Here is a 144,179-nt window from a genome sequence, read left to right as displayed (position 1 = left end):
CTTCCCCATGTAGGAAATGCCAAGAATTTGAAGCTATTGGGATAAAAGGCCCTTGGACCTGTTCGTGTACATTGACCGCCCATGTTCTTTATTCATATATATGAGATAGTGCAATAAGGATGCCATATATCATTCTTGACAGCACCTACATTGTGTGTGCTCTTCTCTGCCGCATCTTCCTCTTCTCCTTCTCCACTACCATTGCATCCCCTTCAACTGATATCAGAGCTTTGGATCAGAGCTTGATTGTGGAGCTTCCAGATTGAAGACCTAGAGCTTGGAGCTTCAATACTAGCCATGGCTTCTTTCCCCTGAGGTAAAATTTCATCTCCCGCCTCTCCTCGGCCCTCATATGCTCTTTGCAGGTGTTCCTTGGCTTCATTGGGCACCTTTTATGCCCCCATTTGTCCCCTTATCCTCAAGATAACCAACAGGCCCCACAGTAGCAGCTCGCATTTTTTTGCGCCTGTTTCAAAATCTAGCTCAAAAATTCCAATTTTTTCTCATATCTCGGGCATCTAGAATCCGATTTAGGCAAGGTAAGAGTCTAACTTGAGGTTTTGGCATGCTCTGAACGTAATGGTGATGTCAGATTTGCCAAATTCTAATCATAGAATTTTTTGCAATAGATTTTAATTGATTTACAACAAGAAAATGTCATGCTCCTAGCTTCTGTGATGCTCCCGAGGCTTGGTATTTGATGCCCAGATGCTTTGGGGATGTTTGCCAATGTTTTGAGATGCTTTGGGACTTGGTTTCAGCTTCCATAGCTTGATTTATGCAGGGATTTACTGTTGTACATTGTTTGGGCAATAAGGTTTTATCAAGGATGACTTATACATAATGCTCTTTGTTGACATTTAGGTGTCCTCTTGGATGTATTGATGCTTGGTCATCATGGTTTATGCCCGGATATGCTATTTGAGAGCTATTGAGCCTTGATTTGGATGCAAACACTTCGTTCTTGATTGGGATTTATGCTACCTTGGTTGACATGTTATTTTACCTCTAGTTTTGTTATGCCTATGGTCTATGGGTGCTCCCGACTACTCGGGATTATATGCTGATGTATTTGGATGATGCCATTTTGATGTTTATGCTCCCAGATGCTTCTTGAGCAAAGATTAGAGCTCGATTCTTGGTTCACTGTCATTTTATTTGTAGCTGGCATTTCACTTAACAAGGTTTATGCCTCGTGCTATCCATTATGGAACTGTTATCTAATGTGGATGCTTTTGGGTTCGACTGTAATATGATAGATGTTTAGGCTTGAATCAACTTGCATTTGAGAATTTTGTGGAGCAATTTGCATTTGGTCGACTTATCACTTATGTAGCTTGGATGCTATTTGGCCCTTAATGCCCTGATTCTGGATCTTGGATTTACTTGGATGCAGATACATGTTTGAGCAGTGCTTGCTCCATTGTCTTGGTAGTTGGTTATTGATCTTTCATTGCTCATTGATGCTTGGTTCTTTGCATGTTACTCCTTGATCAATGGACTTCTTGACAATGCTTGGTTTTAGCAGTTATGGCTTTGTTGCCTATGTGTTGCCTAGCTTCTATGCTAGTTGGGTTACTTTTGCCCATACAAATCAGAGAGCAATTGCTCTTGATTCTTACCCAACTATGCACTTTATCTATTGTCATGTGAATTATAGAGCCACTTATTTGGATGTTGTTGTACAAATATGTTAACACCAACATGAAGAAAGCAAAAGGAAATAAAAAAGACGCAGGGCAAAGGCGGAAAAAAGGTAGCCCGACTGAAGAAAGAATAGGAGAAAAGGCCAAAAGCGCAAGGGCAACCTTAAAAGTCCAAGGCAAATACAAAAGGGGAAAGGCACATTTTAAAATAAAAAGGTGCACCCTGAAATCTTGTAAAAGAGCGCCGGGCTCTCACCCGTGCAATTTTTAAATGTAGATGGGCGGTGGAAAGGAAGTTATGAAGATAGAAGGACAATGGGAAAAAGGGCCTAGGCTATGGCCGGCCATGTAAAAAGGGGAAAAGGGAATGACAGCCCAAAATGGATTTAGGATTTTGTATATAAAGTTGAAAAGTGAATGAGAAGCCCATTCTTGTGTGTGGCCAAAAGTAGCTCTCCTCTTCTTCTTCTTCTTCTTCTTCTTGTTGCTTGCTTGAGCTTGTGCTTGAGAGAGGGAGTGTGAGAGCGTGAGGGAGTGAGTGTGTGAGGGTGAGGGATCGAGGAGGAGAAGCTCTCCATCTTCTCCTCTCTTCTTCTCTTCCCTTCTCTTCTCTTGTCTTGCTCGCGGCAATGGAGCTTGGAGGGTGGAGCTTAAAGATGGAGCTTGCTTGAAGCTTGCACTTGGATCGTGGAGCTATCGGGGTGCACGGGAGAGAAGGTAACTCGAACGGCATGGAGATAAGCTCACTACACCCGTAGACATGGATGGCGCGTCGACTATGTGAGAGGTAGCCATTAGTGCTTGGCTTGGAACGCTTGAATCAATAAGCGGTCCGTGGGTCTTGGCGGTTGAGTGAGAGCTCCCACATTTTGGTTCCATTGCTGGGACCAACGGATTCAAGCCTTGAGTGCTTGCGCACTTCGAATCGAGCATTGGAGTAGGGTTTCCCCCGAACCGGTGCTTGAGATAGGTAGGAAGCGAGGGGGTTGAAGATGGTATTCTATCTCCTTGGCAAGTAGGTTTGTTGTTTTTCTTGAGATTTATGTTGTGAGATGGAGTAGTGTAGGTATTTACTTTGTGATTTGGATGCATTAGAGTAGGAGAAAACAAAGAAAAACAAAGAAAATAAGCATTAGGGTTACTGTTGCAAAACATGGCAGAAACAGGGCAAGAATCACGCAAAAGTGGTAAAAAACTTACTTTGATGTCTAAGGTCGGTAAGTGAGTTATTGGGGGTGCCAATACCATACCGGAAGAGGGTATAAGGGCCAGAAGTGGCAAGAAAGGCCACAGTGTGCATTGCAGGGTTTCAGGAGAGTAGGAGAGAAGAGGAAAGCTTGGCGAGGAAATCCGCTTCAATCCTGGCATCAGGGAGATCTTTGGCTAGCCCAGGTAATTCTACACCTCCCGCTAAAGTAGTAGGACCAATCTGGAGTTGCTCGACAAGGGGGAATACCCCCAGCGCCTTGCACGACGACTTTTGCAAGCTTTGACAAAAAAACATGTGCGGCGTTCGGCGGTCTAGCCTGGTCCGAGGCCCAGACTCAGCCCTCGGACCACCCGGTCCACTCGGCCAAACCCTAGTCGGCCTCGGACCGTCCGAGACTCAAACTCGGCCCTCAGCCACATCCCACATTCAGCCCTCGGCCAAGTGCCTCGGCCCGCCCAAGTGACCTCATCCGAATCCGTCCGAATTGTCCGAACTTAGCCCTCGGCCCATGCGCCTCGGCCCGTCCGAGTGACCCACTCGGACCCTGAAATTCGGACCTATTAGGCCGAGTTTAGATTTTCTCAAATTTTAACCTGAAGATAGTGAAATTAATCGAGAAACCATATAGAGCCGAAACCATATCATGGATCCATTACCAGGCTAAAACTTAGAGTAAGTGGTTCAAATTTGGCTATAAACGGTCCTCCAAATTGTGCATGGCTTTTACCGTAACGGCCCTCCGCACCTCCCCCGAGTAGGTTGGAGAGAAAAGGCGCACTGCGACAGGTCCTTCAAATTGGACCCTAGTGTAGCAATGGCTCTACACAAGCATGGAGTCTCACTTGCAATAGAGCAACCAAAAGCCCATACTCGAACAGAGAGAAACAGAGACCCTAGAACATCAATGGGCCAATCTAGCCATCAAGGGCAAAAAGGCCACACCACGAGAACACAAAGACATTGTGTTCAAACCGTGTCTAGTTAGAGCAAAATGCAACTTCAGCAAGCTACAAATGCGAGGATGACTAGACACGACACTCTTGACGAGAGATGTACCTTGAATAGCACTGCACTGACGATCCAAGATAGCAGTGGAGAATCCACATCTGGTCGTGCAGTCGAGAACTCAAGGGCATCTGTCACAGAAGGCTTAAATTTACAAGCCAAGACTCGGAAGATGAAGACATAGTACCACCTGCTTATCTTAGGGTCAAACTCACCGTGAAAAGAGAGCATACAATTGATGCTCTAATTGATGAAGGAGCAGATTTTAATATCTTGACCTATGAATCATGGACCCTACTAGGCCAACCACAGCTCACACTGACAGATGCAACTCTTAATCCTTACGGGGAACACCCACAAGCGCTTCTAGGGAAGTGCAGAATCCTTGTAACAATTGAAACAAAAAGCTTGCCACTCCTGTTCTATGTTTCTCCCAATAGCGAGAATGGTGGAAAGGAAATCCTCCTAGGAAGGCCCTTAAAAAATGCTACCAAGTGTTAGGCGGACTACGTAGCTCAGAGGATACACTTGACACTATCGGGTGTGAGGATAGTCACGACCTTTAGCAAGGGTGACCTCAGCAAACCTCGAGGGAAAGGCAAGGAAGGTGCTGACATAACAGTCAAGCCCATTAACGAGAGCAAGGACTTGTTGGAAGAGTTAATACAAGCACAGGTCGAACAATGAGAGCTAGTGAGTGAGGCCATGGCTGAACCAAGAGGGTCAAGAGACAATGCCAAGGACAAGCTTTGGACTTACAAATATCGTAGAAGACCCCAAAAGAAGCCCAAGCCTTATAGACGCAAGCGTCGATGGAGAGCTAGCACAATGCCACGATGGATATCCAAGGCGTGGCTTCGGGCTCAAGGGTATTACGCAGGCAACCGATGGATTTGGGTGCCAAAACCCCTTGCTAAACCTCTATGGTCGACTGAAGGCCAGATCATATCAAGAGCAAAGAATCATAGGAGGAGATCTAAGCGAAAAACCAAGTCTCAAGTCAACAACAGTGGAGTGACCGAGCCCCTCATGGTCGAAATCAAGAAACCAAACGGGACCAATCGGAGGGTAGATCCTCGGCCTAGCGTGCTTGACAAGCAAATGCCAGATGTAATCGTCGAGGATACGCAGAAGCCGCTAGTGCCCAAGGAGCTTTTGATTACCCAAGAGGATAGCAAGCATCATAGGCACAACATTGCTCAGGGCAAGGTGAAATTCTCAACAAAGCAAATAGCACAATCATCTAATAGCCACGAGCAAATCTCCAAGCCAGTGTCAAAGCCACTTAGGAGTCCTAAGTCTCCTACGCCCTCTTCCCCTACACAGACACAGGAAGCACAACACTTGTCAGGTGCGGCTACTCAATCCCAATCTCGACCTACATCAAAGCCTCCAAATGTCCAAGAGGCAGGACACGACACCACCCTGAGCTCTCAACCTAGGGATGTGCCTGTGCCATCCACCGTGGCTAGATCAACGGATACTCGATCTACGCAAGTGAATGCTCTAAGGGCATCAAAAGGCATGACCACTTCTAATCTGCCTCAGGACTTGACACCGCAGTCTACCAATGGTAGCCAGTCCACTAAACTAGCCACCACTACTTCCAATCAGGGACCACAGCAGTCACAATCTTTGGCCGTGACAACACCCCTTGCGAAATGTGTCCTTAGTGGGTTAGGTGTCACAACCAACTGCCTCGACAACTCCAGCACTTCCAAAGTGCCTAAAGCCTAGGCTAGAGGAGTTACACACAATGGAGTTGGTTGAAGAGCTAGGCTCTCCAAAAAGGAAGGCAGTTGTGCTCTCACAACCTAGCGAGGCTACTCAGCAGGCCATGGTCATGTCCCATAAGGACACACTAGAGAAGGGAAATGCTGAGGCCCAACCAAGCACATCAGCGGTCGACCTGGCCCAAGGTCCTGAGCCGTTAGATGCACCTGCACTGACCAAGAAAAAGAGGAGGAAACAACGAAAACAACAACAGTTGCAGGTGGTTGTGGACCCCAAGAGCATTGAGACCAAGAGCGATGAAGAGCTGGGGAATAAAGCATCAAGTCCATCCACCAATGAACCCATTGATGTCTCTCCTAATGGCGGTGAAACTTCAGTCACACCCGTGTGCTCTGACAAATCAAAGTAGTCGTTACCCTCAATGGCTGCTTGCAATGCTCTATCCACTGACAATAGAACTCACATTGACAAAGCAAGAATGGATATAACACGGTCACGACGGGGAGACGAAGTTGCACCAGTCACACCCAAGGAGAACCATGACGTAGTAACGAAGCCTCAAGAGAAACATGGAAACCCCAAGAGCATGAGCAATCCTAGCATTGACCAATCCTGCTCATCTAAGCCTGAGCCCCTAGCTATACTAAAGCCTAAGGAAACTCTTAGAACTTTGCACAAGATAGCAACCGAGCAAGCCTTCGTTGAACGTAGAAGTGCCATAGAATGCTTAACTGAGTTGGATGCTAAGCTCAAGGTGTTCGCACGAGTCTACGTCCTTGCGGACGTGGGCACGATCCCAAAGGAGCAGCTTGGAGATTATTTGCCATTTCCTCTATCCTGGGAAGAGCAAGAACATCTTGACGAACACTATAACAAGCTCTTACATGAACGCATATGACTCATCTCTGACGAGGAGGCTGACGAACTGCGCTTAACCATCACGTTCAATGATGTGCTCTGCCGACCGAATCTTGTGGACATAGAGCAACTAAAACGACTAACAAACGGCTAAAGTCAATTTGAACAACGTTGGTGTGAGAACCGCGTTGCAATGGCCAAACTAGGGGCTCAGATCATGACAGTCTCAGAGGAGCGATTGGCCAAATGGCGGTCTCAAAAGGATCCAACCTATCTAGCACCAACTTCCCTTCGAGTGCTAACTGACATTCGGGGTACGAACTTAGCTGGAACTAGACTAGAGAGCCCTTTGATTGATAAGGTTCTCACTGAGGAGGAGTTACATATTGCCAGTAGACTCGGTCAAGGTTCCATGCTACTCGACGTGGCAAAATATCTATCGGTATTAAGTAAGCTACCGCGAATACTAGATGCGTGTGCCACACTCCAGTACAACCCCGAATTCTACAATTGGTTCTTATCCTCGTGAAGTGACATTATGTATATAAATAAACATTGATTCTTGTGTCACCTTGTATAAACAATATCAACACACACAAGTAATGATAGTCAAGCGCAGGGAGAAGAGTTGGGTCTGACAGGCTAAGCTCCTCGAGTCCTCCTCTCATCACACATTTAAAAGCCGTGTGACCATCCCCACCTCCAAGTGAAGGGCATGCAACCCACATTGCTGCTATAGGAAGCCATGACCAACAACACTGATGGTGTAGACAGGGTGCAGCTCCTTTCTATATACCTTCTTCCCTTTTTGGTCTATCCTTCCGAGGATGTGCCCTGTCCCACTCCATGACAACCAGTCCACGCAATTTAGCATAAGCCAATATCCGCTAATGACTGGAGGCAAAGCGAACATCAACATGGGGGCCATCCCTCTACAACAAACATTGCATGCCTCACCCCTCCCCTCCTTGTCATATGCACTTGATAACCCACACTAAAATCCCTTCCTACGAACAGTTGTATCATGTATCAAGGTCTAACCCTTGGGTTGCATCTTGCAGGATTCCAGACGAAACACATGGAGAACCATGGACACCTGGCATGCAAGGACGCTCTTCATAGATGACAGGAGCATGTGGCATGCGCCCCTCCACCGAAGCACTATGTGCCCACCCTCAAGAGGTATGCCAAGAAGCGAGGCCCTAAGCGACACCGCCCCGGAGGAAGGCTGAAGAACCTGCGGGCGAGGAAAGCAGACGGTCAAAAAGGCACACAAAATGTGGCAACGCCAGTTGCACAGACCCCCAACGCACGCTCGGGCACCAGATGCTCAAGGGCAAAAAGGGCAGCCCGGGAAAGGGAAGAATTTAATGAACTGTTCAAGGACATTTTGGAAACGGTCGCGGCCCGGGACTACACCATTCATGTCCTTGCCCAGCCTCATGGGAGCCCTGCACCGGCACCGCCCCGGTAGCCTGGCCAACCGGACTCACCCTGCCTCATACCTATTGACTAAATCCCTATGATGTGCAAGTAGCTCAACAAGTTAGCATGCCAGAACATTTTGTTTTTTTATGAGTAAATGGGCAAGATCCCCACTTGTACACATTCCCATTACTTATCGTTAATGTATGCGACCTTAACAAGCAATGAAATAGGCATCCCAATAGACATCATAGAATTCTGAAAAAATTATGTCTTATCATGATTGCATTTGTTCGATGCACTTAACACAAGCGAGCATATACTCTCACGAAGTGACAAGTGGATGCAGGATAATGCAGGTCCTTGTGCGAAAGTGTTCAATGCCCGATCACCGCAAGACCATTGACCCCACAAAGAGCCACGGCAAAGCCACACTGCCGAAAGCAAAAATCACCCTTGCTGACCACCCACATTGCATGGACCAATGCACATTCATGGGCCATGCTCTCTTTCCGGGTCAAGCTCTATAGTTGGCTCACGGCAGTCGTTCCCTCAATTGTATCAATATCGTGTGTGTCGCAAGGAGGTTTGCAATATCTCAAGTGTATCTCCCCATCTCAACAACTGCTTCTCTAACAACGAGGCTACGGCACAATCATCACTGTAATATCAATTTCCTGAGCCTTCGAAGCTTGACATTTTTCCAACCCATTGAAAGGCTGATAGCCTCAACATATTGTAATGGGTGTACTCAGGCAAGTCCCAAAAAAAAAAAAAAAAAAAAAGGATAAGATAAGAAGCACCCACGATCACAGCACAGCACCTATGGGTCCTCAAATCAGGTATGACATGTGACCTTGATCGACTCGCTCCGTCCCTAGTCCCCTAGCCCTTTAGCATCACCCACAATTGTTCAGGGCACATCAAGGGCAGGACATACCTAGGGAGCTTGTCTCGCCTATGGTTAGACCTGTCACCCTGACCCACTTGCACAATTCCCTCTTGCACTCTGCCTTAATACCATTGCAATCCATTGTGGTAAGCACCGCACGATTGGCCATGAAATGTACACCGTCCTCATCACACAAGTCCAATAGCTTCCTGCTATACTGAAAGTGCGGTGTCCATGTATTCAATTATGCTCCGTCGTGCAGTCACAATGCAAAGGATATCTCATATACCTTCACGTGTACTTCTTCTCAACATAGACAACTTTGCTTCATCCACACATTGTTATGAGAAACTAGCCCATGGTCTTCTAACTACGTAATATCTAAGTATGCACGAGCACTTACATAATATTTGCATCGAAGTATATACACAGTTTAAGTCTTCAAGTGCAGGAAAATACTCTCAGCTTACTTAGAGTTCTCAATCTGTCTCCCAAACTAATCAAATATGTCTTGTGCACGATAAGAAGACTAGCACTACCCTTAGGGAGAGACCATACAAGAGGTTTTCAAATTGCAGGTACTGAAGCCTCCAACGAAATTTCAATCGCTCTTCAGCGACATCCAACTCTGAATGCTTATCCCTTACCATCCGACAAGCCCGTAAAGAATCGACATGTGCAGAATCCCCAACAAACCAACACTTGTGCTAGCCATCAATGCAATCCCCAACACAGAATAGCCATACCACCAACTCCAACAAACCTTCCACCAGCCACCTTGGCCACCAACAGGCCCCAAGGACTTGCTTTCACACCACCACCAACACTCCTCCATGGAAACCACAGGCGTCCTTGTCACCCACGTCTTCGGTGCATGCTACAGCTTGCTACCTACGACAGTGAGTGCCATGGGACTAGCACTCGTCTAGGAGGGGGGTAATGTTAACCCCAACACGAAGAAAGCAAAAGGAAATAAAAAAGACGCAGGGCAAAGGCGGAAAAAAGGTAGCCCAACTGAAGAAAGAATAGGAGAAAATGCCAAAAGCGCAAGGGCAACCTTAAAAGTCCAAGGCAAATACAAAAGGGAAAGGGCGCATTTTAAAATAAAAAGGCGTACCCTGAAAGCTTGTAAAAGAGCGCCGGGCTCTCACCCGTGCAATTTGTAAATGTAGATGGGTGGTGGAAAGGAAGCTAGGAAGATAGAAGGACAATGGGAAAAAGGGCCTAGGCTATGGCCGGCCATGTAAAAAGGGGAAAAGGGGATGACCGTCCAAAAGGGATTTAGGGTTTTGTATATAAAGTTGAAAAGTGAATGAGAAGCCCATTCTTCTGTGTGGCCAAAAGTAGCTCTCCTCTTCTTCTTCTTGCTTGCTTGAGCTTGTGCTTGAGAGAGGGAGTGTGAGAGTATGAGGGAGTGAGTGTGTGAGGGTGAGGGACCGAGGAGGAGAAGCTCTCCATCTTCTCCTCTCTTCTTCTCTTCTCTTCTCTTCTCTTCTCTTGCTCGCGGCAATGGAGCTTGGAGGGTGGAGCTTGAAGATGGAGCTTGCTTGAAGCTTGCACTTGGATCGTGGAGCTACCGGGGTGCGCAAGAGAGGAGGTAACTCGAACGGCATGGAGGTAAGCTCACTACACCCGTAGACATGGATGGCACGTCAGCTATGTGAGAGGTAGCCATTAGTGCTCAGCTTGGAACGCTTGAATCAATAAGCGGTCCGTGGGTCTTGGAGGTTGAGCGAGAGCTCCCACAAAATACTTGGGCTTTTCTTGGAGCTTGACTCTTGCAAGATTTTTTGCCTCTTGTCGGTCTTGGCATGACTTGACTTTTCCCAAATGGCATTATGTATTCTCCAAAGCTATGCCTATGCGTATGGTTATAGGCTAATTTCATGGCTGAATACCGTATGCTCTTATGATAGATATCTTATGATTTACCATACTATGGTTGGTTATGTCATGCAATTGGCTACGACTCTTCTTCATGTGGGAGCTTTTGCATCCTTGGTTAATGCCTTTATGTCCTCCCGTCTATTGAGGTTTCATGAGCCTTTGCAGTATGCTTCTACCACTGATGTACTTGCAGATGATTGTCTTTATGAGCACTATTGGGATAGCCCTTGATTCCTTGAGCTCCGTGGATGCTATAGATAGCCCTATTCATGATGACTTGGATTCCTTGTCAACTTCTACAGGTTCTTCAATTACAAATGTTGTATGCTTCCATTGTAGAAAGCTTGGGCATGTTAAAAGAAAATGTTTTAGATGGATTAGAGAGTAGTAGAGATAGAGACGGACTCAACATGAGCAGAGAGTCAATGATGCAGCAGGTGTTGCCACTCTTTCTAGTGGTGAGGTACATGTGGTTACCCATGATGATGCAATAGAGCATGTACTCTTGTCATATTATTTCCCTACAACTTACTTGCTCAGTGATCAGGCCTATGCCTGTCATGTTACCCCTCATAGAGCATGGTTCTCTTCTTATAGGGAGGTTGACAGATGTATTGATTTGGGCCTTGAGCAAACTTATGCTATTGTTGGTACATGGAACATGCACCTAGCTTTGCCTAATGGGACTTCTCTTATGCTTAGGGATGTTCTACATGTTCCCATGCTCAGGAAGAGCTTGATTTCTATTAGTCAATTGCATGATGCATGTTACTATGTTTCTCTTCAAGATAGGTCATGGAAGATCTGTCATGGTTGCTTGGTTTTACCTAGAGGTTCTAGAGTTGGTTCTCATTACCCAGTGCATATCTCTCATGTGGAAGATTCTATGGTTGCAGTTATCCTGATACCACATGCATTGTTATGGCATTATCGCCTAGGCCATATGCACCACAGAGCGATGGAGATCTTGTCTCGTTCAGACTCCATGATGCCTCCTATGTCACATGCAGATCTTGATGCTTGCCTTGATTGTTCTTATGGTCCTTGCATAGCCCCTTTGGCTCTTGGTGATCATGAGAAGCATGATCCTCTAGATCTTGTCCATTGTGCAGTTTATGGACCTATACCTACCCAGTCACTTGGTGGAGCTTCACATTTTGTGGCCTTCATGGATCATGCTACCCACCGTGTTTGTGCTTTTCCCTTGGTACGAATTGAGGATGCCACAGTTATGCTTGACAAGTTTATTGATGCTGTTGGTTGCAGGCCTAGTGCTTGTAAATGGATTATGAGAGTCATGCTATCTCTCCCAGATTTTAGCCCTATTGTCAGCAGTCTGGCATTGATTTCCTATACCCACGGTATTACGGGATTGCTCATGGCATGTGCCTGACTCTACAGGCAAAGGTTGCTTCTATGCTCACCATAGCTAGGTTATCTTATGGCATTTGGGCTGAGGCCCTTATGATGGCAGTCTACTTGCTTAATAGGACGACGTGTCTGACTTTGGATGGTATTACACCACATGAGGCATGAGACCCTCCTATGATTACTTAAGGATGTTTGGTTGCCATGCATTTGTATGTATGCCAGATATGCCTATGTCACGCAGATGTATCCTCCTTGGTTATGGAGATGGTGACTTTCAAGCTTCTAGGTTATGGGATTTGGATGCCCAACAAGTTATATGTAGTCGTAATGTTATCTTTTATGAGATGCAGACATCTCTCAAGCCTCTTGATGCACATTCAGTGGGCTTTATGGTTGATGCTACAGCCATATGTCAGTCTTATGCTTCACTGAGGCCGCATACTCTCTTGAGACCACGTTTGACATGTGTCCGGGATGCTTGCTCTTCTTCTATGATTGACTTTGGAGAGTCTATGTGCTCTCAACTATCTCCTATGCACCATGTTGATGCTATGTGCTACTCTGATGCTTATGCATTACAGCCTTGCACTCATGAGTTGTGCTTGCTTCGTGAGAAGCAATCTTGGATTGCTCCGTTGTATGGAGCTATGAGATTGCTTGTCTCTTGGATGTCATGGAACGGGGGGATGCTTGACTCTTCTTTCACAGAGGTTCTCACTTATTGCACAACTCACTTTTCGATTTGGCATTGGGTGAGATATCATGATTCCTCACCTTGTCTCTTTTTCTTTTTCTTTATTTTTTCACTCCCTGGCCCATTGGCCTTTTAATGGGAGGTTTTTGGGGTAAGGCCCTTGGGCCTGCCCGTGTACACTGACCACCCATATTCTTTATTCATATATATGAGATAGTGCAATAAGACTATCATATATCATTCTTGATAACACCTACATTGTGTGTGCTCTTCTCTCCCACATCTTCCTCTTCTCCTCTTTAGAGGACATGGTGAATTCCTTGAAACTAAAGACTCTTCTGCAACAGAGTCTGACTAAAAGATGTTAAGGGTTTCTTGAAACCCATCTTTTTCCATCTCTTTGTCTAGTTTGTAACCATTCTGAATATCTTTGATTTGCACAAGAGTTTAAATATTCCTCTTTTCTTCTTTGGGTAACAGTGGATATAGTCATTGCTAAAGATGATATATTATATGATGTGATTGTGTCTTTGAGCTTGAATTTGTGCCAAATTTGTCTATAGAACCATTGAAAGACCTCTAATAAACTGTTTGCTTTGTATCTTCCACCTCCATGTCTTGTGTGTCTAAAGTGTTTGGTTCTTGCTTGATAATGTGATTTTTCCATACCTTGGGTTGATCAAATTGATAGAGATCCATATTTCTTGATAAAATATGGAGCATGGTTGTATAGAATATGATGCATAGTTCACAAATAAAGAAATTCGATTAGAAAACCCTATATGAGTTAGACAATAAAGAGACATACATATGCAAACTTCTTACCATATAGTGAGTGAAGTGTTGATTATCCTAAGCTTCTGCCATTATCTTTTTAAAAAGGTTCAATTGGTTTTTGAAGTCTTTGAGATCATCCGATTCATCATTCCACTCTGTTTTATCACAATAAAAGAATACTTTGTGTAGTGTTTCCCAAACATTGGCTTTTCTATTCCGAGCTTGTCCATTATCAGCATGATCCTTAGTTACTGCATTATGTAGGCACTTCCATTGATTGTATAGTTGAGCCACCATTCCTAGAGTTTATCTTACCAAGTCTCCCATGAAAGTTTAGGAACCTTCTAGCCTTCACTCCACCAATAGATGGTTTTTTGGGGACACAATTGCCATCCTTAGACTTTTGAAGATCTGGTTCAATAACAACATTACTACCGTGCAAACCAATTGCAAATAAGACTTTTTCAATCTTTGTTATAGCATCTGTTCTAGCTGATAATAGCTTAACTTCCATGTAAATCCTATATAAAGATGAACAAGCTTTTCAATTATTCTACAAAGCATATGAAGTGTACAGATATGGACATTCACTAAAAGAATATCTAGGACTAGCTTAAACTGTGGATCCTTGTTGTGCCTAGAGGGAGCTCTATTCCAATTGCTTGAGTTCAACTCTATGGCTAGGGACATGCAATTTAGGCAAGGAGATTTAGAGTTGGCTCGCTTTGATACATTGTACATACATTTAAGTGTCTTTACATCACCATCTATGTGCCACTCAATCTTATAGTTCCCAAATCCTTCAACAAATAGTTCTTCTCCTGCGTGTTGTCTCTTAATAACATTAGGTATTGGTGTTCGATGAAAAACCCAATACAATATATCAAAATCCTCAAAAGCATTCCGGAACCAAAAAGAAGCATTTGACAATCTTCAAATACATCAGTATGATCATTCAAACCTCCAGTAAGCACCCCGTATCCAAGAACCAATGCATGCAACAAGTAAATGAGCTTCAGCCCACTATATTACAGCAACATATTTACTATTAATAAATGAAGCTCAAACGGTGTCCAAATCTGCTTCAAATCAGTCCCAAAGCATAGACATAGAATCCCATAAAATTCGAGCATCACCGGGCATCAATAGGCATCAAATGAGCAATGCCAAGAAGCATCGAACAGTAAATGTCAAGTGTTGTCCTATTTTGACAGTCCTAGGACTATGTACACAGCAATGGATGAAGGGGAAAGCACTCGAAACAATCACCGGGAGCCAAGAACTAATGTTGGGGAGTCTAACAATGATCAGGAAGGTTGCCTGAAGTACCGAGAAGCCGAGGAAGAAGCAGAAAATGTCAGAAACAGATCAGCCCGGCCCTCTAAAAATGCACTGCATTTTGCACTGGCTATTCTTGGGGGTTGGGGGGTCCTCAACAGTGCTTTGGAGCACTTGGCAATGTCGAGGGGGCTTCAATGCAGCCCCCTTAGAAGGTGCCAATGGAAGTCCAGAAGCTCAAGGAGGAGGTGAGAGATCAAAACATACATGCAAATGAAGGTGCCATGGCTACCATTGAAGCTTGGGTTGAAGCTCTTCAAATCCAGGCTGAAGAGAATGCTGGGCAAGCTCCAATGCCTTTTCTCTAATACTAGTTGAAAGGGAAGTGGAACCCAGGAGGAAGAAGCTTGGCGGTGAGAGCTATGGCAGATGGAGAGCAAGAGCAAGAGAGAGAGTCAAACTCAAAGTGGGAACTCCAACAACCACAATGTGTGGCCAGGCCTTCCATTATTCAAATTTTCACTAAAAGAATAAAGAATAAGTGACAGTGACAGGTGCTCACCACCTGCTGTGTGCAGTGGCGAGTATTGAGAGTGTAGTAATACACGGGCGGCTAGGCAGAGGCACCTTTACCCCTAACAACTTCTATCCTTTTGCATGTGTCTTCTTGCTTGGCAGTTACCGTGCCACTATTCTTTCTTGCATCAAACGTTTTAAGCAACTCTCTGCAGTTGTCGTGGTCGAGATCTTTTGGTCAACCTTATCTACGTTTCTATGGAGATTGCATTGACTATTTGTCTCACGGCATCTTCCTTGTTCACCAGCTTCCCTAAATTGTTGATGTTGTGGTACTTTAGCTAGTTGTAGACTTGTGTTTCAATGGCCAATCAGTACCTATTGTGCTCTTTCTCTGGGAGCAAAAGTTGTCCTGCCATCTCGAGTTCCTGTTATGGCACAACAACTTACAATTAGCTCATTTTAGAGTACCTTTTGCAAAAAAGGAAAAAGTCTAAGAACAAACACTATGGAATGGTGTGATGCTCCATTATGGAATGGAAAATTTTTATGCTTCAAGCAATCCACACATTCCAAGCACGAACTCCATAAAAAAGTTTTCTTCAAGTACAAGTTCCCTTTATTCATCCTTTTTTACTTTTGAAGTTTGGTTTAAGGTTTTGAAGTTCAAGTTCTTTTCCACCTCACCCCCCTCCCCTCTAAGAATGATGAAAATCCTTCTTAGGATTGGAGGATGAAGGGATGGGCCATAACATGCTCTTTTAAAGGTCGATTGCAAGTGATGGCCAATACTACAAATGAGGTAGGAGCCACATAGGTTGGATCGTACTCAGAGGTTTTGATTGCGTGTCTCTGCTCGGTATTGGTCATAATTTGGCAGCCCTCTTGTTCCCATTGGAGGCAAAGGGTATACCATTTTTGCAAAAAGGATAAGTCATACTTGGCTAACCATTTCAGCAGAGACTTTGCTCTTGATATAGGAGGTGAATAACCACTGTTTGAGAGCTTGCTCTCAAGAAATCTCATTGGAAATCAAGTCCTCGATCACCTCCGAAATTTTGATGAATATGAATTCATATTCCTCCCAAGTACAAGGTAGGGAATGTACTTTCGATGCTATGGCTCCGTCTCGAGGAGGCCTAAATCCAACTGTTCGTAGCTTTTAGTGAATGTGGTAAAGGTAACATCCAATATTCTAATGCAAGTGACCAGGTCATCCCCTATGTGTTTATGTCTAGGTCTGAGGCTAATGTAAGGATGGATCTCCCGTAATAGGAGGGTCTAAGGCCTGTGTGGGAAGTTGGGGGTTTGGTTGGGCTAGATAACTTAACTACTGATGCCTACCTCATGGACTATTCAATGGGGTGTCTGTCGACCACTTGTGCGATGGGTTGGCCTTCCAGCTCAAATCATGTGTTTTTTTTTGCTTGTGGAGCAGTTATAATAGTAGAAGTGTCAAGTGGAGTTGGTTCAGATATGGCGGACTACAGTTTTTATTGATAGACCTATTGAGGCTCAATGGGTTTGGGTCCTTTTGGATTAGTTGATTCTCATACCTAACTGGCTTACAATCTCATGGAGATGGGTTGGAAGGTAGTGGTGGCAGAGGGACATACGTGCCACTCATGGTCTTGGGAAATCAAATCCAAGTGCTACCTTCGTAGTAGCCTTAAGCACACAATAGGGATTTGGGCACCCATTGTGGCTTGACCATTCATCAACTCCACTCCTGAAGCACCAGTTGTGTCTCCTAGGCCTAGGGCGTGAGGATCTAGGCTTATAAGCTCGTACAAATTGGCTTCTAAGAGAATGCGATTCTGGTTTGGGTACCCATTTGAGTTGCTACTTAGTCACTTTGGGTGTGTTTGCTGGGGTTTGTAATCAATGTGTTGCAGTGGGATCAGATAAGTCATGACCCCCTTCCTTAGGCTTGGCACTAAGTTGCTCTATCGATGGCACTACGGTTGTAATCAATGTGTTGCAGTGGGATCGGATAAGTCACGACCCCCTTCCTTAGGCTTGGCACTAAGTTGCTCTATCGATGGCACTACGGTTCTAGATGGAGCTACACTGCCCTTGTTGAAAGCCATCACTATTCGAACATTTCCAATGGTAAGGTGAATATGCTGTGAGTCGTAGTTGACATTGCAATGTGCTTGTTTCGTAAATGTGCATCCCAACAATGATTCCTTACTAGCAGCCTTGGTGTTAGGCATCATGTAGAAGATCACTGGTAGGCTTTCAATCTCAATAGAGACCACTACCTTGCACTTTTCCAATAGTGAATAAGACTACCCCCCAAACAGGCTGAGTTTTGTGTTAGTAGGTTGCAACTGGGGTAGACCAATGAGGGTCCAATGATTGTGTGTAAGGATATTATAGCCAGCTCCTGCATCAATGAGTGCATCAAAGGCACATGTCTTGTGGTAAGTGACTAATATGTGCAAGTATGTGGGTGTCACTACTTCCTCGTCCCTCGTCCTCTATCTCAATTATGGTGGCTACTCTTACGTTTACAAGCAGGTCCAGCATTAGAGCCTCATGTAGTGGGTGCATTGGGAGGTAGTACTTCTTGAGGTGCTTGCCATTAAAGAAGACTATGCTCTCCCCCTCTAAAGTCTTGATCTCTACATTGCCGATTTGACTAATGTTGCAAACCTTGAAAGGTTCCAATCCTCTGAACATCTTTTGCTTATGACCCTTCACCAAGTACAAGAGCACTAGGTCACCCTGCTCAAAGTCACGTTGTTTGATATACTTTTCAAACCATATCTTGCACCGCACCTTTTCGCAGATTATTGCATGAGTTGCCAGGAGTCGAATTTCAAAGAGGCATTCTAACTCCACCAGGCATTCCATCCATGCTTCCTTTCCATCTCATCTCTCTTGTACTACCACTCGCAAGCTTGGAATGAAGAACTCTACTGGTAGGAGTGCATTGAACCCATAGGTTAGCTTGAATGGTGTCTAGCCGTCTTATAGGCCCATAGTGCTGCCATGAGTTTATTGTCCCAGCCAATGCACGAGGTGGAGACTACCTGAGTTAGGACATTCACTAGGATCTTATTCGTAGATTTTGTTAATCGTTAGCTTGAGGATTATATGGTGAGGATTTCCAATGGATGATCAAGAAGGTGGATAGCAAATGGGCAATCACTTCATTAATGGAGTGTGGGCCTTGGTCACTAACTAGTTCGATGGGGTAGCTGAATTGCAAGATCACCTGCTCCCAAAGGAACTTAGTCTTGGTTCTAGCATCATTCTTTCTAGTGGCCCGAGCTTCAATCCTTTTCATAAGATAATCTATTGCCACAATTATGTACTTTGCATGTGAGTATTGAGTTGCAGGACTAATTGGCCCAACAAAGTCAATTTTTCACTTTTCAAACGATTATCGTGCTATTACCGGGGTCAACTCCATATTGTCCTTCCGAATGGGGACTCTAGTTCTCTAACACTCGTCGCAATGTTTCACAAACTTAGCTACATCATGGAATAGGGTGGGCCACCACAATCGAAATTGTAGCACCTTGCATGATGTAGTGTCTCCACTAAAGTGTCCTCTAGCAATTCCACCATGCATCTCAGCAAGTACATCATGCATCGTGCTCACACACACATCTTCATAATAACCCATCCTATCCTAGTCTATAGAGCTGCCCATCTATTAATTGATAGGGAGTTGGACCTTGAGGATAAGGCACTTTAGGCTAGCCTTCTTTATGGATATCTCAGGCAATCCATGCTCTAGGATTTGACTATGCAATCTACCCAATATGGTGTAAAATCAGCCTTGAACATGTCTCTCACTGGTCATGCTAAAAAGGTGTGCATTTGGTAGGTCATCTACGATGCCCTGGTTAGTAGCTTCTCCTATGGATATGTGGACATATGGTCTGCCGTGTAGTGTTGTTTACCTTTGCATACAACCACGGACAAGTCAAGATCTAGAAGCAAAAGTAACGATCTAGCTATGCTTCCTGTAGCACAAGGTTTGTTTACTAAATAAAGCAAAGCCTGATGGTCAACAAAGAAGGTGAAGGGCAAAGCTAGAAGATAATGACAAAATTTCTTCACAATGAACGAACACCATGGCTAGGCTTTCCCTCTCCATTGTGGAGTAATTCATCTCCATATCTAAGAGTTTTTTGCTAGCAAAGCTCACAGGATAATCAAGTTTATGCTCACTAGGTTGGCATAAAATAGCTCCTACAGTAAACTTTGATGCATCAATGTGCACATGGAATGTTATGCTCCAATCTAGGGCTCATAGGATTTGTGTGGTCATAAGAGCCTTCTTTAGTTCCTCATAAGTGCACTAGCATTCCTCAATCCACGCAAATACAATCATCATTTTGTAAAGGGGTCTCGCAATCAATGCATAGTTTAGAACAAATCATCAATAGTACCTTGTGTGTCCCAGGAAGCACTGAAATCCCTTATAGCTTATGGGTGGTGGAAAATCAACAATCATCCTGACTTTGGAGAAGTCGATGGCAATGCCATTCCTAGACACCATGTGCCCTAGGATACATCCATGTTTTACCCAGAACTTCCTCCCAATCATGTACACATAATTACATTCTGATAAATGAAATCTTTTTTCCTGGATGTCAACTACATTGTGATTAGGTCACATCTGTCTTAACATGTCTCCTTTATTACTTTGATTTTTGAAGAAATCTACTTTGATCACTTTACTTATGGATCATATTAGTTTTCCAATACAATTTGTTGAATGTATAGGTGAATCTTGGTCCCCTTAAAGCAAATCAACCTCTCTAAATGCAATGGTCTTCATATATTTGCACTAATAAATTAATCTCTTTGAATGCAGAATTCGGATTCTTAAAGAAGTGAAGTCATTATCTTTCAATAACACTATCAAGTACCACTATTGCCATCCATGCCCATTACCTTTTCAATTGGACTTTCTTGAAGATGTTGAATACCAATTCTATCATGTATAAGAACCAGCTTCTAACCATTACAATATTCTAATCATTGCGTAATTGCCCTAGACAGGATGGCACTTGCGACCTTTAGGAGTTTTCAGTCCAAAAAAACCCTCAAATGGCAATCGTGGCCATCTGCACCATGCTAGACAAAACCAGTTATGCATAGTAGGATTTTTTTATGCAATGCATGGGATAGCATAAGCAAGTTGGAGTCATTTTGTTTAGACTATGATTGAAAGTGAATTTGTGTTTTCATATGGCTCAACTAGATATGTTTGGAGATAACCATGCCCATAGCACTTGGGTATATGCATACCCTCAACATGATAACCACATATGATGAGGACATGGTTAAAGAGGTGATGGAGTCAATGATAACCTATCGATGTACGTATAGGACTCAAGTGGTACTAGCCATCCAAGGTACTACTAAGATTGAGAAGATAAAGTGTAGAATGACCACCTCCTCTATGGGTGGTTTATTATTATGATAATTTCTATTCACAACACTCTAATGATATAAAAGTATAATGATAATAGGAACCCTAACTTTCAACTACTGTACACGCTTCACATTCCTCAACTCACCAACCCATCTTAACCTCTACCCCCTAGGTTCCTATTGAGTATATGATTTTGCCAATGTAGTGCCAAAAGGTGTGTGCACCAAACAAGGTGCTAGTCTCATGCACATGCATCTAAGTATGTTGAGTATATCCTTAGTGGGCCTTGTGCCATGCAATGCCTCTCTCTCTCTCTCTCTCTCTCTCTCTCTCTCTCTCTCTCTCTCTCTCTCTCTCTCTCTCTCTCTCTCTCTCTCTCTCTCTCTCTCTCTCTCTCTCTCTCTCTCACATTCATTATTTATAGTACACCTATTTTTCTTCAATCAACTACATGTGATCACCCCTATTTTCACCTCCTTGACTACTTGTTAACGAGTTTTCACATTTATATATCCTTGTAGAAGCTCAAATTAATCTATTTTCTATTTAATTTCCTTAAGATATTTTATTATAATTTAATTATGCTTTTTAAATAAAATTAATTTATTTATAAATTTATTTTGAATTATTTATTAATTAGAAATATTTATTATTAACTCTTTTGATTTATCATACTTATTTATATATTTTTAATTGTTATTAATTTTTAAAATTATTTTATATTACTAATTATTTTTAATTTGTACTTTTTTAAAACCATAATTACTCATGAAACACCTTGAATTTTATTTTTAAATATTGATTAATTTTTTGAAATGAAATTTTTAATTCAATTTTCAATCCAATTTAGAAAGAGATAATATAATAATAATACTTATAATAACTATTACTATTATACATAGAAAAAGAAAAAAAACATTAATGTAAGGCTTAATAGGGGCTTCTGGGGTAAGGAGGCTATGTGACTGTGGGGACCCTACCCCCACAAAAGTCAAGGGTACAATCCCTCCAACCTCCCCACCCCTTTAGGGGCCTTCACAAGACTTTGAGTCCTAAATTGTCATGAGGCATAGAAATGGCACAATGAAAAGGCACATAAGATAGATCAATAAGGAATCATTTGTATTCATGACATAGAAAGATGCAACATTGAGGCACATCTTAGGACTGCACCCTCGTGACATTGCACATGTGAGGGTTCACTAACTGAGCCTAGGAAATCACATGCAGAAGCACAACCCAAGCAGAGCTTGAGTGACTAGTACTCCCTAATATAGGTGCATATGTAGGCAACATTATGGTATACCTACAAAGCCCTTACACTCACCCCTACTTAATGAATTCTTGTCCTCAATAATCTAAGGTTAGTTTTTTTGACTCATTCCAATGTTTTAATAGAGTTCTTTCTATCAAATTGGTTAGTATCTGTTGGCCTAGGAGACTCATTAGTGGGGTCTTAATGCACCCTTTTCTATCAAGTTGGTCAATGTGTATCGCAGTATGAATTGGGGGTCTTAACATAGCTTTTCCTATCAAGATTGCCCATCTAGACTCCATTCCTTTATTCTTTTTCATTCCAATCCACCCTTGACTCAATTATATTTGAGGAGTGGAGGTTTCATAATCCAAACTTTATGTGGCTTGGTGCTTATGGCTTTGCATATTGCCAAGCTTTGTAGGCATGATCCCAAGTTGTCACATTGTTGGGGTCAAGGCGTGGTGGCTCTATTGGTACCATGTTGTGCTATGCCTTAAGGGAGGCAGTCCATTGGGTTGCTCCTTATGCAATTCCTCCCTTTCTTCTTGCATTTGCCTTGGGCCTTGGAGACTTCAATCTCTTGGTTTGTTTTCCAAGATGCTTTGCCCTCATCTCCAAGTTAAGAGCTTGGGCTATTTTCCTTGGCCTCTTTGTTGGATCTTGCTTGCTTGCCTTGAACTTAGAAAAATTGGTTGTTCAGTTTGCCTTTTCACATGGAAGGTGTGATCTCGGTGTATGGCACCTCTTTGGCTCTTCTTAATTTCATTTGGAGTTCAAGGGCTTTAGGGGGTTATGGACTTAGTCATCACACTTAGGCTGGATTTGGGGTTGTGGAAGTAGAGGTACCATTAAAGTACTTAGGGTAACACCCATATTTGGACTGCTTGGTGTATCACAAATCCATAGGATGGTGATGATAACTAACCATTAGACTTTGCATTATCTTGCGCTTTCCCCTTGCCTTTCTCATTGCCCCTATCATTGAGTATTTTATGGCACTATGGCCATAGTAATGGCATGTCAAAGAGGACTTACATCCAAGGGACTTACTTCAAGATTGTCCACGAGACTATGACTTGCCCCTTATGGGCCATGAGTCTCTACCACAATCATTGTTACCATTACCACTACTTTTGCCTCTAATAGTCAATGCATGAAAAGTGGAGGCTATATTAATGTTCTTCTTATCTACCTCTTTCATCAATAGAGCACTCTCTACATCATTGTATTTAAAACCACCCTCACAGGGATGAGGACTCATAGCAATACAAAAAGGTGTCCCATGACTTAGGCAATGTAACAAGTAAGAATAAAGACTTGATATTCTCTTCAAACTGAATGCGCTCTATGATACAAGCTAGCTCAAAATAGAATGAAACTCATTCAAATAAGTAGACATAGTCGTATCCTCCTTCATGCGAAGGTCCAAAAGCTTCTTCAACTAGTACAACTAAGATACAAGACTTTCCTTATCATAAAGATCACAAATCTTTTTTCATCATGCATAAGCATTACCCTCAGTGTCAATGACATTAAAATATACCTGATTTGATAGAGTGCCAAAACAAATTTCTTGCTCTCCAAAAGAATATTGAGAAATGTAATTATAGTAATGTTGAAATAAAGACGGCAATATATATCAATCCAAATATGGGCAAATAGCCAAGAAAGTAAGCTCCTACTACCACGGATATCCAAGTAGCAATCTAAGATACAAAAAATGCAACTAACAAAGTCTAAGTAGAGACCACTGATACCAATGATTGTCACGAACTCAAAGTGTTGGCGAACCATACATCCCATAAGCATGTACATCATGCATATAGAAGATCTCAAGAGCAATTACGGAAATCATGCACAACTGACCGAGCAAACATAAATGGCCTCTAGTACATAATCAATATGCATGTATATATCATTGACCAATTGTTGATAGAGGTAAGTGCTGGTGTCCAAAGTATATGAAATCAAATCAGCCCACAAGAGGAGGTAACTACGTCTAATAGCATACAAGAGAGCATGTATATGAATGAAGAGTCTCATTGTCTCAAAGAACTAAGCTTTGGCAAGAAAGTAGTATAATTATCTTCCATTAGAAGCAAATTTGGAATGCAAAGTGAGCAAGCATATCTCAAGACATATACGTCAAAGCATTTGGGAAGCCCAAGCGCATCATAAATACATCTAGGAGCATTAAATGTCCATTGAAGCTTCAATACTCATGAGTGAGTAAGCACAAAAGCTCAAACAACTTATCAAAGCCCATGTACATCAAATATAGCTCAAATCTAAGTGTGAAAGCATATCATAACCATATCTGGGCTCATACATCAATGCTAGACATCACCATAGACATGTAGCATGCCTGAAATACCATGTAGGTACAATAGGCATTCAAAGCATTAAGCTCATTGTTGTATTTTCACTACCCAAAACAATAATAAAGACTTCAATGACTAAGCCAATCAACTCTAATCAACCCAAAAGCCTTCCCAGAGCACTAATGCAACATCTTGGCATTGCAAACATTCCCCATAAGCATCGATAGAGCATAAACCAATCAAATGCTTACTATCTAAACCAGAACTATTCTATTTTGTGTAAAACAAAGAACCAAAAACTACATAGAATCAACTCTATGAGTGCTCAAATCTATAGCTCTCTCATGCTCTTTGTTTCTAGCTATAGAACACCTGAATCTAATATTGTATCCAAAAGATATCACCAAAATACAAAAGTGTTATCAAGCTACCATAGTTTTCCATGACTTTTGCAGCATGCTTTGTATCCACTCAAAATGGATAGAGTGGTTGCTTCTCATGTCAATAAGAATAAAGTGATAGTGCTTCTCATCCAAAAGATATCACCAAAATACAAAAGTGTTATCAAGCTACCATAGTTTTCCATGACTTTTGCAGCATGCTTTGTATCCACTCAAAATGGATAGAGTGGTTGCTTCTCATGTCAATAAGAATAAAGTGATAGTGATGATCATCCACCACCTATAATGTATGTGCGAGTACAATGTACAATGTAAATGTGGGTGGCTAGGCACATGCGCCCCAACAAAATCTAACTCCCCTTTGAACCAATAAGATTTGTTCATAGAGACAGTAATAGACCCTTCAAATTGGGCACATAAGATTATTCTTTTACAAATTCGTTGTTGTTTATACACAACTAACTCAATATACTAAACCCACTTATTATATCACAATGTCACTATTGCTAAGCTAAAAATATTGCCAAATGACTATTGAAGTGCATGGAGGAGAATGAGTAGATGTATTTTCATTGGCTTGATATATCAAGAAAGATGTTGAAACATGTCTTCACCATTAATAATGTTCCTTTTGCCTCAAAAAATCACTTGCGAATGGCATCTTTTGAAATATTTTCACCTTCTCCAAATACTAGAAATGTGGAGTATTCCTCCCTCATCCCCCCATCTCATTTTGATGAGCAAGTCAACATTTTAGCTATCACTTGGCACACCCCATCATGGGTAAATAATAAGGAGGAAGCCCTTTACGTAGATGTCTTCATTTCACCTTAACATTTGGAACTTCTTCTTCAAGAAAAAAATAATAAGACTTGGGGTTTTGGGGCTTATACTCCTGATTGCCCCAATTCCAATAAAAGTGTGGCTTATTTTACTTGGAGAAAGCTATATCTTTTTTATCAAGCACCACATGACTAATGGGATAATTTTCAATGCAAACCTTTGAAGCAAATAGATGCTCCTCCCCCTATGGTCTTTGTGGCCATTAAATTGCACAAGGAGCCAGATGGTAGTAGAAGGGATGCGAAATTGCTCTACTACTAATGTGTCTTTGTGTGTCCATTAAATTGCACAAGGAGCCAGATGGTAAAAGGGATGAAAAATTCCTCTACTACTAATTTATGAATTAATTCTAGACTTTCCTTAAATGTGCATGTGATGCTGCTGGTCACAAATCAAAGTGTAAGAATAGTTCTATTTTGTGGTTTGAACACACGTTGTGGTTCATTATAAACCACATTGACAAAATCTTCATTCAAATATCCCTAAGGGAATCTATGTTTCTCTTTTTTAAGTGGATTGGTGAATCCCATGCCTTTATAAGGCCACAACTACTTTTTGCCTACTCCAAAAAATGGTTCTCTTAGCCATGAAAAAAACACTTACTCATAAAGGCAATAGTTTACTCACAAATCTTAGAGGAGATGACATCAAACTAATCAACAAACTTCTACTTCCCTCTAGATCCAACAACCATGAATCTAGCCCACACAAAGCAACAAAAGAAGCAACTACTCCCAACCTATAGTATCATCTCATGGCATCAGAAGAGGACATCCTTCCTCCAAACCAAGAAACTTTGGAAATAGGAATCCCAATCTCCATGAACCATTTGCAAGGAGCTCTTCATCTACAATTTTAAAATGCAAAGGCATATCTTTGGAAGACTTCAACAGTACCATTAAGAAGCTCTTGTATGATTGATATAGGTTTATTTGTTTAAGCAACCTCATGGATGAAGTTGCCTTCTTTTTGAAAAAAGTAGAGTCTACCCCACAAAGTAACAAAAGAAGGAACTACTCCTCCCAACATGTAGCATCATCTCATGGTAGGCAAAAGAGGACATCCTTTCTCCAAACAAAGAAACTTTAGAAATAGAAATGAACCATCTACAAGGAGCTCCTCATCTACTAATTTGAAATGCAAATGCATATCGTTGGAAGATTGCAGTAGTACCATTAAGAAGCTCTTGTAGGATTTATGTAGGTTTCTTTGTTTAAGCAACCTCATAGAGAGATTTCCCTTCTTTCTAAAAAAACTCAAAATTTCCCCACAAAGCAACAAAGGAAGCAACTGCTTCTAGCATTTAGTATCATCTCATGGTAGCAGAAGAGGGCATCCTTCCTCTAGACCAAGAAACTTTAGAAATAGGAATCTCATCCTCTATGAACCATCTACAATGAGCTCTTCATCTGTTAACTTAAAATGCAAAGATGTATCATTGGAAGACTGTAGTAGTACCATTAAGAAGCTATTGCATGGTTGATATAGGTTTCTTTGTTTAAGTAACCTCATGGAAGGAGTTCCCTTCTTTCAGAAAAAAGTCAAAAGATTGTATCCATGTTCTTTTTGCCAATGTACTCTTGGAAAGAATGCATTTTAGAAGTCTTCTAAGAGAATTCTTTTTTGCACAAGAGGAACTATCCCCAATTCAATATGGTCATCTATCACCTTTGAATGGATTTTTCCTTCCATCGCTCGAACAAGAATTGTACCACCCAAAAGAGTGCTTCTTAAGCAAAATGATCACATATGATTTTGCCACTTATATGACTCTAAATTTTTATAGAATATCAACATGTAGTGGCCATTAATGTGGATATTATTGATGATTATTCTCTTAAGAAGCTAGTTAAATTAGGTTTGAATCATATCCCATCATGATCACCCAATGTTCAAAATGTGAAACTTACCCTACTTTATGCTTTTTTAGCATTTACTGAAATCTAAAACTTGCAAATACCTAACCTAATTGAATCATTTGGTGAATTCATCCAAAAACAAACTTGAATCTTTGATTAACACTCAATACATACTAATGGATGAGGTAAACCCATCTTTTGATACACTCAAGACATTCTTTTGTTTCAAGATTGAATAAAGCAACAAATATAGTCTTGTATTAATATCTAAAATATTCTTACTACAGCTTGCCAAGCAAAGGTTTAATGGTTCAAAATTTGTAGCCTATGACCATTCTATAATCGAACATCCTATGTTCGCTACAATAACTTAACGCTCTCTTAGACCTTGAATTAACTCTCTCTTCAATATCACTCCCATTTCTCATGGCCAACTTTAAATTGCACAATTTGGATCCTAGATGGCTTACTAATGCTTCGTCTTGCCTATATTCTGAAAACACCATTCTATGTGCATCTTTACTAAACACATGTAAAACTATGCTTGAAACTTTGTGTGGAACCTTCAATTGACAAATTTTCTTAGCGCCAGGTCTTCAAATCCAATCTTATTGGATCCTTGACTCCTCTATCGAGCTTGTTATCAAACTTTCTTATAACTTCTTTAGTGCTTGCTTGTTTGATATTAAGAAATGTTATGAATCCATCCCATAGGAAAGTCTTGAAGGTTTGATGCATGAGGCTTTGTTGTTCACCCCATGATGGTGTAACTTATTCTACTTTGAACATACCTTTTTTCCAAATATTGGTTAGACAACAAAGACGGGATATCCTAAAATGGTTCTCTAATGCTTCCTCCTTTAGCAATACACACAAACATAGAAACACACACTCTCACACACACATCAATTATAAGTACTAATGGAACTATCATAATATCAGTATGAATCTGTGTACATTTAGTTGGCACTTCCCTATTGGTGTAGTTTTATCCCTATAATATTAGTTGAAATCTTAATAAAGGAACTATATTTAGAGGCATAAGAAACCATAGCACATAAATATGAAATCCTTTATCCACCCTTTGGATATTATATAATCATACAAAATATGACTCAAAATTTGAAAATGTGGAGAAGATTTCTAGTAGGTAGGCAAATCATTGGTTGTCAACTTTTCAGTGAAACAAGAACCCAAAAAAGAGAAAGGAGTAGAGTGTTTGACAGGTAGGGGTCTTTTATGAGTTTCATTTGCACTCCTAGATCCTACTTGATTTGAAAGGATTGGTAGCCATTGCAAGGATGTGAGAAGAGGAAACCAAAAGTTGGTTGTTTTGGATAAGTCTAGTAATCTAGCTTTGTAGATCACTATATTAAGAATGCACTATGCACATTGCTCACATATTTGTTCCTTGAGTACAACAAGTTCAATCATTTGAGATGTTCCTAGAGTTCAAGCATATCTACATCGTGTGGTAAAGACACCATGCGTGAAATTTAGCCCATTCTATTTAAATTGATAGTTGGATGTAGCCTTATGAAAGATCACCATCACTTGTTTCATATGAATACTTTAACCTTATCCACAATACTCCCCCCAAAAGAAAAAATCATTGTCTATCATCACACTTCTTTGGGATTTATCCTCCTACACAACAATCTTATCCTTCCATACATCCTTGTTTTGGACATGTTTTCCTCCATCTATGGTGGCAATTCCTAATAGAAATAAGTTATCACTCCTCACAACATTTCTCCTATTATGGTGGCAATTTGATTGAGTCACGTACAATTCTTGAGAGAAGAAGGGTATTATGGCTACTCACAACAAAGTAAGTCTTCCACGACTTTGTTAACTCAAGTACCACCCACATGGTGTGAAGGGTATGACAATTGAGGTGATCCCTTGACACCTACAACCTATTAATGATTTTTAGTTCTCACTAACTAGTGTTTTCGATTGGTTTTGCAAGTAACATGACCACTTCTTGATCATGTATTTGGTATTTTTTATTTTGATGAATACTACCTTTGTGAAAACTTGTATAATATAACCTTCATCTTGGTATGTGGCTCCAATTCACTGTCTACAATTAATGCATGATGGTTCATAATTATCTACATGTAATTCGTATCAAATTGTAACTTATTGATCTCTCTCTCTCTCTCTCTCTCTCTCTCTCTCTCTCTCTCTCTCTCTCTCTCTCTCTCTCTCTCTCTCTCTCTCTCTCTCTCTCTCTCTCTCTCTCTCTCTCTCTCTCTCTCTCTCTCTCTCTCTCTCTCTCTCTCTCTCTCTCTCTCTCTCTCTCTCTCTCTAAATTATAAATATATAGGATATAGGTAGGTAGGTTACTCACGTAAACACACCCACATTCCAAATATAAAACTGTAAGTGGGTAGTTTGCTCATGTAATGTCAACATACACACACATGCACAACATATATGCATGCATAGACATGCACGTATGTGGTTGAAACTCACATGCCTCGCTACACCATTTAGTTGATCTAAAAGAAGATACAATATGCATTCACTTGTTGCTGCCATATTATTTTAGAGGACTCTTGGAAAAAGTTGTTCAATTATTAGAAATTATAGTTCAATGTAATCCTTTAAAAAAAATTTGTTTCTTGATTAAAATCAACACCTTAACATAGATCCCTTTTTCAATCTATATGTCTCGCCCCTTTTCTCAAGGTAATTATGCCAAAAAATCTTAAAATTTTGTGCCGTAGATACCACCAATATTTTCATGAAATGATCCCCACAACACGTTGAATTGCTTGAAGACATTATACCCATCACTTTGCAAGCACAATGAAATAATGCAAACTTAGTAGCTTTACTAGAAAAAACTTGATAAGCTACTTTCTTCAACATATTGTTTTGTGATCTATGATACAATTGTTATATATGTTCAATGTATGCATATCAATCAAATAATCTACCTTCAATATTCTCAAATTATTGAGAATGATCAATTTTTTGTTAGTATTTTTTCTTTTATGAGTGTTTTTTGACAACTATATAGAAGTAATGGATCCTATGCACCACACGCTCAACACCAACTTGCCCTCTCAGGAATATGTGAACTTTGTAATTATGCTTGTAATGCATGTGGTAATGACCATGTTGGAATTGGTGTAAGGAGTTTGGTTAAGCATTGGATAACCTTTAAATCAACAACCATAATGAAACACACATAATGCAAAAGGAAAGTACAAAGATATCATGGGCTGACTTTAACCTAAGCTATAGAGTGAACTCTCGATGGGAATCCAACCCCCCTAAGAAGAACATCTTTCCATGCAATAACATGAAGTTAAAAAAGAACATATAGATACCTCAAACAAGAACCCACACGAAATTATTGGAATAAGATGCCACAAAAAAGAGAATATAGATGCCACAAAAAAAGAACCCCAAAGTAACTCTTGTATCAAATAGCCTAATTATATTCATCATTAACATCAAATTGTAGATCTATAGACCAAAACATTACATCATTTAGTAGCATCAATACGGGATTCATGAGGTGACATGTGTGGGATACATTGAGACCAACGTCCTAGTCATGGTGCTTTTTAAGCTCTCAATGGGCATGCTACTTGTTGGATGTGGGTTTGATTGACCCCACAACCCTAGAAGGGAAACAAAAAGGTGCCACACCACCCCCTTCTTAGGCTCATTGGCCCTTGCCAATTGTAATGCTATTATCACACAAAAATTAAGATTCTTATGAGATTTCATGAGAGTACATATCTACAATATAGTATTGCTTATATATTGTAAACAATGTGACATTTTCCTCATCCTTTAGAGTTTTCACTTGTGTGACTCAAATTTGCTCCAATCTTTATATCTAGAAAGAATTTTCTCCCACCTTTTGTGATATGCGATTAGTAAGTCCTAAGCAAGGATTAAATAATGTTAAACATAAACTACACATGTGTAATTGCATGTTATAACTTATTATGTTTGTGTATTGTTCTTGCTTAGGATTGCTCTTTGGGTGCATGTGAGAGAAACTTGAGTGCTTATTCTCTCATTCACATGAAGATTTGCTCTTGTTCTCTGCTACATTCAAGCTCATTAAAGCTACAAACTATATTGATCACAACAATTTATTCGCTATTACCTAAGAAAACTCAATAAATAAAGCTATTCTTGCCCATTACTGGTGGCGAATTCAAAATGCTTGGATGCATACATCCCATCCCTAACTTAGGTTGGTAGAGAAAAAAACATTAAAGGATCGTGAATATAGCTTATAAAATTGATCCCTAGCTATTTCTCCCATTCAACATCTTCCATGTAATAGAGACTTCCTCCCTCATTGTTGCCCTGTGTCATAGACAAGCTTACAAAATCTCCTATCTCGTGCAATCTAGGTGCCTGATTCTTGTAGTTAATTCGGTTGATTGCCTGCACCATATATTACTATAGTCGATTAGTTCACATTACTTGTATCACAATCTGCAACCAAATATATACATGACCTTATACCTATTTTTATCAAAGCCAAAGCTTAGGACGAGATCCACTTTGGAATCCCACTAATCATGTTAGGGACTTTGATGTAGCCCTAGGGTAATTGAAGTTGGTGATAATAATCACCATAATCAACCTAGGTGGTGCCATAACCACAAGCGCCAACCTAAACTAATGCACCCTCAATAACATGACATATGATACATAGGATAAGCATTCACATAACTATGTATGTACATCTACATACCTTTATATATGTATGTCATACACTGCCTATGATAATCATCCCCTATAGCATCGCCCATAATATTTTGAACAATGCAAGCCAATCCTTGATCTCTTTAAGGGGCATCGTATTCTTAAATGTATTTGGAAAAGTGACCATTGATATGGGAAGGCATATTCAACATACTTTGAAATACTTAACAACAATTACATGTTTTGTAGAGAACCTGTGGATTCTAGATACCCCTATGAATCAGTCCTAACCCATGGCCCATATGCCTATTCATTGTAACATTTATTTCACCACCTGGTTGTCTATTGTGATAGCATCATACCCTACTTGCTCCCAACCATGGCCCATATGCCTATTCATTGTAAAATTTCTTTCACCACCCTGTTGTTTGTGTTGTGATAGCATCATACCCTACTTGTATTTAAAGATGGTCCCTTCCCTAGCCTTGCATCTCTCCCTATACACCCCACCCATTCCCCTTATATTCTACCCAACTCACATGAACCTTCCAACTCTTGTACCCGTTTTCCTTCTTGTAACTATAGCACCATGTAACTCTTGTATGACAAGGTGCTTCCACTTGGATGATTTCTCAATCTGCTACAACAAAGCTATAGCAAGAAAACTAGCATGGACTCTACAAAGGTAAACTCATATATGGATTAAAGGGGATAGCAATTAGGGGTGAGCTGAGACACTTATGATGCAAATTTGCTTGTTACTTCTCACTAAATTTGCTTGCATGTACCAATTGGTTCCCTTATCCATATTCTAGCATACTTTTTTGTGGATTGTATAAACGTTATGGTCACAAGATTCACAAATCTCTTTATCATTATCTCCCTTTTATTGTGGATAGTTTTTTCAAAAAATAAAATATGCTAAACTATTATGATTCAAGATATGGATAATATGTCAGTGGTAATATGATGTTATGTGAAGGTATATGATGTTAAGATATATTCTACTTTTGATTTTATTTATGTCTACTAGTAACACACTGCCTTGGGAAGCTATATACTACAGTTTGTCCCTTTAATTCTTACATTACTAACCACATATTACCCTATTTTTGTAGTCTATATCATGGCTTCTCATCTCACTTTGATGGGTTGAATTGTTGCCACCAACCTCAATATTTATCCAAGGCATTTTGTGTTCCATCATACTATCATTGATATTGACCTTACTAGTATTTAAATTTGTTTAGACACTAAAAAACTCTTACTATTGTCATTGAGTATGTCCAACTAGCTTAAGCTTCACATATCACCCTTTCTAACCCCAACAACACCATTTCTAAGCTTAGAATACTTTGATAATCCATTTTCAAATGCTATTGTGAACTCACATGACAAAAAGCAGATTGTAGAGACTACTTCTATCCTTTGGTTTGATCACTGTCTCTAGTATGTCATGCATATCACTGACACATTATTTCAAGCTAAGAGGATCAATGATACATTTCTTAAAATGGGTGGCCACTAAAGCACATGATGTAATTAAAATACCTTTGGCTTTTTGTTACTTCTATGAGATGGTCCTATCAATATCAAAGAGCCTCATGCTTAATAAGAATACTCAAAACCTTCTTGGCAACATAAAGGGTGATGGAGCCAAGTCAATAGAAAAATGTTTCAAGAACAATAAAGCCATTAACACTACATTTAGAAAACTCTTCTAAGTGAAACACACAAAATTCATCCCATGCTAGTAGGCATCAATGGCAATATAGGCTTAGGAACTTTGGCACCCAAATCGTCTCTATGCTTTAGTAGCTCCACTACAAAGTGGTTGCTATTTGAATGATCTTGCAGATTTGTTACTCTTCACAATCATGGATATAAGTGCTATCATCAATGCAAAATCTAGTGCAATAGCTATCAACATCAAATATTGTAATAGGTTACTTGATGCTGTAAAGTGTAAGAGTTGCTTTAAGGAGTTCTTCTTTCTACTCAAGTACATACCTGGATCAATTCAATGTCTACATCTTACAAATAGATAAACATAACACTCATGAGAATGACATAAAACTCTTATTGAATGATTTTTTTATTGCTAGTATAAACAAGTCAACTAATAACCCTTCTTTCTTTTGAAAACAACTTATCATTACATCAGCCATTAAATGCTTTAATGCAAATGACTTTCAAGATAGTCCAATTAGATGAATCCTACATCTATGCTACCATTCATAATTAATTTAAAGATCTACATATTCCTTTCATCCAAGATTATCAAAGGTTACCCTTCTTGGTCGTACATTTAAAGCACATGAAAATGATTTTGGGTGGCTTACTAATACTGCCAAATGTACATAAACACATTATAGTGACTTAAGAAGAAAGTGTGTGAGTAATGATGCTATCATGTATACACTTGAATAAAAGGTATCCATGCTAACTAGGATCAACATCCAATCATTCTAGATCACTTATACTACTCTAGATACCTTTATCAATATTCTCAAGTACATCTTTAGTGCATGCTCTAGCTGACATCACTAAATGCTATGAAACCATTCCACATAATGATGAATGTGGACTCATAACTATACTAATCAACACCTTGATAAAATGGGTGTTCAATAATAAAAGAATGAATTCCCTTTACATATACAATGTCATATATCATTAGACCAATAAAAAGGATTTGCAACATCCCTCCTTGTCATTCCATGATTATGTATGTCTTAACTGATGGATCATAAGCAACATCTTTATCATGTTTGTTGACAAAATTAAAAGGTGAATATCTGTGGTATTCCAATGGGCTTTAGTTGTTCCCCCTGTGGTGCAACTTATTTCTAGCCTATTTCAAGGCAATAGATATGGTATTCTCAAACATTTTATGCACATCTTTAGACACTATGATGACCTACTAATGATCCATGTGCACACTTCCATGCTTTTCCCAAAAACTGAACGTACATCCTCATTTGCAATTTACAAAAAAGTACTATTGAGATTTGGCTTCTCTAAAAATATATGCTTCTTTTTTTAAATAGGGCATTTCATATCACTCTCCACACATATTCCTAACATGGAATTGTCTTATGTTAATGGTTTCACCATCATCAAGACATATGACTTTTTTTTTAAAAGTCCCTTTCACATGTAATAGATACATCTAGTGGGTGTGTAATAGACCAAATGGTTGGGTCCACAAAGTCATTATCTCACAAATTGGGCCAATGCTCTACACAAACGATCATATCAAGATAGCCATTAACAAGATCTGACTTCTTGTGAAAAACTTCACAACAAATGGGATTTGCAAAGTCGAATAAAGAATCTAGTACTTACTACAAGTTCTACACCATGATACATGTGTGTGACATAAGTACCACCCATAGTATCATAGATCCACACAATGTAGGATTGGGTGGGCACTTTTCACACACATTGTGGATATCTCAGCACCAACAAGTAGATAACCATATAGTGTATCATCAAAATTGTAAAGTTTCTCCCTCAAATCATTAAACTTCCTAACCCAAAGGTCACTCAACAATTTTTTTAGATAACTTTGACTTGCATATAAACCCCCTCTATCTCATATCTATAGCTAGTGGAGTCATTGGGCTTATTTGATGTCTTTCACCCTTTTAAAACTCTTGGCTATCATGTTTTTTCAATACCCAATGTTTAATGTCTCTCAAGGGATGGCCAGACGAGGAACTTCTAGCAACTTGGCTTGGAGTTTTCTTTATACTAGGTCTACTTGCTTCCTCCACTTATGCCTCATTTCAACCATTCTCTCGGGGGGCATGGCTTCCTCACCATGCTCTTTTGTTTTTATGCTTGTGTTTGTAGTGAGGAGCTCAATTCATGGGGCTACTCTTCCTCAATGTAGTCATGCTCCAAGTTTGGCCCCTCTTCATGTATTGGCTCTCTCATCTCTTCAAGGAGAGGCTATGCTCGTTGCTCTGGCCCCCCAAACCCTAGCAATTCAAATTCTTGCATGGTTAATCTAGTCGTGATCAAATGAGCTCTTTGTTCCTCCAATCCTAAGCTAGTGCTAGGTTTGGGTTCCTTGGCATTGAGTCCATGTTTAAGTGCTCTACTTGCCAGCTCTAATCTCCTTTTGGGTACCTCAAATATCTCTTCCTTTCTTGACTGGGTGATATTCAATACTATGTTCAAGAAGGCTTTTTGCTGCTCCAGCATCCCTATCTCCATAGCTTCAACTTTGCTTTTTGCCATAATGCATTCACTCTCTGAATGGGCTAGGCAGTAGGCCAAGTCTTTAATCATGTCCTCATTCTTAGCTACCCATTCTTCCACCTTCCCTTTTATATGCTCTAGTCCTTAGTTCTAGTATTGAGCTAGGATAGTAATTACTTGCTCTTACTCTTGCCACAATGTATTCATCTATTCCTTCTCTTGGTTCCAACGCTCTACTTATTCCCTTAGGTAGCCTACTTGTGGAGCACTGTGTGAAGTTGGTTATGTAGTTTTGCCATCTTTCTCCTTGCTTCTTGCTCACCTTGTGCCTCTGCCTCTTGTAGCTCTTTGGATAGTTATTCTCTTTGTTGCTTACAAGCTATTGACCTCTTTCTCAAGGCATTGTTGCTTACAAGCTATTGAGCTCTTTGGATAGTTATTCTCTTTGTTTCTTACAAGCTATTGACCTCTTTCTCAAGGCATTGCATGTCCTGAGATATGAAAGTGCATTGTGTCTCTAGGGCAATGCGGCTCTCCCTTTCTTCATCATATAGGTCTTTTAGACTTTCTTTGCCATGCCTTGCCTTTAAAGCCTCTTTTAATGCCATTGCCTCCCTGGTTATTATAGTCATCTGCCTCATTTTTTCTAGCCAGTAAGTTGCAAAGGTATTCTTTTCTTCATCTAGCTGGCACGGTCTTTCTTTCTTCATTCATCTTGTCATGTTGGCTCTAAAGTTCTTTTGCTAGCTCATTGTACTCTTTTGTGTTGTGCATTGCTAAGGGCACCAAAGTAGTTGATACTTCAATGCGGGGTACCTTTAGCCCTTGGTGTGATTCTGCATCAGCTTTGCTACTGGCCTTTTGGTTCCTGCGAGTGGAGCTCCTTCACTTGGTGCAGGTGCAAGCTCTTGCACTTTGCTTATGGGATATTGTACCTAAGCTGTGACGTTGCTTTCATTGAATGTTCCTTCCATGATTCCTTGCATTGAAGTGGTTGTTGGGCCCATGACTGGTGGGATTGTGTGTAGAGGAGCCTTTTCCTTGCTTTTGCCACCACAAGTCTTTGTCCAGCCTCTTCTGTATCAGCACTTGTGCTTGGAATATTCTCACATGTGGGGCTCATCATTGCTAACTCTTGAGATCGGGGAGGGTTACTCCATTGATCTTCTAATGGCAAGAGCTATTTGATCTTCCTCCTCTTATCTATGTGTTTCTTCCTCTTTCTCTTATCTCTTTTTGTAGTCCTCTTTGAGTTTTCTAGATTCTTCTTCAACCGTTTGCAATTCTCTATTGTCTTTGGGTGGTGGTCCTAGTTCTCCTGATAGGAATTTTCAAGATGATTCTTCTTCTTTCTCCTTGGCTTGATGGCACTAAGCCCCCCTATGGGTTGACCGTCCTTTCACTTAAGGTTTCTTACTATTGAGTGGGATGGTTGGCTCATGTCTTCTTAGTGGCTTGTTCTACCTCCTCCTCTATTGAACTCTATTGAATTCTTCCTCCCCTAAATTCCCTATTGAGAATGAAGCAAGAGGGCTCACTAGAGTGGGGAAGCGATGCTCTTCTTGGGTTGGTGATCATTTAAGAGTTTCCTCCACTATCTCTTCTCTTTCCACCTCCCCAAGGGCTTCCTCGATTATGGTTGTTAGCACCCCTCCGAACCCTATGGCCGATGCCTTGGATGCTGGTTTTTTCCTCTTTGACTCTACTATTGTAGTTGAAGACTTTCCTTCTATTGTCCCCTTAGAGCTATTGCTAGCACCTTTCCCAATGCTTGGATTGTTTTTCAAACATAAGCATTCCAGTTCACCTCATCCAATGCATTTTCTACAAGGCTTTCAAGGAAGGGTACTCCTATTCTATTCATGAGGGTGTTATATCTCTGACTTGAGAAGAGAGTATGGACCATCTTCGCTTGCAGTCTAATGGTGGGCTATCAGTCAAGCTAATCATGTCATTCATGTAGACTTTCTTCTTATCCATTCCCAACATTCCATAGACATCTCTCTTCAGCCTCTTCTCCGACTTGTCCACCAACCTCAAGGCCTTCTCCACGATCTCCACAGGCTAAGTTTGACTTCCACCCTTCTATTGGCATCTCCTTGTTTGGTTGCCACCATGCCATATTTTTTCTCGATGTTGAATGTTTTTAGAAACTCAGTGCATTTGCTATGATCTATTTCATAGCCTACCTTCTCTAGATACTTAGCAAGATCGCATTGTTCTATCATTTGCATGACTGCCTCTTTCGATGCCACTAGCTTCCCCAGATTATGGATGTTGTGGTATTTGAGCTAGTTGAAGGCACATGTTTCCATGGATAAGTCTTATTTTCTATATTCTTCCTCCAAGAATGGGAGCTTGTTGGTCTTATCCTACTGCCTTACCATTTGGGTTCGTGCTGCTGCACAATAGCTCACGATGAGTTCTCCTTGAAGGACATTTTTTGTATAAAAGATAAAATGATTAGAAAGAAGTAAATCATGAAATGAGAATTTCCACATCAATCAATCCATACATTCCACGCAAGAACTTCATGGATAAACTTTTACTAAAAGAAGAAGAAATTTCAATTCATCCTTTTCTTTTGAAATTCAACTCCTATTTTGATTTTTCTTTCACCTTCAACTTTATCCCCTCCCCCTTGGAAATGATGAAAATCCTTCCTAGGATTGTAGAAATAAAAGTGTAAGGGCATTTAATGCATCCTTGGTGTGCTTACTATTTCAAGAGCCAATCGTAAAAGGTTGGACTATACTCTAATGTTGCATGACATTCCATATCCTGTGGGATGAATGCACACTTGTGTGATATAAGTCAATACACCAGTTAAGAAGTCACCTGGGTTGATTCTGCTTGCAATGCAAAGTTCCTCCTCCGTTAGGATCCTATCCAAGTATGGATGTAGCATGATATTGTCTTCCAATGGTTGATTTATTGTCATTGCTAGTACCCTAAATGAAGTTGGGGCCACATACATTTGGTTATAGTCAGAAGTCTTATGTTACTCTGCATTGGTCATGATTTGATAATCCTCTTGTGCCTATTGAATGCACAAAGTATACCACTTATGTAAGAAATTGGACTCAGATTCAACCAATCATTGGAGCTTTAGCAAGTTCTTATGTTGGCACAGAAATTTTTCTCTTCTTGAAGGTGTTGGGGGTAAAGGCGCCTCTGCCTAGCCGCCCGTGTATTACTACACTGACAGTCACCGCCACTGCACACTACAGGTGGCGGGTGCCCATCACTGTCACTTTATTCTTTATTCTTTTAGTGACAGTTTGAATAAAGGAAGGCCCGGTCACACATTGTGACTATTAGAGTTCCCATTTCTAGTCTCTCCCTTTCTTGCTCTTGCTCTCCCGCCATAGCTCTCGAGTCCAACCTTCGATCCATCACTCCCTTTCAACTGGTATCAGAGCTTTGCTTTCCAACTCTTGAGCTTGGTTCGTGGCATTCATAGCATCCCATCGACTCCCTACTTGCATTGGGTCTCCTTCCCGGCAGCCATATCCGACTCCTTCGAGCTCCCGTCCCTCCTCGGCTTCCCGAGCACCTTCCTGGCATTGTTGGGCACCTTCAGGGCATTACATCAGAGGTATTTGATCATTTTCTTCAGGGTTTACTTCAATTCTCAGGTCTCACAGGCTGTAAACAAGTTGTGGGCAGCCATAGCTCACACCTCTTGGAGCTTCCTTCACCTGGATCTTGCTTCCACCCTATCACTTGGATCTTGCTTCCAGTCTATCAAGGCTTGCTGAGGCTTGGTGTAGGCCTTCTTTGGCCCTCATTTGTGCCCCCTTTGGGCCCCATTATTGACACGTGGGACAATAGACCCCCCAGCTAGCTCACGTTTTTTTTTTGCGCTTATTTCAAAATCTGGCCCAAAAATCACTCTTTTTGTCATATCTCGAGCATTCGAAACTCGATTCAGGCAAGGTAAGAGTCTAAGTTGGGGTTTTGGCACACTCCAAACGCGATGGTGATGTCAGATTTGCCAAATTCTAATGAAAAAATCTTCTGCAATAGATTTCAGGTCTGAGATAGCATGTATTTGTATGCCTATGCTTGTTTGGGCATGACTACATAACCGGTTTGATGCCTATTGCATCCCGATTGATTGGGGGATTGAAGCTACATGTAATGATATGATTTTGGCCTGATTTTGGGGCTATAAATACATAGTTTATAACAATAAATGCATGCTGAATACTCTTGGATTGAACCTATCTTTCATGCTTTGACATATGCCTATTGGTTCCGGATGTATGTCTTGGGTTATGCTATGATGTATTGATCATCGAGGGATGACTTTGAGCTTGTCATTGAATCTGGATGCTTTTGGAAGCTTGAGATTATTTCAGTCCGTACTTATTAACATTGATATATGCTTTGACAGTGATGCTTCTTGGGTTTATGCATACTCATTGCTTACGACTTGATGCTCATGTCACGGTTGATTACCCTATGCATACGTTGAGCTTGAGTGCTCATTGACGCTCCACCTTGGATGCATTTTGGATTATCTGGAGTAGTCTTGGATGTTACTCAGCTTGTCAAAGTTTGGATTGGGATGTATTTGATGTCTTACATGCTTACGGATGCTACATACGGATGCTCTACCGCCTACATGTTCGGGATGTACTATTGATGTATTGTCTTGGACTTATATCATTGGCACTGTGTCTTGCCTTGGCTTGAGCTCTTGAGCTCGTACATACAACTTTTGTGCCAGTGGGAGCATTCTTGAATGCTTATCAGACATTGAACAGTTACAGACACTTGAGACTTTGGGACTTTTTACCTTTTGGGATGATACATCATATGTCTTGGTTCAATGTATGCTTATGAGCTAAGTCTCAGTTTTGGATCCATATCTTTGTGAGCTGACACCTACTTGTGTCAAGTTTTGGTAGTGGTAGGAACACTTTGCCCCGTTGGCTGGGGGGTGTGCCTACTCACTGTGACAGATGTTTGTATGACATACTTGGGTGTTGGATTCATGCTTATTGACCGTCATATGCTTATGCTATGCCCGCATGATGCCGACTTTGGTCTTGGCAATATCTGATTGCCTTGGGATCCGATTTTGGCACTGTTAGCTCTCTTTTATTGAAATCTGAAATTTATTACAACAAGCATATATGTATGGACTGACATGGATTTTTCATGATGAAACACTCTGAAATGATGTACTTTCACTGGTACTTGGTGGGCAGCAGCTTTGGTTCCACTTTCCTCGCCATTTTCCCTCGATTTTGGTGATTTTTTTTGTCATTTTCTGCAGTAAACAGCAAGCAGTTTTGAACTGTCTACAGTCTTCCAGCCTGCATTATGGCAAGTTCATCCACTAATCATGCTATTTTCAACATCACTAAGCTTGATGGTACGAATTACTTTTATTGAAAGAGCCAGATTTGGCAGGTGTTGGTGTAGAAATCGTAGATCAAACCTTTGAGGTTAAGCGGGCATCTGTCTGCAACTATGCAAAATAAGGAATGGCTTGAGCTTGATGAGTTATGCAAGTCCACCATTGTATTGTCTCTCACAGAACAGGTTCACTACAATGTATTTGAGGAAGAACAGAGTGCATGGTAGTTGTGGGATAAAATCAAGAATCTCTATGACAAGAAAAGTCCAGCGAGTCAAATGTATTGGCTGAAGTAGCTTATGGATCTGCGCATGAAGGAGAATGTGACTATGTCTGCTCACTTCAGCCAGTTACATGATATACTCAAGAACTTGACTTCACGGGACATCACTTTTGTAGAGGATGTCACTCCTCTTTTCTTGCTTGGTACACACAGTCTCATGTCAGCTAGATAGCTTGATGATGCAGGATATCATGTATGTTTTGGAGACTCTGCATGGATGTTCACTCGTGGCAGACGTGATTGCGAGAGGTGCCAAGGCTGGTAGTCTCTACCCCTTGATTGTATCAGCTTATTCCCTTGATCATGTTTTGTCTGTGGGCTCTATCCCACATGTATCTCTTTGGCATGCCCGTTTGGGCCATATGTCTTTGAAGGGAATGAAAATGATTTTTGGTTTGCAGTACTTACCGCCCCTTGATTATGCATGTTTTGATTCATGTGAGCATTGTCTTTATGGCAGGCAGACTAGGTCTACGCATAAGAAGTCTGGTAGGCCACGCATGAGTGAGCCCTTGGCATTGGTACATTCGGATGTCTGTGGGCCCATGCCTTGTCAGTCTATGGGTGGTGCAAAGTATTTTGTTACGTTCATAGAGGATTTTTCACAAAAATTTTGGGCTTATCCCATTAAGCTGAAATTCGATGTCTTGGCTGTGTTTCAAAGATGACTTGCATTGGTTGAGATCCGATGTCTTGGCTGTGTTTCAAAGATGGCTTGCATTGGTTGAGAACCAATCTGGGTATAGGCTAAAATGCCTAAGGACAGATAATGGGGGTGAGTATGTCTCACGTGCTTTTGAGTAGTTATGTGATGAGAGGGGTATTAAGCGTCAGTTGACCGCCCCCTACACCCCCCCTCCCCCCCCAGAATGGTTTGGTTGAGCGTCGCTCCCTTTCAGAAGGATGTGATTAAGCATTGACTTAAGGCGTTTTCTCTTGAAATTTCATTGGGAATCAACTCTTCTGTAATGGTGGATACCTTTATGAATATGAATTTGTATTCTTTCCAAGAACACAAGAAGGAACGTACCTCATTTGCTATGTGGTCGTCAAGTAGGCCTAGGTCCAAGCTTTTGTATTCTTTCCAAGAACACAAGAAGGAATGTACCTATGTGGTCATCAAGTAGGCCTAGGTTCTAGCAAACAAGGTGAAAGTTGAGTCCAATCATCAAATGCACATTACTAAGTCATCATGTGTGTCCATGGCCATGTTGAAAGCCAATTCAAGAATAGATCGTCATTGATGCGATGGCTTAAGACTGGTGGCTTTGGTTTAATTGGATTGGACATGTTGACTATGTGGTGTTTCTACTTTGGGATTCTCATCAAGTTTGGTGAGTATGGTTTGAGAAGTTGATTGGATTGGAATTTGGTTGATGTTTTGTTATCAGAATGTGTAGTGGTGGTCATATTAGAGTTTGTAGGTGGGGGCTCCTAGATGATTGGTTGAGCTTTTGGTCAGTAGACCATTGGAGCACTCATGGATTAGGCACCCTTCCTCTTGGATTTTTTCTTACCTTGGTTTGATTTATGTTTTTGGGCATTATTTATTGGAACCTTAGATTGAGGATCATACATGCTAGTTGTGAGTTTAGGCAGCCACACCAAGGTGTTACCTTCATAGTAACCTTGGGCACACAATAGGGCTTTCGGAACCTAGCAGGGCCTAGTCACCTGTGTAGCATAGGAGCACCTAATCCTCTATTTAGGCCTAGAGTGCCAGGCATGAAAACTATGAGTTTCTAACAATTGGCTTTTGTGAGGCGAGGGTCTACACTTGGGGATCCACTTGATTGTTTCATCCCTAGCTTTGGGTGTGGTTTCTACATGCTAGTCAGACTTTACAATGGATATATGTTATGGTGCACGACCCCTCTCCATAGGGTTGATATTAGGGTGAACTACTACTAGTGGCACTATAGGTTTTTGGGTGGGTGTGGTGCCCTTACTGAAAGCTGTTACTATTCTAACATTCCCTATGGAAAGGTGGTTACACTGCACATTATAATCAACATTACGAACTTGTTTTTTTTTAGTATGAACCCCAAAAATGTTTCCTTTCCAACCCTTTGTTTGTTAGGTAGTACACAAAAGATGATGGGTAGACTCTCAGTTGTCTCGATAGAAGCCATTAATTTGTACTTCCCTAAGAGTGGATAGGATTGCCCCCCAAATGGGCTGAGTTTTGCATTGATTGGTTGCCATTAGGGTTGACCTATAGTGGCCTAGTGATCATATACTAGGATATTATAGTAAGCTCCCTCATCAATTAGCACATTAAAGGTGTATGCCTTTTGAGTAGTCCACTGCTAAACATAGGTAGGCTAGTCCTACTGCTTCCTCATCCTCATCCTCTATTTCAGCAATAATTGCAACTTTCACATTCATTGGTGGTTCCATCAATGGCGATTCATGGAGTGGATGTGACAGAGGGTATCTTTTTTATGCAACTTCCATTGAAAAATCCTATGCCCTCCACCTCTAGGATTTCAAGTTCTACATTACGTGTTCTAGTAATATTGCAAACCTTGAAAGGTCCCAATCCCCTGAATTTCATCTTCTGCTTGTGTCTCCTTGCTTGAAGTCTCATTTTTTGATGTGCTTGTCAAACCAACTCTTACATCAAGCCTTCTCACAAATTAGGGCATGCATTGCAATGAGACGAGTCTCAAATAGGTGTTCTAGCTCTACCAAATAAATTTTCCATGCTCTTCTCCCTCCATCTCTCCTGGACTACTATTCTCAAGCTTGGAACAAAGAATTTCATTGGTAGAATCGCTTCAGTTTTGGAGGTCAATTTGAACGGGTCTGTCCTATGGCCATTTTGTAGACCATTCTACATGCCCATAAAGCTGCCATGAGCTTGTTGTCTAATCACTGCATGAAGTAAAGTCTACATTTGTTAGGACATTCACTAAGATCTTGTTCATGGATTCAACTTAACCATTAGCTTGAGGATAATATGGTGAGGATTTTTTGTGGATTATCAAACAAGAAGGTGGATAACAAGTGAGCAATCACTTCATTGATGAAGTGTGTGCCTTGGTTACTAACCAACTCTATGGGAACTTGGCCGTGGACCTAGCATGATTTTTGCGAGTTGCTCAAGCTTTCACCCACTTGCTTCCAAAGAAACTTGGCTGTGGACCTAGCATCATTTTTGCGAGTTTCTTGAGCTTTTGCCCACTTGGTGAGATAGTCTATGGTAACAATGATATACTTAGCCTGTGAGTAGTGTGCCACATAGATGATTGGACCAATGAAGTTGATTTCCTATTTCTCAAATGGCTGGCATGTGATCACTGGGGTCAACTCCATTTTGTCCTTACAAATAGGGACATTAGTCCGTTTTGGCACTCATCACAATGCTTCATAAACTTAGCCACATCATGGAACAACATAGGCCACCACAGTTGAGACTGGAGCACCTTGCGTGTTGTGATGTCTCCACTAAAATGTCCTCTAGCAATCCCGCCATGTGAACTGTGAGCACATTGTGCATTTCATGTTTGTAGATATATCTCCTTAAGAGTCCATCCTGTCCTAATCGATATAATTGATTGGCAATCAACTGATAAGGTTGGATCGTCAAAATTAGTCTCTTTAAGCTCGCTTTTCCTATGGGTCATTCAGGCAATCCATTCTCTAGGGTATGGACTATATCATATCTGCCCAATATGGTGTGCATTTAGTGGTTCACAGATCGGACGCCATATGCGCGCGTAGTGAGCGTTGAAAGTTCCCCAATAACAAAAGAACTCTACTTTTGCACAAAAAACAAGGAAGAAAGCTTGCATGACATGAAGCAAGAGACTAATTGGGTATAATTTTTCCCCATGCCTTGTGTGAGCGCTCCACAAAGCATGTATTTTATATATTATTGATCTTCAAGCTCAAAAAATAGCCCAATTTACAATTAGCACGCTTTAGCTTTTGTGTTTGCTTTTGTGCCACTAAAGAATTAAAGCTATTGGACGCCCAAGGAGTCAGGCGGTACCCATATACAATGTCCAATATAAATATTTAAATCGTGCATCCATGCGCATACAAAAGTAATAAATAAATATCAAGTGCTTTAATAAATAAGCGCGTCAAAATATTGGCGCCATGCCTAAGATGCGCGCCCATAAAAAATTGATAATAATTTGAATATACGCTATCCTAGCAGTCTTCAGCTACAAAATAAATAAATTGGTTAGAACTCAATCCTAACCTTAATTTATTACGAGTGTGCACTCTAAACTCATAAACGTTTATTAATTTAAATATGTATTTTGCAGAATCACCCGCTATGGAATCACCCACTTACACATTAAATTAACAAGACGCCCGAAAAGGATAGGCGTCCCCATCGACTTTTCGCACAAAGAATCCACCTTGTGTATGAGCCCCAGTAATAAAATTTTATGGAATCCACCATGGAATATGCCTCCTGGCATCATACCCCCGGGGTGGGATAGCAATTGTCCTCAATTGCTATTAGCTCAATGTGGAGCTAACAGTGTGGGAAAAGCACTTAGGTCTCTAACATGCATCCATTGGGCCTCTTCAATAAGATGATTTTTAAACTTAACCAAATATCTAGAATATCTACGACCAGTTCTAGTAGTCATAAAGTCAGTATCTATAATAGTTTCAGGCTCAAGAATTTCAGTTTCTTCGTCTAGCAAAGGAGGGTTTTCATAGACAGGGTGTACAAGTAGTTGTCCTCTAAAAGGTCGTAATAAACTGATATAAAAGATGTTGTGGATTTGCCAATGTTGTGGTAATTCTAGTTTAAATGCATTGTCATTGATTTTGTGTATGATCTTGAATGGTCCATAAAATCTAGGTGCTAATTTTATAACGGGGTGTTTATCTACACTTTGTAATCTTCGCTTTTCAATTCGTAACCAAACATAATCATCAACTTTAAAACTCATAGCTTTTCTTTTCTTATTTGTTTGTTTTGTATATGATTGCTGGGCTTTAGCAATCATATCTTTAACTTCATCAAAAATAGTAGCATGCATGTTAGCAATATCATCAACAGTTTGAATTTTGTTTGACAATGATGTAACAGGTGTAGGTAATCGATATCCATAAATAATTGCAAATGGTGCTTTCTTTGTAGCTGTATGTGGTGTGTTATTATATGCAAATTGAAGTAAATGTAGATATGTATCCCATGTGTGCAGTTTTGAAATTGTGTAGGAACACAAAAGATCTAAAATGGTATTGTTAGTAGCTTCTGTTTGACCATTTGTTTCAGGATGAAATGCAAATGAAAAATCAATTTTTGTTTCTAAGTTAGCAAACAAAGTAATCCAAAAATTATTGTAGAATTTAGAATCACGATCAGAAATAATAACTTTTGGTAAACCATGGCTAGTAAAAACAGTTTTCAAGAACAGTTGAGCAGCTTGAGATGCAGTTAAGATTTTCTTGCATGGAATAAAATATGCTTGTTTGCTAAACCTATCTACAATAGTTCAAATCATATCATGATTAGCTTTAGTATTAGGTAAACCAGTGATAAAATCCATTGAAATATGTTCCCATGGTCGTAATGGAATGGATAATGGCATTAGTAAACCATATTGTTTACCATGGTGTCTTTTAACTCTTTGACAAATTAGGCATTCAGATACAAAATTACATTCATTAATGTCCATGTGTGGCTAATAAAAATCTTCAATCAATGTACGCAAAGTAGATATAATTCCTCTATGACATTGGTATAGGGGACAATGAATTTCATGCAAAACAAATGATCGAAATGGAATAGTCACACATAATCTTTTTTCATAAAACATAAATCCATTAGTGTAAGACAATGAATCAATAGGAATCCAATTATTTGCAATTAGTTTATTCCAATCAGCTTGAAAAGTAAGATCTTAGTGATAAGTATCTTTCATAGGGATAAGAAAATCAAATTATATCACGGAAATATTGTGAATTGTCGGTCTTCTACTCAAAGCATCAGCAACAACATTCTCTTTTCCAGGTTGATATTGTATAAGGGGATGAAAACTTTGAATAAAAGTAGCCCATTTAATGTGTCGGTCAGATATTTGTGGTTGACTAAGGAGATGTCTAATGCTTTGTTGGTCAGTTTTGATCATGAATTCAGATCCCATTAAATAATGTTTCCATTGACATAAGGCTTGTACTACGGCTAGCAATTCCTTATCATAAGTAGAATACTTAAGTTTAGTTAGTTTGAGTTTGCAGCTAGAGTAGGCTATGGGATGAGAATCTTGCATAAGGATTACTCCTATTCCAGATCCACTAGCGTCAGTAACTACTAAGAAAAATGGTCTATTGAAGTCAGGTAATTGTAATACATGAGCATGAGTTAAAGCATGTTTCAGCAAATTAAAGGGCTTTTGTTGATTGTAAGACCAATTATACATTATACCTTTCTTTAAGAGTTTTGTCAAAGGTAATGCAAGTAACGAGAAATTCCTCACAAATTTTCTGTAAAAGCTAGCAAGACCTAGGAAAGAATGTAATTCATGTACATTTTTGGATATTGGCCAATTTAAGATTGCTTTTATTTTTTTAGGGTCGACTTTTTAAATAATATGTCCTAAATATTCAATTTTTATTTAAAAAAATTTACTCTTTTTTGGATTAGCATATAATTGATTGTCTTTTAATAATTTAAAAACTAAAGACAAATGCTCATAATACTCATTCTCATTTTTACTGAAAACTAATATGTGATCAAAGAAAACAATGACACAATACTGATGTTTCAAAAATATGTGATTCATCATACGACTGAATGTGGCTGGTGCATTAGTTAAACCGAAAGGCATAACCAAGAATTCATAGTGTCCAAATTGTGTTCTAAATGCAGTTTTGAATATATCAGATTTGTCCAATCTTACTTGATGATATCCATATTTAAGATCTATCTTGCTGAATATGGCAGATCCTTGTAGCTTGTCCATCACCCATATTAAATAGGATTTGCTACTTTTACGTAATGCGCGTTTAGCCTGAGTATGAATAAGCAATGAAAAATTATTGGAAGTGTGCATACCATGCAGTGTGATTTGTTTTCCTTGAAAATAGATTTTTATTGAATGCGTAGAATAATCTATATCAAGATTGTATTGATGTCGCCAAGGCATTCCTAAGATAATGTCACTAAATTGCAAAGGTACAACTAAGAAATTTCTTCGTTCAGTATAATCACCAATTTTAATTTCTAAATTATGTACCTCTTGTGTTCCATTATATATCGTACCTAGGAATGTAGCCTTGATGCGATAATGTGTAGAAACAGTATGTAAATTCAATTCTTTGACCAATTTTGTAGAAATAAAGTCGTGTGTGCTCCCATCATCGTGTAAAATAGTCTTTTCTTTACCATACACAAAACATTTCATTGTTAATAAGGAATGGGGAGTTGGCATGCCTGGCAACGTATCAGAAGTAGTACCAATGTCATCATCATCTTCCATAAAATCTGACATCTCTTCACGTTCTTCATCTTCTATTGCTCCCAAATAATTGATATGAACAGATGGCTTTTTGGATTGAAAATTGACTGCTAAATGTCCAAGTTGATGACATTTGTAACAAACTATGGGTTTTGCTTTTGATACATTATTGGTAATGGCAGGAAGTTTAGGAATGTTGGGATTTGACTGAAGAGATGGCTTAGGGTTTGGATTTGTGTTTAATGGCAAGGCAGGTGGTCATGTCCAAGATTTACGGAATGAAGATGAAAGAAAACGACTTTGATTGAATCTTCAAAAATTTGAATTGAATTTTTTGGAACCAAAGTTACCATTAGTTGGAAATTGTTGTGGTCGCTTACGTCGTCCGTGAATTTTGTCTTCAGTGTCATGGGCCAAGGAATTGCATCTTCAAGGGTTGTTGACTTGAACATATTGACATCTGCATAAAAATGTCTAAGTAAGGCAGACATAAACTTGTGTTTATGAGTTGCTTCAGGTACATCTTCGAGCATTCGTAGTTGCAATAAAGCATTCCAGAAACGCTCAGTATATTGTGAAATAGTTTCGTGATCCCTTTTTATAGAAGATCCCATTGTTTGATTTCTTTTTCGTGGAATTGGGGTGGAAGGAAATTCTGCAAAAATTTCTTTTGGAAAGTCTCCCAGGTAGTGGGGCAATCAACGTTTTTGCAGACAACAATCCACCATAAGGATGCTCGGTCAGCTAGATGGTTAGTGACACATTTAATTTTGTCTTTCTCAGCATATGATTCTTCATAGCGATTGGAAGCTCTCGATCTCAGCTTCGCTCTGATACCACTGGTGCACAGATCGGACGCCGTATGCGTGCGTAGTGAGCGTCGGAAGGTCCCCAAGAACAAAAGAACTCTACTTTTGCACAAAAAACAAGGAAGAAAGCTTGCACGACATGAAGCAAGAGACTAATTGGGTACAATTTTCCCCCATGCCTTGTGAAGCGCTCCTCCACAAAGCATGTATTTTATATATTATTGATCTTCAAGCTCAAAAAATAGCCCAATTTACAATTAGAACGCTTTAGCTTTTTTGTTTACTTTTGTGCCACTAAAGAATTAAAGATATTGGGCGCCCAAGGAGTCAGGCGGTACCCAAATACAATGTCCAATACAAATATTTAAATCGTGCGCCCATGCGCATACAAAAGTAATAAATAAATATCAAGTGCTTTAATAAATAAGCGTGTTAAAATATTGGCGCCATGCCTAAGATGCGTACCCATCAAAAATTAATAATAATTTGAATACACGCTATTCTCCAATGCTTCCCAATGCCACCGTTGCTTGCTCTACACATCAACTGAAGCATTCACAATTGTTAGAAAAATAATACAATTAAATTGGCAAAAGTGAATACCTAGCAGTCTTCAGCTACAAAATAAATAAATTGGTTAGAACCAATCCTAACCTTAATTTATTACGAGTGCACACTCTAAACTCATAAACGTTTATTAATTTAAATATGTATTTTGCGGAATCACCCGCTATGGAATCACCCACTTACACATTAAATTAACAAGACGCCCGAAAAGGATAGGCGTCCCCATCGACTTTTCGCACAAAGAATCCACCTTGTGTATGAGCCCCGGTAATAAAATTTTACGGAATCCACCGTGGAATATGCCTCCTGGAATCATTTAGGAAATACATTATCTAGGATGATATGGACTATATCATGTGCCCAATATAGTGTACGGTCTACTCTAAAAAAGTCTCATTCCCTATACATTCTAAAAAGGTGTATATCTGATAGGTCATCAATGATGCCATGTCCAATCACTTCATTTGTGGGTATGTGTGATATATGATCTGCCATATAGTGATGTTTGCCCTTACATACTATCATAGAGAAGTTGAATTCCAAAAGAAAAATTAACCATCGAGTAATGTATCCTATTGCACAAGGTCTGTTTATAAGATAAAGCAATGCTTGATGATCTAGGAAGAAGGTAAAGGGTGTCATTAGAAGATAGTGTCTAAACTTCTTTATAGCAAACACCATGGCTAACCCTTCCCTCTTTGTTGTGGAATAGTTCATTTCCATATTAGTGAGTTGTCTGCTAGTAAAGCACACTGGATAATCAAGGTTATGCTCACCAAGTTGGCACAACACTGCACCCACTGTAAACTTTGATGCATCAATGTGCACATGGAAGGTAATGGACCAATCTAGGGCTCGTAAGATATGAGCTAAAGTTAGAGCTTGTTTAAGCCTTTCAATGGACCAATTTGGGGCTCTTAAGATAGGAGCTGAAGTTAGAGTCTATTTAAGCCTTTCATAGGCTTGATGTCATTCTTCAGTCCACTTGAATACTATCAATAGCTTGTACAAAGATCTAGCAATCAATGCATAGTTCAACACAAACCACCAGTAGTACCTGGTGGCATGGCCTAAGAAGCATTGGACTCCCTTGAAGTTGGTTGGAGGGGAAAGGTCTACAATCACCCTAACTTTGGAGGAGTTTGTGGCTATTCCATTCCTCAACACAATGTGCCCTAAAATACAACCCTGCTTCACACCCAAAACTGGCACTTTAAGGGCTTCAATGAGAGACCGTATTACTTATATCATTCAAAGACTATTCGTAGTTTTTCTAACGCTCTTTTTAGTTGATGTACATGCACAAGTCATTGACAAATACCTTCAACTATTTTCTGAGCATGTCCTTGAAGATGGCACACATGAGGCACTAGAAGGTAGTAGGGGCATTAGTCAGCCCAAATGGCATGATTATGTAGGCAAACACCCCCCACTTGGTGGCAAATGCCATCTTGTATCTATTGTCTAGATGGGCTTGCACTTGGTTATAGCATGAGCAGCCATCCAGAAAATTATGGGCTTCCTTCTTGCGACTCTCTCTAGCATTCGGTGGCTTAGTATATGGTAATGGGTAATTGTCTCTCTTTATAGTTATGTTGACGTTTTTATAGTTCACACACACTCAAATATTTTCATTCTTTTTCATGACTATCACTATGGGTGATACTCAGTCCGTGTGCTGGATCTCGTAAATGAATCTTGCATTTAGTAGCTTATTAATCTCTTTCTTTACTACATATGCATGCTTAGGATTCATTACGTTGAATTTCATCTGCCCTAAAGAATCCCTTTCCCCATTAAAAAAGCTTGACAAGGGTATTTCCCATGCATTGGATTCCTCTATCCCCAAACAGCTTGAAATTTTCCCTCCTTCTCTCTAAGCCCATTTATGTATTCCTTTTTTTACTTCACCTTCCTTTTGGCAAGACCCATCATGGTTATCTCTCTCTCCTCTTCTGCACAACTCATCATTGTCCCTCCCCTACCCTTTGAAGCTTCCATGACATTGATAAATGGAGATGGCTACTTCCTATTCTATATTCTAGCCTATGTTGATCAAATTATCACAAACAATGATAGTGCTAATATAGGGCATAACCAAAAGCAACTAGTGGGCTAGCTATTGCCCCATTCGTAGGCTTATATGCTTGAATGATTGTGATATCACAGGGACTTGATTAAGAGCTCTTCTCTATGGAAATGCATGATTTTTGAGTGTCTAACATATATAATATTCTCATTTGATAATGATAATAGCCGCATATATGGCTCTGGGCCTCTCTTGGCTATTAATAATAGTAGTTTGCTATTAATGTATGTGAATCGTGGATAGTTGGTGTTGCTAATAAATAATAATAGGTAGGCCCCTATATCTAGGTGCTTAATTCTTGTAGTTCATTCTCTGCGGATGGGTGTGATTTTTGAGTGCCCTACCTATCTAATATTATCATCAGATAAAGATAATAGCCATGTATGGCTTTAGGCCTATCTTGGCTAATAATAACAATACTTTGGTATCAATAGATGATGTCATGGATGGTAGATAATGCTAAATGACAACATGTAGGGTCTTATCTCCTACCGTATAGGTGCATGATTCCTATAGTTGATTCGGTTGGCTGCCTACACCATATTACTACAATTGATTACTTCAAAGTATTTGTATCACAATTTGCTACCAAATATATACATGGCCTTATACCTATTGTTATCACAACTAAGGGCTAGATCCACTCTAGAATCCCACTAATCATGTTAGGGACATTAATGGAACCCTAGGGTAATTGAAGATGGTGAGAATAATCACCATAAGTGGCCTAACCATAGGCACCAACTTGGATTGATGCACCCTTTACAACATGGCATATGATACATAAGATAAGCATTGATATAACTATATGCATGCATGTCTGCATACCTTTACATGTGCCTATCATACACTACCTATGATAATCACACCCCCTATAGCATAACCCACAACATATTTAGCAATACAAGGTAATGTAATGCTTGATCTCTTTAAAGGACATTATGTACTTAAATGTATTTGGAAAAATGACTATTGATATGGAAATGCATATTGAACACACTTGCAAATACTTAACCCAATTATATGCTTTTGTAGAGAACCTAATGATTTCAGATATGCCCATGAATTGCTCCTAACCCATGTCTCATATACATATTCATTGTAAATTTCCTTTCACCACCCTATTGTTTATCATGATAGTACCATACCCTACTTGTATTTAAAGATGGTCCCTTACCTAACCTTGCATGTGTCCCTATTCACTCCACCTTGTCTAGTTATATCTTGTGCAACTCACCTACACATTCCAACTCTTGTATATGTTCCCCTCTTGTAACTCCAACACTAGCCAACCTTTGTATAACTTATTGCTTCCACTTGGGACGAACACTCAATTTGCTATAGCAAACCTAAAGCAAGAAAAACAATATGGGCTTTATGAAGGTAAACTCATACATAATTTAAATAAAGGGGATAGCAAGTGGGGGTGAACTTTGACACCCCTGATGCAAATCTACTTTTTAGTTCTCACTAAACTATGGATTTATTCAACTTGCAAGTACCAATTTGCTCCCTTATCCATATCCTGGAGTACTTTTTAATCCATATCCTGGAGTACTTTTTAATGGATCTTAGCGCACTATAGCTTGCTTTATATTATGAATGGAAGCAATCTATTTTTTGTATAAACATTGTGGTTACAAGATTCATAGCACTCTTTATCTTTGTCTCCCTTTGTTGTGGATAGTTTTTTCAAAAATAAAATATGGCAAACTATTATTCGAGATATGGATGATATGTTGGTGATATGATGTTACGTGAAAGTATATAATGTTAAGATACGTTCGACTTTTAGTTTTGTTTATGTCTCATGGTAACTCTCTCTCTCTCTCTCTCTCTCTCTCTCCCCCTTGCCCCCCATCAAGCTACACAACATCAATGTCCCCCCTTGGTAGTCTCTCAAGTGCCCTTACCTGTGCAAGCTCCTACTTGCTTTCCTTGTGAAGAAAAAGGCTAGCATCTCACATTTCATCAAAGATTCCTAGCCATTAGATATGCCACAAATATGCACCCTTTACTAGACTACAGGTTGCCATGTGAGTTGTAGTAGAGTGATGGGAAAGAGTTACTGTCGAGAGCGGCGAAGAAGCTTGAATGTGAGGTAGCTACGATGTTGTAATAGCCATGGTAAGTTGCGTTGTAAGAGAGAGAGAGAGAGAGAGAGAGAGAGAGAGAGAGAGAGAGAGAGAGAGAGAGAGAGAGAGAGAGAGAGAGAGAGAGAGAGAGAGAGAGAGAGAGAGAGAGAGAGAGAGAGAGAGAGAGAGAGAGAGAGTGTGTGTGTGTGTGTGTGTGCATTTGAATACACTGAATGATGCAAGCCAAAGTAAATTTAAATCTTTGAGAATATAAATTAAAAAATAAAATAGTTTTTTTCCTCAAGTTTCTTGGAACATGTGCCATATAGGATTTGTCCAATTCGGTGATAGGCTCAATAGTTTTTTAAATATTTATAGTATGGATATAGACTAGTTGGTGTGGCAACACACTACCACACTTTGCGTGGTGTCAATCATTGTGAAGCTCGTGAGGCTACACCTCGCTCGCTTCACATTTTGCAAGCAACAACTTCTTCCCAAAATATTTACTTTTCAAACATGTTCCCTCATGGAACATAGACATTTGTAAGAGAATATTTTTAAGGTGCATAGCATCTAAGTTAGAGTGGGTGTCGTTAGCTTTTCACACGCAAAAAAACCAAATAGTGAAGCTCTTTCTCTCTCACACACACACACACACTCTCTCTCTCTCTCTCTCATTAGGTTGTGTCTTAGTTCTCTCATTGAAGATGGCATAATGCATAGTTTTCTCCTTACGCATGACATAGCCTATATCACACATCATGTGGATTTGTAAGCCTTGAGAGTAACTCCAAGAGCCTATGATTGTAGTGTAAAGGTAGAAAGATTGTGGTTGCATGTGCGAGGAAGTCTCTATAATAAACGAGCACTCAAAGCATATGTGCCACTATTAGATTAGCCTCAATCTACTTCATGATTTGTGGCTAATGACTCTATGAAACATTATAGCTATCAAGAGTTATTGCCTCATTGGAAACCATATCCTAAACATAGGCGAAGAATGTGAGACCTCATAAAATCTATATGACGAAGAATGCGAGACCTCATAAAATCTATATGTAGCATTGTATATGAGATAACCCTATACCAAAACTTGTGGTTCCTTGGAGCTTAGATGATTTTACTTTCATTGTGGCTTGCAATAGCTCACCTCGAGGTTGCTCCCGACCTCCAGCTCTAGTAGTCAACATCCATCATCCTCCTTATGAAAACTTGGCAGTCGTGGAAGGCTAGATGGATGATTGTTGCCGACATCATTAGGTCTTGCACGAATAGTAGTTGGTGGTTAGCTATGAGTTAGTACTGAAGGAGCTTGCAAAAACCATCATTGAGAAGAGGCCAAAGCTGAAGAAGAACCTTGCCATCAGCTCTTGCTCTCACTCACTCACTCACTCACCCACTCTCTCTCCCCCTCTCCCCCCTCGCATGCGCCCCCTTCTTCTTCTTCTTCTAGGCCTTCTTGCTCAACCAAAAAGTCGAAGAAAACAATGTAGGTTGCTTGTGATAGAAAAGAAGACACAATAGAACGAATGACTAACTCTAGTACATGAATTTGAGAAGCATGCATTAAAAGCTATTGCCCTCCTGCTCGCTGGCCTATTATAGTGTTAGGATTTGACAAGTAGCCCTAGTTTTCATGGGACACTTTATTTTGGGCATTGCGCTGGGAACCAGGCCACATTCTCCATCTAGGCTCGGTGTCAGGTTTGTGAGAACCTCTACGGTTAGAAAACGCTCTCGAAAATATTAGTCGAAGAGCAAGTAAAGCTCTTCGTATCAAGCAGGCTTTAGGGGAACGCTGCTTACACCATGCCCTCCCGCGTAGCCAGCCCGCGAGCCATGGCATCGAAGAAGCGCAGACGAAAGCCGCAGGTTGAGAGGAGGTTTTCAACGGTTTTTTTGTTATTGCGTGAGAGAGAGAGAGAGAGAGAGAGAGAGAGAGAGAGAGATTGCCCTTAGCAGCTTCGTCTTGTCTTCTATGATTGCAGAATGGCCCCGCCACTCCCTTGCTTCCTCCTGAGATTGCTGAGGATGACCTCCATGTATCAGACGAGGACTTCAAATTCGTCACGAGACATCGCCAATATGCGGGATTCTTGTCTGGCCTTGACACGTCCACCATTACCAAGTAAGCTCTTTACGTTCAGACAATGCCAATATCATTGATATGTTTACTGTACAGGCCCGACTCGACAGTTCAGTCACTGCAGATAAATTTTAGGGAAATAATTATCTACACTTCTCACTAAGACAGACTGTAGACTAAAAAGCAGTAAAAGAGTATATCCTGTGCGACAATGCATGGACTATCTAGCACTAGTGGATCAGCTAAGGCAGCAAGTAGAACTGTCCTATCTTCTATGCAGCTAATTCAGGAACAGCCGGTTGCAAAAATGGTATCTTTGGCTGTTACTCTTGGATGGAAACTAGGAGCAAGGCAGCACAGTCACGTGTATCATCTTAGTGCCAGCTGCCCGTCTGTGCTACCTGTCTGACTACACCTACCCGGGCTGCCTGAACTGCCTGCCGCCTGCCCCCTGAGCTGTCCACCTACCTGTACAGGAGATGACCCTCTAACACATTCCACCTATCATCATTCCCCCACATCTTCCTCAATCAGATCTTCTGCCATCAGTTCAGCATCATCACTGCCCTCTGCAATGTGTAGGGGTTGATTATCTGCAACCTTGTGTCAGTGTTTTTAGTTCAATGCTCCTTATGTTCTTTTGGGTTTCATCTCCGTTCTCTCTCCTCTCTATGTTCCTTTTCCACAGCACTCTCACATAACCCACATGCCAAGGTCCAAACATTCACAAGATTTGCGAAAATGACAAAGCAGGCCAAGTTCACTCTTTGAGGATCCTATCCAACTCATCCAATGCACATACCTTCCAAATCAATAGCCTCCACTAGTGGATGCTCTAGCAAGCAATGTGTAGATCCAAGGGCCACACCTTCCCTCTTAACCCCTCCATTCGGATCGTCCATGAGAGGGTTAGGGCAGTTGGGTCCTATAAATAGGACTCGAGGCCCATTCGTGCACATTCATTGTGTGATCACCACTCTTCTACTCCAAGCCCAATGATTGCCATGTTCCTACATTGGGACAATGTGGGATTGCTAGCATGGGAGACTAGCTCTTGGGACTTGAGCATTGCTGGGTATGCTACTGGCCCCAAGCAAGAGGATGAGCCTATTTGGCCCTATGATTTTGAGGCGAGTTTGATGTCCATTCCCTTCTAGCTTCGACGTTGTGGGTATGACTTGTGTTAGGTCTTGTGCACAAGTTGGATGCTAGGCAGATTTTTTAGGATGTATGAGTTTAAGTTTGAAGAGATCCTTACCTTTGCTTTGAATCTACTAGAAGGCTATGTAATTGGGGACAACGTTAGTTCTAGCGGGGGAGAATGTAATGCATCTAGGCGCCACAAACATACACCTGCTCATACGTAGGACATGTGATGGGATAAGTAGGCTAGATGATGTCCTAGGAGAGTTGCGTAGGCAATGGGATTGCATGAGAGTCAAATCATGTGTGCAACCACCGGTATATTTGTGAGGCTAATGGCCACATGAAGGGTTGGAATCAGATCACATTGTATTCAATGTGCATCTAGGCACCACAAACATATACCTACTCACATGTAGGACATGTGATGGGATGAGTAGGCTAGATGATGTCCTAGGAGAGTTGCGTAGACAATGGGATTGCACGAGAGTCAAATCATGTGTGCAACCACCGGTATATCTGTGAAGCTAATGGCCACACGAAGGGTTGGAATCAGATCACATTGTATTCAATGTAGAAGCCCCATTAAGTCCAAACTTAGATTGAAAGCTTAATCACAATCGTTTTGTGTGCCAAGGATTTGTCATCCCTCCATGCCAAACCACAAGTACTTTTGTTTATTGGAGCTTGGATTTCTCGATCCAAGTCAGTCATACAGTGTGGGTAGCAAAGAAACAGATGGGTAGATTGGTGCATTTAAATAGACATTTGGATACATCGAGTATATTGTATTTGGTCCAATTTGACGTGCTGACTTACACATTTATCCATCCAACTCATCATTCTCATCTTTCCACACTAATGTATAGTTCATATTGTGATGCTTACAAAGAAGGCACCACTCGTGCAAAACTGCATACAAATATTTTAATAACCCTTTGTTTTGCTTGGGGATTGTGTTAGAGATCATAGCCTGCACAGTTAGTCGGACTGTGTAGTCGGACTGCCACGTGGTAGTCCGACTGTCTGCAGCCCAGTCGGCTGCATTTAATGCAGCCGACTTGTTTGCAGGCTGCGCCCTGTTTCTGGCGCCCCAGTTCGTGGCAGATTTCGACTATTTAATAGTCGACACTTTTAGCAGTCTATACACTTCTTCTCTGACGCAGATTACAGACCGGTGACGCGCAGTCTCTGTCTCTGTTCACAGATTTCAGACAGCAGACAGTGCAGACTGCAGCAGACTTCGAAGTGGACAGCAGGTCGCATCGTCGAGGTGAAGACACGCAGTCCAGCGCACTGCGCCCGTGTATATCTTTGTATTCAGCATTCTTTATACAGCAGATCTTCATTGTCCACTGTCTCTTTCTCTCCCTTCTCTCTTTGCGTTCTCTCTCTCTCAGTCCTACGCTTCCGCACCGCTGCACTCTGACATGGTATCAGAGCAGTGTTTGAGGGCTGACTGAGCGCAGAATCAACCTGAAGAGGAGTTTCCATCGCGACACAAATTTGCGTTTTTTGTGTTTAAGGGTAGACAGGAGGGCTGCGCCTTGGAACAAGGCTGAAACGAGTGTGGGCGCACAGGAAAGGAGTACAGGTGGTGGATTTGCTGCTATTTACTGTTGTTTGACGTGGAGGAAGTTTGAGTTTTCAGCCTAAAAGTGCAGGTTTTGTTTTTTCATCGCCTCCGGCGGGTGAAGAAGCTTTAGGACGCGGAAGAGCCTTAGCAGGCTGAGTTTACCCAGTCAGAGGGGGCTGCTTTTGCGTTTGAGAAGGCATTGCAGGTGAAGATGTCTACAGAGATGGACTTGGAGTTCCAGGCGATTATGGACCGGAAGGTGCCAGTCTTACCGGCTCTTCCTACAGATCAGAAGCTCGACGGCGACAACTACCGCATTTGGCGCGTCATGATGTTGGCCATCCTTGAGTCCTATGATTTGGCGGAGTTGGTACAGGAGGAGATTGACCGGCCCTCGGTAAGAGATGATTCCAAACTCTCTTCCGATGCTCGTGCGGAGTTGGCCAGGGCCCAGTCTCATTGGGACAAACTGAATGCCAGGATTCGATCCTTTCTCTTTCTATCATGCACTACAGCCGTGATCGCTCACATCGAGCACTTGACGGTGGCTCGTGAGATATGGCTGGAGCTTGATCAAATGTACAATCGGATGACCCTGATGAAGAGGGTTTCTTTGGAGGTACAGATGCGGACCTTGTCCGTAAATAAGTCTTCTTTGCTACGGGAGCACATTAACAAGCTAAGGCAGCTACAGATGCAGGTTCAGAATGCGGGGAAGCCGATTTCCTCCAAAGACATGGCGATCACACTATTGTCCCAGTTGCCGCCACGATTCGGTACATTTTACTCTGCCCTTATTGCTTCGGGGCGAGAGTCTACTCTTCGCTGGGAAGAGTTGGTTCCTATGGTCTTGGACCAAGAGGAACAGTTAAAGGGACAGAATGCTTCCGGTCGGAGGCGCTGACAGGTCAAGCCTCTCAGAAGAAGGGGAAGGACCAAAAGAAGAAGAAGGGGGATAACAAGTCCAAGAAGGATAAGGAGAAGGACAAGGACAAAGACTCCACATGTCATATTTGTGGAAAGACTGTCCATTGGAAGAAGGATTGCCCTGACAAAGACACGAAGGACACCAAGAAGAAGGACACCAAGGATTCTGGAGCGGTGGCTGCACCCTCATCAGCTGCATTTCTTCATCTAGCTGTCATTGAGGACGCTTCACCAAATGCTTCTGATGCTGCGATGACGGCTCCCCAAGCTCGAGAGTGGATTGTTGATAGTGGTGCCTCACGGCACATGACTCCTTCATCAGATGGTGTTGCCTAGCTGCGACTCTCGCGTGGGCAGGTTCTCATTGGAGACAGCTCTTCAGTTTCTGTTGCAGGTCGGAGTAAGATGCAGCTTATTCCGGATGGACGAGGTGGCACCCATACCTCAGAGGTTTTGCATGTACCAGGATTAGGGTACCATCTCCTTTCAGTTCATAAGATTTGCTCCCTTGGTCTTTTGGTGGAGTTTGACAGTTCTACTGTGCGAGTCCTTGATCGTGGATCGAGGAAGGTTCTCTCATCCGGATATGAGGAGAACGGCATTTGCAAACTGAAGTCTTCCACTGCCCTCTCTACTCTTCTTCTTACCTCACAGTCACAGTCTGAGTTATGGCATGCTAGGTTTGGTCACCTGAACTATGACTATCTTCGGAAGGCGTCACGTGGACAGCTTGTTCGAGGGTTGCCGGATATCGTGGTGAGCCAGCAGCCATGTGTCTCCTGCATACGGGGGAAGCAGCATAGAGATGCCATTCCCCACACAGCTTCGCGGCGGTCTACTTCACCGATGGAGCTAGTATCTATGGATCTATGTGGCCCTATGAGGAATGAGTCCTTGCGTGGGAGCTAGTACTTCATGCTGATCGTGGATGACTATAGCAGGATGACATGGGCCTACTTTTTGGCATTAAAGTCAGAAGCTTTCTCGCACTTCAAGGATTGGCTTCTCTTTGAGGAGAACCGATCAGGCCGGAAGTTAAAGACCTTGCGATCCGACAAGGGAGGTGAATTTGTGTCTAATGAGTTTGCTCGGTGTTGTGCAGATAGAGGAATTCACCAGGAGTTTGCCAATACCAATACTCCTCAAGAAAATGGTATTCTTGAACGGAAGAACCGCAGTGTGATCGAGATGGCGCGCACCATGATGGAGCACCGACAGACCCCTCAGGTTCTGTGGGCCGAGGCTGTGGCTACTGCAGTCCACATCCTTAATCGATCCCCTACTTCGCCCGTGGAAGTGATGACTCCATTTGAGGCTTATTTTGGGGCGAAGTCAGATGTTTCTTACTTTCAAGTATTTGGCTGTGATGCCTATGTTCACATTCCCAAGGCTCACCGTGATAAATTTGAAGCGGCTTCCCGAAAACAGGTATTTGTTGGCTACAGCTCCCAGTCCCAAGGCTACCGACTGTATGATCCCGTCAAGCGGGATGTGTACACTAGCCGTGATGTGCGGTTTGTGGAGGTTCCGGCTACTTCAACGGGTGAGGAGCATCCCGTTCTTGGAGATCCAGGGGAGAGTTGGGCTCCTTCTACAGTTCCACTGGAGCCCGTGCCTTTTGATTATGATTCTGTTTCTGACACAGAGTCTACTGTTCCACTGGACACGTCTGAGGAGTTACCACCGGTGGATATTTCAGAGTCTTCTGCTGATGGAGAACGACGAGGGGAGGTTCGGCCTCCTCCTCGCTGGGCCCGTGACACACTCCGTGATTCAGGGATCGAGGGGGTTCCTGAGGAGTGGGGACCGCAGGATGGTCCGCGGCGGTCACGGAGGCACCAGGCGCATTCTTCGGAGCTTGTTTGCTCCAACTATTGTTTGATGTCCCGTGTTATGCAGGATCGAGAGCCTACCTCCGTGAAGGAGGCTTTACAGTCCGCCCCATGGAAGAAAGCTATGGAAGTTGAGTTGGAGGCTATTGAGAGGAATGGCACTTGGTCACTTGTGCCACGCCCCCCGAAGAAGAAGGTGATTGGAGTCAAGTGGGTCTTCAAGACCAAATATCTCAGTGATGGTACTTTGGATAAGCACAAGGCTCGCCTTGTTGCTAAGGGTTTTGCACAGCGCCCAGGGATTGACTGTCATGATACCTTTGCCCCCACAGCTCGTATGGCAACCATTAGAGCTGTTCTTGCTTTGGCTGGCCATAGGAGATGGCCTGTTTATCAGTTGGATGTGAAGTCGGCCTTCCTGAATGGTGATTTGAAGGAGGAGATCTATGTGGAGCAGGCTCCTGGCTTTGGTTCTTCAGATGGGAAAGTCTACAGGCTGAAGAAGGCCCTGTATGGCCTCAAGCAGGCCCCGCGAGCTTGGAACGAGAAGATTGATTCGTTCCTCCAGTCTCAGTTGGGATATCGGCGGTCCAAGGCCGATCCACAGCTATATGTTCACACTTCCGAGGATGGTTGTGTGCTGTTTGTATTATATGTTGATGATTTGATTGTCACAGGTGATGCTGTACAGCAGGTCCAGGAGACAAAGTCAGCTTTACATCGGACGTTCGAGATGACGGATTTGGGGCTACTCCATTTCTTTTTAGGCCATGAGATTTATCAGTCTCCGAGGGGGATCTTTATCTCCCAACAGAGATATGTACAGGAGCTCTTGGTGTCTTTTGAGATGGAAGACTGTCGGGCCCTCTCTACTCCTATGGATCCGAACTGGAAGGCCACTTCCCATTCAGCTTCTCCTTTGGTGGATGCGTCCCGCTATCGACAGTTGATTGGGTCCTTGATTTGGCTTCTCAACACCAGGGTTGATCTATGTTTTGCTGTTGGGCTCTTGGCAGGGGTCATGAGTGAACCTAGACGGTGCATTGGCAGCCTGCTCAGAGGATACTTCGGTATCTGAGGGGGACGTCTGATTTGGGGATTCATTACCCCGCAGGGACAGATGGGTCAGATCTTGTACTTGCAGGTTGGAGCGACTCGGATTGGGCCGGTGACGTGGACCATAGGCGGTCTACTACAGGTTACTGCTTTACTTTGGGTGCAGGTGTTATTTCATGGAGTAGCAAGAAGCAGCCCACGGTAGCCCTTTCGTCTACTGAGGCGGAGTATCGGGCCGCGTCTTCCACCACCTGCGAGGTTGTGTGGCTTCGGAGATTGTTGGAGGAGCTTGGGTGCCCCCAGACTCGTCCTACATTGCTGCGATGTGACAATGAGAGTTGCATTGCCTTGGCAAGGAACTTGTTTTTCATGCCCGGGCGAAGCACATTGAGATTCAGTACCACTTCATCCGAGAAAAGCTTCTGGATGAGACCATCACTGTGGAGTATTGCAAGACGGAGGACAATCTTGCGGATTTGTTTACGAAGGCGCTTCCTTAGGCTCTACTTCGGCAACATTCCAGATCCCTCAGGCTTCTGCCCTGTCCAGGCTCTGAGAGGGGGTGTTAGAGATCATAGCCTGCACAGTCAGTCGGACTGCCACGTGGCAGTCCGACTGTCTGCAGCTCAGTCGGCTGCATTTAATGCAGCCGACTTGTTTCCAGGCTGCGCCCTGTTTCTGGCGCCCCAGTTTGTGGCAGATTTTGACTATTTAATAGTCGACACTTTCAGCAGTCTATACACTTCTTCTCTGACGCAGATTACAGACTGGTGATGCACAGTCCCTGTCTCTGTTCACAGATTTCAGACAGCAGATAGTGCAGACTGCAGCAGACTTCGAGGTGGACAGTAGGTCGCATCGTCGAGGTGGAGACACGCAGTCCAGCGCACTGCGCCCGTGTATATCTTTGTATTCAGCATTCTTTATACAGCAGATCTTCATTGTCCACTGTCTCTTTCTCTCCCTTCTCTCTCTGCGTTCTCTCTCTCTCAGTCCTACGCTTCCGCACCGCTGCACTCTGACAGATTGGCCTTCGATTTGCTCCTTGGAAGACAAATTTTGTTCTAAACTTAATGTTGATTGGCTAGCCTCTGGTGAAGTGACTAAGAGAATAGAGAGGAAGTTGAAGAGAGAAATTTTAGAGTTTCATCGCCAAAATTGGCTGTAATTCAATGTTGCCCTGCTGTGAATGGCTGATTTAATAGAGCCCACCATCAATAGGAGCTCCACATGCTGTCGTGTCCTTGCAAGCCCCAAACTTGTTGTCACTTGCATGTAGACACCCTACTAGGGCTATCACTTGCCTCCAATGGCTTTTTGATTAGTTGAGAGTAGCTCTCTCTGATAGTTTCCAATGACTGAAAAAAAGCAGCAGCAGGCTGTCTTTTCCTCTCTCAACCTCCATAATGCTAGAATGAGGCTCTAATAGCCTTTTTCATACTTGCATGGGCAAGTTTTGCCAAGTGGCAGTCTTCAAATTGCATTGTTAAGCAATTTTTAGCCTAATTAAATGAAATTTCAGAATATTAATTCTTAAAATTAATTGAATCATCAATTTTTGCTTAGAAAAATAATTATACCAACCAATAATTAAATCGACTAGGCTAATTTGTTACCTAGTATTATTGAGTATTTATTAGAGCTTGAAGGGCATTAGTTAATTAATTATCCGTTCAGAGTACGACACTCTCTAGCTCATTACCTTGCCTTGATCCTTGAGATACAGGAGTTCGAGGTATAGTATTCATTCACTGTGTAGTGTGTTTGTTGCATGAGCATCGTAAATTCAGTAGTAATATCACTTCATTCATTCACTATGTTCATTGTCTCTGAGTTACCCTAACCCTAACTGTGTTCTTTTATCGGTCAGTACTTTGTCGTACGGTTTTTGTTTATGTTTTTGTGTTAGGGCATTTCTTTACATGGTATCAAAGCTTGATACTCTTTGAGAAACGTAGGCCTTTGATACGAAAGCTCTACACAAGAAGCAAGAACAATAGTAGGTTCAAATGACTTCGAACATAACAACACCGATTCAGTCTCTAGAACTAACTATGCCGAGAACCGAGTGAGAGTGGGCCGATCAGCTTGCTCCACAAAGTTCCGACATGGTGGAAGACACTTTTGATTACATGGAAGAAAAGCTAGGCAAGCTGACCTCTGAAGAATACAAACTGATTATAGCTTATAGATGAAAGAAGATCGAGAAGCTCGATCGAAGGATTGCCCTTCAAGAAAAGCTTCTAAATGAAGGTATGTATGAATTTCTCTCTTCAGATGTTGGGCGTAAATCTGATGATGTTGCAGGGCCATCGAGACCTCCATCAAGGATGGGTCATTCTCTTGGAGAACAAGACCTGGAGTATGTTCCTTTCTTTCATCCTCTTCTGTCCACTCTGGTGTAAGGTACTTTAGATTTGTCTTTTATTTCTTTTTCTTTTACCTCTTCTGCTTTGTAATATTCTGGTAGAGATCACGTGGAAGAAAGAGTCCAGTCTATTGACTACGGAAAAGGTCCTCTTGAGGACCAATTCTTGTATGTTAACACACATTATGGGGATTATAAGAAAAAGCCAGGTACCTTTTCTTCTAACCTTCCTTCTTTTTAGTCTACTTCACAAAATCAGAATGAATTTAGTGTTCCTTTTTCTTCATTGTATGGTGTATCATCATGTTCACATTTTCATTTCCAATCATTAAATGATAAAAATGAACAAAATGCATCTGCACCTCACGGACCACATTTTCAAACCCACCCATCCCACCACATTCTTCCGCTGCTTTTCCACTTCCATACACACCATTTACATTTCCATTTTAGACACCTCATGTCGCACCGCATATGACACCGGGGGGTTATGGAAACATAGGCACATACTTTGGGACCTCATAATGTCCTTGCCTTAGCTAGCCATAGGAGATGGTTGGTTTATCAGCTTGATGTGAAGTCAGCCTTTCTAAATGGTGATTTGAAGGAGGAGATCTATGTTTGAACAGCCTCTTGGCTTTACCTCAATAGATGGAGAGGTGTACACGTTGAAGAAGGCCCTTTATGGCCTCAAATAGGCTCCATGTGCTTGGAACACGAAGATAGACTCGTTCCTCCAAGGAAAGTTGGGATATTAACGTCCCTTTTCCGATCCCTAGTTATATATCCACATCTCAGTTGGAGGACATGCGTTGTTCGTGCTTTATGTGGATGAGCTTATTTTGATAGGTGACCATGCCTAAAAGGTCAAGGAGACTAAGGCGGTTTTGAGAAACTACTTCTTCAGTTTACACACTTTATTTAGGGTTTCACACTGATAGCCCCAAAAAGGGCTGGTGTCCACATTTTGGTCACTTTTTCAGTGGCTGCCCACACAGTGGTGTGCCATTCTAGATAGCTTATGCCTTTAAATAGATAGTTACTTCATTCATTCTTCACCACCCCATCTCACTCTTTAGTCATTCCTCATCCCCTCTTTTTTCATCATCAGACACCCTTCCCTTTTCTCACCAGCCCCTTCCATTGCTCTTATAACCCTTCAGGAGGACATTACGGTTTGTGGCTTGCGGTTACCTTTACCCTTTCTCTTTTGCTTCTTTCAGGCACCCTATTCCAGCATCAGGCCTTGTGTTTGGAGCAGTTTCCACCTAGCATTACCACCCTTTGCTTGGCGTTGATATCCTTCTCCTTCAGGCTCCACCTTCACCTGTGTTTTTCATTTTGGAGGCCTTCTCCTTGCGTGGCGTTATCATCTCTAGCTTGGTGTCAGCATTCTAGCTTTTGGCAACGGTGTATATCATCGAGCATTAATGATTTCATCACTCATCTATCACAAGGGTTGCTGGGACCTGTGTTTTTGCAGCTTGGCTTCTTCTCCATCACTTAGCGTTACTTGTCTATTACAGAGGGTGTCAGGACTTGCGTTTTTATAGCCTGGTTTCTCCTCCATCACTTGGCGTCACTCGTTTGTCACAGAGGTTGTTGGGATCTGCGTTTTTGCAGCCCAGCTCATCCTCCATCATTTGGTGTCATCATTATCTTCCGAGTGCTAACATTTGGGCTGCTCTCCCTACGTTTGACAGCTCTGACACTTTGGGATTTGCGTTTTGTTGCCCAGGTCACTCCTCTGCATTAGAGGATTGTGGTTCGCTCCCTTGATAGCTGGTGATCATCTTCCACAAATTGACGGCATCAGAAGACTGTGGTCCACTTCCTCGACAGCTGTCTTTCACCTTCTAGTGATTACTTTGATAGGCCGTCGCTCGGAGGACTGCGTTTCGCTCCCTTCACTATGCAGATTTCCACAGGCGATGCCGCCTGATTCAGATACAATAGTGGAGCTATCTTTTGAGCTTCGGCTCCATTGTATGAGCTTTTCTTCTCATAGCATGATTTAGTGTATCATCACCATGTTCTTGTGTTTTTGAGTTTCTCCTCTCTCAATGTTTGTCGTACACACTTTGTGTTACTCCTTGTAAACCCTACTCTCTCTTTGCACTGTCACCTATTTTGACATGGTATTAGAGCATACTTATTATTTTTGACCGGCGGCACTACAGGAGGCGGTCGAGATGATGGATATGAGCTTTCGTAATTTCTTTTTAGGCCATGAGATTTGCGAGACTTCAAGGGGGTTTTCATCTTCCAAAAGCGGTATGTGTAGGAGCTTTTGGCCACGTTTGAGATGGAGTGATGTAAGGCCATTTCTACTCCTATGGATCCGAACTGGAAGGCTATAGTCCATGCAAATTCTTTGGTAGTAGATGCTACCCGCTATAAGCTGTTGATTGGGTCCTTGATTTGGCTTCTTAACACTCCGATTGATTTGTGCTTTCCTGTAGGTCTGTTGGCTAGGTTCAGGAGTGTACCGAAGATGGCACATTGATAGGCTGCTATGAGGATTTTGCGGTTGTCGAGGGGGACCCTCAATCTTGGTATTCATTATCTAGTAGGTACTCAAGATTCCCCTTTGGTTCTTATAGGCTAGATGGATTTAGATTGGGCTGGAGATGTTGACCACCAAAAGTCAATGATAGGATATTGTTTTACTTTGGGTGTAGGTGTTATCTCATGGAGTAGCAAGAAGCAGTCCACTGTTGTCCTTTCTTCCACAGAGGCGGAGTATAGAGCAACGTCTACTACCACATGTGAGATGGTATGGCTTTGGAGGTTACTAGGAGAGCTTGGTTGTCCTCCTCAGATAGGTTCTATAATACTTCATTGTGACAATGAGAGTTGCATTGCTTTGGCATAGAACCCCATGTTTCATGCCAAGTCGAAGCACATTAAGATTCAATACCATTTCACTCGGGAGAAGATCTTGGATGAGAGTCGAGACCATTGCTGTGGTTTATTGCAAGATGGAGGATAATCTCGCAAATTTGTTTACAAAGGCACTTCTTGAGCTTCTTCTCTGACAACATTTCAGATCCCTGAGCCTTACTCCACCTCCAAGATTTGAGAGGGGGTGTTAGAGATTAGTCATCCCTTAGACTAGCATTTCTCAGGTTACCGTTGGTATAGTTAGTTCTCTCGGAGGTACTCTCAGAGGGCATTATTCATTATTCTTGTTAGTCAGTGAGGATTTTCAGTAGGCATAGTGTATAGGCAGTTTTATTAGGTAGGCGATGATGCCACGTGGCAGTTGGAGGACCAATCGTTGATTATTTTATTCATTTTTAATATAGTTGGCAGCTTTTTGATTTAATTGGCCAGTTTTGTTGACCTCTTGCATTATTTTTTTGTATTATTTCCTCCTATTTAGGACTAGTTGGGAGCTTGCCCTCCTCATTTACTTTTTAGGTGTTGGTGGGAGAGAGACGGCTCGAGGAGATGCATCGATAGCCTTTGTATATCTGCCCTCTTCATTTCAGCATCCATTGACTGTAGATTTCTGCATTCTTTTAACTCTTTTCTCTCTCCCTTTCTCTCATGTTCATTGTCTTTTAGTCTTGTCCATACACTTCCGCATTTGCTGCACTCTAACAAGATAAGCACAAGGTGCTGTTGGTTGCTAAAGGGACAGTTCATGAAGTGGCTAAGAGTGGATTTCCAAGATACCTTTGCACCTAAAACTCGGATAGCTAACATTAGGGCTGTTCTTGCCATAGCCAGCCATAGGAGATGGCTGGTCATTCATCTTGATGTAAAGTTTGCCTTCTCTAATGGTGATTTGAAGGATGAGATCTAAGTTGAGCAGCCTCTTGGCTTTTCCTCATTAAATGGTAAAGTTTACGGGTTGAAGAAGGCCCTTTATGGCCTTAAACAAGTTCCGTGTGCTTGGAATGTGTTGGGAATAAAGGGCCATCATGCCTTTTATATGTGCATGTGCCATGGGTGTGAACACACCCTTGGCACTTGTACTTTTATATATCTATCTCAAAAACCTGAAAGAGGTACACTCTATTGTACCCACACATCGTGCATCTCTCTCACTCTACTACTCTCTATTGCTGCTCAAGTTTTTCTCTCTATCTGCCATCGCCCTCATTGACCATTGCATCTTAGCTATGTATTGCTCACTTCAGATTGGTATTAGAGCATTGGTTATTGTGAGCACACTCCTAGAGCTCGTTCAAGCTGTGTCAGCTTGTTCCTCACGAAGAAAACAACTGGTCGTCTTCATTTCAAGTCAAAGGCAGCACGCTAGGTCAGGTGCAGCTATCTCAAGTAGTTCGTAGGTCAAACGTGACTTGTTTCCAGCAAGTGACAATTGTTTTTGGTCAACACAAGTTAGGTGACAGCTTCTAGGTCATGTTTCGGTTAGTTTGACATTCATGCGACACCTTTGAGGTTAGCGCAGGTCAGGCGTTGGTCACGTGCAGCAATTTGGTAGTTAGGCGATAGTTTTCAGGTCAGTGCAGGTTAGGTGCAGGTCATGCGCGGCAGCTTGGCAGTTCACGTTTTTTTTTTCCTTGGTAAAATCACATTTTTTTTTCAAAGGTTCATCCTTTTGGAAAATATTGTGGGCTGTCATTCGCTGTTAAGGATAGATTGAAGAATCTCAAAGATTGTGCATGCATTTACTCCTGGAATTTGGGGCTTCTGATGTATGCTCGGAGATTTTACTCGGTTGAGTAAAATTTGTGAAATTTGCACGCATTTGGGTCTCAAAAATTGGGGTTTTCCATGTATTTGTGGAAATTGCATAGTAACAAGTACAATTTGTTGAAATTTTGACACATTGGACCCGACACAATTTGGGGCTTTTCAAAATTTGCAAAATTTTTGTCAAATTTGGTCTTGAAATGCACTTGTGGTACAATTTCTGTGCAAATTGAGCACATTGGACCTAGGAAAATTTGGGGCTTTTGCAAAATTTGTGAATTTTTAAAAGCAAAATTGGCTTTTGGAATCTACTCGGGAGTTATGTTTGATGCAATTTGAGAGGTTTGAGTAGAGAAATTTTGGGGCTTTTGACCGTGTGGGTCAAATTTTTACCTATGGATGCATTTGAGCAGAAATTGCAGCCAAAATTTGGGGCTTTCTCATGCAATTTGATGTATTAGCCCGTGGAACAGCTTCAATTACTTGTGGTGTGGTGTAGCATACATTTTGAGACTCTGAAAATTGATTTACAGATCTGAAATTTCTGCAATCACCTGGTTTTTCATTGTTTCTTGGTACTTATTTTGTACCTTGGTCATTTATGTGACAATCGGGCTTGTATTTGTTGACTTTTGAGTAATTTTTGGGCTGTAAATCATGGCTGGCAGTAGTGGTAGCAACAATCTTTCGCACATCGAGAAGCTCGAGGGTGCACACAACTTTGCTATATGGTAGAAGCAGTGTTATAATGCCTTGGTGCAGAAGAAACAAGTTAAGCCCATAAAAGCAGAAGGGGTAAAACCAGCAACCATGGATCAAGATGAGTGGGATGAGTTAGATGAGCTTGCACGCTCTACCATAGATCTTTTAGTATCAGACACTTTGCTATTTAACATAGAGAAATCAAAATTTTCTTATGATATGTGGCAAAGACTCCAGGAGCTATATGCTCAGAAAAGTGCAACAAGCAAGGTTTGCTAGTTCAAGAGATTGATGGACGTTCGTATGAAGGAAGGTACAGCCATGTTTGAACATTTGAATGAGTTTAACTCTTTTTGCAACCAACTAGTTGCTTTGAAGTTTAACATTGATGAAGAGTTCAAGGGAATATTTTTGCTATGCACTTTGCTTAAAAGTTGGGACAATTTTAGGATAGCAATGAGTAACTCCAATGCTATGTTGTTATATTCGGATGTGGAGAACTCTTTACTCATGGAAGAGCTAAATAGCCAAAAAAATTCAGTAAGCAAGTCTTCCAATGCATTGCATACTAGAGGTAGATCCCATCAGAAGGGCAAGTTTGAAAACAAAGTACGTAGCAAGTCTTGTGGAAAAGATGTAGAGTGCCATCATTGTGGTAAGAAAGGACACTCCAGGCACGATTGCTTTAAATGGAAGAAAGAGAAGGCCCAAGGGCAAGGGTAAAAGCATTGATGATAGCAAATATGAGGAAAAAGACAGCCAACATGCAAAGATAATAAAGGAAGTTAATGTAGTCAGTCACGAGAGTGGCGATGGCAGTGATGCACTCTTTGCTTCTTCTTTGTTAGAATTTGCCAATTCTATGGGCAAAATCTAAAAAGTGGTATACTAGTCTTTGTACTGAACATCAAGTGTCTCATGCTCACTCTCCTCTCTACTGCTCTCTACTCTGTGTGTGTGTGTGTTATCAGTCGCATTCACTCTCAGCTCAACAAACTGGTATGATAGCTCAAGAAGTGCACGCTTCTTGAATTTGGACAGGTTAGTCAGGCGACCAAGTGAGAGGTTGTTGGCAACAGTGGTCAGCGTTCAGCAGGTGTAGGAGAGGCAATTAGACCAATAGGTGTAGCGAGCAAGGGACAGGCGCAGCTTTGTCAACGCCTGCTGCAGGCGATAGGCGACAGGTTGACGTAGGCCAAACGGGATCTGCATGTGACCAGGCTTTGCGCGGATGCAACCAGGCTCAGCGCAGACAAGACGGGCTTAGCATGGACGAGACAGGCTCAACAGGCACTCCGGCGGGATAGGCGGTGACCTGTTCGACAGGTCACCCGTGGCCAGACGGGTCACGAATCACGGTTCGACAGTCAATGCTGCCATTTTTAAAAAATATTTCAAATTTGTTCCCCTCTCACAACTGGGTGTTCGCGCACACATGCATAGTGTGCAAGCATGACCTAAAAAATTGAGCCTTTTCTCGGATTTGGGGACTTTAATGCAGAACTAGACAATTTGACTCAGAAATTGCAAAATTGGTGCACATTTGCTCAGGAAATTTTGGGGCTTTTCACATTTTAGTGATTTTTTTTCAATTTCACTGAAATTTGTGCACACCAGACTCAAGAAAATTGGGGATTTTGCAGAATTTCATCAACTTGTGCAAGAATTGCTTGGTATATGCACTTGGATACGTGTGTTGATGCAATCTGAACGAATTATCCTCTAAAATTTTGGGGCTTTTGATCTAAATTGTCAAATTTTGCACGGGAATGCCTTTGGAACAAAAATTGCAGTAAAATTTTGGGAATTTCACATGTAATTGGTGTCTTGGTCTCTAAATGTGTCAGAAATTGCTTGAGGAGTGCAGCAAAAGACACCCTTTAATTCTGAAAATCTATTTGCAGATCTGAAATTTCTGCAATCTTGGGATTTTCATTGCTGGTTGGTACTTTTGTGTACGGTGGTTACTTTGTCACATTTGGGCTTGCCTTTGGTGACTAATTAGTCAATTTGGGACTGCAAATTATGGCTGGAAACAGTGACATCAGTAATCTTTTGCACATTAAGAAGGTTGAGGGTGCACATAATTTTGCAATTTGGCAAACACAATGCTACAATGTCTTGGTGTTGAAGAAACGTGCGAAGCCCATCAAAAGAAATGGAATCAAACCAGCAGACATAGAACAAGACAAGTGGGATGACTTGGATGAGCTTGCTCGCTCTACGATTGAGCTTTTTTTGTTAGACAACTTGCTCTTTAACATTGAGAAGCTGAATTCAGCATATGCAACGTGGCAAAGGCTTGAAGAATTGTATGCTTAGAAAAGTGCAGCCAGCAAGTGGCAGAAAAAATTGATGGGACTTTCCCATGAAAGAAGATACATCCATGTCTGTACATTTGAATGAGTTTAACTCAATTTTCAGTCAGTTGATTGCTTTGGATTTCAAGATGAAGAGTTCAAAGCTACTTTCTTGCTATGTACTTTGCCTGAAAGTTGGGATACTTTCAGGATAGCTTTGAGTAATTCGAGTGCTCAATTGTTATACTCTGATGTGGAGAGTTCTTTGCTGATGGAAAAACTCAATAGGTAGAATAACTCAATAAACAAGTCTTCAAATGTATTACACACTAAAGGTAGATTTCAACACAAGAGTAGTTCTGAAAATAGAGCATGCAACGAATCTTGTGGGAAAAATGTGGAGTGCCATCATTGTGGCAAAAAAGGGATCTACAAATAGGATTGCTTTCAATTGAAGAAAGAGAAGGACAAAAACAAAAACACTGAAGCAACAAGGCTAAAAATAAGGACAACTAGCCTACCAAAAAGAGCAATGTGAAAATAGAAGAGGTTAATGTAGTCACTCATGATAATGACAGTGATGGTGATGTACTTCTTGCTTTTTCTTTGAGTGCACATGCATTGATTGTAGATTCTTAGGATGATATGCACACTTGGATACTTGATTCAAGTGTGTCCTTTCATGTCACACCACATCATGAGTGGTTCTCAATTGTGGTGTATGTGGTATTGTCCACTTGGGGAATAACTATGCATGTAAAATTGCAGGCATTGGTAGTGTAAAACAAGAATTGATCTGTAGGTATGGCTACGTCTTAAAATCCCAATTACCAAGGTTCAGCGACATCGCAAAAAGCAAAAGAAACGAATAGCTGGATTCTCGGAATCGTTTGGTAGAGTAGTGTCCAAGGTCTTACTCTTTAGTAGGCTGAGTCTCACCTGGACTCCCACCGCGAAGATCTTCAAATGTCTTTTCTCTTTTGGAATGGGTTCAGATTACCATTACGGAGATTCTCCGAAGATGCCATATAGCAAGCAATGGATTTGGGACCTAGAGCGTTTATCACTTCACCCTCGAGGCAATGGACCTCAGTCCATTCTTAACAGGGTAGGAATCATTAAGACACCGAACCATCCAAAGTAAAGACGGTTTTTGGTGCTGGTGATCCAGTCCCAGAAGCGACACCATAGGCTTGTGCTTTCGCGTCTTTCTAAAGTTGCGGTCATGGTAATTTTTGGTTTTCAAAACAATGAGTGATACCCCAGGCGAGTGTGCATGGCTCCATGTTTATTTTGCATAATATGAGACATGTATCTCATCTCAAGAAGAGCTTGATAAGCACAGGGCAACTAGATGATAAAGGCTATCACACCACCTTTGGAGATAGTAAACGGAAAATCTGCAAGGGATCTCGCATTGTTGCCAAGGGTTCCAAAAGTAATACATTGTATCCTTTGCTTGTATCTAGTGTGCGAGACCATGTAGTCGCCATAATTGAGCAGCCAAGTGTTTCTTTGTGGCATAGCCGGTTGGGACACATGAGTCAATTTGGAATGAAAGTGCTCTCTCGTTTGGGTTATTTACTGTCTTTGAGGTATGTTGATTTTGAACAGTGCGATCATTGTATTTATGGTAAACATGCTCAAATGTTACACAAAAAATCTCTTTCTCTAAAGTCTTTACCCTTAGAGTTGGTACATTCAGATGTATGTCAAATGCCAGGAAGAAGCATTTCATTACCTTTGTCGGTGATGCCACACGCAAAGTTTGGGTTTATCCAATCCGTAGGAAAAACAAGGCCTTGGATAAATTTAAAAAATTCATGGCACTTGTTGAAAATTAGACCAGCAAGACATTAAAATGCCTTTGCTTTGACAATGGTGGGAAATATGTGTCCAAAGCCTTTCAAGACTTTTGTAACAGCAAAGGGATTAAAAGGGAGCTTAGTGCCTTACACAAAAAATCTCTTTCTCTAAAGTCTTTACCCTTAGAGTTGGTACATTCAGATGTATGTCAAATGCCAGGAAGAAGTATTTCATTACCTTTGTCGGTGATGTCACACACAAAGTTTGGGTTTATCCAATCCGTAGGAAAGACAAGGCCTTGGATAAATTTAAAAAATTCATGGCACTTGCTGAAAATCAGACCAGCAAGACATTAAAATGCCTTTGCTCTGACAATGGTGGGGAATATGTGTCCAAAGCCTTTCAAGACTTTTGTAATAGCAAAGGGATTAAAAGGGAGCTTACTGCCCCTCATACCGCGCCCCCCCCCCCCCCAAAAAAAAAAAAAAAAAGGGTGCTGTAGAGCGTATGAACGGGACCATTCATAAAGACAAGGTTCGTACCAATGCTGTCACATGCTGCTTTACCCCATGGATTTTGGGCAGAGGCTGTTATTTTTCGAGAAAAGAGAAATAGTACGTAGCAACGATGTCATTTTCGGAGAAGATTACATGCTCAAACAGCTCGAAAGAATAGAGAAGGTTAGAAGGGTTGTATTTCGGGAGGATGTACCATTAGGACAGCAAAGAATGCCTGTCAGACGGTAGCAAATACCTGCTGTAAATATTCGTGGAAATGCAGGGAATGATGCTGAAAATGATCAGTAGGATCTTGCCCATAATGTCCCACAAATTCAGTAAGAATATGTGCATCTGGAACAACTTGAACTAGTTGTATGGCATGTTGAACTTGCAGAATAGCAAGCTGTTAATGTAGATTTGCAGGCTGAACAACCAGCAAATTTTGACCACTGGGCCCATAGGTCGACCAGAGTGCAAAAACAGCCAGATGGATTTGTTTCTGGTGTAAACTATGTGGCTGATTATGTCATGTTAATAGATTGTGGCGAGCCGTCATGCTTCCAGGAAGCAACGGATACACAAGATAGTAAGAAATGGAAAAAAGCAATGCTATGAGAGATGGAATCCCTCATGAAGAATGGCACTTGGGATTTGGTATATTTGCCAAAAGGACAAAAAGTGCTAACCTGCAAATGGGTTTACAAAATGAAAGTCACTTTTGGTTCTTTGCCCAAGTATAAGGCACTCTTGGTTGTTAAAGGGTATAAGCAAGAACATGGAATTGATTTTGATGAAATCTTCTCCTGTAGTCAAAATGACTACTTTGTGAACCATCTTGGGCTTGGTTGCATCTGAGGACATGGAATTCATACAGATGGATGTAAAAACCGCCTTCTTACATGGTAATTTGCATGAGGAGATCTATATGTAGCAGCTTGACGGTTTTGTTGCAAAGAGAAAAGAGCACATGGTATGTAAACTCCACAAGAGTTTGTATGGGCTGAAGTAGGCACCACGAGAATGGTATCACAAATTTGATACATTCATGCAATCTCAGGGATTTCATCGTTCTCAAGTTGATCGCTGCTTATATACCAAGAAGGTAGTAGATGGCAACCTTATTCTCTTAGTTTTGTTTGTGGAGGACATGCTGATTGCAAGCAAGGATGTTCATGCCTTGGATCCCTTGAAGCAAAGTCTACACAATAGCTTTGATATGAAAGATCTTGGTTAGGCAGATCACATTCTTGGCATGTGTATACTTAGAGACAGATCAAAGGGTTTTCTTTATCTGTCACAGCAAGAGTATGTCACGAAAGTTCTGTGGCGTTTCAATATGGAGGGGGGGGGGGGGGGGAGGGAGGAAGCCATTAGTGTACCATTGCCTCCATATGTGAAACTTAGTGCAGATGACAGCCCTACATTAGATGATAGAAAGGTTGAAATGGCCAAGATACCCTATGCTTCAGCTGTTGGTAGCTTGATGTATGCTATGGCTGCTACACGTCTTCACATTGCATTTGTGGTGGGAGTGGTTAGCAGATACATGTCATATCCTGGTAATGTGGCTGCCATGGAGACATGCAAAGAGGCTTTATACGTCTAGTGAGAGAGCTTTGTATTATAGAGGTTTCTATCCTCCACTGTGACAGTCAGGGTGCTATCATGCTACCACAGAATCCTGGCTTTCACGCAAAGACAAAGCACATACAGGTGAAGTATCACTTTATCGGGAATGTACTTGATAGCAAGGGCATTGAGCTTGTCAAGGTACATACAGATGATAACCCTGTAGACCTTCTCACAAAGGATCTCCCAACCGAGTGGTTTGCTCATTGCCGCCAGATAATGGGGGTAGAAACAAGAAACAGCCAGAATGGCCCCTTCTTTTCAGGGATAAACTTGATAGCAAGGGCATTGAGCTTGCCAGGGTACATATAGATGATAACCTTGCAGACCTTCTCACGAAGGGTCTCCCAACCGAATGTTTGCTCACTGCCCCCAAATGATGGGGGTAGAAACAAGAAACAGCCGGAATGGCCTCCCGGCACGTGGAATTGCCATCCCCGGCACGAAGCCATCATGGGATGCGTTGCAAATCTGTGGAATGTTCCTTGTCCCGTTTTAGACAGGGAACGTAGTAGGGAACGCATTTCCTGTCTGAAACGAGATAAGGAATGCCACGCGGCACCCACTTACCTTCAGCCCGCCCGGTGTTTGTTGCTCCCGTCCGATCGTCTGTGCATTCCCGCCCACCTCTCTCTTTCTTACTGCTCCCGTCCAATTGTCTGCGTGTTTTCGCCCCTAGTGACTAGTCCGCCTGCCGTTCCCTGTTCCCGCGTCAGTGGCCAGCCGCCAGTCCCCTCGTCTCCTCCCGCCTCCAACCTCTCTTCTTCCTTCTTCCTTCTCTTCACTTCTCCCTTCTCTTCTTCCTTCTTCCTTGGATGGTTGGTGGACCTTCTCCCTTCTCTTCCTTCTTCTCCTCTTCTCTTGAGTCTTCCTTCTTCTCCAAGTTCCAAGTTCTTTATTCTTCTCCTCTTTTCTTCCTCCTTCTCTCTTCTCTCCTTTTCTCTTCTCTCTTGACTCTTGAGTCTTCTCCCTTCTTCGCCACCTAGCCACGCTCAGGAAGATGCTGGAAGAAAAAACGTGTCTCCTCTTGCCAACCGTCAATTTCTAGCAAGTTATGCTAATTTATAACTCACTTGCTTCCTAAGCCCCCTGAACCCCGTACGGGTGCCCAAGGTCCCCGGACGGTCATCTCTCGTGCTGTTTCCCCATAAGTTACATTCATTAATGTAACATTTCCTCCCCCTTAAGAATCGGTTTCGTCCTCGAAAACGATACATGAAAGGTCTAATTGTAAATTGGGAAGCCTTTTTCTTAAAGTGCTTACTCGCTCCCATGTTGAGCTTTCTTCTGAACAATCTCTCCATTTTACTAGACATTCTTGATAAATAGTATGCCTTGTTCGTCTATTACTAACATTTAAAATTCTTTCTGGTTCATGTGGAATAGATTGGTCATTGAATAGCTCCTCAATCTTATCATTTAAGATTAGATTATCCATATCACCCAGCTTTTTTCTTAGCTTGCTTACATGGAAAACTGGTGTGTTTTACTACCAGTAGGTAGTTGGAGCTTCTAAGCCTGTTTCCCTACCCTTTTAAGTATTGTGAAAGGGCCACAATACCTGGGTGAAAGCTTTAGACTTCGTCCCATTTTCATGGTTTTAGTTTGTCCAGGCACTTTAAGATAGACTGATTTCCCTTCTTCAAAGGAGATGTCTCTTCGGTGAGGATCTGCATAAGCTCTAGCTCAGTCTTGAGTTTTTTAAATATTTTCTTGAGCAAATTTTAACATACTATTCATATCCTTCAAAAAATTCTTTGTTGCCTGAACTTTTTGCTTATGCAGTGCTACTACATGAGGAGCTTTGGGCTGAAACCCATATACTAGCATAAATGGACTATATCCAGTGGAAGAGTGTTTGGCACTATTATATGCAAACTCTGCTATCAGTAAATACTCTTCCCAATTACTTTACCTTTTACTTACATATGCTCTCAAAAGGATTTGGTTAACCCTTTCAGTTTGCCCATCAGTTTGCGAGTGCTCCGCCGTGCTCATGCTAAGTTTAGTATCGAACTTCCTAAATACATCACATCAAAATTGACTATCATATTTTCTATCCCGATCAGAAACTATATTTTCCGGCAGGCCATACAATCGGTATATGTTCTCTATGAACAGTCTAGCCAATTCTGGTGTTTTAACATCAGTTGAAGTTGGAATAAACCTAGCCATTTTGGTTAACCTATCCACAACACCCACACAGAGTCGTGCCCCCTCTGTGTCCTGGGTAACCCGACAATAAAGTCCATGGAGATACTCTCTCATTTTCTCGAAGGAATCTCTAATGGGTGGAGAAGTCCTCCCATTTTCAATCTTTCAGCTTTATTAACTTGGTACTTATTACATTTGATCACATGGTCAAGGGCGTCCTTATTCATTCCAGGCCAATAGAACTGCCTTTTAATAAGACTATAAGTCTTATTAACTCTTGGATGTCCTGCACTAGGGATATCATGACACTCAAAGAGTATCTGGTGCCTTATTTCTTCATCTTTCAGGACACATACCCTACCCTAGTAGAGTAAATAACCATTATCAACGGTAAAATTCTTCCACTTGAATCCCAATTGAGCAACCCCTGATACTCCATTTCCTTGTTGAACATCCTCAGATGTTCCTTCCTCAGTGGAGGCCCTTCCATTTGGATCCCCATTTTCAATTGCTTCCCATATGTTGGAATATACCGGATCAACATGGCATTTCCCTTTTAAGGATTCAAGCAAATCGGAAGTGAATTGAGTAAAACTCAATTCATTTATGATGGGCATTCTGCTGAGTGCATCAGCCACTATATTGTACTTTCCTTTTCTATAACTTATCTCATAGTCGAACTCTTGAAGGAGTTTGGCCCATCTGGCTTTATGCCCTTGTAGATCCGATTGGTCATTAAGTCACTTAATGCTTTCATGATCTGACAAGATCAGCCCAAGGTGAATTGCTGGGTTGTACAAATCCCTTATCAAGGTAATCCTTGATTTGTCTTTCGACTTCTTGGTGCTGTGTTTCACTTAGCCTGTAAGGTGGTTTAGAAACAAGGTGTGAATTCCTATCTATGTCAATTGGGTGATTTACATCACCCCTATTTGGTGGAAGGCCACTCGGTAAGTCAGAAGGAAACACATCTTTAAATTCATCTGACAAACCATTTAATTCATTATTTTAATTCATTATTTACATTCAACTCACAAGCATAAGAAAATTGCTGCTTTATATTACGAGAAGTAAAAGTGTCCTGTACAGGGACCTCACAAGTTTCCTTCTTCATCAACTTCTGTATTTCAAGGAAACATATCAAAGGGTTATCAGATACTTCATGTTCACCTTGAATCACAAAAGTCTTACCATCCCTTTCAAATTTCAGTGTATTATGATGATAACTACCTTTAAGGATGGTTCCAATCCCCATAGCCACTCCCTCCCTAAAGCGATATCGGCCCTTTCCATATTCATAATTTGGAAACTAAGCTTATCTTTATATCCTTGGATCTCGATTTCCAAATTGGATACCACTGTATCCCATATTTTGTTATCCTGGCCTTACATCATACGAACAATGTATTGGTACTCGCTCTTTTGTTTGGGAAGTTTCAACTTTTTGACAAGTACATAACTTATGAAATTGTGGGTGGCAGAGTCATCAATCACGACTCTAACCCTCTTCCCATCTATTGATCCATGTACTCTAAGTAAATCATGTGGCCCGAAGGTAGGTTGCCACATGGAAGTTGACATACAACACCTATGTTGTACATCCTTGTGCAAGACCTCTAAAGATTTATACCTTGCCCCTTTAATTCCAAGGTCTGTACTATATGGATTTGTTTCTCTTTTCCCTTGCCCTTGTCCTTATCCTTTTCTTTATCTTTCCCCTTCTTTCTTCAAGGGCAATTCCAAGCAGTATGGTTAGGAGATAGGCAATTGAAACGCATCCTTTCTTTTTTGGCCTTATCAAAGTCATCTTGACTTAGCTTCAGCCGTACATATTGTCTCTTTTCAAAGGGTTGTTTCTTACCCTTAAGGAATGGCATTTTCCTTTTGGATTTACCCTCAAATTTTGAGGTCTCAAATTCAATTAATGCAAATTTAATTGCCTCTTCAAGCGTCTTAGGTAAAATCCTCTTCACTTTCTTTTTACAAGCCTTATCTAGTCCCCTTATAAATCCTCTTGTCTTTTGAAATTCATCTATTCCTTCCAATTTGAGGATTATCTCATGATACTCCTCAAGATATGTCAGCAAAGGTCTTCCCTTTTGTCTGACAAAATCCCAATCTTCCCAATTTCTTTCCATTTCATTTTCAGGAAGGAATTCTTTCAAAAAGACCAATTCAAATTGAGTTCAAGTTTCAGGTATTTTATTTGCCTTCTTTAAAGTTCTCCACCATTTATATGCCTTTGGTCCCAAGGTTAAACTGGCCTCCAGCACTTGAAGATGTGGTGGAGTATTCTTAAATTTGTGCAAATCCTCCCATTTTTGGAGAAAGTTAGAGATAGTATCTTTGTTTCTATCTTTTTCCTCCCCATGAAACTGAGGGGGTTTCATATCTTTTAACACTGAGCTATCTCCCTCAGCTTTTGGTGGGGTTCCCTTGGGTCTCCTATAGCCACATCTACATCTTTCGATGAAGATGTAATATCTGAGGCCTCTGCTTTACTTTTATCCCTTTCAGCCCTTTCTAACAATAAGGTTAATTGGGATTTTATTTCGGTGAGTGCTTGAGTTAGCAACTCCATTTGAACCCCATGTGCTTGCACACGAGCATGTTAAATCATCAAACTGCTCTCGTGTAGCAAAAAATTCTTCCCAGTGTTCTTCTTGCATTTCAGTTTCATGGGGATCCACCATAGGGTGATCCCCGGAACTAGAGCCTTCCGTTGCCCCCTCCCTCTCTTTCTCCTCCATCTATACGTTGGAATTAGAAAGAAAATGTAAGAAATTTGCAGGCAAAGGTGGGGCACTTCCCTGTATTACGTCAGTCTAATTCTAGTTTTCAGCACGCTGGAAATTCCCGAAATTCAGTGTGGTGTCCAAGGCTGTAAAAAGCATCCATGGGCAAACTGGTAGAAAATTCATCTTCTTTCTAGTTGCGAGATCGCAAGCGTTTGCGTTAATCAGCTACTCGCGATCGAGTGGGTGTTAGGCTCCCACGATGTGGGGTCTCAGCCGCAGTGCGAATATCCCCCTTTTCTTTGTGTTGGGAGAACAACCCTTTCGGGTAACCCGAAGAGGGGAAAAATGAACAATTGGGCGGATGTCATTGGCCACGTGTATTGAGATGCGGGCTGAGCTTTAGACACGGCCCTTAGCAGCGGCACCTGTCTCCAGGTCACAAATGGCTTTGATACCAGTATAGCAGGACTGTCTTTTTGCAGTCGCTAAGTATAAGGAAGCACGAGAGAGCTCTCGTTTCGCCACCCGGCCACACTTAGGAAGATGCCGGAAGAAAAAAACGTGTCTCCTACTAGTCGTCAATTTCTAGCGAGTTATGCTAATTTATAACTCACTTGCTTCCTAAGCCCCTTGAATCTTGTACGGACGCCCAAGGCCCCTGGACGGTCATCTCTCGTACTGTTTCCCTATAAGTTACATTCATTAATGTAACATGAGTTCTCATTGCTCTCGAGCCATTTTTATTTTAATTTTCAGCCTGAAATGGCTTCATCTTCCCGGCTTGCTCGTCGAACTGGTGGTCGAGGAAGAAGGTCCGATGATTGGTCATGGTGGGAAGAAGTAAATGCTTACCGTCCATTGAGTGGTGGAGGATCCCGACCATGGCTTGCAAGCTTTGCTCATACAAGCGAACTAGTGGAGCAAACAAGGTAATCCATTGAGCCGAGCATTTGTATTTCGAATTTTTATTGATTTTAATTTTTTAAAGTTACTTAAATATTAGAATATGGAATACCAATTGTCACTTGTTCCGTTTTATGCATAATGAAGTTCGAGCTCATATCCTACATGGGCCACATTTAGAGGTACAGTTTTGTCTGAATGTGACCTTGGAGAAGCAAAGAGAGCTTCGTGACCATATAGCAGGTCAACAAGCTTATCTTGCATCTAGACCACGATGTGTTGTAGTTAACCCTGCAACTTTTGTGAGCCCATCAGATATGTCTAGAGCAGGGTCAGTATCAAGAAGTGCTACCTCCACACCTACTGCAGGCATTGCATCGGCCATGGCATCAACAATGCCACATGTTGCACGTAGACAGAGCACACTTGATGCTAGTTGGGATCCCAAGAAGAAGGAAGAGGTGAATACATCAATGGCACGTTTTTTTTATCATGACCATATTCAATTTCGTGCAGCTAGGTCAGAGTATTTTAAATTGATGTGCAAGAAGATTGGTGAGTATGGCCCTTCGTATGTACCTCCATCATCAGAGACCCTACTCACCAATTTACTCGACAAGGAAAAGCGTCTTGTTGAGCAAGCAACAGTGACTAGAATGAGTATGTGGGCTAAAAATGGAGTCACTTCTATTTGCGGTCGAAGAAGACACTATTAAAATGCTCTGATATCAGATTTGCCTTTAACTTCTTGATGCTATGCAGATTAAGAGAATGCAGTGGTGCCTTGAGGCAGCTATTTCCTAGTGATGAGTTCACGTCATCAACATTGGCAGATACTCCTACAAGTATCTTATGCTTGGAGAAAGCAAATAACTCCACTTTTTGGGATGATATAAAGCGGATAGATGCTATGGTATCACCTATTGTGCATTTATCGAGGATTGTGGATGCTATGTAACCTTGCATTGGCAAGGTATATGAGGCTATGGATAGGCTGAATGAAAAACTGCAGGAGTTGGCACAAAATGATGAGGCATATGAGGAGATACGCCATTTAGTTGTGACGAGGTGGAACTCCTATAGCTCACCAATGTATGCAACTACATTTGTTGTGGATCTAGAGTTACAGGGCAAGGGTCAGGAGAATGATATTGAGGTTATGGATTCATGGAGACTTATATTGTCTTGTCTAGTGCCTGATCATGGCACTGGACGAAAGATCAAAGATCAACTTTCATGTTATAGGATCTTTCGGGGTTCTTTTGGTTATGGGGATGCACAGGAGGATCGTTGTAAGATTGGGGCAGCTTTGTGGTGGGAGGACTATGGTTGGGATGGTCCTGAGTTGTAGCAACTAGCCATCCGTATTTTGAGTCAGTCAGTTAGCTCCTCTTGTTTGGAGAAATTGTGGAGTAGATACGCTCACATTGCTTTCAAAGAAGAGGAATCGTCTTGGTGTGGAGAGGGCAAATGATCTAGTATTTGTTAGTGCTAATTTGAGGATGTTATATAACAGTATGACAACAAAGCCCGATCTATTCACAAAGTGGGAGATGCAGCAAGAAGAGGAGACACATGTTGATGTTGAGGGAGATGTAGCAATTCATGGTATACATGATGATGAGGCTGGCACTTCAGGAGCAGCTAGAGTATCCTTAGATCATGATGACGATCTTTGATTTAGTTTACTTATCATGAGTCTCATGACACATGACACATGTACATTGTATATGATATTATGATCATTGATGACAGTGTGACACTTCGGCAGTTGTGCCATTCTGATATTATATTAGTACTTGCAGTCTTGCAGTTGCCTTTTGGGCTATTTTGGCATGCCGCATTTTGCTTTAGTCTAGAGATTAGACTTTATATTTGTAGTCTTTTTTGAGGCAATGAGCATGTTCTTTCAAAGATTAGACTTTATATTTGTAATCTTTTAAGTTTTTCGGCAATGAGACCATGGGCATGTTCTTTTAGCTTAGACTTTAAAGTTTAGTTTATTGTTCATTGTTTTATCATTTATAGCATGTGTATTATGCATTTTATAATTGAATAGCTTACCTCTTGAGCCTTATAAGTTGCAATTCAATTTCTAATGAGTAGTTTTCGAATGATGTATGATATCTTAAAGTTAAAACTTAAAATGATTTGTTCTTGTGGATTATATACCTTGGTTTTAACACTCCAAAGTCCACATGGATTATGAGTGAAATATTAATTTTTTTTCATGAATTTTAATTTTTTAAATGTCATTTCCGTTCCCACGTCCTCGTTCCCTAGGTTTGGCATCCTCATCCCCATCCCCGTCCCTGTCTCGTCCGTTTCCTGTTCCTGTTCCCTGTTTCATGTTTCTATGGATAATATATGTGTATTTCAGCTTTGTGCATACATAGACTTAGTTGGTTCTTCTCTCTCCCTTTAGGCACGTTGCCTTTAGGTGGGAGGTTGTTGGAAATAAAGGCTCACCGTGCCTTTATCGTGTTCGGGTGTGAACACACCCTTATACTTCTTGTACTTTATATATATTATCAAAACCTAAAAAGTGATACACTAGTCTTTGTACCGAACATCAAGTGTGTCATGCTCACTCTCCTCTTTCTATTGCTCTTTACTCTCTTTGTGTGTGTTATGAGTCGCATTCATTCTTAGCTTAGCAAAATCTCCATCATAAAATTATGAGTTGTGTCACCACTCTTAGAGTTAAAGTTAGTTAACTCTAGTTGAGTTAGAGCTAGGTTTATCTTAGACCTATCTTGTACCTTTCATTCTCATTCTTTTAGTTCAGCAAGTACACTCTGTCTTTTGCTTCAACACACTCTCATTGTCTCTCTTTTCTTTCCTCTATAGCTAGCTGTCATTTTCCAACATTTGGTATTAGAGCAAGGTTCTATGCGCAGATTTAGTTCAAGCACTGCCAATTGGTGTTGCTCCGCCTAGGGTCCTGTTGCTGTTAGCCAACTCTCTTCTTCCCGAGGAAGAGAAGGACGAGCCGTTGTTGTTTTCAGCCTGCCCACAACCCTATGCGCAGTCGCGCACACAGCCTGCATGCAACCCGAGGAGTTACTATTTTGGAGGAGCTGCTGCTTTTTTCAACTCTGCCCCTTATTTTCTCACCTCTGCCCGCTATATTCTCAACCCTGCTTGCGGTTTTTTGCAAACCCTAAAAAGTGCAGAAGCCCAAAATTTTCAGATTCAGTGTTTTTTTTTGGGGAAAATTTTGCAAATTTTCATCGATTTTGGCCATCTCTTTCCAAATTTCAGCTCGTACCGCCCGAAAATTGGGGCTTTGGTAAAATTTCACTCCCGAAGTTCAAATTGACAACCAGTTCAAAGAAATTTCACAATTTCTTTGACATTCTTGCCAAGCATTTTGGGGCTTTTGATCAATTTGCAATCCCACGTGCGAATTTTCATTGCAAACATTGACATTGCACAATTTCATCAACATTTGTACAAAAAATTTGGGGCTTTTTGTCCTAGAGACTTTGGCATGTATCTTGAGGTAGATTCCAATTGCTGTTCGTTGTTGATACAATTTGGGACTTTTGCCCGACATGCATTCCTAGGCAGCAAACAAGCAGTACAACAATATTTAATTGCTGTTACAGTCAGATTGAGTAGAAAATTTTGGGAAAATTCAATAAATTTTGGTAAGAATTGGCATCAAGTTGCTGTAATTTGTACTTTTGAAGGCACACATTACAAGGCATGTATGGTACAACAGTGCATTACTGTTATTTCTTGGCTGAGTGTTGATTTGGGTCAAATTGGGAACACTTTGGTATTTGTATGATGGTTTGGTACTTGTTGCATAGTCTCGAGGGGATTTTTGGTACTTTGAGGAGTACGATTTATACTTTAGTAGAGAAGTATTTGGCTGTAGATTTTTGTCCATTATTGACAGGATGGCACGTCAGGGAACCAATGATCAAAGCAACATTCTTGGTATTGTCACTTAGGAGGACAAACTTGATGGATCAAACTATCCATTGTGGAGGTTTATGGTCCGCAACCTTCTTGTAGCAAAGGACTTGTGGGACTATGTTACTGGTGATTTGCAGCGACTAGGAGGTCTTGCACCTCAAACAACTCAGCGTAACGCTAGAGGACAAGCTGCTGGTGTTGCTGTCCTTTCTTCCCCCTCCTATCGAGGATGAGAGGAGATGAGACTCAAAAGATGTATATACACGTTCTTTGATTGCCTTGTTAGTGAAAAGATCAATCATTCCACACATCTAGTCTTGTAAGACCTTAAAATCAACATGAGATGTACTTGAGTGTAGGTTTGCAGCATGTAACGAGACTAGAATATCTTATCTCCGTAGAGAGTTGGCCAATGTGAACATGGATGAGGGTGATAGCATGATAGGTTACCTTACTTACATATAGGATTTGGGTGAGCAGTTGCTTAATGTAGATGAAATTATTCAGGATATTGAATTGGTAAACATCACATTGAACTCTTTTCCCGAGTCATATCTTGGTTTCCGCACCTCTTTGATGTTGTCTTTGAGGGGGAGGGGATAGTAGCCCCTTACATTTGTGGATTTGGAAGGCCTCTTGTTGCAAGAGGAACAGACTTGGAAGAATGTTGCATTGCGTTTAGGAGTTGTGGCTGTGTTTTCCAAGTCCAAAGGCAAAGGAAAACTCAAGCAAAATGCAAAAAATCAGCAAAAGGGTGATGTTGGACAGCCATAAAATAAGACTATCCAAGACATAGAAAAGTCTAAAAAGAAGGGGGAAAATATCTTCCAGAGTCATATCTTGGTTTTCGCACCTCTTTGATGTTGTCTTTGAGGGGAAGGGGGTAGTAGCCCCTTATATTTGTGGAGTTGGAAGGCCTCTTGTTGTAAGAGGAACATACTTGGAAGAATGTTGCATTGCGTTTAGGAGATGCGGCTATGTTTTCCAAGTCCAAAGGCAAAGGAAAACTCAAGCAAGATGCAAAAAATCAGCAAAAGGGTGATGTTGGATAGCCATAAGATAAGGCTATCCAAGACATAGAAAAGTCTAAAAAGAAGGGGAAATGTCATTATTGCAAGAAGATATTAGCCAAAGAGAAGAAAAAGGACTCCGGTTTGGTTGTTCAAGAGACATTAGCCATGAAATCTATTGATAGTGATGCTTCAACCAACTTTGTGGAGGAGAACCATGTATTTCTGCCTTGCAATTACGATTCTTCAATGGCTGATTCAGCATTACACACAACAAACATGGTACTTTGACAGTGGAGCTTCAAAGTATATCACTTCTAGGAAGTGTTTGTTTTTATCTTTTCATTCAGCCCCTGTTGGGAAGTATATTACATGTGCGAACATCGGCAGTTATGATGTTTGTGGCATTGGACAGTCACTATTACTGTTGCAGATGGTTCTGACTTCATACTTCTAAATGTCTTGTTTGTGCGTGGCATTACAAAGAACTTGTTGTCTGTCTCCGCTTTTAAGAAGCATGAATTTTAGGTCATCTTTGAGGATGACAAATGCATTGTCAAAGATAGGGAGATGGATTATGCAATTAGGCTATTTGGGACCCTATATAAGGGTTTGTTTTTGTTGGATACCTATGATGCAGAGTCTCATGATGCTCTGGTAGTCACTACTCTTATTGCCCACTATGCATAATGTGGAGCTATGGCATGCTCGGTATGGACATATGAGTTTTGAGAGTTTGATGACCCTTCAAAGGTGTCATATGGTAGATGTATTGCCTCCGATTGAGACTCCACCTCCTCGTGCATGCAAGGAATGTATTTTGGGCAAGATGCACAGATTTGCCTTAAAAAAGGATGGCGAAGTGTGTGTTGTTTGGAAATTACAACTTATTCACTCTGATGTTTGTGGTCCCATGAGGACATGTGCATTTGGAGGTCATCTTTACTTTGTTACATTTATTGATGACTACTCTCGGTATACATGGATGTATGGGTTGAAAGCAAAATCTGATGTGCTTATGCATTTTAAACATCTTGTTGCAAAGCTTGAGGCTGAAGCTAGCTTGAAAGTGCATACACTTTGCACGGATAGAGGGGGAGGGGGGGGAGTACATGTCTCTTGCTTTTGAGACATATTTGCTTGATCATGACTTACGCATCAAGCCAATGTTAGAATGACTTCTCAATAGAATGGTGTTGCTGAAATGAAGAATTGCACTCTTATGGAGATGACTCGTTGTATGCGCAAAAGCAAGGAGTTGCCTCATAAATTTTGGTTAGAAGGCCTTTAGTGTGCAAATAATGTGTGAATTGTATATCCACTAAGGCACTAAAGACGATCACCACCCCATTTGAAGCTTGGCATGCTAAGAAACCCAAGGTTGACTACTTTCGGGTGTTTGGTTGCATAGCCTATGCACATGTTCCGAAAGAGCTTTGTGGAAAGCTTGATGACAATCCTGTAAAATGCATATTTACTGGCTACAGTTCAGAAAGCAAGGGCTATCACTTGTATGACCCATGCACAAATAAAGTTTTTATGAGTAGGGATGTCATATTTGTTGAAAATGCTGCATTTTCACAGGACCAGTTTCAAATGTCAGCCACCCATGACATTGGTGATGTCTTTGAGGGTCTCTTGTCAGTCTCTTTGGAGTTTGTGTTTGTTGTGAATGGCTGAACAGACATAAAACAGCAAGCTGTTGTTGCACCATATGCGCTTGAACAACAGAGTATTGATGATGGTTTTGCCACATGTAGTACAACATCAAAGGGCTGCTGTAAATGCAGTGAAAACAGTCTCGAGATGGCTGTTACAAACTCTCTAGGGTAGTTAAATGGATGCTCCTTTAGCTCAACACAGTAGAAGGGACTGCTAGACATGTAGCACATGATGCTGGGGGAGTCCATTTGGCTGATTTTACGGAAGTAGATGATTGTGCTGAGCATGCATTTATGAGCTCATTGTTGTTTGATGATGAGTCTACTTCCTTGGATGAAGCTCGGCAAGATGTACATTGGATGTAGGCCATGTAGGATGAGTTAGACTGTTGCCACTAACTCTACATGGGATCTTGTGGATTTACCACTTGGCAAGAAGGGCATTGGCACAAAATGGGTTTTTAAACTCGAACGCAAGGCTGATGGTACATTGATAGGTACACAACACTATTGGTAGCAAAAGGCTATGCATAGAAGAAAGGCATAGATTATGAAGAGAACTTCTGCTCCTACATCCCGTATGAGTACGGTGAGATGTGTAATCGCGATGGCTGCAAATTATGGTTGGAAGGTACATCGGTTGGACATTAAGACAACATTCTTGAATGGGGATTTGCATGAGGATGTTTATGCATTATAACCTCTAGGGTTTGTGGTTAAGGGAAAAGAGCACATGGTATGCAAGCCAAACAAAGCTCTTTATGGCCTCAAATAGGCTCCTCGTGTATGACTCTAAAATTGATGCATATTTGGCTAGCAAAGGGTTCAAAAACAGTCTAACTGCTCCCACTCTATACATGAAGAATGAAGGGGGAGACTTGTTGATTATCATTCTTTGCACCTGTGTATATTTTTGCATTTCTATACAACATACTACACTGCAGATTTTCTGTGTTACACTGTCTCTTTTTCTCTCTATATCTCTCTTCTCTCTATGTTTACTCTCTCAGTCTTTGTCCAATGCTTCTGCATTGCTGCACTTTGACATGGTATCAGAGCGGTGAAGACGGATTGACTGAGTGCTAAATCTACTTGAGGAGGAGATTTCAGCGCGACACAAGGCTGCGTTTCCAGCATTCGAGGGTGAGTGGGAGGGCTGCGCATTGGATCAAGGCTGAAGCGAGCATGGGTGTGCGGGAAAGGAGTCTAGTTGATGAAGTTGCTGCAGGTTATTGCTGTTTGAATGGGAGGAAGGTTTTGTTTTAGGCCTTCCATTGCAGATTTTACCTTTTTATCGCCTCTGGTGATTGAAGAAGGTTTGGGAAGTGGAGGAACAAGCCCTTATAGGCTATATTTTCACAGTCAGAGGGGGCTGCTTTTGCGTTTGTGCAGGTATTGGAGGTGAACATGTCTTCACAGACTGACTTGGAGTTCCAGGCGACCATGGACAGGAGGGTGCTTGCCCTACCGGCTCTTCCATCAGATTAGAAGCTTGATGGTGACAATTACTGCATTTGGCGCGTGATGATGTCGGCCATTCTCGAGTCTTATGATTTGGTAGAGCTTGTGATGTGGAGGAGATCAATCGGCTGTCGGTGATAGATGAGTTCAAACTCTCTTCCAGTGCTCGTGCAGAGTTGACTAGGACCCAGTCTCATTGGGACAAACTGAATACCAGGATTCGTTCTTTTCTTTTTCTGTCTTATATTATAGCCGTGATAACTCACATTGAGCACTTGACAGTGGCTTGAGAGATATGGCTAGAGCTCGACCAGATGTATAACCGGATAACCTTGATGAAGAGGGTTTCTTTGGAGGTGCAGATGTGGACCTTGTCTGTGAATAAGTCTTCTTCGCTTTGGGAACGCATCAACAAGCTTCGACAGCTTCAGATGCAGATTCAAAATGCGGGGAAGTCTATTTCCTCCGAAGACATGACGATCACTTTATTGTCGCAGTTGCCGCCACGATTCAGCATCTTTTATTCTACTCTTATGGCATCAGGGCGCGAGTTGACTCTTCGGTGGGAAGAGTTGGTTGCTATGGTCTTGGACCAAGAGGAACAATTGAAGGGACATAATGCTTCCAAATCAGAGGCTTTGGTTGGTCAAGCCTCTCAGAAGAAGGGAAAGGACCACAAGAAGAAGAAGAAGGAGGACAACAAATTCAAGAAGGACAAGGAGAAGGAATCGACTTGCCATATTTGTGGTAAGACCGATCATTGGAAGAAGGATTGCTCCGACAAAGAAAAGAAGGACACCAAGAAGAAGGACACGAAAGATTCTGGAGCAGTGGGTGCACCCTCATCAACCGCTTTTCTATACTTAGCAGTTATTGAGGACTCTACACTAAAGACTTCTGATGCTGCGATGACAGCTCCCCAAGCTAGAGAGTGGATCGTGGACAGTGGTGCCTCACGGCACATGACTCCTTCTCTCATTGGTGTTGCCCATTTATGACCTTCGCGTGGGCAGATTCTCATTGGAGACAACTCTTGTGTGTCCATTGTTGCACGGAGTGAGATGCAGCTTATTCCAGATGGACATGGTGGTATCCACACTTCCGAAGTGTTGCATGTGTCAGGTTTAGGGTATCACTTGCTTTCGGTCCATAAGATTTGTGCTCTTGGTCTCTTGGTGAAGTTTGACAGTGATACTATTCGGGTCCTTGATCGTGGATCGGGGAAGGTTCTCTTTGCAGGGTATGAGAAGAATGACATCTACAAATTACGTTTTCTACAGCTCTTACCTCTCTTCTTCTTACCTCTCAGACATAGTTCGAGCTATGGCATGCTCGATTTGGCCACCTGAACTATGAGTACCTTCTGAAGGCGTCGTGAGTTCGTTTGTCCGAGGTTTGCAAGACATAGTGGTGAGCCATCAGCCATGTGTCTCCTGCATTCGTGGGAACTGCATCGAGATGCGATTTTTCAACAAAGCTTCGAGGCTCTCTACTTCACTTATGGAGCTTGTATCTATGGATCTGTGTGGCCCAATGACGACTGAGTCCTTGAAGGGGAGCTTGTACTTCATGTTGATCGTAGATAACTATAGCAGGATGACATGGGCCTATTTCTTAACATTGAAGTCGGAGGCTTTCTCTCACTTCAAGGATTGGCTTCTCTTTGAGGAGAATTGATTTAGCCAGTGATTGAAGACCTTGTGTTTAGACACGGGCGGTGAATTTATGTCTAATGAGTTTGCTCGTGTTTGTGCAGATAGGGGCATTCACTAGGAATTTGCTAACACCAACACTCCTCAAGAGAATGGCATTTTGGAGCGGAAGAACCAAAGTGTAATTGAGATGGCGCACACCATGATGGAGCACTGACAGACATCTTAGTTTCTGTGGGCTGAGGCCGTGGCTATTGTAGTTCACCTCCTCAATCGATCTTCCACTTGGGGCTGTTGACAGGATGACACCTTTTGAGGCTTACTTTGGGACTAAGCCTGATGTCTCGTATTTGAGGATCTTTGGATGTGACGCCTATGTGTACATTCCGAAGACGTACCGTGACAAGTTGGAGGCGGCTTCTCGACGACAGGTTTTGTTTCAGCTCCCAATCCCAAGGTTATTGTCTGTTTGATCCTACCAAGCGGGATGTCTACACGAGCCGAGATGTACGGTTCGTGGAAGTTCCAACCACAAAAGGGGGTGAGGAGCACTTTGTCCTTGGAGATCCCGGGGAGAGTTGGGCTCTCGAGATAGTTTCTTTGGAGCCAGAGTCTCTTGATGGAGATTCTTCTTCTGATTTAGAGTCTTCCCTTCCATTGGCCACCCCAGAGGAGCTTCCGCCGGTGGATGTTCCCAAGTCTTCAGTAGATGGAGAGCGATGGGGAGAGATCTGGCCTCCTCCTCATTGGGCCCTTGACACCCTTTGAGATTTAGGGATCGAGGGGGTCCTTGAGGAGTGGGAACCGCAAGATGGACCGTGGAGTTCACGGAGGAATCAAGCATATTCTTCGGAGTTTGTTTGCTCTAACTATTGTTTGATGACCCGTGTTATGCAGGATCGAGAGTCCACTTTAGTGAAGGAGGCTTTGCAGTCTGACCATTGGCAGAAGACTATGGAAGCTGAGTTGGAGGCTATTGAGAGGAATGACACTTGGTCTTTTGTGCCTCGTCCCTCTCACAAAAAGGTGATTGGTGTTAAGTGGGTCTTCAAGACTAAGTACCTTAGCGATGGTTCTTTGGACAAGCACAAGGCTCGCCTTGCTAAAGATTTTGCTCAGCGCCCAGACATTGACTTCCATGATACTTTTGCCCCCACTGCCTGTATGGCGACTATTCGAGCTGTTGTTGCCTTGGCCGGCCATAGGAGATGGTCTGTCTATCAGTTGGATGTGAAGTCGGCCTTTCTCAACGGTGACTTGCAGGAGGAGATCTATGTCGAGCAGCCTCGTGGCTTTGGATTCTTGTATGGGAAAGTTTACAATTTGAAGAAGGCCTTTTATGCCTCAAGTAGGCTCTACGTGCATGGACCGAGAAGATTAACTTGTTTCTTCAGTCAAAGTTGGGATATTGGCGCTCCATGGTTGATCTGCAGCTTTATGTGCACACTTTCGAAGCTAGTCGTGTGTTGTTTGTGTTGTATGTTGATGATTTGATTTTGACAGGGGATCTTGCACAGAAAGTCCAAGAGACCAAGACAGCTTTACATCAGACATTCGAGATGATGGATTTGGGGCTTCTTCATTTCTTCTTGGGTCATGAGATTTATCAGTCTTAGAGGGGGATTTTTATCTCTCAGCAAAGATATATTCAGGAGCTCTTAGTGACTTTTGAGATGGAGACTTGTCGGACCATTTCTACTTCTATGGATCCGAACTGGAAGGCCACTTCACACTTAGATTCTCCCTTGACAGATCCTTCCTGCTACCGTCGGTTGATTGGATTCTTGATTTGGCTACTCAACACTTGTGTTGATCTTTGTTTTGTCGTAGGTCTTTTGGTAGGGTTCATGAGTGAACCCAAACAGATACATAGGCAGGCTGCCCTGTAGATTCTTCGGTATCTGAGGGGGACCTCTAACTAAGCGATTTCTTATCTAGCAGGTACAGATGCTTTAGATATTGTTCTTATAGGTTGGAGCGACTCGGATTGGGTTGGCGATATGGACCACCGGCGGTCTACTATAGGCTACTGCTTTACCTTGGGTATAGGTATTATCTCTTGGAGTAGTAGCAAGAAGCAACCCACAGTAGCTCTTTCTTCTACTGAGGTGGAGTATCGGGCTGCGTCTTCCACCACATGTGAGGTTGTGTGGCTTCGGAGATTGTTGGAGGAGGTTTGCTGCCCCCAAACTTGTCTTACTCTTCTGCGGTGTGACAATGAGAGTTGCATTGCCTTGGTACGGAATCCTGTATTCCATGCCCGGACGAAGCGCATTGAGATATCACTTCATTCGAGAGAAGCCTTTGGATGGGACCATTGATGTGGAGTACTGCAAGACGGAGGATAATCTTGCAGATTTGTTCACGAAGGCGCTTCCCCAGGCTTCTCTTCGGCAACATTCCAGATCCCTCAATCCTCTGCCCTGTCCAGGATCTGAGGAGGGGTGTTAGCGAGTCATTCCTTGGTCACGTCCAGTATGGACAGTGCAGGATGCGCAGGATGCCACGTTAGCAGGTCGGACAGGTGCCACGTGGCACAACAACGGCCAGACAGTTTTATTTGGATAGTCGACTGCATTAATTGCAGCCGACTTGTTTTCTGCCAATTTTTTTGTGATTGTTTTCTTCTATTTATAGCAGACCGATCCACCACTTGATCATATTTTGATCTTGAGATTTGACAGAGACAGATTGCAGAGACGGACAACACCCGGGCTAACGGAGATTGAGGTCCTCAAGGCAGAGACACACACAGATATTTTCTATGCACCCACGTATATTTCTGCATTCCTATACAACATACTACACTGCAGATTTTTTGCGTTACACTGTCTCCTTTTCTCTCTCTCTTTTCTCTCTATGTTCACTCTCTCTTAGTCTTTGTTCTACGCTTCCGCATCACTGCACTCTGACAGAGGAACCAACAAATCAATGAATTTGGGGCATTTTCCATCTACATCAAAGCGGGTGAAGGCCAATTGATTGCCGAATCAAGGGGTAAATCAGATTGAAGACTTGTTGGTCTTTTTGGACAGCAAGGGGAGTTGGAATACCGAAAGGGAATTGGGAGAATCCTATTGTACATCATCTTCTTCTTTAATTAAGTAAATAAATACCGAAAGGGACGTCAATCTTGGGGCCAACAGGGTGTCCATTGTCCAAGATTGTAAATTAATTTGCATTTCTCAATTTTGTAATAAATGTTGTATTCTTGATTCACGTGCACACTTGGATTCTTGATTCACATAAATGTTGTATTCTTTATTTCAGTGCAGAGTCATTGATTGCAGATTTTGATGATGACATGCACACTTGGATTCTTGATTCACGTGCTTCTTTCCATGTGACACCACACTATGAGTGGCTTTCTGACTACAGTGGTGGTAGACATGGTGTTGTCCACTTGGGGGACAACTATGCATGGGACATTGCAGGGATTGGCAATGTGCAGTTTGCATTTCAGCATGGTTCAATGTTCACCTTGCATAATGTGAGGCATGTATCCTAGCTCAAGAAGAGCTTGATAAGTAGAGGGTAGTTAGATGATGAAGGCTATCACATCACTTTTGGGAATGGCTATTGGAAGATATAAGGGATCTAGGATTGTTGCTAAAGGCTCTAAGAGTGACACTTTGTATTCGTTACATGTATCTAGTGTGTGTAACCCTGCTGTTGCTGTAACGGAGCAGCCAAGTATGGCCAGTTGTGACACATGAGTTAAATTGGAATGAAAGTGCTTTCTTGGGTTATTTACCATGTTTGAGGTATGTTGATTTTGACCATTGTGATCATTGTGTATTTGGTAAGCATGCTCAAACGTCACAAAAAAAGTCTCTCTTGTTAAAGTCTTCACCCTTAGAGTTGGTACATTTAGATGTATGTGAGATACTAGGGTTGTCTCTAAGGGGAAATAAATATTTTATCACGTTTGTTGATGATGTCACATGTAGAGTATAGGTTTACCCTATCCGTCGTAAAGACGAGGCATTAGATAAGTTTAAAAAAATCTTGGCACTTCTTGAAAATATGACCTAGAAGGACATTAAAGTGTCTTCACTTTGACAATGGTGGGAAATGTGTCAAAAGGCCTTCTCGGCCTTTTGTGACAACTAAGGGCTAAAGGGGGAGCTCACTGCCCCTCATAATTTGCCTCAAAATGGTGTTGTAGAGCGTATGAATAGGACTATTTAGGAGAAGGTTCATACCATTCTATCTCATGCTGCATTTGTTAGCTTGCCCTATTTGGTCATGTTAATTTGCCATCTCCTGGTTGTGAGCTTTTGTCAGAGTTTGACGAAGATACTAAAGCTCTGAAAGTCTAGTGTGCATTTCTATGCATTTCCTCTATTTAAGGCCCCATGTTGGCTCATTGGCAGGTTGCTATGAGGATTTTGTGGTTCTTGAGGGGGACCCTTGACCTAGGTATTTATTATCCAGCAAGTACAAGACATTCCACCTTTCGTTTGTAGGGTTGGATGGATTTAGACTGCGTTGGTGATGTTGATCACAAGAGCTCAACAACAGGTTATTGCTTTATCTTGGATGTAGAGAATATCTCTTGGAGTAGTAAGAAGTATCCCACAATTGCTCTATCATCTATAAAGGCGGAGTATAGAGTAGCATCTTCTACCACATGTGCGATAGTGTGGTTTTGGAGGTTGTTAGGAGAGCTTGGCTGTCCTTAGACAGGTCTCTCTACACTTCATTGTGACAATGAGAGTTGCATTGCTTTGGTATAGAATCCCGTATTCCATGCTAGGTCGAAGCACATTGAAATATAGTACCATTTCATTTGGAAGAAGATCTTGTATGAGACTACTGATGTGGTTCATTGCAAGATGGAGGATAAGTTGGCAGACTTGTTTATGAGGGCTTTTTCTCAGGCTGTTCTATGACAGCACTCCAAATCCTTGACCCTTATGTTGTTCCAAGATCTGAGAGTAGGCGTTAGAGATTTGGTCATCCCCTGGACGGACATGGGCATAGGCAGAGTAGAGTTACTCCGAAGCAGATCTACACATTTCTTGATCAGGTTGGACAGTTTCATGTAGGGGTAGTAGACCAAGCAAAACGACTTACAGTCTTACTATTTATGCTAGGCCATGCCCATTCATGTTTGGTCAGGAGTAAACAATGGTCATTCATTTTCTTTAAGGTTTTGTGTGTTAATCTATAATGGTAAACAATCCATTGGCACATTGTGTATCAGTTGGAAGTGCAAGACTCCTTTGGCGCTTTCCTTAGCACATAACTTGGAGGAAAGCTCCTAGGTGTCGTGAGCAAAGACTGATAGACTGCAAACATTGCTATACTTCCATTGATGAGCTCATATGACATGTCTTATGTGTGCATAAACTAAGAAAACTTACCTCTTACAGACAGGTCCAAATGTGTAGCCATTCATAACATGTTTAACACGCAGAGAAAGTATATTCTGATCTCCTTGCAATGTTTCAATGTGGTTATGATGAATTAGAGATTCTAATACCTCCTATTCTTTGCCATGCCCGAATCTTGGGTGATTCTTTCATGTCGAGTGGTTTTGGGGTTTTCAACACAGTAAGATATGGTATCACTAAAAACTAAAACAGAAAAGCAGTATGTATGGTGTATGTGCTTGCGTTTGCACTCTTGCTTGCTTGTACCTGTTTGTGTGCTGGAAAATGCCATTCTTGTTGCATCATGTCTCCATCATCTATGCAGGCAGGTCCTTGGAATCAAGCCTGGACAAAAGGGGGAAGATAACCTTGAAGCATATTATGAAAAAAAGGTCAAGCGCTCTTCCTTGTTAAGAGAGGAAGACAACCAAGCTAACTTTGTAGACCCTTCTGATGTTCTGCCAGTCAAGACCTTGGCTGGTGAACTTCATTATCGTACTTCTCAGACTGAGTCTCAACAAGGCCAAAATGAAGGTAAACTTCTAGTATATATGTCTGTTCAGTTCCAAAACCTGAGAAATTGTTTGGTCACAAACACATTTGTAGCTTTCACGTGCATGTATTTGAAAAAATTGGTGATGTTGAAAATGTATTGATTTGAAAGACATTTTTTTGGTTAACATTATGATTCATTTTCTGGTGACTGATTTAAAGTCGAAGTAAGGAAGGATGTTTTTAAATGATTTTTTGAACTTAGTTGCTGATGGTTAAACCTGTGAAAATTTATTGTATCTCTGTCAGCGACTACGTGTGATGTGAAATTAAGTTTTGTGTTTAGTTGGAGGCGAGGCATGACTTTGTCTCTCTTCTTTTGGTGGTCAGCCTATTTGTTGTGGCTAACTTTTGTGTGTGTGTTATATACTCGGTAGCATGAACATGAATCGTGCATGTGGATATGCTAACACCAATAAAAAATACATGCATGCACAATCATCTAGATTCACATGTATTTCATTCATGTAAATACAATGTTTGGATTTGCATTTGTGCATGCCTACACGTATGTAATGCAGATGTAGTCATTGTATTTCATCTATTGCAGTATTCTTCTATGGTGGGATATGTGAACTGCATCTGGTTGTTAAAATGAGTTTGTTTTTATCTGCAACCAGCCAAACCTGGATTAGTCTTTTGTCCATGGTCATCATTGCATGTCTCTTTGTTCCCTTGCAGCCACTCTAGCATCTGACGCAAAAAGTGCCCAATTATATTGCATCTTAAAACGACAATTTTTTATATTCCATTTTGCACTACAAAGCCTCCAAAACAATTTATATTTTTCAGTCTATACAGGTGGTACTTTGGGTCCACCAAAGAGGGTTGCATGATGTACTTGGGGTCCACCAAAGAGAGTTGCATGATGACTTGATGCTCCATTAGTTCTCTATAAACATCTCACAATAGTAGGGTGGGCCAGTTTTGTTCCCAAGATTCGACTATTTTCCTTGCCAAAGCATAACGTAGGTTTTTTCAACTCAGAGGTGCCAAAGCATAACCATTTTTTAGTACAAGGCCTCCAACCAATATTGCTTTTGGAAAATTAATAATTAGCACATATTGGCTCTTATATTGCCCAATAGGACCACTCGAAAAAAACCTAATCATAACATGAAAGTGGACTTCAACGTTTATATCGATGAAAAGTACATGATTGGAAAAGTGGTATATACTAGCAAGCTGTAGAAGCTAAAATGGTAGCTTTGAAAACTTCTATGCAAATATAGTACAGATTTAAAAAGAGGTCCAAACCTAAAGAATGCTCGGATAAAGTTTGGTGCTCTTTAGACATATTGGTGTTTCTAATGTGAAGACTGTTAACAAATTCTCCAATTGAAGGGGGATTTTATAAAGTTGGTAATGACTTTACAGGGTTAGTGTTCAAAGCATGGGGAGCATGGGGAGAAATCAACATCACTCATTGCATTTGAATGAAAGCAAGATAACCTTCCTATCAATAGGGGAATATTTGCTTGAAAGCGCATTAACCTATTATTCAAGTAGAGCAAGGGTATGGGAAAGGACCCATGATATACCCCCCTCTTCTCCAAGCACCCTTACCTCCTCCTCAATCACTAATGTTAATTTTTGCTCCCCAGCTATAGCTAGTTCCACAACTACAAGAGAATCACAACCCCTTTTGCTATTCTTGAGGGAGACCCTCGATCTTGGTATTCACAATCTAGCAAGTACTCAAGATTCCCCTTTGGTTCTTACAGGATGGGCAGATTCAGATTGTCATGGAGATGTTGACCACCGAAGGTCAACGACAAGATATTGCTTTACTTTGGGTGCAGGTGTTATCTTGTGGAGTAGCAAGAAGCAACCCATTGTTGCCCTTACTTCCACAGAGGTGGAGTATAGAGTGGCTCCATCTACCACACGTGAGACGGTATGGCTTCAGAGGTTAGTAGGAGAGCTTGGCTGTCCTTAGAAAGGTCCTATGACATGCCATTGGTACAATGAGAATTGCATTGCTTTGGCACGGAACCTTGTGTTTCATGCTAGATCGAAGCACATTGAGATTCGGTACCATTTCATTTGGGAGAAGATCTTGGATGAGACCATTGATATGGTTTAGTGCAAGATGGAGGATAATCTTGCAGATTTGTTTACAAAGGTGCTTCCTTAGATTCTTTCTCATTAAGTTCATTATGCCGCCTCAAGGCCTCTAATGATGGAGAAGCTCGATAAGACATCATGGGGTCCTGAGAAGAAGGTGATTGAGACATTGTGATTCGGTTACGAGTCGTTTGTGTGCCTTGTACAAAACCTAGCACTCCACAATATATGGAGGATACTCTTTGCGATAGCATGAGCTTTGATACCATGTGAAGAAGCTGCTAGGGTTTGCATTGAGAAAACACAAAATGTACGACCACAATAGAAACGCAAAGACATAGACAATGGAAAAATTAAAATTTTACCTTCCACCTTTTGGATGCTTAGTTGGGCTCACCTAACATGGGGACAATGATATAAGAGGTAAAAGTCTCATTGTTTTTGTTTTTGTTTTTTTTTTGGGAAGGCGGGGATGAATGGTAAAGGTGGAGGTGAGGGGACAAGTTTACTTGTAGTGGTTTTGAAACAAGCCTTCCTTTCATGGATGGGTGGGAATTCCTTGATTACAACTTAGTTATAGCCAACAACATTTATTGCAAAACTGAGAAACGCAAATTAACTTACAATCTTGGACAATGGACATCCTATTGGCTTTAAAATTGGCGCCCCTTTTGGTATTTATTTAACTTAATTGGAAAAGAAGTTGATGTACAATGGGATTCTCCCAATCCCTTTCGGTATTCCAACTCCCCTTGCTGTCCAAAATGACCAGCAAGTCTTCAATCTAATTTGCCCCTTGATTCGGGCAATCAATTGGTCTTCACTCCCTTTGATGGAGATGGGAAATGCCTTGAATTCATTGATTTCCTGGTCTTGAATTTGACTAAAAATAGCTTCAACCTTGTTGAATCCAAGTCTTGGAGCTTCCAATTTTTGGCACATTTCCCAAGGCTACTGCTAAACTCTAATTTCTGCTCTGCAGATTAGGGTTTACAGTAGAGAAATCTGAAATTTCTCAGCCTCTGGTAATCTCAATCCTGTAATCTTTGAAGCAAGGCTGTAGAAAGGCTGGGAGATGAGAAAAAATGTTGAGGAGAGAGAAAATTCAGACTCTCTTCTTGAAGAACTGTAGAAAATCAGTCATTTACTGTTGCTGCCTTGTCTCAATGGCTTGTAGATGCAAAAAATTGAAGAAAATCAGTCATTTACTGTTGTTGCCCTATCTCAACAGCCTGCAGATGCTGTCACCTGCTGTTGATTGGTCTTCTCTTGCCCTTGGTTACCTTATAAGGTCTTCCAATGGCTACAAATCAGACCAGCAACATCTCCTCCCTCTCTCTTACAGGTTGAATACACTAAAATGCCTCTCTCTAGCCTCTTAAGACGTTTTTTAAACTTGCATGGGCATTTTTGACAAGTGATAGTCTTTCCAAATAGCTTTTCCAGCATTATCCATAATTAAATATTAATTTTCAGTTTTTAATTACTGAAAATTAATCTAATAATTATTTCAGTGCCTTGAAAAATGATCTAATTGGCCAATAATTAAATTGGCTGGGCAACTTCCATTCCTGAGTGTCTCTGCACCATCTTTGACTATCAGATTGGTGGTAGATACCATTAAATGTCACTTCTCTAGCGTCACCAACTGACACTTATGGCCAAATGAAGGACCTAGGCCAACAACTGGCACCAGATACCATCAAGTACCTGTGTGGCAGAACTTATGGCAACTTTTGCCTTTGGTATCCCGTGTTTTCTCGGGTCCTAGGCTCATAAATTTACTCTAACTCAATTTCACCTCACATGTGCAACATTTACTTAATCATGTGATTAAAAATTAATCCACATGTTGAGTGAGGTTTCAAAAATACATGTCCTCATGATAAGTTCCGAGGGAAAAAAAAGGTGGATAAAATGTGCACATCACCCCCTCTCCATTGGTACATCTCAAATCTCTTTTAATTAGGGAAGTCATTATTTGTTAATCTAAAAGCCCCTTTTTGAGCCCATATTTCCCATAATGCATACATGAATAATTAGCAAATGAAATAGGATAATGACAAGTGAAACATCCCCTTAGCATCCATCTTGCGCAAGAGACACAACACAAGCCATATCCACAAATAAAAGGGATTGGATATCAGACTCACCTCCTAGCCATAGAGCCAAATGGGTTCGCCCTTGAGCTTGGGAGCTAGCGACACTTTGGGTCATGACCACATCCCAAGGGTTGGCATCTCGACTCCCATGCCACTAGCCCACACCATCAGAGTATGTGGACGTGTTGGCCAACGAGCCAAGAGTCAGAGTGGTTTTTACACAATGAATGTGCACAATGGGGCCTTGAGTCCTATAAATAGGACTTGGCTGCCCTAACCCCGAAGTGTCCTTGGTGCATTCGTACAAAGTCACTTCATGCTACTAGCGCCCATCCAGATGTCTGAGGATGTAACAACAAGACTTGGGTCCAAAGTGCTGGATGGGTAGTAATGGGGTTCTAGTATGACTAGCTTGTATGTTTTATGGTGTGTAGGTGCTGCTCATACTTCTATGAAACATGTCTAAATGGAAGAAGTAGATGTCTATGGATAAAAGGATAGCTGGCAAAGAAAACGGGAATATAACGAGCCTTGGGAATGCAATGATCCCAACGGTTCGAATGCGGTTCTACATCACTAGCTAGCCTTTGTATTTATGAATGGTGTATGATTATCCACCACTGTTTATTTAGGATAGCAAAGGGAATAAAGTGCCCTCTTTCAAAGTGGTTTTATGCAGCAGTACATGATGAGCATAAGGAAAAATAGTTTACAAAACCTCATGTATTGATGACGTGAAAATGTGCAGATGCCAGAGACTCTTGATCAATGATGGGCTGTAATTTCAAAGCTTGATGAATTGAGATGACTGGTCCAGTCTCAGTACATGGACTTTCAAGATAACTGATCAGGGTTCATCCTGTTTCTGTCTGAGGGCAGTGTATATTAGCACGATGCTTTTATAAAACCCTACCAAATGTATTGTTGGGACAACAAGGATCTCTCTTGATTCTCAATTTGATAAGAGTTAGAAAGGTTCTGGCTTGAAGCAACCAAGTTGTGGTGCTCATTGTTAGTAAAGCATATCTCAGGCTCTTGTCTGCATTATTTATGTATGCATTTTGAAGCTGTGTACTCAGTTTGGTGTCTCTTAATTACATGACCTATTCACAAAGCTATTTGAAGGCATATCTCATTGTCTGAGGGCATATATGTTTACTTGCATGCTACAGATGAACTTCTCAGGTCAGTTGTCATGATATCAGTGCACCTATGAGTGGTATTGCCTTAACTACTTGTCCTTGAAGTTTGTGCACCTGCTGCTTTAGTTATCCAACATGGCAAATATGTTAGCATATCTAGCAAATGGAGTTGTTGGTAAACATTGACTCAAGTAAGTTCTGTTTGAAGCAAGAAACATGGAGTTGAGGATGAATAACTATTGTTGCTCTTGACTGGCTATTGTGGTGGTTTTAGCTCATGTAAACATGTGCTTCTATTTTCTCAAGTTGATTTTAGGTAATTTGCAAACTAATATATGAATTACTTCTCAATAGGAAACAAGGTTTCGGCTTTGACTCTTGAAGAGAGGCAAGCACTTGTAAGGAAAGGCAAGCCCAAAGGTACTTCCCAAGAGCAGGACCTTGTTGTGGCCAGTAGGCTGTTCCAAACAGATAATGTGGCAGCAAAATCTGATGCTGGAAGGAAGCTCTCAAAAGCTGATCAGAGAAAGGAGAGTAGGAAGGCAAAAAAGGCAAAAAATGAGTCTACACACAAGGAAGAGATTGGAGAACATGCTTTATCAGAGTTGCACTCCTCGGCACTGGTACATTAATATGGATTGGCAACCAATGTTTGCTTTTTAGAACAGTGACTTGACTCATTTTTTTCCCTAACTGTTTTTCAGGAGGACTTGAGGAAAGATCTTTCTGAGGAGGAAAGGATAGATGAGGCAAGAGCTCGTATGGCCGAGCTTGGAACAGCAGTGCTTGCTGATCCAGAGAACAACATAGAGTCATTGTCTGAGCTGCAAGGATTTTGCACTGAAAAGGTTACAAATATAGCAAAAATGGCAATGCTTTCTTTGCTTGCCATTTTCAAAGATATTGTCCCAGGGTATGTTTAATGTGGTCGTATTCTACCTTTGACATTGAAGGAGCTCACTTGAACATTAGCTGTATTCTGAAAAGTAAGGCAGCTGGCTGTAGTGAACTCGACTTTCCCTTTTAGCTTCATCCTTGTTGATAGTTACCAGTTGTGTTCATTGTCTTAGCTGCAGGGATTTTGCACTAAAAGGTTTATGAATATAGCAAAAATGGCAATTCTTTTTTTTGCTTGCCATTTTCAAAGATATCTTCCCTGGGTATGTTTAATGTGGTTGTATTCTACAATTGACATTGAAGGGCTCAATTAAATCTTAACTTTATTCTGAAAAGTAAGGCAGTCAGCTGTAGTAATCTTGACTTTACGTTTTACCTTCATCCTTGTTGATAGTTACCAGTTATGTTCCTATACTGTCCACACAAGCAGGTTCTATGTCATTTCTCAGCTTGTTTTTTTACATGATGATTAAACTTTGGACCTTCTTTAAGTTGTTGATGTGGATAAGATAGTATTTACAGTTTCCTGAAGTTGTTGATGGGTTAGAAAACTTTCACAATTTCTAAAGAATCAAGATAATTGCTTTGCTGCTTTTTCTTGGTTCTCTATCTGATATCCCTCGTGTATCAGATATAACCATTACTTGCATATTGTGTTGAGACATTCACTTCAATTTTTAGGTATCGAATTCGCTTGCCTACACAGAAGGAGTTAGAGATGCAAGTGTCAAAGGAAGTTCGGAAGCTGCGGGAATTTGAGACGCGGCTTCTTCGTTCTTATCAGGTCTAATGCGCGCATTATAATCACTTCTGTTTGGTTGTTTGTTGTTTTCATAGTAACAGAATACATTTTTCTTGTAGCATCTATGGGATCTAAGTTGGAAAGGATTTGAACTGTATGTGTTTGTTGAAATTTCATTTGTACATAAAAGGCTTCCAACTAAGATGTGATATATAGATTGATGCATAGACAATGCAAGAACAGAGACAAATACCAAGACAAACTCGTAGACAATGACACACGTATGTGCATAGACAGTGGGAGGGAGGGCGATGCAGCCCCATGAGTTCCTCAGTTGTGGTAGGTTAATGTTAATGTGGCATGTTGGTGGTAGGCATTTATGCTGTTGCAGCAAGTTGTTTTCTGTCTTGTGACCTGTCAGTCTTGGATTGCATTTAATGCAGTTGTGGCACCCTGGCTCAGTTGTGGACGCTGAGAATTAAGTCCTGGCTGCTATTATACTACTAAAATTGCCACAAGTGCAGCTGTGGCTGCTGTAGATGCAGTCCTGGGTATGCTTTGATGCTTTTCCCTTGGCGGTGGGAAATGTTTTGGTCTGATTCCAATGATAGAAGTGTTATTGCAGATTTTTGATACGATTCGGAATTAGAGTTTAGCTGTTGAATCAGCAACCCCAGCCTTGACATGACTACTTTTATGATAAATTTAATAATGTTGTAGTAAGTTTACATACATACTTGCTGTTACTAAATTGATTGCTTATTACACATTCTCTATTTAGTGAATTTAAGTCAATAAATTAATGACTTGCTTTTCTTTAAGTGTTGATGATGATCTAGCATGGCCATGAGACCATTTAGAGACCAGTATTCCTAGTGCATCACTTAATGGGGTGATCAGAGCATTGTGACGGGGATATCTGGTACAGGCAGTACAAGTTATGAAGGGGGAAGGAAGTGTCTGCTAAGTGTAAGAGTGTACACAAGAACCAAGGAGTTACACATAAATGAAGATGGACTGAATTCTAAGAAGAGGAAGTGCATTAGCATTGTGTATATGTATTTATGTGTGCATCCGGGGATGCCTAGAAATGTTTACTTGTGTGTAATGAGCATTGTATTCATTTGGGGTCATTCTCTCCCTTACAAGTCAAAGTTTAAGGTCTTTTCTCTCTTAATGAATTAAGGAGAGAAGTAATTCTTTCACTAAGAAAAGCGACAGAGGTAATTCTCTCACTAAGAAAGACTAGAGAGGTGATCCTTTGGAAGTGAGGAGAGAAGTGATTTTCTCTTTCTAAGGTCTAAGATGACACAAGCTTTTGTGTGGAAGTCAATCTTAAGGTTGAGGCTCAAGGCAATCTAATGAACTCTCCTTATCTATGGCTCAAGGTGGTTGCATGGACCATAAGTTAAGAATAGAGTTTAAAAAACCGCTTTTCTTAAAATAGACATGGCGAATGCAGAGAGAGAGATTCCAAAATTGGTGTTGCAAAGTAGGTCCTAGAACAACCACATCTTGCATGAAGATCAATCTTTTGAATCTTGGCACTCAAGCCTCTCTCCAAGAAGAGAAGCTCTTGGAGCTTATAAAAGGGAGGTTCTCCTTGGGTGTGGAGGAGGTGAAGGAAGCATCACTTTGCATGCATGCAAGAGGAGGAGAGAAGGCGGTTCGAGTCCCACAAAATGGTGCGGAAGCTCTCCTGAAATCAAACACCAAGAAGAGAGCCCTACACATATTGTGTAGGAGAGAATAAGAGAAATCAAGAAGATCAAAGGAGCCAATTTTCGAGTTGTGCAAGTGCTCTTTGGTTGTATACCGTGCAAGGATCTGTGTGAGTTCAAGCTCGCCAACCCTCGAGTTGTGCAAGTGCTTTTGAAGCTCTGTTGAAATCAAACTCCAAGAGGAGATCCCTACATATATTGTGTAGGAGAGAAGGAGAGACTTAAGAAGGATCAAAATGTGCCAACTTCCAAGTTATGCAAGTGTTAGCTGGTTGCATATGTTGGGATAAAGGCCCGGTTTAATGCCCCTGTGTATAGTATATGCACATTGTATATGTGAATGCACCTTGACGTGCCCTAAGTATAAATACATTTTACTCTGTGTACCAACACATTGTTGGTACACTCTTATCGAATCGTACTTGACTTTGCTCTCTCTCTCTCTCTCTCCAGGTGACACACTCTTATGCTCACTCCTCAAACTTTCATCTCTCTCAGTTGAGCTCCCCAGCAACTGATATTAGAGTTGTAGATTCTATACATTTCTCAAAACCAAGAGCTATTGACACTGTAGGCAGCTTGCGAATAGACTGCCGTGGCCTGTGCAGCACAGGTCGTGCTGACCAACCGGCAGTTGAGAGTAGGCGCCATCGACAACAATTGACCAGGCGGAAGGCAAGAATAGGTGCTATCGACAGCTAACTAGGCGAACAGTTCAAGCAACAGGTGGCGTGTCGAGCTGAGGCAGAAGACCACGCATGCAGGGAGCGACTAGACGACGACCTGTAGGCGACTACGGGATGAAGATGGGTCCAATGCATGGTGAGGAGACACCAATTGCATAGTCGCAATCCAAGCCAGCGGGTCAACAGACCCTCCTTGTCATATTTTTTTCTAAAAAATAGGTTGTTCTTAAAAAAATCCCTTTTACCCCCTTTTCTTTGACGGCATTAACGTGTGGGAGCACAGTTTCTAGATCTGTGCAATTCTAACTCGGAAAAATTGGGGCTTCTCCCAGATTTGACATTGCTTATGCTCGTCAGTGATTTTGAAGTTAGGAATTGCAGACATTGCGTATGGTGACCTTAATTAATTTGGGGATTTTGCCAAATTAGTTAAAATTTTGCTCATTTGAGCTTTGAGCAAAATTTCTTGACATTGGATCCCAGAAATTTGGGGCTTTTCATGTATGGCAAAGTCTTGCTCAGTTGGGTCAGATTGACTGATATTTATATAATCTTGGACTTGAAATTTTGGGGATTTGTGTAGAATTTGGTAAATTTCTGCATTTTTGGTTCATGTACAAACATTAGAGATTTATTTCTAGTTGAGAAAGAACAGCAGTGTATTTTGTTGGTTCAGCTTGTGCTTGTGTAGTGTAGTGCATTTACTCTTGTGTTCGTGATAATATGGTAAATAAAGAGGTTGTGGCTTACTTAAAGTTAGGTGTCACTGATGACATTTTGACAGACATTAAGGGTTTAGATACAGGTTATGCAATATGGAAGAAGCTGAAAACTATCTATGAGATCACCACACCTGTTAATTAAGTGCATTTAATACGCCAGTTGGTGAATTTGTGATTGGATGAGTCAAAGCTTGCAGCTGAGCACTTGAGTGCATTTATAGGGATTCTAAATCAGCTCCAAGATGCAAATTTGGACTTTGATGATAAGTTGAGGGCGATCTTTTTGATCATGACATTGCCTGACTCTTGGGAGATCTTGGTGGTTTCACTTAGCAATAACCCCAATCTCTCATATGATGGGATGAGGGGTTCTATCTTGAATGAAGAAATTAGATGTATGTCTAGTAGAGAAGGTAGCAACTTAGCTTATAATGTAAGAGGCAGGGCTGAAAAAAAAAATACAAATGTAGGATAGAGAAACAGGAGCAAGAGCAAAGGAAAGGAAAAGAGTGACATTACTTGCTATCACTGTGGTCGGAAGGGCCAGAAGAAACCTGATTGTAGGTATTACAAGAAGGAACAAGAGAGAAAGAAGAATGCAGGAGATAAAAAGAAGAAGGAAGATAAGACAGATGCATTTGAGGCAACCAAAGGCAAAGAAAAGGCCAATATGGCCTCTAGTGTGGTCATAGAGGAGCTTTCAGATACAGAGGTTGATGTATTATGTGCAGTTGATTATGATGCCCTTGTATGTCACATGCAAGATATGTAGATTACCAAGGCTGATGTGATTGATGCACTCTTGTCAGTTGATGATTGTGTCACTCAGACTTGGATTGTAGACTTTGGTGCCTCTTTCCATGTAACTCCTTGCTTGGAATGTTTTGCTATGTTAATGCAGGCAGTTATGGAAAGGTGTATCTTGGAAATAACCATGCTTGCAACATTGATGGGATTGGCACTGTACACTTGTCTTTAGACAATGGTCGAGAGCTTGTGTTGAAAGATGTTAGATATGTGTCTGGCATTAAAAAGAGCTTACTATCTGTTGGTCAGCTTGACTTGCATGGCTACACCACACTATTTGGTGGTGGTTTGCGGAAAGTGAAAAAGGGTTTCATGCTGATTGCAAAAGGAACCAAGAAGGGCACTTTGTATTGGTTCCACTGTAAAGCCTTGAATGGCAAGTTTCTTGCAGTTGCTGAAATTTGCAGCCACTTGGAGTTATTGCATAAGAGATTAGGCCATATGAGCCAAAAAGGACTTGATGCTTTTACCTCTCTGAAGAGGGCTGATGGAAAAGACTCTAAACTTGACTTTTGTAATGAGTGTCAGTTTGAAAAGCAAATAAAAAATTCCTTTTTCCTTGGTGTCTCTCGTAAGTCCAATGTCTTGGACTTAGTGCATTCTGATATATGTAGTATGCCCGTGAAATCGTTGGGTGGTGCTGCATATTTTATCTTCTTTATTGATGACTGTTCCAAGAAGATTTGGGTATACTTGCTGAAAAAGAAAAGTGAAGTCAAGAAGATTTGGATATACTTGCTGAAAAAGAAAAGTGAAGTGTTTGCTGTTTTTAAAACTTTTCATGCATTTGTGACCACTCAGATAGGTAGAAAGCTGAAATGCTTGAGAACTGATAATGGAGGTGAGTTCACATCGACTGAATTCAAGTCCTTTTGTGACTTGCATGGTATTAAGATGGAGCTTACAGCCCTTTACAACCCTTCTTCAAATGGGGTGGCTGAAAGATATAACAAGACTTTGTGTGAAAGAGTGCTGTGCATGCTGTCCACTACTAATGTCGCTCATAAATTTTGGGGAGAGGCACTCTAAACCGCGGTTCACATTTGCAACCACTCTCCAAATAGGTCCTTAAATAATGGCATGCCTGAGGGGGTTTGGTCTGGCAAATTGGCCTCATATGACCATTTACACATATTTGGCTGTGATGCTTTTGTTCATGTTAGGGATGAGTTGAGGAACAAACTTGACCCAAAATCCACCAAAGGCATTTTCATGGGCTATGGTGATGAGGGTGAATTTGGCTACAAAGTGTAGTTACCTCAGTCCAAGAAAATTATTTGCAGCCATAATGTTGTGTTTGATGAGGCAAAATTGTTGAAAGGCACTTTAGCCTCTAATGAAGATTTGAAATTGGTGAAGTTTCAGAGTTTGTAGCCACCTATTATTTCAGAAAATGAGCCTCATGGTGCTGTACCACAGGCTGAAACTGATGATTAGCCGGTTATTTTTGAGCCAGATGATGATGTACAGCAAATAGGAGCATAAGGAGATCATGGACAGCAAGATAGACTTGCTGATTATGAAAATCCCAGTGATGGTAATGGAAATGAAGGTGCTATACAACATGAACAGGATACTGAAAATGGCTTATAGCAGCCAATAAATGTTGAAAATAATATGCCTCCAGATGCAGATCCAATTCTTGAAAATGTTGATCATTGGGTCCGTAGGTCTACACGCGTAAGAAGGCAACCACATAGGTTTGACCTCTCCTTGCATTATGTGATGCTTATAGATGAGGGTGAGCCTCTTACATACAAAGAGGCCAAGTCATGTGAATTCAGCAGTAAGTGGGAGCTAGCTATGTAGGAAGAGATTAAATCTCTATATGTAAATGATACTTGGGATCTTGTGTCATTGCCCAAAGGAAGGAAGCCACTTCCAAACAAATGGGTGTACAAAGTAAAGACAGTTGATGGGAAACTCAAGTACAAGGCAAGACTGGTTGCCAAAGGATATGCGCAAAAGGAAGGGATTAACTTTCAAGAGGTCTTCTCACCTGTTGTGAAGATGACCACCCTACATGTGCTTTTTGCTCTCGCTGCTGTCTTGGACTTAGAGCTGTATCAAATGGATGTAAAAACAGCTTTCTTGCATGGTGACATTGATGAGGAAATCTACATGAAACAGCCCGAGGGCTTTGTAGTTCCTGGAAAAGAGCAGATGGTGTGTAAACTAAAACGCAGCCTGTATGGGCTGAAGCAAGCACCACAACAGTGGTACAAAAAGTTTGACACCTTTATGCTATCTCACGAGTTTACACGCAGCCATCCAGATCATTTCTTGTACATGAAAAAGGATACAGATGGCACCCCCATCATACTTGTTTTGTATGTGGATGATATGTTGCTAGTTGGGAAAAGAAAGACTATCTTGGATTCTCTCAAAAGCTAGCTGAAATCAACCTTCTCCATGAAAGATTTGGGGAATGTAGAACATATTTTGGGCATGAGGATTCATAGAGATAGAATGCAGAAATCACTGTTTTTATGTCAAGAAAAGTACATTGAAAAGGTACTGGACAGATTTAACATGGCTGAAGCTAAGCCTTTTGGGGCACCCTTACCTCATCTTAAGCTTAGCAAAGCCAATAGCCCAAAAGATGACGTGGAAGCAAATGCTATGAAAGGAATCCCTTATGCATCAGCTTGTGGCTATCTTATGTATGCTATGGTTGCTACTCGTCCAGACATTGCTCATGCAGTGGGAGTTGTTAGCGGGTTTATGTCAAATCCTGGCAAAACACATTGGGAGGTTGTCAAGTGAATTCTTCTATAGCTAAAGGGTACACAAAGAAAGTGTATTTGCTATGGGAAGGGTGCACTTAGTTTGCAGGGTTATTGTGATGCAAACATGGCAGGTGACTTGGACACTCGTAGGTCCACCAGCGGGTATATCTTCACAGTTGCTGGTGGGGCTGTTTCTTGGTGTTCTAGGTTGTAGAACATCGTTGTACTGAGTACCACTGAAGCTGAATACATATAAGCTACCGAAGGTTCTAAGGAAGCTATATGGTTGACCAGACTTGCAGAAGATCTTGGCATGTCTATGGATATTGCAGTTTTGGGATGTGATAGCTAGAGTGCTGTGTATCTGGCTAAGAATGCACTTTATATAGATGTGCGATATCACTTTATCAGACAGATTTTGAAAGATGGTCAACTCACATTAACCAAGATCAAAACACAAGACGACCCTATAGATGTTTTCACTAAAAGTCTCAGCAAAGCTCAACACAGGCATTGCATACGACTAGTGGGAGTTGGTTAGTTAGAGGTTCACATCAGACCTTTAAGTGGGAGGTTGTTGGGATAAAGGCCCGGTTTAACCCCCCGTGTATAGTACACGCACATTGTACATGTGAATGCACCCTTCCGTGCCCTAAGTATAAATACATTTTACTCTTTGTGTACCAACACATTGTTGGTACACTCTTATCGAATCGTACTTGACTCTGCTCTCTCTCTCTCTCTCTCTCCAGCCGACGCACTCATGCTCACTCCTCGAATACCGTGCAAGGAATTGTGATCTTGTTCCCAAGATCTACAAGTTGAGAACTGGTTTATGTGTAATAGAGGAGCTTGCTCCTTGACAATAATATAACTCCACAAGGGGGGGGGGGGGGGGGGGTGTGAGAGTGCGCAACGGAAGAAGAACACGAACACAGAGGAGAGGAGCGAGAAAGCAGAGAATGAAGGAAGAAAGTCTGCACTGACTAAGATGAATGCTGAATACACTGAAATGGACAGAACAGTCCCTGCACGCAGCCCGGAGCGTCAGTGAGGGAACCAGGACAGACTGGAAGCAGTGGCAGCACCAATGCCGGAGATGGAGGCGACGGGAGCAGTGCTGTACCTGCAGAGCATAATGCTGGACTGACTGGGGGGGACTGATATAAATAGCCCCCAGGCCAGCAAACTGGCCGACCAGCCAAACTGGCCGACCTGGCCAGATTTGGCCAACCAGCCAGATCTGGCCGACTTTGGCCAGATCTGGCCGACTGCCCAGAAAATGGGCAGTCTGGACAAAAAACAGCCCAGTTTGGGCTGTAACACACCCAGGGCTGCTGGCTAACTAGGGCAGCCACCAAAATGAACTGACAGAGCTCCTCTGTCTCCTGTCAGACTCTGACAGGAGCTCACAACCAGGAGATGACAGACTGAGACTGATAAAGAGCAGGCTAACACCCCCTCTCAACTCCTGGGAGAGTCTGAAGACCCAAGAACCGCATGTGATGAAGCAAAGAAGCCTGAGGCAACGGCTTCGTAAAGAGATCAGCTGCATTGGCCGCTGTAGGACAATAGACCACCACCAGCTCCGAATCCACGATCCGCTCTCGAACATAGTGATATTGAACCTCAATGTGCTTCGTGCGAGCATGAAACACCGGGTTCTTGGCCAGAGCAAGAGCACTCTGGTTATCCACGCGCAGCTCCGTAGGTCCAGTCTGGGAAAAGCCAATCTCCGCGAGTAAGCGACGGAGCCAAACTGCCTCCATAGCGGTCGAACATAGGGCCCGATACTCAGCCTCTGTAGAAGAAAGTGCCACAGTAGGCTGCTTCTTGCTGCTCCAAGAGACAGCACCAGATCCAAGGGTGAAAGCATAACCTGTAGTGGATCGTCTCGAATCCACATCACCTGCCCAATCAGAATCACTCCATCTAGAAAGGGTAATCCCATCTCCATACATGATCCCGAAGGATCGAGTCCCCTGCAAATAGCGAAGAACCCGCAAGGCCGCCTGCGAGTGATCGTGGGTAGGAGTCTGCATAAAAGAAGACAATAAAGCCACCACAAAAGAGATATCCGGCCGAGTATGAAGCAACCAGATAAGAGAGCCGACAAGGCACCTGTAACGGGTGGGATCGGGAAGAGGAACTCCAGCTGTCAAAAGCTTGGACTCGGGGTCCATGGGGCATGAGATAGGCCGACACTCAGCCATATCAAACTCCGAAAGAAGCTCGGAGATATACTTGTGCTGCGAGATAAAAATGCCCTGTGCCATCTGATAGATCTCCAGACCTAGAAAGAAGTGAAGGATCCCTAGATCCGTCATGTCAAACTCCTGCTGAAGAATGGACCGTGTATGCTCCACCTGCTGAGTGCCGCTCCTTGTAATGATAAGATCATCCACATACAAGATAAGGAACACCGAAAGAGAATCCACAACCCGTAAGTAGAGGTTGGGATCATAAGTGGAGCGCGCAAAGCCACTCTGTAGAAAGAAGCGGTCAATCCGCTGGTACCAAGCACGAGGAGCCTGCTTTAGGCCATAAAGAGCCTTCCGCAGCCTGTAGACATAATCCTCCTTCCCCTGCACAAGAAAACCAGGAGGCTGTGAAACATAAATCTCCTCCTCAAGAACGCCATTCAGAAAAGCAGACTTGACGTCCATTTGGTAGACAGGCCAACGGTGGTGAGCAGCAAGAGCCAAAAGAACTCGGATGGTAGACATCCTAGCTGTAGGAGCAAAAGTCTCAAAGTAGTCCAACCTTGCACGCTGTGCAAAACCCTTGGCAACAAGCCTAGCCTTATGCTTGTCCAAGGAGCCATCTGCAAGATACTTGGTCTTAAAGACCCATTTCACACCAATCACCTTCCGTTTCGCGGGACGCGGAACAAGCTTCCACGTATGGTTTCGCTCGATGGAATCGAGCTCGGCCTGCATAGCCTGTCTCCAAATATCCTGTGCAAGAGCCTCCTCCACAGTGGAAGGCTCGGAATCCTGAAGAATCTGTGACATAAGAGCATAGTTCACACATAGTGAACTGTCCCGTTGGGCCTGTAAACGGGCTGATCGACGTGGACCTGAAGAAGAAGCAAGAAAGTGAGTAACACCTGAATCCTGCATGAGCCGGCGATACCATAAAGGAATCCTGAGAGACTCCTGCGGCTGTGAGGGAGACTGGGGGGTCTCCAGAACCTGTAAAGCACCCAAATCGGAGAGGGACTCCCCCTCACTGAGTGAAGGTAGATCCTCCGTATCTGAAGAAGGCTGTATATCCCGTGAAGATCCTGAAGTGGCGGTAGAAGAGCTCGTAGTAGATGAAGGCACATCCACCAAAGGGGAAAGGGAAGCCGAAGGAGGAGGAATAGGGGGGGTGCTAAGGGGCATCCTGGAAGGAAGGGAAGGGAGAGAAGGTGGGGGGGGGGGGGGGTCCGTCGATGATGAAGAAACATCTGTAATAGAACCATCAATCGGATCCTCAGAGGCCGAAGCCTCATTAAAGATCACATCCCTGCTCACCTCAATCGTCCGCGTCGTCGGATCATAGAGCCGATATCCCTTCGTGGCCGTACTATAACCAACGAAGATAAGCTTTCGCGACTTAGAGTCGAATTTCGTTTTCCTCTTCTTCTTGTCCACATGGACAAAAGCATCGCACCCAAAGATGCGAAAATGGGACACGGAAGGCTTCTGCCCAAAGAAAGCCTCATACGGAGTCATGTCCAGTAACGCCGAAGTCGGAGAGCGGTTGCGAATATGCACCGCTGTAGCCACCGCCTCACCCCAAAGGAAATGAGGAAGACTCCTATGCTCCAGCATAGATCGGGCCATCTCAATCGTGGTCCGATTCGCACGCTCCACCACACCATTCTCTGATGGTGTGTTCGGATGGGAATACTCCACCCGAATACCATGATCCCTGTAAAACTGAGAGAAAAGGTGAGAAGTGAACTCGCCACCGTGATTAGCTCGAACACCACGAATCTTGGAAGTTGTTTGGGTCTCCACAAACACCTGCCACTCACAGAAACGGGAGTACGCCTCGCTCTTGTACTCTAAGAAATAAGGCCACACATAACGACTAAAGTCGTCCACAATCAGCATCAAATACTTGGCCTTCCCAAGGGAGGCCGTGCCCATAGGTCCGTAAAGGTCAGTATGAACCAACTCAAGCGTAGAAATAGCCCGCCTAGAAGCAACTTGCGGGTGAGGCTGCCGGTGCTGCTTGCCCCTCAAGCAGCTAGGGCACAAAGTGTGAAGAGGAGGGAAATCAGGAAGTCCCTCCACCATCTTCCTCCGAGAAGCCCGACGAAGAGAATCGAGGTTCAAATGACCATACCGAGCATGCCAAAGCAGCCCAAGCTCATGGGAAGTCCGCGCAGCCAAGGCTGTGAGCGTATAAAGCCCACCCTCTTGTGTACCTGTCCAAAGAGCATCACCTGTAGAAGCATCCTCCACTGTGACTGCATCCTGAGTAAAAATGACTCGGGTACCTAACTGAGTAAGGCCATGTACAGATAATAGGTTAAAACCCAAATCAGGGACATAGAGAACTTTGGCGGAGGAAGACCGCCTGTCAGAAAACATAGGTAAAGTCCCCATGCCTCGAACAGGAACTGTAGAATTGTCACCAATGGTGACTGTACCCCCTCTGGAATGAAGATCCTGAAGCCAATCCTGTCGGAAGGTCATATGTGAAGATGCTCCATTGTCGACAAGCCAAGGCTTCTCCTGTGTGGTAGAAGCTAGGGCAGTGTCTCCCTCAACAAAGACATGCACAAACGCAGATTCTGTTGTGGCTGGGGCCGCCTTCGAGTCCTTCTCCTTAGGCTTCAAATGGGGATACTTCTGCCAACACTTCTTCTCGGGATGAGTGCCCTTCCCACAATGGGGACACTTGGGCTGCTTCTCCTTCGCATCCTTCTTGTCCTCCTCCTTCTTGTCCTTGGCCTTCTCCTTCTTTGTTTCTTCTTCTTGCCGCCACCTGTGCCGGTCGTAAATGCCTTGGTGGAGCCACTGGCTCCCACCTCTTTGAGTCGCTCGTCATGCTCCACGACAAGCAGGGAAAGCTCCTCCCATAGGAGTGTCTCACGGGTCCTCGAGGTGATGAGGCTGGTGTAGAAGACATCATAACGGGGTGATGGCAGCTGAGTCAACAGAATCATCGCCATATCCTCAGACGATATCAGACGACCAAGAGAGGCTAGCTCGCCTCGCATATCCTCCATCTTCGTGATGTGCTCCTTCATGGAAGAAGAACCATCAAGACTGAGCATCCCTAACTTCTTCTCCAGGGAAATCTTGTGAGCAAATGTCTTGTGCTGATACAAAGACGCAAGCTTTGTCCACACTTCCGCCGCGGTCTGTAACCTGTGAACATGTACAAGAACAGAATCATGGAGACTCATAAAAAGAAAGGAACGGGCTCGAGAGTTGAGCCTATCCCATAAGGCTGCACGGTCCATAGAGGTGCCATCGGACGAATCCACAGGGGGTCGGTCGATGGGCGAAGAAACAAGCTCCCAAAGGTCAAAGGTATCAAGGATGCAAGCCACCTTGCATGACCATAGGGAGTAGTTGGAACCATCCAACTTATCTTCCTTCGGAAAGGAAGGGAGAATCGGCACTTGTATAGAGGGAATCAAGGAAGGCAGCCGCACATCGGAAGCAGTCTTCACTGAAGAAACCTTCGCAGTAGATGGAACCCTCTGAGATGCATGGACTGAAGAAGGACGAGTGCGAGGAGGTTCTTCCCGATGTCGAACTTCACGATAATCCCGCCTCCGCTCAGAGGAATGATGAGAGAGAAGCTCATCCTCTGAGTCTTCAAAACCTGAAAACTGGTAAGACATCTTTCAATCTGCAAAATACCAAAGAAAGTTGTGCCGCTGTCGAAATAGGACCAGCAATGTGGTCACCAACCACCAAGATGCAGGCAGAGAGTGCCTACAAACACCTGGATCTGCAAAACGCAAAAGATAACTGATGTCGAGCACCAGAGAAGAGACCACCAGCACCAGGAAACAGCCCGGACAGAGGTCTCCAGCAGGAAAAGGGCCGCCTGAAGTGGAAGCGACCTACAAAACAGCAAAACGCAGCATGTAGGGAGGTCACCCAGCAGCAGGAGAGGCAGCTTGGTGGAAAACGCAGGGTTGCTGCGTCGCTGGATGACGTGGCAGCGTCTGCAGTCAGCGTGGGCAGCAAAACGCAGGCTGAACAGCCTTCTGTAGCAGTCGCCTGGCTATGGTTGATCTGTTGGCAGCAGCAGCAGGGTATCTCACTCCTGAGGGTATGTCCTCCGTGCTCTCAATCAGGCGATGATACCATGTGAGAGTGCGCAACGGAAGAAGAACACGAACACAGAGGAGAGGAGAGAGAAAGCAGAGAATGAAGGAAGAAAGTCTGCACTGACTGAGATGAATGCTGAATACACTGAAATGGACAGAACAGTCCCTGCACGCAGCCCGGAGCGTCAGTGAGGGAACCAGGACAGACTGGAAGCAGTGGCAGCACCAATGTCGGAGACGGAGGCGACGGGAGCAGTGCTGTACCTGCGGAGCATAATGCTGGACTGATTGGGGGGGCTGATATAAATAGCCCCCAGGCCAGCAAACTGGCCGACCAGCCAAACTGGCCGACCTGGCCAGATTTGGCCGACCAGCCAGATCTGGCCGACTGCCCAGAAAATGGGCAGTCTGGACAAAAAACAGCCCAGTTTGGGCTGTAACACACCCAGGGCTGCTGGCTAACTAGGGCAGCCACCAAAATGAACTGACAGAGCTCCTCTGTCTCCTGTCAGACTCTGACAGGAGCTCACAACCAGGAGATGACAGACTGAGACTGATAAAGAGCAGGCTAACAGGGGGGACTGGCCCATCTTCCAGTCCCTAGTGTGTTGTCAATCTCTCTATCTCTCTCTTTCTCTCTACATCTTTCTTTTCTCTCATCTGTTCTCTCTTTGCGCCAGCATAATATTCACCATATATCTTTTAAGTATATAAGAAGGTCGAGCGCATATCTCGAATCTTATAACACTTGCCACATCATAACTTACTTGGCTTTTGCTCATCTCCACAAGCATCAAATGGCATGTGCCCATTAATTAAGTGGCTTTAGCCCATGTTCACACTTGTACCTCACATGTGTGTACAATTGTACCCCTCTGAACCCTGTATGCATGTATTCTTTAATACACGGGCAGTCACAGCTCCTGTGAATGTCTCCCCATAATTGTCACATCAATTTATGTGACAGTCACTCCATGATTCCTTCAAGCTGCAAGACATTGACCATAGGCAGTTTATTGCATTTCTGCTCTAACGCCAAAGTATTGTCCCTTTTCCTTGTAAAGAATGACTGCTTGTATGTGCCGATTTCTTGATTGTCACATCTTTGCTTTAGTTATTTCTTGTTGATTGTAATGCTTTCTTGTGTGCAGAGATATATCCAGTTCCTTGCTTGTTCAGTAAAATCTCTCTCTCTCTCGAGGCCAGCTATTCGGTGTGTTTGTGCACTCTTGGAGGCTCTTCCACATTTCAATTATCGAGACAATTTGTTGTCACTTGTGATCCCTCAACTGGACTCTCCAGACATGCAGTGCAGGTTTGTCAATTCTGATGCTTGTTTCTATTATCTAGATGATATGCTTTTCTCTAATTTTTTGTTATTACTTGATTGATATTAATTGGTCTCATTGTTGCCTCTGTGTTGCTCATGTTTTTGGGCATGTTGTATTTAGTATTTTTGGACCACTGTATATACACAGCAAGTAAAATGCACATAGGTTCTCTTGACAACATATAGCAAATTTGCCTCACAAAGGGTTCTTTACTTTTTACTTGCTATGAGGTTCTTGGAAAGATGTGTAGAGAATGATGAGGGGGCTCTTTTTTACATTAATTTAGCTAGAGTGGAACCTGTACATGTTTCCTTTCACCTGATTTTCAAAAGTAGTGATTTAGGGGTGATGTATGTGTAGGATCAAAATCTTTGCACTTGCATCACACTTTATGAAAATTCTTTGCTGTTTCCTTGATATATGCTCTCATCGCATAGGTATTGGCTAACATCATATATGCTATGGAACCTGGTTAGGTTTAGGTTGACCACAGCTACACCATCATTACAGGGTCTATGTTGTTGATGTGTGGACATATGGTTTCAGATGTTTACACATGTAGGTGGCATAAAAGATCCTTGCCTGCATGCATCATAACATTGGGGATGCAATATGCAAGTGATTAAGGATGCATTTCGGTGTTATTATCTGTAGAGACATCATGCAGACTCTTACCTGCATATGAAAGAGTTCTTGAACAATTGGACTGTGGCAGTCACACTGATGCACATATAAATCATAATTATTCCTAGAGTACATACCATGATATTCAGAAGCTTTGGCAGCTCCTAGACCTTTTAGTCATTGGAAACAAGGAGTATCAGACAATTGATGCAGGTTTACGTCCTGGCAAATTGTCTTTCTGGCCAGTGGATCTAACCTTGGTCCCCGATCAGAGTAATTCAAGTTTGGTTAAGATAGATTCTGCTGGCTGATGATAGATGAAGGATTTTGAGCGTCCACCTAGTATTGGTAGCAGTAGATCAATGATCTAGAAAATAAAGGGACTATGAAAACTGCTAGTCAGCTAGATTTCTTCGTTCTTCCAGTTCACTTCCTCTTTATGAAGGTCTTCTGCATTCCTACTTATCTTGAACAATAAAAGACCTCACTTTTCAATTTCCAGCCGTAAACCCTGTGAATCTCTTAGACACCTTGCATGGATTGTTTTACATATCTAACAAAGCAATTACTGATTTAGGTTATGTTGAGGTCATGTTGTGGAATGGACAAAGGAGGCTCCTGACATACTTAGTAGTACATTCTGTGATGTGATAACGTTCTTCAGCACAATCATCCTAATTTTGAGTGAATGGAACTCCACATAAATTTTAAGATGGACCACTGTAGTAATCCTTCATCCTTACATACAAGTAACATAAGCTGGGAATGTTTACTTGTGCTTCTTTGCATACCACAAGGTCTACTTTGTAGTTCTCATATTCAAAATGTTATCGACTTAGACATTTCATAGGTTCAATGGGCCATCTTGCAGAAAATGGAGCTCTGATGCAATACGGTTTCTGTTTCAAAATGAAGGGAAACATGGAGGTGTTGCTACTACAGAAGCTGCTGAGTTAATTGCTGAATCAGTGAAAGCCAACAATTGCATAATGTGGCCTGATGCCATTCAGGTATATGTTTTCCTGGCTTTTGTTTTTTGTCTGCACAATACTTTTTACCTAAAAGCTGAATTTGCCTTACATTTATGAGATGCTCTATCACTTTGGTAGGTCTTTATGTCATTGTCTTTTAATGAAGACCTGAACAGACCTGGTTCAGAACATGAGAATGAAAAGTATTCAAAGAAGGCTCAAAAGAAAAAGTTCAATCATAAGGAAAAGGAGAAAACACTGAAAAAGCATGAGCTGGCTGCACAGTTGAGGGATGAGGTTAGTGACTTTGTCGAAAAGGCTAATTTTTCTATGCTTTGAGAACCTTATGTGTAAGAAATGATGCTAAGAGCTAGCTAATGTTGAGGAAGACAATGAATCGTATGCTGTCTGAAGTTTTGTCGCCTCATGAAGGTTACTGCAGATTTCAAAGAGTCATCCACCTTGCCAGATGCTTCAGAGCACCGGAGGCTACAAACTCAAACATTGTCAGCTGTATTTGAAACCTACTTCCGGATTCTGAAGTCAAGCTTGCAGTCAAGCCTCAGGTATTTTTATTACTGAAGAAACTTGAAACTCATTATTATGACAACATTGCCTCTTTTGCTCATTTGTAAAAGTCTCTCTTAAGTCTCTTCTAATACTGTGACAATATGGTGTTACATTTTTTTAGGCTCCAAGATGTAAGGGTGGAAGGATTTAAATTGAAACTTAGTGAGTGTGGGCCTCGACCACTTCTAAGGCCATGCCTTGATGGCTTAGCAAAGTTCTCTCATCTTGTCAGTGTCGAATTCATGGCAGATCTGCTAGCAATTCTGAAGAGATTGGCTGCTGAACCTTCTACACAACTAGCAGGGGATGTTCAAGATGGAATCCCTCTCAGCTTTTCAGACAGACTTCACTGTTGTGTTGTTGCATTCAGAATTGTGCGAAACAACCTCGATGCATTGAACATTGACCTTCGAGAGTTCTACAGTTCAATCTACAACCTTTTACTCTGCCACAGTCTGGTCAGGTTAGTAACTAAATTGCTAGTATTTCATAAAAACCCACACACCACACCACAACCAAACCCTGCCCCTCCCCCTCCCCTCCACCCAAAAACCCAAAACCCAGCCGCCACTCCCCCGCCCCCCACCCCCTTTCTCCCTTGTCACTAATTGCTTACATACTGGGTTGTTTTTGTGGGCTGTGATCATAGAGATAAGCAAGATGGGGTGATATTAGCAGAAGCATTACAAGTCATGCTCTGGGAAAATCGCCAACATGATATGCAAAGGGTTGCTGCTTTTGTGAAGAGATTAGCATCTGTATCATTACATTTTGGGTCAGCTGAAGCAATGGCAGGTTTGTTTTGGCAAATTGGTTGTCAATAGAAAGGGTGTGCAAGCTGGTCTACTCTCTGTGGCATGATGTTTCAGGAACTGATTCTATTCCTGGATAGATATGTGCATAATGCATCAAGACAATATTATTTTTTGCTGGGGTCTTGAAGAAAAATTGCACTTCTTTTTTTCAATTTATAATATTAACTTGATTAGCATGCAGCTTCTAATACTTCTGGAGTACATGTATGCAGTACTCGTAACAGTACGGCACTTGTTGCAGCGATACAAGAAATGTTGCAGCCTTTTAGAAACTGATAGTGGAGGAGGTGCTGTAGGTGGTAACATAGCTGTAAGTGCCGTTTTCTAATTGGTAAAGAACTTTATTTGTTGTTCTCTCTATGATTCTGTATGTATTGATTCTTGTCATACACGTGTCATAAACATGTTAGGTGTATTTTACAGGTGTTTCAAAGTGATGGAACTGACCCAGATCTAAGTGGCGCGCTCTCAACTGTTTTGTGGGAGATTTCTCTCTTAGCAAAACACTATCATCCTGCTGTTGCCAAGCTTGCAACTCAAGTGTCTACCTTTGCCTCCTCATCGAGTGAGGTCCTCATAGCTATGACGAAACCAAGGGATGCACTTGTTCTCTATTCAACAAGTGAAGGTGGTTTTCAACCCTCTGTGCAACCTCCCAAAAAGACAGCAAAGAGAAGGTCATACATAAGCCAGCAGGCCTCCCATTTCCAGTCAAATGCAAGGTATATACTTGGTGAAGATCACCCTGATCAAAGCGTCACAGAGGATACCGCTTGTCAAGTCTTTTCTAGGCATTTTAAGGTTCTCCGGGATATAAAAGAGAATGAAGCCCTAAGGTTGGAGCTAAACAGGGTTCAGAAGTCCATCAATCTGTTCAAGAAATTCAAGTCAAACAAGCGGCTGCAAATGGCTTGAGAATGATACTGGCTGTTTATTCCTTGCTAAATGCTGGTATGCCAGGCTTGAAATTCCAGACTGCTAGCAGGCTGGCTATCAGTCTGCTTGCTTCAAATTTTACTGATTGTAGAGTCCTTCCAATCCTGTAATATGCATTCAACAAGAGAATAACTAAGCTTCAAAATTTCAAAACTCAGCAGGGATAGCCTTCCAGAGAAGACCTGTCCAGCTCCAGCTCCAAAAAATCAGCTCAGAACATTAGTGTTTTGCTACTTTCTCTTATGTCATGCAAACCGTTCATCCTCATGCAAATGGGTTAGAAGAGCTAACCCCTTCTCACTTGTACTACACGAACAATTCCCTGCTAACCGCTGGAGTTCTATTTATAAAACAATTGCATTAAAAAGGGACTTACAGTTGATCAGGTCGTATTACTTATTCTTTCAAATCAAACAAGCCTCAAACTTGTTCTTCGGTTCATGTTTTAGGGTTGCTTTGTTACTTTCAAGCCAATGCCTTGATCTACTGTGGCAGTTGCTCTAGGTTTGAGGGTGGTGGGTTCTATGTTGGAAGCACGGGAGACGAGAGATGTGCCCTTCTATTTATGATGGCCAATAGATAAAGAAAAAGATCCTGTGCTGGAGAAGCGTTTCTAATCCCCAAGAAGACTAGGATTCTCCATCCTAATTTAAGCATCAATCCACTCTTACTCTTAAATCCTTTCTTTTGGGAGATTCAGAGCATAGATCGGAACTGCATTCACTTTCTCGCTCTCAACCCTTGAATAGCCAAATGGAGTCCTCATATCTTAGAAGGCAAGAATTAGACATAAGGAGTCTTTGGTTACAAGTAGAGTGCCACCTTGCTCCTTTCTTAATCTTTGACAAAACAATATACCCTTTGAACCAACCAACATCCACTTCTCCCTTGTCTATTTTGATCTCATGCAAGGCCAAGACAAAAGGCTTTCTTTATTTCAATGTGCTTTTTGCATTCATGTTTCTTTTTTCCAAATCACTTGTGTATGGTGTTATTGCGGTAGCCTCTATAACCTTAAAAGTGTTTTTAAAAAACTAAAAAAGATTTGAACTCTTAATTATCAGCATGTGCTCTCCTTATTAAGATATTGGTTAGGTGGAAGGATGCCCTTGGTGAGGTTTCCTTCCACAATGCCATCCACAATAATCTCTTTAAAAATGCCTTAACGATAGTTTCCCAAACAAAGCTACTTGAGTTAAAAACAATGGATATCCTTAACAATGGTTGCTACAAACAATGGCCTTTCACAACGATTTTCTAAAAAATACTTGAGTGGGTGTGTTCGTCATTTGGTAGGAGAAAATGTGAAGCCAAGAATGGAGCACCAACTTGCAAGTATTTTCTCCATACTTGGTTGGTGCTCCATACTCGCGAGTATGGTGCATAAACAAGTTGGAGCCAAGAATGGAGCACCAACCAAGAAATAACAATGAGTGAGTCAATACACATGTTTTATGCTAAGTTGAGTGCCTTTGTGTAGAGTTTAAATGTTCTAAGACTAATGTTGCAATATATGGATAATTTTTCTTGCTCACCAAGTTTCATTGCAATTGAAGATTGCAACTCAGTCAGTCTCAGGAGTCTCTTATGGCTATAACTTATGGCAAATCAAGCAAGGTAGAATAGCTTTTTATTCGTTGCTTGTTTGCTTTCTTTTATGCTTTAATGCTCTCACCTCAGTCTTTAATCAAGCTCTGCGCAGTCGTGGGAGGGCTTTGATATCATGAAAATAGACAACAAAGAAAAGATGAAGCATCCAAGAGCACAAATACACACAAAAGCAATGGAGACTTGAGAACGTAGAAAAAAAAGGTTGAAATCTCTTTATTTTTTTTACACAAAAGAACTAAGTCTACAATACGATAAAAGAGTAATATGAAAGTGCCACCACATGTGTACACACGGTCACTAAGTGTGAATTTGCAAAAATAGTTTAAGGAGTAGTATATGCCACCTTGATAATGACATAAGTTTGGTTACCACAAAATTATTCATAGAGAAAAGAATCTTGCTCACTAATAAAAAGCCCTTTGAATATATGTCCCAATTGGATCCAACTTTTGTATACTTAAAAAGTATATAAACATAACTTCTCAATCAAGATGAGTATAACAACAAGAAGCACTTTGCATATTTTCTCTATAAAGTATATTGACAATTGACAATGATCAATATAAGATGAAAAATAGCTTCAATATGTGAAGGAAGTATTGAGCATGGATTGAGTATTGTGGGTGTATGAGTTCAAACCCTAGGTTCCACTTTCTTGGTGGCACAAATCATCACACGTTTAATATGAGGGCTATTGCTTGTTGCAAATAAAAAAATGACACATATACATTTAAGCACTAATTTGGGGTCAACGTGAAAAATAAACTCACGAGTTGTTATACTCACCATACTTTCATCTCTATTATTGTCCGGATGGAGGAGAGGGTAGCCTCACAATCCAAGTGATGCATTGCCCAAGTGACTGCTATGCTCCCTCTTCAATGTAGAAGTTGCTTGCTCTCCAAACCAAAAGAAGAAGAAAAAGAACAAGGAAAAAAAGAAAGAGCTTCTCCAACCGGCCCCTCACTCACGCTTCCTTACTCTCTATTTAACACTCTCTCTTACTTAATGCTTTACCCATAAAAGGAAACAAGGTGAGAAGAGAGACTAGTCTCTCACTCACTCTTGCTCTCTGTTGCACTCTCTCCATCATTATCAAGCTACGAAGGATGTAGGTTAGTTGAAGAGAAGATAGAGAAGAAGAAGCTCAAAGTTTTCGGACATAAGAATGAGATTTTTAATTAATTCTATACATAATATGTATAGGGTTTGCTTTTGGTTGGGTGCATTTGAGCCTTGCTTGAGAGGAAAGAAATGGTGGAATGAGAGATAGGAGCTATGGAATGCAAAAGGGTTGAGAGAGAACACAAGAGAATTATGTGGGTAGAAAATAAATAGCACCCTTATTCTTTGCTATCTTCACTTACATATGAATATACAATGTATACATATACAAGGGGAGATCCCCCCCGCCTTTGCCATTGCCTTTATCCCAATAACCTCCCACTTTGGAGTCCCAAGAGGAACACTAATGAAACGAGGAATCTATTACAAGAAAATCTATCTTGTATAATCAACAAGCACGTTTCTCATATTTTATGTGACCACAACAAGGAAAAGAACATCCATCTTCTCAAATCTTCATGCATCATCATATAACAATTCTCCCACAGCTTTAACCTGAATAAAATTGATTATGCTCTTCATATTATTCATAGAATTTATTAAGAAACCAAAAAAACACAAGAGAATACACCACTTTGAATGGAAATCATCACATAATATTCATTCTCAATAGTTTCATAGCTTTCATAGTCTCTTTCGATACACCCCACCTTTAATAATTTATGGTGGGAAACACTCCATCATTCGATTAAAGGTGGGGTGTATCAGAGCTTTGTCCTTGATCCTTCTCTTTCCCCATAGATTTAGGGCTCTCACAGTTTCCCACAGTTAGAAAGCTCCAGTTACATCTCTTTCACAGGTACATAGGAGTACTCAGGCAGGCTGTCAGCCCTCTTGAAGACTGTGGTAGCCTTTCTTGGAGCTTTCCCAAGAACCATGGACAAATCTGGAGGCGGGCAGACAAATTTGATAGGTCGTCACTAATTTTCATGCAAGTTTTTTAGGGTTTTGGGCAAAAAGGAGGGTAGCACAGTTAGAGAAGGCCAAAAACTCAGTTACTTTTCAAGAAGACCTTCTCTCTCCTCTTTTCCCCAAGCTGCATGGAAGCTCCAGCTTAAGAAATTCAAAAATTCTGCTCCCCCTCCTCTTCCTCAGCAAGATTGGCTTGTCCTAAGGTCTCCCCCTCAGTGGGAGGAGCACATTGAGCAGCAACACCCTTGGTCTTCCCTGCTTGTGGCCCCCTAGGAGCAGCTCGAAATTTGCGACACAAAAAACGAGCTACTTCCTGGCTTGCAGGGCAGCCCTCCCAGCTCTCCCCTCCTTCCTGGGTTCATCCCTGGCCCTTGGCAACTCTTTTGGGCAGCATCAGGGACACCTTCCTCAGCCATTGGACTCCCCTTTTGCACTCAAGAAACCCTGGTTTGGTGCAGTCCATGGCAGCCATGGAACCTTGGCATCAAGCTCAGAAATCCTGAAGATTTTGGTCTCTCCTTGGTCCCCGGGAGTCCCTCTTCAACATTGCTCAAGATTTCAGCCATCAAGAAGAACGGGAAGAAGATTACAAGCAATATTTGAAGGCGTGCATTTATGGGCAGTCATGGCTATGGAGTAGGACCTCAATTTCAGCAAGAACTCTTCATGGGGAGGTCCTGAACCATCCTGCCCCAAGCTTGATTTCACCCTTTCTTGACGAAGCAAACCCATTTTGGAGCCATGGAGCATTCGGGATCAAATGGAGCTCTCATGGAGGACTGAGGTGGCATCAGGCTGCCTTCTTCTCCAAAAGACTCAAGGTAACTGATTCTTGGCTCTCATTCTCTCCGTTTAAGCCTCTTGTTGAATCCCATCCATTTGTTTGAGAGAATGTATGAGTCCAAGTAGATAATAGGAGACCCAGACCTTGAATGCATGTTGATTAATTATCCCAGTCATTTCTCTTTGATCTTATAGTGCTGAAATGGATTTTACTCGTGCTGAAGCTTCATTGTGATTATATTTTGCTTACCCATAACCCGTTTGGCTTCTTGTGAATTGGCTGAGCCAAGAAGTGATAAAAAAATCCATTGTATAAGGGTGAGTAGGCAGTGAGTCACTGCCGGTAAGCTCCCTATCCCTATTTCCCATTCCAATTCCATGCACTTCATGAAAAGCCCAAAATTTTGATTTCAAAAATGCATCTCATGCTAGTTGTTTAATTAATAAATGTCTACCATGTATATTCCGGGTGAGGAAAAGCCCGATGCCAGGCGAGGTGGCAAGACAAAAGAGGGGTGACCCCCCCTTGCCATCAAAGACCCTGAAAGGGTGCACAACCCGGCCCGAGGGGAACTTTGCCCACCTCCCGGTGATCCGGAGCCCAAAGAATTATTGCAGGTGCAGGTACATTTGATGGAATAGCCCGAACCCTGACCACTTGAGCCTACAAACCCATACATGCATTGGTAATGTCATGAACCGCTTGGTAATGTATGGTGGATGCAATGCAAGAAGGGCAGGGTATGCAGTGTGGAACTGGTCTCAGCAATCAGCTATGGATGCAAAGAATGTATGGATTTATGGGGCATTGAGAGCCACCATTGAGGCCCTGGATGTCTGGGATAAGACCCTCACCATTGGGATAAAGTATGCTCCTTGAGGGAGCCTTTGCAGGATATTGCAGATAGCCAGTCCCACGCAGTCAGCCCGCAAGAATTGATTACAACAAAGCCTTCTTGTGTAACTGAGCGCAAGATCTATAGCTTGATTCGAAGAGGGCATCTCCCCCCTTCGATCTGAGCTAAAAACCTCCCCATTCCGCCCTACAGTTTGGGAGATACACTCAGTTTTGTGCTCAGAGGTATTGTGGGACAGCAGGCAGCAATCCTACATAGTTAGCCCGCAAAAACTGATTACAGAAAAGCCTTATCGTGTGATTGAGAATGAGATCTATAGCTTGATTCGAAGAAGGCATCTTCCCCTTCGATCTGAGCTAAAAACCTCCCCATTTCGCCCTACAGTTTGGGAGATACACTCAGTTTTGTGCCTAGAGGTACTGTGGGACAGGCAGCAGTCCTACATAGTCTGTCCACAAAAAGTGATTACATCAAAGCCCTAATCATTTACTGTCGGAGATATTTTTACATATCCTCGTAGAGGGGATCGAGGGCTTTCATTTGAATCAGAAATTTTGGCAATGGGAGTTCCCTAGCTCAAGTTATCATCATTTCTGTAACAAGGGGGTCTGGTAGATTGCACTTGGGATGGCAGGCCACAAGGGTAAAGCAAAGGCCCAGGAGGAATTTCAGCGTGAAATAAGGGACTCCTATGCCTCAATGAACGATCCTAGCTCAACCTAGGAGGATCATGAAGACTTGTTTGAAGAAGGTGGCCCCGAGATAGATCGCTTGTCTCTGCTCAACCAAACTCTATGCCAACATGAGACCCGTCATGCTGAACGACATCGAGAGATGGAGCAACGCCATAGGGAGATGGAAACCCGCCAAGATCAGCGTCATTCCGAGGTGATGGCCAAGATGGACTTACTCATAGAGCGCATGGGCGCCCTCATTCCCGCCATTGCCCCCCCTCGGATCGACCCAAGGAGTATGTCCCTCCCCGTGAGGCTAACCGCCCTCCCCCCTTGGAGACTGGGCGCAGCCCACAAGGTCTTGGTGGTACCCATGGCATCCCCCATAGCACTTATGAGACGGGTGAGCCCTCCACTCGACATGATGAGCCCCTCCTTCCCTCCCCCGTTACGAATCCTTCCAGCCCATCATTGGCACCCCAACTCCCTCGTAACGGAAGCTACTTGCACACTCAAGGGAATGGCTCCAATGCAAACCTTGGGCAGCATGGAATGCACGGAGTGCATGGGCAGCATGCACATGGCAATGGGCAGCATGCATATGGCAATGGGCAGCATATATATGGTAATGGGCAACATGGACATTTTGGACAGCAAGGTCCTAATGGGCAATTTGGTCCTCATGTAATGCACGGGCAGCATGGCCCCCATGGGAATTTTGGACAGCAAGGCATGTACGGACAGCATGTAGCACATGGCATTCATGGGCAACCAGGCCCAAATGAGCTGTGTGACAATATCGTGTTTACAAAATTCAATGGCCAATCCTCATCCCCAGTTGAACTAGAGGAATGGACCTCTAAATTGGAAGCCTATTTTCTCATCTACCCCCGTACCGATGAAGCAAAGATCATTTTTGCCTCCCTTCACTTGGAAGGTTTTGCCCACACATGGTGGAGATTTGTTCGACGAGAAAACCAACAGTTTCGTGGTTGGGAAGAGTTCAAGATGCACATGATCCAAGTTTTTGTCTCCCTGGTGGAAAAAGAACGCTTGGCTAGGCAATGGTATCAGGTTGATCAGCGAAATCTCACCGTGCGGGAGTACACCAACCAGTTTATGAACCTATCCATGTATGTTGTGGCGGTTAGTGATGAGGCCAAGTTGCATAAATATATTTATGGGTTGGATGCACATCTCTCAGCTAATGTAATGGCTCAAAAGCCAGCCACCCTGTTTGCAGCCATAGAATTGGCCGAACGCTATGTCGAAAGTACCGCCACAATGAGAGCACGCAGCCCATTGTTGGACAGCAAAGATACCCTATTAGGCAACCCCCATATGCTGATAATTATCGTAGCAATAATGCACGGAATGGCAGCCCCAAAATTCCTACTTACTCCACTTTTAATGCTGAAAGGAAATATGGCAGTTTTGGGACAGCACCACCCTCCAAAAGTGACCCAAAGTATGCTGAAAATAAGGCCAGCAATGGCTTTGGTCCCAACGGTCAGAAATTCATTCCTCATGAACTTGTCAAGGATAGAAAAGCCAAAGGCGTGTTTTAAATGCGAGGATAAGTACACGACTGATCATGCATCCAAATGCCCCTTTAAGAACTCCACTGTCAAGTTTAATAGCATGCATGTGCTGGAAGATAGTGACAAGATGGAAGAGGACATGCATGACAGCTCTCAAATAATGACACACACTGAAAATGCTGAATATGAGGAGGATATTGATCCCGATCAGTTTTATGACTCACCGGACGGGTTCCCTTTTGACCCCTGGCTGCCCCGTTGATGACATGATTGGGAATGACCCTTGGCACCCCTCATTCACCGCTATATCAGCCTGCTCAATCTCCATGGATGCATGGACCGGCTCTAGGAGTCCGAACACCTTACGGGTGCATGGTAACATTGATGGCAAGAGTGTATACATCCTCATAGATAGTGGCAGCACACACAGCTTTGTAAATAAATCAACTCTTAGCCATTTGACATGTGTTCCCCCACTGAGTTACAGCAACCCCTTCAGGTTCAAGTGGCCAATGGAAATGAGGAAGTGAGCTCCCATGTATGCACACAAGTGTCTCTCATGCTGGCTGAAAATTACACAGCAAAGGTGGACTTGATTACCCTTGATATGGGCCCCGTGGATGTTGTATTGGGATGTGATTGGCTTTAGCAGTTGGGAAAAATCTCTATGGACTTCTCTCAACTATACATGGAGTTCGTAATGCATGGGCAGCTTGTACACTTGGAGGGAATAAAAGAAAATACAGATTTTCAGCTTATAACAGCAAGACAACTCAAAAAGGAATTCAAGAAGCACTCCCAAATCTTTGTCTTGCATTTGCATAAGGATAATGATGACCAACACACCTTGGGGAAGCAAAATGCAGCACTAAAAGCACTTTTGGCTGAGTATGAGGACCTATTTCAGCCTCCCACTACCCTTCCCCCTAAAAGATTGGTGGATCACCCGATTGACTTGGAGCCCCATGCCAAGCCCATCAATAAACCCCCATATAGACTCTCTAAATGTGAGAGAAAGGAAGTAGCAAAGCAAGTCAAGGAGCTCACTGAGATGGGATTTATAGAGCCTAGCTCTTCCCTTATGCCTCCCTGATTCTATTGGTTAAGAAAAAGGATGGATCTTTCCGGTTGTGCATTAACTACCGTGATCTCAATAAGATCATCGTCAAAAATAGATACCCCATCCCTCGAATTGATGACTTGCTTGATGAACTCAAGGGTGCACGCTACTTCAGTAAGATTGATTTGCAATCCGGTTACCATCAAATCAGAATGCGGGCAGGTGATGAAGTCAAAACAGCCTTTCGGACAGACCGTGGCTTGTACCATTTCCTTGTTATGCCATTTGGGCTCATAAATGCCCCCGCCACATTTCAGAGCTTAATGAACAAGATATTGCAGCCATGGCTTTTCCAGTTTGTGTTGGTATTCTTTGATGATATACTCATTTACAGCAAGTCAATGCATGAGCACTTGAAGCATGTCAGGCAAATTTTTGATGTACTGAGAGAGCACTGCCTCTTTGCCAAAGAAAGCAAGTGTGTCTTTATGCAAACGGAGGTTGAGTACTTAGGACACATCGTTAGTGAAAAAGGCATCCAAGCTGATCCTAAAAAAGTGCAATGTGTCTGGGAGTGGCCCACCCCCACTACCACTACCTCCTTGCGTGGTTTTCTTCGTCTCTCCTCCTTTTATAGGAGATTTATTCGCCATTATGCCACAATTGCAGCCCCGTTAACAGACCAGCTAAAAAAAGAGGCTTTCCTATGGGATGAATTGGTTGCCCACAGTTTTCAGCGGTTGAAAGACTTGCTCACTTCAGCCCCCATCCTTGTATGCCCCGATTTTTCAAAGGATTTTACCATCCAGTGTGATGCTAGTGGACGGGGTATTGGTGCAGTTTTGCTGCAGGAACATGGGGTAATAGCATTTGAGAGCCGAAAATTGGATGATAAAGAGAGAGAGTTGCATGTCTATGATCAGGAGATGTTGGCAGTCATTCATGCTATCAAAAAGTGGCATCACTACTTGTATGGCGGCAGATTTAAGGTAAAAAGTGACCACCGTGTGCTCAAATATTTCTTGACTCAGTCCAACCTCACTCCAAAACAACGTAGATGGGTGGCAACACTACAAAACTATGACTTTGAGATTACCCACACCCGTGGAAAGGACAATGTAGTGGCAGATGCACTCTCTCGCATGTGGGCATGCAAGGTCTCATCCATCACTGAACTCCACCATGATTGGATTGAAGAGCTCCAAGAGGCATACTTGCTTGATGCTGAATTCAGCCCTCTTTTCCAAAAATTACAGCAAGGTGTCCTGGATGAGAATTCCCAATATCAGCTCCATAATGGCCTCATTTGGATCCATGGCTGTATTGTGATTCCCCATGCCTCTCCCTTCACCCAAACAATCCTTGAAGAGATGCACTCTTCCCCGATTGTTGGCCACTTAGGGGTCTTCAAAACATATGATCGATTTTCAAAAAGCTTCAATTGGAAAGGCCTATAGCGGGATGTAAAAGACTTTGTGTCTAGATGTGTGCCTTGACAACAAAATAAAGATAGCTATCTTAAACCGGGTGGTTTGTTGCAGCCTTTATCTATTCCCGAAGGAAAATGGACCCACATTACCATGGATTTCATCATTGGTTTACCTACAACCAAGAAGGGTTGGTATAGCATTTATGTGGTAGTTGACCGACTCACTAAAGCATCCCATTTCATCCCTACAAAATCCCAGTTTACAGCATCCCAAGTTGCCACTCAGTTTATGGAGCATGTTTTTAAGTTGCATGGCTTGCCCCAAGTCATAGTACATGACCGAGACACCAAATTTATGAGTTAGTTTTGGCAGACCATTTTCAGCTCCATGGGGACCAAATTGGCTCCATCTACAGCCTATCATCCCCAAACGGATGGGCAGACCGAAAGAGTCAATAAGTGGCTTGAAACTTATCTGCGACATTTTTGTCATGATGTGCAGAATTCTTGGGATGTATGGCTGCACTTGGCTGAATTTTCTTACAACAACTCCACTCATTCAAGCATTGGAGTCTCTCCCTTCGAAGCATTGTATGGTCATCGGGTGCCCCTTCCTACCGTGATCTTCAATGAAAAGCTTAACCCCTTGGGAAAAGAAGAGCTGGACCGCATGCAAGCTCTACTTCAACAATGCAAGGTAAACCTCAAAAGGGCTCAAGAGCACATGAAGCTCCATGCTGATGGAAAAAGAAGACCCCTTGAATTTCAAGAGGGTGAAATGGTACTCCTCAAGGTCCCCAAATCCCGTTATGCCACACTAAAGGACGGCTCTTGCAACAAGTTTGCACACCGTTACTATGGGCCTTACAAGATCATTAAGAAGGTCGGGGACTTGTCTTACCGCCTCCAACTCCCTTCTACCACTAAGATCCATGATGTCTTCCACGTGAGCCAATTGAAACCTTTCATTGGCACTCCCAAAGATCATGTAGAGGAGCTCCCACCCATAGATGAGGAGGGCCTTATTCAGTACATTCCGGAAGCGGTCATTGGGCAACGTGAAAAGCAACTCCACACCCGTTCCATACATGAATACCTGATCAAATGGCAATGCCTACCAATAGAAAAAGCCTCTTGGCGCCCATCATCTATATTGGATGAATTCCTACAACTCAAGGAGACTGTGTTGGCTGGCACCTCACCATGATCCCTGTTTTGGGCTGCAGTCTGCATCTGGACAGCCACCTGTTTTGTACCAGATTTGGTCTTGGTCTACTCTCAGCCCCCCATCCTCCATACATGGCCAGAAAGTATACCTCGAGGGCTCCGTTTCGACACCTTACTTGCCCCGATCGGAGTTTCCTAGTGGAAGTTATGGCTGTTTTTCTCCAGCCATACCATCTGGGACTGCATACTAGAAATTCCTGGACAGCCCTTTATTTTGTACCAACTTTGGTCCTGGCCTGATTGCAGCCCCGCCCTAGCCACAGGGGCTGAAAGTACATCTCATGGGTTCTGTAACGACACCTCAATTTCCCATTCGGAGTTGCCCACACAAAGTTATGGCTAATTTCCTACAGCGCACTCTTACAGTCCACGACTACATCCCTTGTTTTTTAGGACAAAAACTTTATGAGAGGGGATGGTTTGTAATGAAGGGGGATCACAGGAATATGGCATGGGAACATACCAGTCACACTAACGGTATATAAGGTGTAAGAGGGTATTTTGAGGCATCACAGAAATTATCAAGAAACTCTCTTTTCACCTTCTCAACCTCCCATGGCTTCCTCTTCTTCTTCCTCTCTCCCTCTTTCTCTCTCTTCTTCTTGCCTTTCTCTCTCCTCTCCCTCTTCTTCTGCAATCCTTCTCTCTTTTTCCCCTTAGTTAGGATAGTTAGGTCTCCTTCATTACACTTATAAGTACTATTGGAAATGGGTGTGCTTTTTGTGTGCATGGCTCATTGTATCATCACGTTCGTCCAATGTTGCATGTTGTGAGTACAAATTGAGACCTCAACTTGCACAATTGTACATTTATGACATGGAGCATGAAGTGATGAATCGATTGTAAGCGAAGTCCAACTTGATACATGATTATTGCAAGAGACCTAGGAGATGATGCACAATTATAATATCTATGCTCAGGCTTTTCACTCTTTGTTAGCGTAGTAATGGTGTAGAATTGGGGATGATGATATAGAGAGTTGTTCTATGTCAAGACAATATGCAGTGCCAATTAGAAATGAGATTACTATAATTATACCTCAGAATGGTGATGAAGATGAGCTTAGCCAACATTGTGATATCCATGTCTTCATCCAAGAGGGTCAATGTATGGGAATGCCAAATTTACATCATATGTATATGCTAATGTTTTATGTCTTGCTTTTTCTAGATGGAGAAGATGAATGGTATATAAGGATTCCATATACTGATGTAGCTAATGATATATCTCTAGAGTAAATGAATAAGGTTTGTGTCACATAGATGCAGTTCAAATGCATACCATCTTCAAGTGCACAATTATTCAAATGAATGTCTTTTGAGAGGAGGTAGGTCGCTACATCAAATTATGGTGGGTGTATACTATAGTATTGAACAATGGAGGCTTGCATGGTGTCATCAAAACTAATGAACATTGCATGAAGAATTGTATCAAGGTTTAGCAAGCATGGTGTGTGGTGTCGACAATATTGATATTCATGTATTTCATTGGTGGTCCAAGGTTCATGCATTGATTATATCAGGATGCTATGCAAACTATGTGCACAAGGGGGAAGGCTGATCTTTCTATAACTTGAACATGCAATCCGAATTGGCTAGAGATTTGACAAGCACTATTGCTAGGGCAATGGCACATGATTGGCTTGACTTTATTCCTTGTGTCTTCCATGCCGAGCATGTGGATTTGATAGAAACACTTATCAATTAAAAGCTTTTTGAAAGTATAGCTAGATATGTTATTATGCTAGAGTTCTAAAAGATAAGGTTGCCTCACTCTCATACTTTGTTGATTCTAGAAGAGTCATTCAAGCCTTTGATAATAGAGCATTATGACAAAATTGTTTGCATAGAGCTGCTAGATAAAGAAAAACTCCATGCGCTACACAAGATAGTGGGTTAGATCTAACATATATGGACCATATGAGTAGTTTAATTTGCACAGTCCATGTATTAGCAAAGGAAATTGTACAAAGGTGTATCTAAAGGAGTTCATTTTGTGAGATCGGTATTATGAAACAGGTTATCCTATTTACAAGAGATGTGATGATGGAAAAAGTGTGAACATTAGGGGTAGTATCATTGATAATCATTGTATTTTGCCCTATAATATGTAACTTTCAAAGAAATATAATGCACACATCAATATTGAGATATGTTCTATTGTCATAGCTATGAAGTATCTTTACAAATATATTTACAAAGGACATGACAAAGCTACAGTTAGTAGGCTTGAATTTTTTAGACTAGATGGTGACAGTACATATATTGGGATTCAAATGATAGATATCTTGATGCTTGCTATGTCTCTGCCTTCGAGGTATGTTGGTATGTTTTCAATTTTCACTTCCACAATGAGAAGCCTGATGTTCAGAAGTTGCAAGCCCATTTTATATGAGAAAACATTGTGGTATTTGAAGGTGGTGATGATGTTTGAGATGTGAATTCAAGTGACAATGCTAGGAAGTCCACTTTTACAATGTGGCTTTGTTGCAATCAACAATATCTAGAAGTTCGTATATTGTTGTACCAAGATTTCCCTACTCAATGGTTTTAGAATGCAAGTAGAAGGATTTGGACAAAAAGGAAAAAAGGTAACACCATTGGTTGGATATTCTTTGTTTCTTCTACCTAACAATTGAATGTTTCTATTTGTGAATGCTCGTAATGGTTTATACGGGAAGGACATCTTTCAACGACTTGAGAACTATTGGCTCTGTGTTGATTTGCACAATGAAGGAGGCTTGTACAATGATGGGCATATTGGAGAGCTACGAAGACTGATTTTTAATGTTTAGAGAAGGCTTCACACATGTAGTTGGGTGTGCAACTAAGGAATTTATTTGTGGCAATATTGGTGTTTTGTGAACTAGCTTCTCCAGGGTAGTTGTGGGAGATCTTTGAAGTTCCACTTACAAAGGATATCATTTACAAGTTCGAATGATTGGTGTGTAGGGTGATCAATTGGAGACAAGAAATGAAACCTTGAAACACTTGCAATCGCTCTTATGACAACATGGATGGATTTTGACTAATTTCCCCAAGTTACCAAAAAGTCCATTGCAAAGTGGAATATCATAAGGAAACCCTCTTACTATTGAGGAGTTTGAATACCATCGATGCTAGACGGCACATGCTATTGAATTGATGAAATCACAACTCAATGAAAGTTAAGTTGCTACATCTCATACTATTCTTGGTGCCTTGCATATTGGTGAAGGGCAACTCTTCTTTTTAAATGATCTTGGGGGTTAGGTGTAGGACATTTATTTACTAATGTATTTTAGCAACACTGCATGCACAAGGTCATTTGGCACCTCGGGAGGGGAGGTCACTTATGAATATATGTATGTATAAGGTGAGTTCAAAATAAGGGTTCTTTTAAACACTATTTTTATACATTTTTTACATATAAAAGGGTGTCATATAAAGGGGTTGTGTTTTGTTCAAGAAAATTTCATAGCTTAGGATATTTATAAATAGGCCATGAACACATGTTATATAGATGGTGTTTATATATAGTGAACCCCTCAAGTTTGGCACTACATCATCAAGGATTTTTGCATTGCTATTGCCAAATGGTTGAACAACACACTTAAGATTTAAGATCCCATTATAGTTGGAGGGCTACTTTGCAACATACCCATGTAGAGTAATCTAGTGGGATTAGTAAGGGAGACCTACCTCCTTTTGTGGGATGAAGCTCCAATGATGCACTATTATGCTTTTGAAGCCCTTGATAAGAGTTTATGAGATATCATGTCTTGCAATCGACCTTTTGGTGGTAAGATAATATTATTTGAAGGTGATTTTACATAGATTTTGCCTGTTGTGATCAAGGAACGTTGTGAGGACATTTTGATGCATTCCTTTGTTGCTTTGCTTTGTGGCAATATGTAACAATTTTAAAGTCAATGCAGAACATTTGAGCGTGTTCTAATGATGATGGCTCTATGGATATAGACCATATTAGGCGGCTTCAATGTATCGGAGATAGTATCATCTTGACAGATGATACTAATAGAGTTCAATTGTCTATACACATGGTTATACTGGGGCGGGGGGGGGGGGGGGGGGGGTTTGTTGGAGATCTCATTGCATGTGTATACAATGACTTTTCCAATATGAATGATCAACTTTTGTTGCTAAAAGGGTGATTCTTGCTCCAAGGAATGTAGAGATGGGACAGTTGAACTTAGAAGCATTGTGTTTGATGCTAGGAAATGGGCAATTGTATGTGGGGCTTTCTTGAGTGAAATCCTTTGCTAGATTGAAGACCTTACTATAGGACAATGACCATTATGTGGGTTCCATTGTTAAATTGTGTATAAAGAAGTCTTGTAGAGAGTGCTTCTTGTAATGTGCATCATGATTGATTGTTTCGAACATTGTTGCTCTTTCTAGACTCATATTTTAAAACGTGTTTAAATTTTTCCCTTTTGTAGGAAAGTAAAGACCTTAGTGTTCAATTACTACTATGTATCTCATGCTCAGATGAGATTGTAGAAGAAATTCCTACCTTTGAAAGAAGAACCTAAAATATGTAGCTCCCTTGCATGTGTGGTTGAGTGCCTTGAGAGTCTTCCATTTGTTTAGAGGCTTGAATTCCTATATATTGAGATTATTTACGAGGGATCTTGCAATGTTTTTTTGTGGCACACTCTATTTATGATCACATTGTGTCTCAATCACACTCAAGGAGGATTCCTCCTCCATGCCAATGATGGGAATGCCATAACTTGTGTTGCTTGATTGTGTTGCATCAATTTAATATGAATATTTACTAAGGTATTTCTTTGCCTTAATTAGTTTTATTATGTACTATGTTCATAAAATGTCATCTTGCTAATGTTGTGTTATATTGTTGAAGCACATAACATGTTTTGTGAAGAAGTAAAGTCCACAAGCGATGCTTCAATATAAAAAAATTCAACCATGCATGTGGAAATGAGACATTTGCTGTCACAGATAGCAAGTCTTAGAGAAGAAAGCTATTAGAAGACTAAATGATAATTTGGGCATCTCTTTTATAGTGCTTTTTTGTAAAAGCAATCTACATTGAGATTTCATTGTTTTTTTTGCCCTCTTGCAAACATGCATTGTTTGTATTATTATATAGTTGTGAAAAATAAATAAGCAAGGATGAGGTGTTTCTTTTTCTCTTGTGCAATTATTAAAGCTAGTAAAGATAATATAAGAAGTAAATTTAGGGGGTGGGGTATAGTATAGCTAATGGGAATGATGCTGAGAGAGAGAGAGAGAGAGCAATGGCGACACTTCCTTTGCAACAGGCATCCTGCAAACTAACGAGGCAGAGAGACCTACAACTTGGCAACCTGCAAACGGCATGCAAACTGACATGCCAGGTTTGGATTGACATGACAGATAGTGTGTCTTGTAAACTGCAGATTGGTGTGACAAGAGGGAAGACGAGCTGCAAACTCCTTGCCCTATGTGCCATCTACACTCCTTCTAGACAGGCCACAGTTGAGGCAGACAGTCAATGACCAGGTGTATAATAGTTAAGGGAGCGTGCAACAGCATGGAGAAGACAAGCAAAGACCAGTGCACATGATGAGATGACCTGCATGTAACTCTATCTGAACTGACAGTTCAGATTATCATAAATAGGACAACCTGGACAAAGACACACTGGGACAGACTGTTCACACTACACGTGTGACTGTGGGCAGGGTTACTCCAGACAGCGATCAAAAGTGCACACAATAAGCTATGTGTGCAGAGAGAGAGAGAGAGAGAGAGAGAGAGAGAGAGATTTCTGTCAAAAGGGCTTTCAGGCCTGGTTATGGAGAAACTGCAAGAGTCAAATGATATTGATATGGCTTTTCTAGACCAGACTCGGTCGAATCAGACGCTGACTCGTCAGCAGAAGATTCTAGGCAGTTGATGGATGGGGATGAGATGTGTAAACGTCGTAAAATGTTTGTTGATGAACTGGACTTGTGTGCCCAGAATTTGTCTCAGCCAAGTGCTCATGCTTCATGCTCACAGCCTGACGGGTCTTTTTAGTTTATGCTGGCTACTGCTGATAATCTAATGTCGGATTACGCTCAAGCCAATGAGGGTAAAGCAAGTTCTTTACCAAAAAGGAAACATGTGGTAGCTGCCATGGGTATAGATCTGGTTTTACAGTAGATTGCTGCTTTCCATGAGAGAGCATCCATCTTCTACTTCACGGGAAGGACTCCTTTGATCACTAGAATTCGTGCATGGTTGTAGTCTATGCTTGTCAGTGCTGAGATGGGTCAAGATGATGCTTCAACGGAAGTGCAAGACCTGCTTGTTGGAGAAATTTATGATGGACCAAAAGGGTTTTTAAAAGTCCTTTTTCACTCCTCCGAAGTGCATGCTTTTATTATGCAACGTATCCCTTTTGTTTATGGATGGTCAATTGGTACATATGGTCCCTTGGAGACCTATGGCAGAATTTAAGGAGGTACTTAGGCATGCATGTCCTATTTGGGTTGAGGTGGTCGATCTTCCTATGCATCTTTGGAGACTTCTACCGTTGGTATTGAGAACTCTTGGTGAGGTGCTGGTGGAGCCTCGGTTAGCCTCTTGCAATAGGAACAGGACCTATATGCTTTGGGATACAAGGAAACCTCACCTTTTTCGAGGTTTTGGGATTGTAAACGTTGGTTTACGAGCTAAAATGGGTTACATTTGCTAGTCACTATTTCAGATGTGGCCAATTGGGCTATTTCATTTTTGAATGCGATAGAAGCCTTGATGTTTTGCAAAGTTCAATGGTTCCTGACACGGATATGCATGAGCATCATCCTCAGTAAGTGGTTCAACAGCTAGAAGCGGATCATGAGCCACTTGTCCAACATGGACATGATGATGGTAAGAAGAATGTGGCTCAAACTAGTATAGAGCGTGCGTCGCTTTCAATTGGTCAGAATTTGCCTCTACAGGATAATTCTTGGATTAGTATGGTTAGACGCAATGCTAGATACGAGCCTCATTTGTCTCCTACCTATCACTGAGACATTTCAACATAGAGGTAGGGTTTTCTACATGAAACCTCAATCCTCACATTCTCCTGCAGTCACCCATGGAGGAAAAAAGGGATTTTGATTCAGCTTTGCACTTTGATCCATGAGGGAGACTTGTGCCTCCTCGTGACGGTTTATTGATCTCAGCAACAACAATTTCCTTCCCGTGATTCGATTGGTAGTTTGTATAAAGAGCAAATCTAGTAGATGTGATCCGAAGTGAAATGGAAAAATTTCAAGCAGCTAAAACTGTTGATGTGAAAGAGAAAGGGAAAGGGGGCGGTGCAGTAGTTTTCTTTCTATGTGTTATCATGAAAATTGCTTTATGGAATGTGAAAGGTGTTTCTTCGGGTAGTAAGCACCATCGCTTGTGGAAAGTTGTGTTAATTGGAAATTGGGATGTTTTATGTGCTGTGGAGTATAAACAATATGCTTTGGCAGGATCTACCTATGTATACAAGGATTATTCCGTTTTTCTTAGTGGACATATTCCACATAAATCCGGACTTATGTTGGCCGTCAAATCATCCTTGCAACCATCTTTGGTTTCTCATGACCATTGCGGTAGATTTATGATTCTGGAAATCCTATATGAGGAAGAGGTTTTGTGGCTAGTGGAGGTGTATGCTCCTACTGCTCGAGAATGTCAACTCTTGGATGATTTGCACTACCTGGCCATGGCTCACATCTAAGCTTTGTTATGGGTGATTTCAATGCGTGTGTATCTATGGATTAGGTGACTTCACAGCACTCGGTCATGGATGGTCCGGAACGACAGGCTTGGGATGCTTTGGCAGCTATATCCTTGAAAAGAGACAGGTGGTCTTGGTGCCATCATTCTCAAGCCAGATATACTTATCGCTCTCTTTAGCACCCAAATACTTGGGCCCGACCGGATCAGATCTATATTTGCTAGAGTAATTCCTTTTTTCTTGAAGTTATTGATATGTGGGTGGAGAAACAACATGTTTTGTTAGATCACTATCCTTTGGTCTTGGAGCTGAATCATGGACCTATCCATGCCTTTAAGGCCCTCCTTGCCCATTTGCCTCTTCATTTCAATCAGTCCTTTCTATTGCAAAATCAGTTTTTGAAATATATTCAGCAAAACTGATTGCTTCTTTTAGCTCCAGGGTCCTATCACTGAAGGGATACAAGCATGGGTTGTATTTAGGGATAATGCTCGATTGACAACAACCCTTTCACGGCAGGAAATGAACATGAAACCAAGGTAGAAGCATGCAAAATCTATGCACATGGCTGAGCCATTAATCTCAAAACTGAAAAGAAACCATAAATCTTTCACTTAATAATGAATTGATTCGTTATCTTCATCATCTTCATCCATAGCTTCAACCATTATACAAGAACAAAAGGGAAAAGAGGAATTTCTGCACGAAAGACAGGAGAGAGGAGAGATAACAACTTTTTGCACCACCAAAAAGAGAATGTGCAATTAGACAAGAGAGGAAAGGAAAAGAGGCACATAACCACTCGTGCACTCCACTCCACCTCTTTCCCAAAAAGCACATCCCTTCGTATTTTTATTATTTCTTTGAAACTTTGATACATTTGATATTATAAGACCTTTGGCCTTTAATTTTGAGTATTCCTACCCTTCACCAATGCATGCACGTAACACTTTTGTGTATACCATTTATTTATGATGGTGTATGTGGATGTGGATGTGGCCTCCTCATATCTCCCTCTTTTTGGTGATTTTGTAACAATGTAAATGTTATTCCCTTTACAATAGATGAAATTATGATATATGCATGGACATTTTTGTGCCTTGTTTTTATGCTTCTTTGGGTGTCATCATCGATTGTTATCCCGACAGTATGGTATTCAGCATGCTTCC

General features: G+C 41.9%; 1 protein-coding gene across 1 annotated transcript; it reads left to right on the top strand.

The window, feature by feature from the left end:
* The first annotated feature begins 56,619 nt into the window (after positions 1 to 56,619).
* Positions 56,620 to 124,539, top strand: LOC148038551 (binding protein). Its single transcript, XM_087673445.1, has 14 exons — positions 56,620 to 56,779; positions 56,896 to 57,035; positions 98,710 to 98,918; positions 104,602 to 104,870; positions 104,952 to 105,160; positions 105,826 to 105,928; positions 119,989 to 120,152; positions 121,664 to 121,802; positions 121,902 to 122,060; positions 122,196 to 122,329; positions 122,455 to 122,796; positions 122,983 to 123,128; positions 123,361 to 123,458; positions 123,572 to 124,539. Exons 1-14 carry the CDS (start codon positions 56,717 to 56,719, stop codon positions 124,061 to 124,063), a joined length of 2,667 nt encoding a protein of 888 aa, XP_087529571.1. The 5' UTR covers positions 56,620 to 56,716; the 3' UTR covers positions 124,064 to 124,539.
* The last annotated feature ends 19,640 nt before the right edge of the window (positions 124,540 to 144,179 follow it).

This window comes from Lygodium microphyllum, chromosome 3 (assembly GCF_053477565.2).
Source record: "Lygodium microphyllum isolate KBCC chromosome 3, Lygodium_microphyllum_v1.1.10, whole genome shotgun sequence".
Taxonomy (NCBI): Eukaryota; Viridiplantae; Streptophyta; class Polypodiopsida; order Schizaeales; family Lygodiaceae; genus Lygodium; species Lygodium microphyllum.
Note: the sequence above shows the minus strand (reverse complement) of the source record. Positions and strands in the feature narration are given on the sequence as shown.

Coding starts and splice junctions, on each gene's coding strand:
- LOC148038551 (XM_087673445.1), top strand. CDS start 56,717: ATGCCCTCCCGCGTAGCCAGCCCGCGAGCCATGGCATCGAAGAAGCGC. Junction 57,036..98,709: donor GACACGTCCACCATTACCAA/GTAAGCTCTTTA, acceptor TCATCTATGCAG/GCAGGTCCTTGGAATCAAGC. Junction 121,803..121,901: donor TGTGGCCTGATGCCATTCAG/GTATATGTTTTC, acceptor TCACTTTGGTAG/GTCTTTATGTCATTGTCTTT.